Source organism: Larus michahellis, chromosome 8 (genome assembly GCF_964199755.1).
Source record: "Larus michahellis chromosome 8, bLarMic1.1, whole genome shotgun sequence".
Lineage (NCBI taxonomy): Eukaryota > Metazoa > Chordata > Aves > Charadriiformes > Laridae > Larus > Larus michahellis.
This window is the reverse complement of record NC_133903.1, coordinates 33,020,443-33,164,621: the sequence shown is the minus strand read 5'-3', so window position 1 is coordinate 33,164,621 and position 144,179 is coordinate 33,020,443. Positions and strand designations below refer to the sequence as shown.

General features: G+C 40.6%; 1 protein-coding gene across 2 annotated transcripts; it reads right to left on the bottom strand.

Annotated features, from left to right (window-relative positions):
- Positions 1 to 41,430: 41,430 nt before the first annotated feature.
- NR5A2 (nuclear receptor subfamily 5 group A member 2) lies at positions 41,431 to 139,173 on the bottom strand. Of its 2 annotated transcripts, XM_074598442.1 has the most exons (8): positions 139,114 to 139,173; positions 128,433 to 128,570; positions 125,814 to 125,932; positions 124,387 to 124,528; positions 120,999 to 121,645; positions 84,840 to 84,959; positions 71,611 to 71,758; positions 41,431 to 44,726 (listed from the first exon to the last, which is right to left on the bottom strand). In XM_074598442.1, exons 2-8 carry the CDS (start codon positions 128,512 to 128,514, stop codon positions 44,479 to 44,481), a joined length of 1,506 nt encoding a protein of 501 aa, XP_074454543.1. In that variant the 5' UTR covers positions 128,515 to 128,570; positions 139,114 to 139,173; the 3' UTR covers positions 41,431 to 44,478. The 2 variants fall into 2 exon arrangements, with proteins under 2 accessions (XP_074454543.1, XP_074454544.1); XM_074598443.1 differs by lacking the exons at positions 128,433 to 128,570; positions 139,114 to 139,173 and adding an exon at positions 126,440 to 126,524.
- Between the last annotated feature and the right edge of the window lie 5,006 nt (positions 139,174 to 144,179).

The window sequence follows — 144,179 nt, the reverse complement described above, 5'->3', positions numbered from 1 at the left end:
ATTTATACTGGATAATATTCATATCTCCTTTAAAGTAGTGTAAAATAAAACACGATTTGCCCTGAAGAGGTGTGAATATATTCAAATCGGCTTCTGCAGCAGAAAGCTCTCCTGCAGCTTGTACTTTTTTACATACATATTGTTGGAAAACACCTGGGCCTGTCATTAGTTTTCTCGCAAAAATTTCAGCTGTGAGATTTTTGTGAACGAAAGGGAAAAAATCAATTCTCCGTGGATTCTTAGTGCCGGTATATGAGGATTAGACTAATGCAGATTCGCAGTCAAAAATCAATATAGATTTCAGAAATCCCTTCTGCTAACGATGGAACTGATCATGCAGTTCACAGCCTTAATTATGTATCTTCTTTATAAGACAATAGTAATATCTCTTCACATGGGCATACAAGTTGAATTTAACCTTCACCCTATACTAATTTTTTTCTTGCTGGGAAAATATAAGTAAAGTACTAAACATTATTTGCCTGGCCAAGAAGTAATAAAAATGATAGGCCATTTTATAATTTGTTCAAAATAATCATACTGTAAGGAATAATTTAACTTCTCCCATCTCCTGTGTTCCAAAATAACAAATATAAAAAGTATTTCTGAAGTAGCACTGTCTGCAGAAGTTGCAGCATTAGAAGAGGTTTACATTGATTAGAATAGTTACCGCTCAGGTTTTATGCTTCTATGTAGTAATATTGCAGAGACCTTGTAATGTGAGAGTAATAAACATTTCTCAAGAGGAACGAAGGCCCCATTTCTTTTAAAGGGCCATATGTTTCGTGTGAGATTACCCACCTTGTTCTGATAGTTACTGAGGAGCTGAAATGCAGTGAAACCGCTAGTGGGGTTTTGTGCCTCCAGATTGCAGAACAGGATGGAGTTGTCTGAAGGCACATAGGATCCAGGAGTGATGCACACCCCAGTAAAATTTATGTTCACCATAGGCATATTGGTGGTTGTGACAGACGGGGCAGTCCTTGTGAGCTCTTGCCTGCCACTGTCTGACACGCTTCATTTTGAGACCCCCCCCAGCCCTGTTGGTATTCGGCAGATTTCTTTCCCCAGAAATGGTTTTCCTTCCTTCTTCCAGTTTCTGAGTGAGTAATCTGTCCTGAGTTCCACTGCATATTCTCTTGAATATCAAATATAATAGGTTAAGTCCAATTTCCACCTTCCCACCCCTTCCATCTCTCTCTCTTCCATCTCACATCCACCCACCATGGTAACAATTCCTTCAGCTGTTTCTGCAATGGTATGTGCTTCTGCACTCAGGAGAAACTCTACCCATGGTCTCGAACAAGGAGGATATATTTGAAACCAGTGTCTTTTGTGATGCTCACAGAACAAGCTGAGAGTTTTTGTTACCAGCTTCTCTACTTTGATGCACCTGGAAAAGATAGAAATAATTTTATTTGGTACTCTCCGAGGGACAAGTAAGGTTCCCAGCAAGTGTACATCAAAGAAACAAAATTTGCCACCTATTAATGACATTTTTGTGTATTTTTTTTCTTTAAATGAAAAAATTATGTGAAAAGAAACACTTGGGTTAGTTTGACGTGTTGCTGAGATGGAGGTGCATCCATTCTTTGTTGCTTCTAGGATAATGCAGCATATGGTGGTTATTGCTGGATTAAAGGAAAAGGACTGATTTTAATTCCAGCCATGATCGTGTGATTTTTTTTTTTTTTTTTTTTTTTGGTGACTTGCAAAGGCTGATGAGGAATGGATTTAGAATATGAGATTTGAATTTTATGACCTTGATATTCTCATAAAAGGGATTTAAATTGTCAGTTCTTTAAAGATTGTGTGAATGTGCTGGAGCTGTAATGTTAATGGCACAGCTGGTGTTGGTTAGGATCATCTTCTCGAGTACACTCCACCATGTGACTGCAGAGCAGAGAGAAATATAATTTGTTGGGTGTTTAGAGTAGTTGAATTTAACCAATTAGGCCTGAAATTGTCATTTTGAGATGTAATGTGTTTATAACATGGAATGTGCAAAAGATGTTTTAGCTATGATGAAGAACTAAAATGAGGAGGGAAACCCTAGAAATAATGATAATTAAGCTCAGATGGAAGAAAACTGTCTAGATGGAAGAAATTCAGAGCTCTACAGCCGTTTCAATATTATAGTTTGAGTTTGCCTTGTATCCTGCCATGGAGTGGCTGAAGTTTTAGTGTTCAGAGGGAGAGAGATTTTGTGTTTTGGAGAATTTTGTTCTTTCCAGTGTTATGCTGAATTGATATAGGAGGGGATTTACAGGGACAATAAAATTCATGGATGGGAACTTCCATGCACTTTCAAGTACACTTGGCATTGTCCAAAAGAATAAATAAAATCTCTTGACCTCATGAATGTTTCCAGATAATTTTCCCATTTCCTTCCTACACCTTTCAAACATAAACATGCCACTTCTGTAGTTGGTTTTGATTCTTTTCTTGCTAATTTTTGCATGGTGAATAGTCAGAGTCTTTCTCTCTTCACCACAATCAGATTTTCCCTGAATAAGGTCACTGAGTCTTCAAGACAAAATTTGCCTGGTCTGTTGCTTCTTTTTGTACAAGGAGTATTCTCCCTCCTTTTAAACTTTCATTCTTGGGCTTCAGAGTTCAGTCAATGCTTTTCCATTGTTCTTCACACATTTTCCTTCATTTTCACTGTTACTAGATTCCTGTTCACTCTTTTCTGCAGTAATTCTTCCAAATTCTCATACCTTCTTTCTGTATTTTCTTTGTGACTGGCTTCTGCATTTAAATCATCGAACAGTATTTTCATGTTGATGACATCGAAATTCCCACTGAAATCTTTTCACATCTCTCTGGCTTTTTCCTTTCTTCTTCTGAATATCTGGTTACCTTCAGCTCAGCCCCAATCACTGGTTGTTAACATCACCATTCTCAATCCTGATTGCTAAAGTATTGAGCTTTTCTCTTGAGCCTTTCCTCGTTCATCTTGGTAGACAAATGATGTTGGTTCTTCCTGTGTATACTGTTTGTTTAAATTCCTGCAATAAAATGCCTGTCTTGTAACTAGTTTTCTTAACTGGTATAATTTCTTCCAATTTTGACTCCTTTCTTTTCTCTGCAGTCCTACCCAAGCCTACACAAAATCTTGCTTTCTTATCTGCACCTCAAGATACACCAAAACCTGTCTGATTCTTTCCAACTTCCTTATCTATTGTCCTGGACATGTCTATTGGACGTGACTGTTGTCCTTTGCCTTGTCTGCTGTTGTCCAAAAGTTTTTTCTTCATTTTCCTGCTATGTTTATTTCCTGTTGTTTTATTTCCTCTGTCCCCTCAGGGGCATCTTCTTTTCTGCTGTTGCACGCCCCATGGCAGTTAGACCAAAAGGACTATATGGCGTTTAAATAAAAAAGAAAAAGAAAAAAAGGTTTTATTAGTTCAACAGAGGAGAATCTGGTTTATTGTTCTAAGTAGTGGCTTATCAGTGCAATTCAAGAACTTGAACATAAAATTTTACCCCTTTGTAACTTGTTATTGGAAAGTGAAGGTGACACTCAAGGGTTCTTATGAATAATAATTCACACTTAGGAATAATTTAAACTCCAACTTTTTTTTTTTTTTAAAGATTATTGTGAATTGATATTAAGGAATCAATTAATAGAACAGAGAATGTTTAATAAGCTTACTGGAGGTCTGCAGTGCTGGGACACCTTCCCAATGATTTAAAATGCATTTCATGTTGTTTTTCCAAGGTTTGGGGGGATTTATACATGAAACTAAGAGCCTTTTCAATGTTTATTCCTCATGCTTGGCATCTCCTTACTGCTGTTATAATGCCATCTATTTAGACTGAATACAAATTAAAAAATACAAACAAAACCAAAGCAAAAGTCGTGTTTTGGTTCTAAATGCCTCAGTGGTATACTAGCAGTATCTGCTTGCTTGTTTAGAATTCAAAGTAGGATGAGCTTTGTGGTTGTTATTTATGGTAGAACATTTTCCTCTCCAGTAGTTGTTAGTATTATCCTGTAGTAAGTGGAGTCCCCGCTAGTTTACGTGGACTGCTAAAGGGTGTGAAAAATATGTTGACTCTTGTTCACAGGAGAGTTTCACCACGTGTTAATTATTTTTGCATCATGATTAGGCTAGATGCCCTCCAGCCCCCCTTTTTGCAATGTGGGCACACTCCTATGAAGGGTAGAAATGTCGTGTATCAGCTTTCACTCAAGAAATGCCAAAGCACTTCTTCGAATTGCTTCATTTGAAGAGTTGGGGCTTTAAGAAGAAATACAAAGCTATTATGAGTTGAAATTGAAATTCTCAAATTGGGCAACACGTGATAGCTTCCTTCTTAGACCATATATGTTTTTATACATTCAGGAAGTAACAAATATAGCAAATACTAGTGCAATTTTTGAAAAGCTGTGTTACCTTCTAGCATTTGTATTGCCTGCCTACCTGGTGCTTCATTTACTTTTTAAATCTGCCTATTCGTTTTGCATTTGTCTTAAATTTTATGGGCTAGTGAAGGTGCGAATACTAGAATATTGTGTATTAAAAGTAACTCCGACCAAAAATGGTTTCATAGTATGTTTGTGGAAAATTAATCTGGTTATTTTCACTTTTGTATATTATAATTTTCATGTATTCATATAACACAGTTTTCTATACAGAATGTTTTCTCGATAAGGAGTGTAAAAATCTGCTAAAAATACATCTGCATGTGCAAAAATACACACGTATAGTCATAACTGCCCAGATAGTCCCTGTGCTAAATGTCTTCTCATCATGCCATTTGAGGCAGGCATTTAGTGATAATATCTTACAGTTATAATCTCTTACAATGAGAAAAAAGTTACTCAGTTTTAGGAGGATAAAATACATGAATTTGAGTGAAATTCCCGTGAGAAAGCAGTCTGTATCCTTTCTGACAGGCTTCAGTGCCCCTAAGGAAAAAGAGCAGCATTTCTCCTCCATAATTTCTAATTTCTTTATTTTTCTTGGTTAAATGCACTAAATAATTTCTCATTTCTCCTCACGCTATAAAGGATATAAAGGATAACCTAATATATGCTCACACAGAATATCTTAAGTAATACTGTTTTTGCCCCTGTCTCCCCCCCCTTTCCTTCTTAGTAAGATCCCATTTGCTTGGGCTTTAAAACTCCTGTTCTGCCTATTTAAATCATTTTAAGATGTTGTTTGCTGGCTTTGGCAGATAAACCAATTAAGGTTATCGCTTTTATGCCTCAGAAAAGTGAAAAAGGTGCTTACGGTTGTATAAAAACGCCCCAAACATTTGTTATCTGGAAAACTTTACTGGTCTGTCTTGTGAGATTTCAGGCTGTTCTTGTTTCTCAGTGGGGCAAAGCATCCTGTGTAGTTGTAGGCACTGCTGTTTCTGCTGGAGAATTGGGATCAGAACGGGTGTGGAAACTTTTAAAAAAAACAGGCAAGAACTGATCTGTCAGGATTAAGAGCTGATTTCTTAGCACTGAATGAGCACTTGTAGGCAGCACGTGTTTGAGTTTTGAGGGACACCAAAAGTGAAGACTTTTTATTATTTATATTCCATTAGAAGCTCATTCAAGATCAAAATCTGATTCTGCTATCTGCTGTTCCCCTTTGCAGGGACACTCCTTTGCCTACCATGAGTCTTGAAGTCTGTCTGTGTTCTAGCTGTTATCTGTAACTTTATAGAATATTTGGTAAAGTTCCTGATTTCGTAAGGATAATGTGGTGATTTCTCTGGTTAAAACCAATTCTGACCTGGAAAAGTAAATCATAGAATCATTTAGGTTGGAAAAGACCTTTAAGATCATCGAGTCCAACCATAAACCTAACACCGCCAAGTCCAACACTTAAACCATGTCACAGAATCATAGAATGGTAGGGTTGGAAGGGACCTCTGGAGATCATCTAGTCCAACCCCCCTGCCAGAGCAGGGCCACCTAGAGCAGGTTGCACAGGAACGCATCCAGGCGGGTTGTGAATGTCTCCAGAGGCATTGTGGTCCCTGAGCACCACATCTACACATCCTTGAAACATCTCCTGGGTTGGTGACTCAACCACTTCCCTGAGCAGCCTATTCGAATTCTTGACACCACTTTTGATGAAGAAATTTTCCTAATATCCGATTGAAACCTCCCCTGGTGCAACTTAAGGCCATTTCCTCTTGTCCTATCGCCTGTTACTTGGGAGAAGAGACTGACCCCCACCTCTCTACAACCTCCTTTCAGGTAGTTGTAGAGAGTGATAAGGTCTCGCCTCAGCCTCCTTTTCTCCAGGCTAAACAGTCCCAGTTCCTTCGGCTGCTTCTCATAAGACTTGTTCTCTAGACCCTTCACCTGCTTCATTGCCCTTCTCTGGACACGCTCCAGCACCTCAATGCCTTTCTTGTAGTGAGGGCCTCAAAACTGAACACAGTATTCGAGGTGGGGCATCACCAGTGCTTAGTACAGGGGGACGATTGCTTCCATAGTCCTGCTGGCCACACTATTTCTAGTACAAGCCAGGATGCTACTGGCCTTCTTGGCCACCTGGGCAATGTCCAGTAGCTCTCATCCTACACCATCTGCAGTCACTGCTTTGACTTCGGTCCCTTATGTCCTTTAGTAATAGCTCACTTGCTCCTACTTCTTGTTGAGTACAGGGAGAGAAAGGAAGTGGAAATGTCAGCACCTTCCCCGTTCAAGCGCCTTGCTTATGATGAAGTTTGGAAAGGGGGAGTTTGCTCTGTAAAAATTGTAAAGGGGAAACATCTGTTCTTCCCATGACCTTCTTGAAAGAAAGAAAGTATGGAGGTGGGGTGGGGAAGGCAAGGATACAGCAAATAGGTACATGAGAAGCTCTGCTCACAGGAGCTTGGTGAAGAGAGGGGCATGATGGCACCCATCTGCCTGAAGAGGGGTCAAGTGCTACTATAGCAGGACTTCCACTTCTTCCCAGTTTTGCCTGTATTGCTAATGCTGATGGTGTTGAGGAAAAGCTGAGTGTATTGGGATGAAGCATCACCCCTTGCTTTTGACAGTGACACCAAGCACGATGGTTTTGGCTCTAGCTTGATGCAAGGAGTATCTGGCCAGAGGAGCTGGTGGAGATCAGAGCCAAGCCCTACGCTATTTGGTCAGTGTGTGTGTGTGGGGAGATCAGTTCATTTTGCTGAGTGTGTGGAGTATAAGATGAACTAATCCGGCCATCTTCACAGTCCCCTTATGTATCCTTTATAATTAAATTAATTTACTGATGAAGTCCTGTAAAATAATGCATGCAAAATTTGGATGTATAGATTTGTATTGTGGGACGACAGGCAACATACAGGTAAAGCGAGTCATAACTGCCTCAGGCTGCCTCTCGCCTGCCATCGAAGGTGCCCATTTTATGTAGCAGCCATGTGCGTGTCAATTAAAAGGAAGCACTAAAACATTAAGTGATAGTTGTTAAAACAGTATTGAAGGAGTTATTAAATTTGCTTAAAGTCCATTTTGTAAACTGTTCTGTATCCTTTGGGCTTACCTGATGCCACCTAGATTATGCAATATTTCTATTGTACACGTGAATAATTTCAGATACTACTTTGTCTGTTTCTAAGCCCAGATTCAAAGCGTACATGGCACATAGTGCCTTCTGAAAACCTGCGCTCTTTGCAGTAGATGCTTCTCTCTTATATTTACTCAAATAGAAGCGGATATAGTGTTTGCTTCTCAAATTTTTGGTCTGACTCCTGTGACTCTGACTTCAGTAAGTAATGCCAGTAGCATGGGTAGATGGATCTGACAGGGTTGAGAACTAACAGCATGTCAGACGCTTTTCTCCAATGAAGGCTATAGATCAGAGCTAGGAATCTGCTGGAGCCGGAGTGGGTGACAGGGGAATAACATCCCTTTCTCTTCCATCGACAGGGGTAATAACTCCTGGCTCTCTAGGGACAGATTGTAAAAGCCAATAGCCAGAAGCTGTGAAGCAGGGAGGGCAGAAGAATTGAAAATTAAAGAGGGAGTGAAAATTTTGTGTAAGGCTTTAGTGAGATGTTGGAATAAACCATCAAGTGTCATTCTTTTAATTGCCTTATTGTTGATGGAAAAGGTTCTTGCAGTATTAGTTTTTATTACTTTATAAAGTTAAAATATTAGTGAAATATTGGTTAAAATCATTAAGATATACCATGCATGCTTTTATGTGTAGCTAGGTATCATATATTCTGTGCTAACTGCTATTATTGAAAGAGTGTAGAAAACGGTTTTACAAGCATTGCTTTAAAATTAAAAATCATTGCATGGCAAAAAAAATTGTTAGTATCATTACTGTATATAGACGTATTTTGAGCGTGGTGATGCTGTACGCTGTAGACAAATCAGATAATGAATTCAAATGGCTGTGTGATTTATAGTTACGTCTCTTTATATGTAAAATTTCACATTGTTGAATCTTTCATGGTTCACCAGCAACTTTGGCTGCATTTGTGTCCAGGAGGAGGGTTCCAGTACCACTAGGTTTTACTAATGTTGTGGTACCTGCATTATACTGCAAGTCTCTCCTTCATTTCATTGTGGAACAGTAGCTTTTAACAGTTTAATGATGAACACTTAAAGAAGCAAAACCATAATAAAAAGGCATAGCTTCTGGACTTTTAAGAAACAGAAGTGCTTAAAAGTAGTATTTTTTATATGAGTTGTTCTTGCTTAGTTTTTAAACTGTGGCTGGTGTTTAGTTAAATCTTTTACAGACTCAGTTCACTGAAGGTGACAGAAGTACTCACTTGAGCTCAATGAAAAGTAGACATGACAGTAAATTTTTCAGTCAGAGACAGGAGATCTTGTTATAGGAGTCAGTATGGGGGTCAGGGCAGAGCCTGTTGATGATTGAGGAAAAGAGAAGTAAATTCATTCTGCTTCAGGCACTTTGTCAAGTGCCAGTAGCTTACCATTGAGAACTAGTCACCCGTTCTAGTCTTACGGCCCTAGAGGTCACTCATTTGATATAAATCATAGCACTGCATAGGCTCAGCAACCTATTGCCATTCGAGATGAAATAAAAAAAGAGGAATGCTTCATTCTGAATTGAAATGACTGTGAATATCCCACCACATGTTGCTGTTTAATGCAATATGTGGTTAGATATTGATCTCCAAAATCAAGTCATTAAAACGTGCAGTTTTTGTTTATTGGAATGAAGCAATTAAATGGTTCAGTTATGCCAGACCTTACCTTTTCTGATGAAAACTATTGATTTCTTGCCACAGCTTTATAAGCGACAATGTTTTTGATTACTCTTGACAAACCTCCTTGGAGTGTTAATTAAAATTGTACCAGATGAGCAGGTGTGGGAGATCATTAGATCGCCCGGATCACACAGTACACTTCATATTCTGCAGCCTTGCATAATGAATAGGGCACAAGAGGGGAAAAACAATATCTTCATCAGCAGAATTAGCATCTTCTCTCTCTTTTCTGTTTTAACTAGGTGACATTACATTTTACAGTACATCCATTTATCAGCTATTGAGTAACTTCTACTGCATCCGATTAAATTCAATTTCTTTTGAAATATTACATTGCTACACGAACACAAAAAATTAAGTATTCGGCTGGTTTGCGCGTGAATGCTCATAAACTCGTGATACCCACTGCATTCTTTCAAAAACAAAGCAGAAACTTTCCGCATTTTCATAGATAAGACATTTTAATAACGTCTGCATTTTTCTTTTGCTTAACTACATGATGGTATAAAATAGCATGAGAACTATTGATTTTATTGGTTTTGAAAGAGCAAATTATTTCATGATTTATTAATTCACAATAGATTTTTTTGTCTGATGCAATATTAATCAGTTGATAATTTTTTCACACCTTAATATTATGCTAAGACAGTGACTTTGTTATGCTTTTACAGAACAAGGATGGAGTATGCAACTGATTATGAAGCCTGCTGTGATAGACATCTCTGTTGACTAGACAGGGTAAGGAAAAAAAAAGGGAGTTACAACAACTAAGAAAATTAAGTATGTAACGTGATTAAGCATGGGACATATGTTTGGAACAGCAGAGAGAAATGTGCAAACCATTTGATCACCAACTGCTCGGCCCGTAAATAAATAGGTTCAATTTCGGTTAACATCATAGGGGAGTCCTAGTCAACAGTTAACTGAAAGTTTGTGTGGTACGTTTGTAGCTCACCCCAAGTCTTACTGAACTGGCAGTTTGGGACTTAATGGTTTTAAATTAAAAAAAGGGGGGGGTGTATTTAAAAAAAAACAACAACAAAACAACAACAAACTTCAAGTAATAATTGGGAAAAGGTGGTGCCCGAGCATCAGCAGCGCTTGGGAGATGTGTTCTCTTGAATGAAGCCACAGCTAAATGTTATGTGCCCTTTGACTAAGTATCCTTTTCTGTATCTGTTTATCTTTCTGGAAATTAGATAAAACATACTGTGTAGTACTTGGAGTTCAGCAGTATTGCAGCATTTATTTAATGTTTGCAAAACTTATTTGAAATCCTGGCATAAACGAAAGTTCAAATGGCAAATCTAATATACGCTTCTTAATGCTTAGTTGACTGTGCGTCATGCTTTCCAAAATAGACATAATGTTGAACAGAGGCAACCCTGTGTTAACTGTTACGACTGCAGAATTATAAAAGCTAACACATTACAAAGATGGAAGAGAAGACCTAGAAGTTGCCTATACGTTGGAAATGTAGATATATTGTAGTCTTCCAGCAGAAATCCAGTTAAATAACTTGAGTTGTCCCATTGATTTAGACAAGCAATATAAATGAGCTGGATATTAACTCCAGCCGGAGCAGTGACTCCTTTACAGTAATAGTGGTCTATGTTTGAATGTTGCAATTTAATTGTGTTTTTTGAGCTTGAATGTAGAATGTGTTGATCACCTTTACTATTGACCTGATTCTGTAAGAGGTGGAATTTTTGAATCTATGTAAAGCATTCTTTAAATTAATGAATTTACTACTGCTGCCTTCGCCAGGAGACATTCCTTCTTTTCATTATGCTTTAAAAGGATGACAGTCATTCAAATGCATATAATTTGCAGGACAATTTTCCATAGACTTAAAAAGTAGTTCGGAGGCTCTCTCTGTAATCTTTTTAGAAGAAGGTATTTCTGTTCCTTGACTATAATTTCTTTTGGGTTAGATGGAAAAAAAGGAAAGAGGAGGTTATTTCCAAACAGTGACTGAAATTGCCACATACGTAATGTTTGCTTGGTAGCTTCAACGTGGATAAAGCAAGATTGATTCTTGCAGGATGGTTTAACGTGGATACCCCTGTAACAGCCAGTGTCACCTGGTACCCTTTGGAATAGCATTCGTGAGAGGCCGTTAAAGTGGAATGGAAACCAATACGTGCTCTCAGCCCCTGTCAGAGCTGAGGTATAATGTGAGAAACCTTGGAGCGTTGCTGCTTATGTGCTACCTTTTTGGTGGATAAATAGGTTACTGCAACAGCTTGTAAGAATCAAACTTGTAAGAGCTAAACTTTGCAGAAAAAAGCGAGTAACAAAAAAGATTAAATAATATAACGGGTATAACTGAAAGAGAAAGACGATCATATGCTCTAAGCATCTAGGGTGTATTTTTCCAAGTTATTCAGTACTCTTGTTCCTGTTAATTTTTAGATTTTAAAAAAAGATGAATGATTGATATTAAGATTTTCACTGGCATTCCAGATGTATCAAATATTTCTGGAGGTAGAAAAATGGTTTTCTACTACATGATCAACATCCTAAGGCAAGGCTGAGCTAAATTATTTCAGTTCTGTACCCTAAAATTGACAATGATCTTTTTGTACGTGAATGCATCCAAATAAGCTTTCAGACTTCCGCCTTTTCTGCTTTCCAAAAGCATTAATTGTATAAAGCTGAACTGAAATGGTGGTTATGAGAAGATGCAGAATAGTAGCAGCAATAATAATAATTCTCCTTTGCATAGTCCCTTTAATTTCAGGAGTCAAAGCATTTCACAATCGGTGATTAAACATGAAATGGCCAACATGCTTGAAAGATAGCTTTGATCACCTGCAGAGGATGCATCACCAACTATCCAAAATGTAGGTGCAGGATGTAATGTAGTATATTATTGGATAGGCGTGGAAAAAATTTCTGTGCTTCTAACTGTTGGTTTCCTATTTTTTCTTTTTTATTTTTTTCCCCCCAGAACAATTACATCACTGTGTTTATTAGTAACTTTTTTCTTTTGTTGCATTCAAGAGGCTGTTAGCCACGTTGCACGTAAAATGAGTGAAACCTGGAATCTCTCAGGATTAGTGGTTCTCTTTATTCTTTGCTCCATATTGAAAATCATTCCTGTCAGCTGATGCTCTCCAAGCTGCCTGGAAGAACTTTGGCACAGTTTTCCTAACCTTTCAAACAGTAAAAGCAAAACTCTGCTTTGATTTAAAAAAGAAAAGCTGGATGACTTTGGCCAAGAGCCATTAAGGATGCAGGCGACCGCGCTGCGGTCTGACAGCGTATTCCACAAAACACTGAAAAGTTCTCCTCGGGGTCCCTGGAGTGGGCTGAGGCACTTTGCTTGTACTTAACATATATCAACTGTCACCCGACGGCGGTCGGTGTTGAACTGAACACAATGGAACATCCAGATGGTCTAAACAAAGCGAACAAATGTTCGCTGCTATTAAAAGCTGTTTACATCAACTTCCAGTATTTCATGTGCTGAAGTTTATATTGTGTCACTACTGGGGTGCTTAGCTCCATCCTCAGTTCATATCAGGGATTTCTAAACTATTGTTGCTTATGTGTTAAAATAACATTCTGAATATGCCTTAAATACATGCCACTGAACGTGGTTGGTTTTTTTTAATAGGAAATTGGTCATTGTATGCTAATCACATGCTTTCAAATATTGTAATTGATTGTCCCATCTAATTTCCCCTTGCTTTTCCCCCACTGTAGCCTCCTTACAGCACCTCCCCCCTGCAACATGTGTTGATCATGTACCGTGCCGCGCCATGCCGGCTCCTCTCAGGCACATCACCCATCGCTGCCGGAGCGCACCGCCCCGCTGCCCCAGCACAGCGTGCCACCGGCTCGCTGGTCCTCTTATAGGCATGTTTGTGCGTGGCGTAGTTTGCTTTCTTCCCTGGAAGACTCTGAGATACCTACTGCTGTCTTATTAGCGATGAAGATGTGTAAGTGACAAATGGACATTTTACATCTCCTTCTTCTGACCCTTGTTCCTGGTATCCACTTTGCTGAAAGTCCAAATCCCTGCCTTCTACTCACTAAAATAAATTAATTGGTGGGACATGAGCTTAGCTCAGTCTATTGTTTTTCATGAAGCTGCAATGAAATTCTTAGGAAGACTGTGAATGAGGAAATCTTTCCAAAACAGTGCTGTATTTTGCAAGCATGGTTTCTGATTAATTGTGTGCTATTCTTGAAAGAATGACCAAAAGTGCATGAAGCACTAAATAAATTCTTAATTGCACTGATTTAAAGAACTGAGAGGTATAATACTCTTGCAAATATATGAGTGAGAGATCACCTGCAAGCTGTTATCCATCTGTGGAGTATTTGTTTACAAAATAAAAATCAACTTTTTTTCAATTTGTTTTAAAATGAAACCTAACCAGGCCTCCCTCCTCCCCACGAACATCAGACTGTTAAGGTCTTAGAGATCAAATTGGACTGTTAGCCTTTTCAAGGAAGGACTTTTTTCTTCGGTTTGTGCCCTGTAGACCTAGCTGTTACTGGTCACCATGGTATGAATAATAAAATGAAAAAAAAAAAAGGCATTTGAAAAACATTTTTAAACCGCGAGAATCTAATATTGGTGTTCCCTATTTCTTTATAATACCGGTTGTGTTTATTCCAGCATATGTCGTTCAGCTGCTTGTCAGTGATAGCACTAACTTCCACAAAATGGACAAAAATGTGCATATTTCTTCTAAGAGAGAAATCCTGTCACGCTTTAAAGGTTTTGAATAAATAGAACTCTGCTGCATCGAACCAGGGCTACTGTGAACGTGTTCTGAAGGTCCGTACAGAGTAGGCTAGTGATACTCTTTCGAAGATATTTATACCATACAGAAGATTTTTGAACTATTATAGTTCTCAAAATTAGTGCATTTACAAAGCGGTTAGGGAAATTATCATTCTGAATTCAGGAGGTTTCTTTAATAAGCTATTAATATTAAAAAAGGATGGTAATTTTATAATACATGTGTAGAGCAGTTTATACCCTCACTTTTTTTTTTCTTATTTATAAATAGTAGTTGTTACTCTCTAAGCCTGTTAATTACAATGTTGAATGCAAGAGTTTGCATACTACTTGGCTTTTATTTCAGTATTGAGAAACATGCGGTGATTTGTTGCTTTGTAAGTGTGATTTTAACTGCCAGTTTGTAAATGTATGAATGACCAATTGAAGCAGTCTCAATCTTGTTGGTGTTTTTAAAAACTTACAAAACAGAGGTACCTGTAATGAAATGTAGTGTTTTACAGAACCATTTTCCTTTCTGACAACAATATATGACCATAATGTAAGACAAAAATATTGAATTTTAATATCTGGTTTCACTATTAGTTGTGTAGGTGATATGGCAAACAGCACATTTTTCCTGGTGTGTTCTGTAATTGTTATGTTGAATACAAGACCAATTCCTGTTTTCAGAAGTTTTGAACATGAGGTACCCAGATCCAAATTTGATATGCATAACTTTTTCAAGTCAGTTCCACTTCATTCTGAGCTTTAATAAAATACTTAACTTTAGGCTATTGATTTGTGGGCTTTTTTTTTTTTTTTTTTCCGAAAATGTTGCAGAGAACCAGAACAAACTCCCAGGTCTTTCATGCTCTTCTCGCTATTATTCTTTTGTTGCATGGCTAAATCTCCTTTCCTTAGTGCTGTGAGTCTGTCGTACAAAGACCAAATCCTCGGCTTGGCAAACATCCTTAGGAATGAAGTTGCTGCTGGTAATTTCCTTTGAGTGCTGCAACGCCCACATCGTTTTCAGAGGTGAAATGGCTCCTTACAGGCATCTTTTTCTGTGGAATGTAATGGAAGGGGTCTGGTCTATCTCTGTCATTAAAGGCCCATGATTCACCTTATTGTCCTGAGTTTTTCTGTCGTTTTCCTGTCCCTGTAATGCTTGAACCCAGCAGGTATACAGCGCTGCTTTGCACAGAGATTGTCTCCTGGCATTATGGTGAACTTCGCTTACAGAACACAGGCTCTAGAAACACCAGGGTAAGGTTTTGAACAATAAACTTGTACCATGTGTAATTCTTACGAGGTCAGTGCATCAGAGATGTGTGAAATATACAGAAGTAGGGTTAAATCCTGGTGACGCCGGTGGGCAGAGCATTTGAGGCTTCTTTTTCTAGAAGGTCAAGCTAGTTCCTATGTTATGCTGGAACATGACAATAAAAGAGATTAATATTATTCTACATTACAATATGATTAATCTCTGATGTTTCCATTCCAGGGGGTTTATTGCCAAAACTATAGGAAGTAGCTGCATGAGGAAATGTCTTACAATAAAAGTGACATCATTATTTTTTAAGTATTTCACTAAGCGAGACCTTTCTTGACCACGCAGAATGGTAGGGAAGAAAAGATTTTACTTTACTTCAGGGACTTCGGAGAGGTATCAGGACAGCAAACTCTTACAAAACGACGGTTCTCATGTTTGACAGGGGTCAAGCATTGTGCCCGCTGTAGATGAGCCATTTGGAGCCAGATTGTCAATCCAAATGCAAGCTGCTCCGTTTCCTGTTTATGCCTGTGCAGAGTTACACATCCTGACTCGCTCGCCTTCAGCTGCAGGTTTTTCCGCACTCCCTAGGAGATTTCTTCCTTAAAATGGCTTGTTATTTATCATTTAAGCAAGCCATGGGAATTTTGTTAATTCCTGTTTTACTTAGCGCATGCAAAACGGTATCATTATCTAAAGGAAGATAATGTTAAGGTAGTAAGAGTTAGTGATACTACTAATTAAATGACCTTTGCAAAACAAAATCTGATCAGACTATGCCTGAATGTAGAGAACTGATGCCAAGTTTACTGCTTCACAGAGGCCTGGCCTATTGTATACCTGACCTGAGGTTATCAGCAATTAAAACCTGGTCCAGTAATTTTAAAAAAAGCTTTTTGTATATTACACATTTACATTTTTCCATCTGTCATAAGATTAAGTATGTTTGTACCATAAAGGCACATTCTTAGTAGAGCAGTTTGCTTGCTATATTTATGAAGTTCCTCTATGGACAGAAATTGTTAGGATTTTTTTTTGATTATTTGGCAGTATAGCTCCTAAGTGGTCTTTTTTATTTTTTTAATCCCCCCATCTAATAAAGTGAACTAAAAACCAAATTTACCTGACAGAGTTCACTGTGTTTTGTTCTTTCCTCTTAAATTGGAGCACAATGAGAAGGAATTCTGATTATAGCCACATTAGCCCTGTCAGAGTTTTTCTGCATTAGCTAACTTATGCCTTACTTTAAAAGCTAAAGTTTTACTAAATTTAATGGGCTTTCTTGTAGGTAGCAAAGAGCTTCTGTTAATTACCTACATGCCTGGCTTAAAAGCTAAAGGAGGCTAGTTACTGAGGAAGGAGGTTGCTAATTAAACCTTACTTCCAAGCAAATGTGGATGCTATTTGATAAAATGACTGACAGTGAACTACATATTCCTCCTTCCACCTTTTTTGTGGCTTTACTGTAATTAGAAATTAGATCTTGAACACAGGCTACACTGATTTGTATAAAAGCACCAGATTGAAGTTGGAAGGGATTTTATTAATCTATCAGTAGATTTTCCCATAAAATAACTGATATATGGCATGAGAAGAGTAAGTGTATAATAAAATATCAGAGGCCGTTGAACCAGCATAATTGGAAGGAAAAAAAAGAGGGCATTTTGTAGCTTTTCTGCAAATTTGTCAGAAGTCTTATTTTCACTGTACTCAATAGGAAGAAGATTGGGCATGGTCTTCAGCTGGGGTCAGTTGGCCTAGCTTTAAAGTTAATGGTCCTTTTGCACTTTACATTATCAAAGAATATAACTGTGAGATACTGAGAACGGCTTTGACAAAAATATCTAAGCACCCTTAATGAAAATTAAGAAGGTCTTCCTTTGATCACTTATTTCTAGTTTGTGAATAACTTCATTAAACTCGGTAGCACTATCTTTGCTTATTAATATGGTTTATATTGCTATGGTATCTAAATACTTGCCAAGGATTAATGAGTTTTAATTTAATAATACCACTATGAGGTAGAAAAATCTCATTTTTCCATTATACAAAGTGAAACCGAGCCACTTTAGGTAGTGATTTGTGTCACTTAGTGGAAGACTGTTTGAGACTTAAGCCCTTGTTTTTCCCAGTCCCAAATCTGAGGTGGGCTCAGCCATTCATCCTTCAAACTTAAGTGCCAAAGATTCACACCTGACACCTGTGTTCTGAACTTTGTCCCCATTCAAAACTCACTCCCTCTCCAATAAAAAACCCCACCCCAAAGCAAACAAAAAAACCCAAATAAACCACCCCAAGCTACAAGTCAGCTTTGGAAAAGTCATTACAGAAAATATCATTCATATACACAACTGAATGAATTCCTTTCCTCCCAAGGGATGATTATATTTAATGACAGAGTAGAGCTGAGGTTTGGAAATTTGTTTTTAATAGATGTTAAACTAATCATTAAATGCAATCAGGTTTATTTCCTATGTTATTTGAAGTCAATAGGGTGGTCAGAGTCTCTTTCCAGACATTCCCTGTTGTCTTGATAAATTTTGTTAAATAACAGCTGATGAGAGTATTTATATCTTGAGTAAAGTGAGTATTGTTTGACTATAATTTTCTATTTTTATAATCATTTATTGTTTGCTTCTTACATTATAGATGTACTTGATGTAAATTGCAGAAAATAACATTTTTAACCTTTTTTCCCTCATTGTCTTTTCAGTACATGTAAGATCATGAAAACACTCTGCAGTACCCAAGTTAACTTTGGAATGGTTAAGCAGCAATTCCCTTGATGACCGCGTTCACATTGTGAGATGCATCAACACACCTGTTTTGTCTATCAGGCCAAAAGAATACCCCATTTAGGGCTTTTCCCCACAGTAATCAAGGCTGAAGACAGCAAAACAGCATTCCCTTCAGAGGATGCAGCAACAAAATGAACTCAACGTTTGCTAAAGACTAAGCGCCTTCTTGCAATATATTGTTGTGTCACTCCAGCTTCCTATAGCAAAGGCAGCCAAGGCAAAAAGCACAAGACTGCAGATTAATTTAGCAAAAATGTGTTGCTATGCACAAAGCTTCTTAGGTTCAGACGTGTTGCTGGTCAAAGCTGGCCTATTGACCCTCGTCCACTCTAGCTGGGGAAACCTGCACGTCTTTGCTAAGGTATGCTTGCAGCATGAAATGTCTCAGGCTCTAATTAAATGCAGAATGCAAGTAAACAGCCCTTCCAGATGTTTTAGTTAATTTAACTAATATCAATCTGAGCCTAATGCCTTCCTTTATTTAGGAGGTGAAAGAGTTGGTGTGAAATATTTGTGGCTTTTTAATTTTAAAATTTTAAAACGTGGTATTTGTTTTCCTCTTATGATTTTCACTATTTTTTTTTATTTATAGCAAAACCCATTTTGCCTACAAGCAGTGTATCGGCTGCCTTTTCCTGGGAAAAACCTGACTGGCATAAAAGCAAATAGCCTGTGGATTTGGCAAGATGATAAACAGAAAAATTGTCATTAGTTTCAAAAGATTTCTCCTCCATTTGCAGCAGAATATTGCATTATGCCTCTAGTTGAGAAATGTGAATAGTAATCTCATTTTTATGCACCTTGGGATGGCTTGCTGGGGACCACTCAAAATTTTACTTTATAAACCAACCAAACAAAACCAAGGCAAACAAACAAAACAAGCTATGTTCACAGCTTTGTTTTAAAATATCGTAGGCATGCTTTTTATTAAGGACCTGGCTTTACTAGCCTGTTTTTTGTAATTCTCGTGTGCTTTGATTATTTGATAAAGGCTAATTTTGTCAGGTTGCTTTGCCTTTGTTTAGTTTCTTTCTTTTTCTTTTCTTTTTTTTTTTTTTTCCAGAATTCTTAACCTTTCCATACTTTCAGTGTATTTTTAAATTATTGCAAAAATTCCCCTTCCTTCTCCTGTGGCTAGCAGGAAGCCAGCAGGATACCAATACTGCTTACTCACGGAAATTAAAAACAAAACAAAAGGTAAGAAAAATAAAGAAATAGAACAAACAAGAGACACTGTCTTTTCTGTTAAAGCTTGATGTGTTGTGCATTGGTTATTCGATATACTGGAGCTTAAAGTATTGAAACTTCCCTGGGAGAGTTTCTGCTGAAGTTGCCTTCTAGTTATTTCAGTGTCTGCAATTGAAATAGGGTGTTGAACTAGTAGTCTTGTCTGAGTGCTCATAAAATGGATAAAAAAGCAGTAAGCCAGCAACAGTAAGTTTGCAGCCTAGAGTCCATATTCAAGGTGCGATAGTTTATAGACAGGCAGTCTACTTATTAATTTATTTCTCTCGTACCCCGGCAGGCGCCGGTGTTATGGGACTCGCCAGGCAGGTGCAGGTGATGTCAGGTTGTCTGGACGTGTGTTCATCAATACCCTCAACATGTGAGGTCTCTCTCGCTCTCCTGTCAAGTCTTTCCTGAGATTCTTGGACTGTCCTGCACTCCCGCTCCCAAGCAGAGCTGCAGTGCACGCCAGGGGAGCACTTTCCTTTGAGTGGACCAGCCCAGACAAGGGCACCAACAACTCCTTGTTACTCTGCTGGTGCTGTTAAAAATGACCCTGGTAAAAAAGAAATGGGGAAAGTATGCTTCCATCTTCTTTTCTCTTTCTCCTGGCGATGCTGGTGATACAATGTGTGATGAAATTGCCTATTTCCCCTTGAATCAAAATATAGTTCCTTAGGGTGTCTACTTGAAACATTCTTGATGCAATTACTTTATTTGCATTTATGGAACTTGTAACCCATCCTCCCTTCAAAAAAACATTGATTCCAAGTTCTTAGCGTCATATTTTCCTTTTACATATCTTTTATTTTCTTAAATCTTAGAATATTGTAAGTTCATCGGCACCATGGACATATGATCGGAGACTCCAATTCAACATCTTCACTCTAGACTCTCGGATAAATAGACTTCTCCATTTGCCACTGACATGTGTGTGAAGAACAGCTCATAACATGATTGAACTCCATTGATTTTTCATAAAAGTTTAATAAGATGATACAGGTCAAAAGCTTTGCAAAATTTGCAATAAATTCCTGTGGTGATCTGAACGAGACTTACTGGGGAGAGCTGACACCAGAGGAATTTAAATACACGTTGAATTATATGGTGGGTAACGAGGACTTGAAACTTTTTCGTTAATCATTTTGAACCTTGGATTTCAGGTGATGAGATTTGTAACATTGCATGGCTCTCCTTCTTTATGTTTTGTTTTTCCTTGTGTGCCTAATTTTCAGGTGACTTGCACATAACAACTGCTTTAGCAGACAGCAGATTTCAGAAAAATACTCGAATCACTCCCTCCGAAAAGAAAGCCTCAGATTTACACGCAAGTAAATTGTTTCCTTTTTTTGCCCATTTTCCCCGGAAATAGTTGACGGACATTGCACGAATGCATTCAAATCAGGTGAGGCTCCAGCTGTGCTACAGTTTTTAACCAAGTCCAGGGCACAACTGTCTAATAAATTCCCTGACCCAGTTACAGTACAAGTTAGATGGCATGTAAAAATTGGCTGGGCAAACTGCAGAATCAGTGGTGAATCAGTGGTAAATCAATTACAGATGTCCTCTGGAACTTACAATACAGAAAACACCTCTGCAGATAGCCTTGGCAGCTCCTCCAAGAGCTGGGAGGTTGTCCCCAGGCCTTGTCCCCTCCTCTATGCTAGTCTGGGAGCCCTGGTCACTGGTGAGAGAAGCCTCGTGGGGAACATTGCTGCTGCCGTGCTTATGGCTGCAGGCTGGGGTCGCGGGCTGAAGGCTGGTCAGGTTGGTCTGAGGAGCCGTCCCTCAGGACATAAATTTTTCATGAGCAGCAAAACCTTTTTATGGCTTTACTTTGTTCCCTGAGATTGCGGGCTGCAGAGGAACAGGATATTTATTATATACACGGCCACCATTCCCACTGAAGAGGGGCTGCCTCTAGGGTGGGCACAGCTCCCTTCTGGGGGCTGCACAACCGAACCTTGCAACAGCGTCGTGTAGGTGCAGGTCCTGAGGACATCCAGCGACAATGGGAGCTGTGCCTGGGAAGTCTTTGCCTGGCTGTCCCTTTACAACAGCAGGAGGCATGTTCTTCTTGCCTCCCGTGCTTAGTACTTGGCTCTTCCCAGTGCTGGCAGGTGCGTCGCCTGCTGTTGCTCTCCACGCTGAACTCCGGAACGTGGTGCAGCTCTGCTCAGGTGGAGGGAGCAGCACAAGGATTCAAAACCTGGTTTGGTCCCTGACCCTGCCACTGAAGTGCCCCAGGACCGCTGCATTACCTCCCACCTTTAAAGACTTACACAGCCTTGGGTGGGCTTTGGGCTAGGAGTGCCATCAGCTAACATGAGGATTTCATTAAATTGCAGTCTTGCCTGTAGTGTGACAGTGGTTCCATACAGCTTTTCAGGAAAAAAGCACTAGGGATAGAATTTAATGCAAGTAAAGTGCCATGTTTGATCTAATCCTTAGCATTGTCAAATGATGTTTTAGATATTGGATATGGTAAAATTCATCTTATCATTACCTGGTGTTTTTTTGTCATGTGTACTATATAGATAACTTCACAAAAAGGTGTAGAATTTTCTTTTGAATTCAAAATCACAAAATATAGTTTATGGGGAACACTAATGAGTTTTGGGCACAGGTTTTGTGGCCTGGGGCAGTATCATATTAAAGATAGCTGAGAAGGCCAACTTTCATACGGATCTAACACTGAAAAATTAGCTTTGTGTTCCCTTGCTAGCTGGGCTGTTTGAGAGAGGAGAATTCAGTGCATAAATCTAAAACCCCCTGGAAAACATTCTTTATAGCTCCAATAAAGTCCTCTAGCTAGTTCAGTGCTTGCTGTTGACACCAAAGACACCTGAATATTCCTTAATGTACTGAAATGTCGCAGAGGGTCACCAGTAAGAATTGCGCATTTTCTGGTATGGCACACAGTTTTCAAAGGTTCCTCTCTATTATCATCTTCAGTGCTGTCCTGTGGATGGAAAAACAGGCAATTCTCTATTTGCTTTATGTGCTGCCTCGGTGCAACAGCTATGTCCCAGAGTGATGCACTAGAAGAGTCAAGTACAAACCCCAGACTGGCAAGAGGATTCTGCGGGAGCTATAAATACGCTCTTCTCCAGAGGTTATTTCTGCTCTCACTCTTGGTGTGCAGAACTTATTTCTGTGCTTGGGTTAATGCTTAGGTTTTCTTTGTACGTCATCTTTTATTCTAAAAACTAAATTGAAATCCTTCTGTTCACCTATGAAATTTGTGGGTCTTTATACTGTACAATATTTTACAATGGGGGGGCAATTATTTTTGAATTGTAGTTATTCAGGTGAAATGGTTATTTTCTCTGTAACTTTTCATGTCAGTGCGTTCAGAAAGAAGGTCCAGCGGTGGTTTTCGTGCTGGTATTTTATAGTTAGTGTCTTATAATGAAAATAAATTTTCATAAAATTTTAATTTATTCAGAATGTTGTGTCAGACTCTAGATCTTTGCACAATATCTGTTGCTACTAAGGCATTGTAATTTGTTACTACTTCAGCATCTGATCTGTTCTACATTTCCTTCACGCAGATGTATCTTGATGATGTTTCCATTAGTATTTATTCTGCTAGCATGTATTTGTGTAAGGGTTAGGACCTGAAGCGGGTTTCAGAAGTCATTGCCCTGGAGAGGCAATGCCATACTTTTGCCATGTTAGCAAGCCAAGGTTGCATCTTCTGAGCTGGGTGTGGAGCTAGGAAAGGGTTATGGCAACTCTGTTGCCCACTGGTGAGTGGACAGCAGGGGCCTCCTGCCTTCGTTCCAGATCTGCTCTCAGGTGCAGCTGGAAGGGCAGGGTCCTATGGATCACCTAGCTCTACAATGCGTGTTGAATGCTGAGGATGAAGCTACTGGACAAGGTAGGAGATGAAAATAGTTTATTTTCCATTTCTGTTCTGCACTCCCAAAATTACCCTGTAGCCTTCCCCAAAGTCGCCCAGGTTGGATAGGTTTTGTTCCCCCCCTTCCCCATATCTATAAAGTAAGGATTCACTTAGGTGAAATATTCCTGGGACCTACAGGGGAAAGGGACTGTATATATGCAAAGAACTGCTGCTTTTTTTTTTCCCCAGGTATGTGATACGGCAGTTGATTTTATACATGAGCAAAGTTATTCTTATGAGGTCTTTCCCACCCTTTTCAAACTTGAGCACCCTGGTTTGTTTTCTTGGCTACATTTTCTCATGAATCTTTTGCTCTGCTAATGTGTGTTATTTTTTTCCTTCTCTGCAAAAATTTGTGATTTTCAAATGTGTATGAGTAGCATTTATCCCCCCCCAGTAATGTTATGACTACTTATGTTTTATGCTTCTGAAGGATTCAGCACTGTGGGAAAATATAGAATGCTTTTTATGCTTCTGAAGGATTCAGCACTGTGGGAAAAGATAGAATGCTATGTACCAAAGAAATAGAAGAATATTAATGTATTCAAATGAAGGGAAATAAAAATTGAATCCAGACTCGCCTGTAAATTATTAGAATGTGTACAAGTGTAATTTAATAGAGAGTAACTTAACTGTAGCTTAGTAATGATGTACTTTATCCTGCATGCAAACAATAAGAAATGTGGTTTTTCTTCAGAAATAGAGTTGATGTGTTAGGCAGGGAAAACAGTGTCTCTTACAGGTTACATTAGACCACTGGAAAATATTAATGTAGGGAATCTTAGAGATAAGATCAGAAAAAACAAGTCGGCATTCATAAAACTGGCTTATTTATGTATAAATGGATTTCTTTATAGGGGTTGAGTGTTTTTGTCTTCAGCCAGGCTCGTCCAAGGGATGAGCTCTGAGATGGGGACGCAGTTAACTCCAAACACTCAGGAAACTGTAAGCACTGATTTCTGTCAGAGGCCTCTGCATTATCTGCTTGTTTCCGCTTTGTCTTCTCTGCCCTCCCTGCATTGTCCCTCTTGCTTTCCCTCTCCTTTCTTGGCAGTTCTTGCTCCCCTTGTGTTATCTCAGGTCTGCCCACCTGCCCATGGAGGTGGACCCTAATGCCAGCACGTTGGCACTGATTTCCACAAGACTGTCTGAAGGTGGAGGCACTTCAGAAGCCACCGAGTTGAGGACTGCCAACACCAGCAACCTTGGGCTCTTATCATTTTCACAGCATTGTTGTGACCCAACTTAACTTCCACTGCCCTGAGCAGGGACAAAGGACACCCAGAGAGGCTGCAAGAGATCCCATCACCAGCAGCACCTACCACACAGGTAGTGGGAAGGACCAGAGAGAGCGGTGGAGCGGCAGTGGCCTGTGTGCTGAACCCAGCCACGTCTCAACAGCGGAGGCTACAGGAGCATGGAGAAGGAGGGCAAAACGAGCCTAGAGTTCATGGGGAGCAGTACATATGTAGAAATAGGCCATGTCTTCTCTGGTGGGAGAAACGTGCTGCCTTGGACGTGCCACAGTGTTGAGCGGGTGGGAGGAAGGTCCCTGAGGAGGTGCCTTGGCTCAGGCCTGGGGATGCTCGTGGGAACTTCAGCCAAGTGCTTTAAAATGAAACGTGTCCTTGTTTCCTGCCTTGGAAGAGCTGTGCCCTTAGGAAACGGGCAACTTGTGTCTGAGCTAGCTTCTCTGGTGCCAGAAAAGGAGGAGCCCGGTGAGTGTGGGACTGAGGAAAGGGAATGCAGCTGAAGGCTTTGCATGTGTTACTATTGTTTTCTGCAATAATTAAAGCACCTGCATAATTGTGTTTGAAGTGCTTTAAGTGAAATTGATGAATAATTTATGAATAAATAATAGGAGGAAAGATTTACATTTTGGCCATAAAAATAATTTTGGATTAAGCTTTTAAACGTTCACCTTTGTATATTAGGCTCTGTAGTCTCAAAGAACAACCAAGCAGCTTTCATTATTTTTTATTTCCCTTTTACCATGTAATTTGCATGGTCAGTTTTTTGTCAGGGTCTGGGACACTAGCCTGGGGAGCAACGGGCACCTTTCCCTGTTCAGCCCCTCTGCTTCCCTTCTGCCACCAGTCGTGGAGCCTGGGAGACCTGTGCTCCTGGGCTTCTGCTGCACTGCCCCCCGTGGCAGCCCTGATGCCTCCCATGGTCCATTAGGAGAGAGGGAGGAAAAAAGAATTTGTTGGTGCCTCAAAACAGAGGCAAACAAATACCAAAATACCTGAAAGCTCATAAGACCTTACCTGAAAGAATGAGCTTCAGATACAACGTTCACCATTACTGATGCTTCTAAGAGCTCCCCGTCCATGCTCTGGTTTCTGCTTTCACTTATGGTAGAGGAGTAACAGCAGTGGAGAATCACGGGTCTGAAATTTTCCATTGGCGATGTTGCTCGGGTTTAGTTTTTCTGAAAGATTTTTGAGGATTTTTTTTTTCTTATCTCTCTGTGTTACGGGTTCTCCCCCCCTTTTTTTTTTTTCTTTTCTGTTTGTTTCCAGATGATAATTTTGTTTTCTCCTTTCTGTCTTTATTTTGCTGCAGGTACTTTGTTTTAACTTTTGTACTTTCTCTTCTATAATGCTCCAGCGTGTATTCTGGGTTTGACGTTTGAACTTTTGCAAAATATCCTGTCCCAAAACACGCTTGCAGGACTAACCTGATTTAATTTGTAGACATACAGACTCATTGGTCAGACTGTTTTTGGCCTGGTTTTGGCAATCATGCAAGAAAACATCTAGAGGAGACCTACATATTCTGTGTGAACAGTGGAATGCAACTCTTTTCTATCAGAGGAATTAAAGAGTGATTTATTTGTACAGACATTGCCTGTATTGCCAGGTGATTGGTATCATTGTCTGCACTGGCCAAATTATATCATAACATCGTGGAAAGGTGTGTGATGCAAATGATCAGTTAAAGCTTTTCTTAAAAGGAATTGAAACCAGGTGGAAGACCTCTCTTTTTAAGGCAGTTTTTTTCCCTGTCTTTCTGCAGATAATCTCTATTAGTAATTTAACATATAGCTCACCAGTATGGTCTATGTTCTATGTTGCGGTCATGAAACAAGTAACTAAAAGATTAAATTTTCATTTCTTTAAGGTTCTCCATAGATTGCCAGAAGAGGAGAGAGACCAGTGGATAGTGTGTGGTGCATGAATAACATGATGGGTATGCTTCTCGCTCTTTTGGTGTGTTTTTTCATACGTCACTGCAAATGTGAGCAGACTGTTTAAAAGTAGGGAATTTTTTGACATAAATTCCATCTCTTCTCCAACAACCCCTTGTGAGGAAGGCTGTCTTTAAGAAACGCTTCCTTTTACTGAGCCTTTTCTGGCTGTTTTAAGGAGGGGCTGGTTGTGTGCGGCATTCTGGTGTGACTGCAGCGTGGCTGATCAGTTCTCCTCCCCCTGGCGCCCTGCTCAGGGGCTCAGGGCAGAACGCAGGTGCACACCAGCGCTCCCCTCCTCCCCGACCACGTCTTCCCCGGCACAATAACCCATGCTGTGGATTAGGCTGTATTAGGTGGTGGACTGTGAAATAGCTTCTTGGGAATATTGATATTTATGAGTGGATAACTACAGTCTTCTCTCCCTAGTGAACACTGTTATTTCTGAGAAATTAAAAAAAAAACCAACAACAACCCAAACTCATATAATGTAAATAAGTTGAAAAAACCCACAAAACTTATATTGAGAGCCTTCTGGCTGTTGCTATGTTTTGGAGTAATACATTGTCCAAGATACGGCACTGCTATGATGTATTAAACTAATATATCATAAGAGTGTCATAGCTTTGATGATGTATTAATGTAATACATCGTTAAGGTGCCATTGCTCTTATGATGCATTACTCAAAACATTACCAACTGGTTGGTTTAACACACAAGCATCTGTGTGTATGAGGTAGTATTTCTATACCTAGAAGTACAGTGAAACTTAAAAAGATCTTGCGTGTGCAAGAACAAGTTAGGAAGATCTGAAAACCAAGGGCTTCTGAAGAGGGAGCTGAGCTGGCTGGGACCAGAACTGAGGTTGCAGCCGCGTACTTGCAAAATCTCTGTCTGAAAGATGGACAGAAAACACGGGGAGGGGAGGAGAAACTGCCTTCATTGGAACAAACGGCAAGTTTTCATTCCCTTTCAAAAAGTAACCTGATATGTGCTATAATACATGAACGAGTTCAGCGTTTTTCCAAAATATCTTGACATGATTTGTTTTCCAGGTTACTTTTTGCAATTTGCTTTACACCTTGCAATTTGCTATTGTATTTTCTGGGAAAATTAGACTGAACAGGTTTTATGCAGACGTTTATGCAGCCTTGGCTTTTATTTGTTAATTTTTTGGTGCGTATGTAAGCCATACATTTCTGGTTTAAGAAAGGAAAGTAGTGTAGGTTCTGGTAAGCAGTGACCATCTTTCAACAAGGTTTGTTTTTACCACTTTTCCAGACATATCCAGTTTTAGACAAGCTTCGGAGAAATATTCTGAAGCAAACTGAACCCCTACCCCCTTACTCTGAACTGGATATCAAACTTGAAAAAAAGATATTACAAAACATGTTAAATACTGATAAAGATGATGTTAAATGCTCATCTTGTTTTCTAACAAAAAGACTTTTGGTGTTATATGTGCATTTGTCCTTATGAACTTTGTATTTCTTGCTTCTTTAAATGCACTGTAATGCAGTAGATGTTATGGATGTTATTGACTGCATGTATGTCCTTGTCTATGGGTGTTTAATCTAATTAATCTCTTTTTTGCCATTCACAGAGCTGGGTGCAAGGCTTGCCCATTATTGATATGGTTTTTCCTCTACCATGTTTAGAAATAGAAGGATACATAGAATCATAGAGTTGCTGAGGTTGGAAGGGACCTTTAAGATCATCAAGTCCAACCATTAACCTACTCTGACAAAAACCACTTATAAACCGTGTCCCTAAGTACCACATCTACCCTTTTTTTAAACACCTCCAGGGATGGTGAATCCACCACCTCCCTGGGCAGCCTATACCAATGTTTAATAACCCTTTCAGTGAAAAAATGTTTCCTAATATCCAATCTAAACCTCCCCCGACATAACTTGAACCCGTTTCCTCTTGTCCTATCACTTGTCACCAGGGAGAAGAGGTCAGCCCCCATCTCTCTACAACCTCCTTTCAGGTAGTTGTAGAGGGTGATAAGGTCTCCCCTCAGCCTCCTCTTCTCCAGGCTAAACAACCCCAGCTCCCTCAGTCGTTCTTCATAAGGTTTGTCCTCCAGACCCCTCACCAGCTTTGTAGCCCTTCTCTGGACACGCTCCAACACCTCAATGTCCTTCTTGTAGCGAGGGGCCCAAAACTGAACGCAGTACTCGAGGTGGGGCCTCACCAGTGCCGAGTACAGGGGGATGATCACTTCCCTAGTCCGGCTCACCACACTGTTCCTGATACAGGCCAGGATGCTGTTGGCCTTCTTGGCCACCTGGGCACATTGCTGGCTCATATTCGGCTGGCTGTCAACCAACACCCCCAGGTCCTTTTCTGCCAGGCAGCTTTTGAGCCACTCCGCCCCAACCCTGTAGCGCTGCATGGGGTTGTTGTGACCCAAGTGCAGGACCCGGCACTTGGCCTTGTTGAACCTCATACCATTGGTCTCAGCCCATCGGTCCAGCCTGTCCAGATCCCTCTGCAGAGCCAACCTACCCTCAAGCAGATCAACACGCCCACCCAGCTTAGTGTCATCTGCGAACTTACTGAGGGTGCATTCGATCCCTTCATCCAGATCATTGATAAAGATATTAAAGAGAACCGGCCCCAGCACTGAGCCCTGGGGGACACCACTAGTGACTGGACACCAACTGGATTTAACTCCATTTACCACCACTCTCTGGGCACGGCCATCCAGCCAGTTTTTTACCCAGCGAAGAGTACACCTGTCCAGGCCATGAGCAGCCAGTTTCTCCAGGAGAATGCTGTGGGAAACAGTGTCAAAAGCTTTGCAAAAATCTAAGTAGACAACATCCACAGCCTTTCCCTCATCCACTAAGTGGGTCACCTTATCATAGAAGGATATTAGGTTTGGTAGGCATGACCTGCCCTTCACAAACCCATGCTGACTGGGCCTGATCACTCTGTTCTCCTGCATGTGCCGTGTAATGGCACTGAGGAGGATCTGTTCCAGACTGACTGGCCTGTAGTTCCCTGGATCCTCCTTCCGGCCCTTCTTGTGGATGGGTGTCACATTTGCCAACCTCCAGTCAGCTGGGACCTCCCCGGTTGTCCAGGACTGCTCATAAATGATGCAAAGTGGCCTGGCGAGCACCTCCACCAGCTCCTTCAGTACCCTTGGGTGGATCCCATCTGGCCCCATAGATTTGTGCACCTCCAGGTGCTGAAGCAGGTCCCTCACCATTTCCCTTTGGATTACAGGGGCTTCATTCTGCTCCCCATCCCTGTCTTCTAGCTCAGGGGTCTGGGTACTCAGAGGCAGATGAAAATGCAGAGGCAGATGAAAGTACCATTCTTTGCTGAACCCATTGAGAGGGAAGTTTGGGAATGTTTCCAGGTACTGAAAAACAACTTTTCCAGTATAAATTGCTCTTTTGTTCTTTATGATGAGAGGCATAAAGTATCCAGTATAAAAAGCTGCTCTTCTCAGGCTTCACCCCTAACAGTATTTGCGTAACTTTACTCACTTTTTACATCACAGTATCTTGCCCACTAGATGGCATTGACATTTTTAGTGTAAGAGGGGAGGAGACAGAGGATGCTCAAACCTCCTCCCTTCAATGGCCTCTATCTTCCTTCCTGCCATTCAAAAAGCCCAACCAGATGAGAAAATCCTTCAGTACCCAGAGTTAAGACCATACCAAGTGCTGAATTTTCAGGAGGTCTTCACCGATTACCACACAGTCACTGCAGAAATGTTGACCCAGCCTACATGGCAGATTGCTGTTACTGGACAGTTTTCAATTGACTGTGCACAGTCCGACAGCTGAGATTGCACCTGCAGCCACCCCAGACATAACCCGTGGAAGGCACTGGTGCCTGGACTTGCCAGCTAATGCGTTATAATGCATTCGTGGTGCTTAGCAGGCTACTTTTTGCCTTGGGTTTTTTTGGTATTCTGATAATCTCTGTAATAGTTATTGCCATGGTTAAGTTCTCCTGATCCTGTCACCGCTCTTGCTTATAATTACTAGAAATTAAAGAGAGTTGGGGTTGTTGAGACTGGAGAAGAGAAGGCTCCAAGGAGACCTTATAGAGGCCTCCCAGTACCTGAAGGGGGCCTACAGGAAAGGTGGGGAGGGACTCTATCAGGGAGTGTAGTGAAAGGACGCGAGGGGTAACGGTTTTAAACTGGAATAGAGTAGATTTAGACTGGATATTAGGAAGAAATTCTTTACTGTGAGGGTGGTGAGACACTGGAACAGGTTGCCCAGAGAATTTATAGATGCCCCATCCCTGGAAGTGTTCAAGGCCAGGCTGGATGGGGCTTTGAGAAGCCTGGTCTAGTGGGAGGTGTCCCTGCCCATGACAGGGGGGTTGGAACTAGATGATCTTTAAGATCCCTCCCAACCCGAACCATTCTATGAAATTATGGTGTTAGTGGGTATTCCAGGCATCTCTCGTAATAAGAAGCAGTTATAGTTGGCATTACCAGCCAGGGATGTTAAAACAGGTCTACGTATATAGGTTTACATCCTTTTCAGGCCAACAGAACAGTGTTTTTCAGCATGAAAGCTGATATTAGAATGTCATGTTGCTGTCCTTTAACAGTGCTGGTATGACTTCTCTTCGCATAACATTTTTGTTATTTATTTATGACAACCTAGATAAAGAGCTTGAAGAAAATCTTGGGAAGCTGGTTGTGAGAAGTAATATCTCTGGAAAAAAATATGATGAGGAAAGTTATATTTAAGATATACTTCTAATTTTTTTTCATCCGTCACTCTTTTGATATTTTTGAAATTGGGATTCCAGTGGTGTGCTGCAGCCTCAGGACTAGGACTGTGCACTGGCCAGTATATGGGCCTCACACCCTCCTCCCTGAGGCAGAAAGGGAATTTATATTTAGGCTGCATAGTAGCAGAAACACAGTCTTGTTTGTATTTAGTTTGGGGAAAAATAGGCATTTTCTGCTAACCTGTGCAATACTGGAGGAGCATTTTGTTGGGTGAAAGTCCTAGGAAAGGCTTTTGCTGTTGGGTTTCTCACAGTTACTGATACAGAAGTGAGAGAAAAACCACACACAAGCAAACCTCAAACATTTTCCAATGTTTTTTTCAGTCACGGTGGCTTCTGTGTGTCTTGTCTCTGATGGCAACTCAAGTAGTGCAGCAGCGGTAGCTGTGATAGATCACAGGCAATTCCACAGTTTGGCACATTGAGTGAGAAGAAGCAGTTCCTAGACCTAGCAGATGTTGCCTTGCTAGTTTCTGCGTGCCTGGGAGGGTCTGCTGCTGTGCCTGTTGTTTCTGTTTCAGAGCTTGATGTCGACTGATATCAAGTGACTGCCTCTGGGGCCGAGATGGCAGCCTGCATGATGTGGGAACTCATCATATCCTCACTGATGCCCTAGACCTTCTTTAAAGGCCCCTTCTACGATAATAAAAGTTTGCTTCCACTGACTGATCCTGTTTCTTTTGGGATGTCTGTATAAAAAAGGGCTGTGAAAGCCATTTGTACTTGGTGATACAGCAGGATGAGATCGGTAGTAGAAACTCAATCCCCTTCTTCCAGAAAGGTGCTGATTAAAATGTCCTTGGTGGGTTCCCCCCCTTATATTTGCATTATTTATAGAATTTACATATCATAAGTAGCAAATGAATTGTTTAAGAGACAATGCTTGTGTTCCTCCAATATAGCAGTGTATATTTTATACAAGTAGCTGTAGTCTTTAAGTGGGGAGTCATTTATAACCTGCTATTAGAGGCAATTATTTTAATGACAGTTTAGTGACATGACACCGGAGTTGGAGCATGGGTAAGTAGATTCTCAGAAAACCGTGTTTTTTTGTTTTGTGTTTATCTAGTTTTCACTGATTAAAATTAAGGCAGGAGGTGGCATAAGAATGAACGTAGCAGAGCCTGAAAAACAGAGAAGGCAACAAAGCAACTGAACTGTTTCATGTGGGTAATAGTAGAGAAGTATGAGAGCAGTGCCATCTCTTGTTTGCTATTCCTTTATTAAGCATTAAACTTTTTCAAATGCATGTTGTGGGAGTAGCTAGGTACTCAGTCAGGTCAGGGCTTCATCATTCAGGTGGTAAACATACTGCTTCCTGCACAATGGATGAAATTTGATAGTTTTATTTGTTTGTTTGCTGTTTGATTTTGTTTTTTTTTTTAATAATAGAAATAATATGAGTGATATTATTGGAGAGCAGTACCTCCGAGTTGTAGATATGCTGTATTTCAACCTCTCTGAACACAAAACCATTCAATATTAAGGCAAGGTGATAGAAAAACTCATAGAAATGGTTTGACATCATTGCATGTTGCTTCTTCACTCTTAATGTACTTACGTTATGTGCTGCATCAGCCAGAGCTGGCGTGGGAACACGCCGATCTCAATGTTTGATATTCACTATTTTGAAGAAGAAAAAAAAATATAAATTGAGCTGTAAGAGCTATGCTCTGTTGCTTTACCCTTTACTAAATTATGTGCTACCAGTCACAGGTCGATCCAGTCCATATGGGTGTATTTGAAATGTCAAGTGTCCCTCTGAAACTGAGATTCCTACCCGAGGGAGCCGCGAACATGAAGCACATGGGGACCTTCCCTGGGAGTTCTGCTCTTTGCTCTGTCACCCACAGCTTAGTTCATCAGGAAACCATCGGTAGTGTCAAAGAAGAAAGGAGAGTTGTTCTTACCTGCAGTTGAACGAGGAGGTCCAAAGCAGAATTTTCTTAGGGATATATTTCCAGATTAGTCTCCTTTCTCCAAGGAAAACTGCAAGTTGTGTTCCAGGACCCTGTCTCTTCTCCTACAGCTGGATTTAATTACTACATTGTCAACACATTTGCTTTAATATTGTAAAACAGTCCATTACCTTTCACTCTGGTTTCACAGGCTTAATGTTTCTGAAACGTTTGCTGTGTGGTGACTTCCTTCCCACCCAGGGCTCTCGGCTGCAGCTGGGCACGGTCACACTGCGCTCGCTGTCCCGACCAGTGCTGGAGAGGGACGGCCAGGTGGTCTCCTGAGGGGACGTTCAAGAGCAGAGGAGGTGAGGCAGGGGGAAGAGGCTGGTGGCCTCTGTGACTACTTACTTGGAGATATACGTGTAGTGATGAAGTAGCTAGTCAGCAACTGCCCTGGGGCTTGCACATCGGGCAGCTAATACCAAATTTTCTGGTGCTAGCCATGGTCCATTTAAAGCACGAAAATCAAACGAAAGTGATGTTGTTGGCCACTGAGTTAGGCCTGGGGTAGGCTTGAGGGTCTGGGGAATGAATGGGACAAAAGTTAGAGGAAGAGCGAGATGCACAAACTTCTGGTAACTTTATAGGGGATATTGTCTCACTTTTGGAAAGAGATTGTGTAACTGGTATGTATCAATGGATTCATCTGGCTCCACTGCAAAGTTGCAGTGGATTTGAAGAGTGAATTCTTAAAAATCAGTGAAACTCTCAGCACTTCTATTGATGCAATGAACGATGCAAGGTCCCGGCAAGTTTTGTAACATAAATTTATTGATGTCAATGCTGGTTGTATGTGCAAATGACCTAAGTATTGTTGCAGCTTTGACAGTGGCAGCGTGTGGTCTTCCTGAAAATGTCTTATTATGTGTATTACTAGAAACTGCAGTGTATCCCTCTTTAAAAAGAGAGGCTGGTCTTGGAAATCAAAAGAGCTCATTTTTTTATCTATTAGCTTCACAAGGAGTTCCTTGTAACTATAACCACTGACCCAATGAGCCAAGTACTTCCATCAAATGTTTCACTTAATGATGTCTTTTATTACAGTTCAGCGACCCAATAGACTGAGTATCCGCATGGTGAGCTAAATGCCTCCGAAAGCTCAGCAGTAAAACTTTCTGCGCATCAAATGCTGTGAAAATGTTCTCCCGTGACTCAAGCAGGCTTTTTTTTTTAGTGTAGCTTAGAAGAAATTACACAGTGGCAAAACAAATTGGGAGAATCAGTGGCCACAAAGCTACACGTAATAATTAAAACATCAGTGTGCTCAAGAGAGATCTTTCATAGTGTGTCGATATCACCAACCACATCTGTGCTCAGAACTTCAACAGCAAATGCAGAATGAGACCCATTCTTAAAGTAACTGCTAAGTTTTATATTTGGAGGTCATTGTTCTTTCAAATACTGTTCCACCAGGGCTGTTTTCTTTTTTTCTTTCTCACTTTTTTTTTTTTGTTTGTTTGACTCCATGCAATCTTTCTCCCTCCGAGCTCTTGCAGAAAAAACAGACTCTTGGATTGATTAGCAGGTGTAGTTTACATTTTGCAGTGCATTACACTGACCAGAAACCAAATAAACTGCGTTATGTAAACTTATATAAGATCATAAACTTTTGTGCGATAACGTGAATTGACTACCCTGAGCCATTTTCAGCTTGCTTTGCTCTAATTGGAATGAATTACTTTGCATTTCTGTTGTGGCCTTGCATGGCTTCTCGTAAAGCCTTGCCTTTTAATTTTTCCATTCTAACTTATCTGTGGAACAGGTCTGCTCTTAACAGCTCAGCCTGTAAAAGGAGGAAGATTTCCATCAGCAAAGTCTCGTTGGTTGTACCTATCATACATGTGCCATGTAAGTGCTGCTCATAAACCAACCTGGGCTGGGTCACAGGGGTCCTTTTGTGGTTTCCGAGGGTGCCCATGGGAAAAAGGCATGGCAAAGGTCTAAACCTCAAGATTTTATTTCTGGGGAAGTTCAGATCTTTAAGATCAGTTTTCTAATGCGAGCTCAGTTTCTTGGAAAAGGCGCCTCTTAGTTTTACGTTAATAAAAGATGTGTATTTGGCTTAATGTCAGAAATAGGAATTCAGAGAGTTTGAAAATCCTTTGAAGACCATTACAGCTGTAATTGGTGTGTTCTGTCTTGGGTGGAGAATTTGAAAGGTTTATTTCAAGAATACACACTCTTAAGGGCAGGAACTGTTACTCATCTGTGTTTGGAAAGCAGCACCAGCACAATCTGGATAACAATAATACTACAGAAGGCTGAAAGAACAATTAAAGAGTGGAAATAATGACCTAAGGGAGGAACACTTAGCACGCCGATGACTGCACATCATGCATTTGGGGAAGTCAGAGGGGAGAGAGAGACCAAGAGAGTTTTTAGAGAGGCTAACATTCTCAGAAGAAAAGTGTTGAAATCTCTGCTTACGTTTGATTGAAATGATATCAAATAACTTGAAGAAAAATCCTTTGAAAAGGAAAGAGGGAATTTGTCCTCATTTGTGTTTCCTCCCGGGAGAGCTTGCCTTGTTCTTTGGTTCTTTCTCTTTCTTTCCTCAGTACCTCGGGACAGGGGGAGTCTGTGAGTAAAACACCACCCCCAAAGTCCGGCTCCATTTGTGAACGCCAGGAGATGTGCACAAAAGCAGCCTTCTGCCTGGTAAATCCAGCCTCCCAAGGCTGCCCCTCCGGAGCAGCCGGGTGCTCCCCAGGCAGCCAGGCTCCCTCCGGAGCGGATACGCCAGCAGCGCCTCACGTCCTGATGGCACTTACCAACTATTTCTCGTGCTTCGTACAGGTTTTGAATGTTATTGTGACAAATGATCATGTTTCTGGGACAGCGTAGGATGTAGGTCGGCCTTGGCTGTGTGCTACAGGTGGGAAGATTGAGGCAGCGCGTCCTGGGGATTTTCCAGGATTACAGGAGTTTGTTACTGGAGAGAATTAGAGATTCCCAGATTGTCTGCTCTGGATCTCCAGGAGTCATCTCTCGTACAAGCTGTACTACAGAACTGAGCCTCAGCTCGTAACTAACAGATCTATCAGAGTACAACAGATTTTTTTTCTTTTCTCTTTTTTAAAAAAAGAAGAAACTGGGGTGAGACTTTTTGCTCTTTTATCTATCTTCTGGAACACGTCACGTATGTCTGTTTTTTCTAAAATAATCTTTTAAATGACAAAAAAATTATAATTTTCTTCCTGGCTACATTAGTTTGTATTGTATTACATATGGCTTTCATGAGAAGGCATTAAAACAAAGCAGAACAACTACAAAGTAACTACCAGGAAGAAAACAGGGTTTTTCTAGTGTCCTTGGCCTCAATTTTATCACCCTAAAGTGATCACTTCCTTTCTGGAGCTTTTTTTTCTTGTTTTGTATATATTATTTCTGTGTGTAGTTTTTCACGTGAAACCAACGTCCAAACAGTGCCAAAATGTAAATTTAATGAATTAGGTGAGAGGTAAGTTGGGGTGAAGCTTTATAGCATCAGCACAGTGATCCTTTAACAAACCAATTACAGTCTAAATATTTGAAAATATCTGTTATTAAAATCCTGCTATTTTCTTCGTAACTCCCACACTCTACAAATGGCCAATGATTCTGGATTATTAATTACTTCCAAGTATATAAATGGGGGACCATAGTCCTAGAGCAGCAGGTAATGTCACTGAATCTACCTCCTCTGCCTCTTCCCAGGCTGGCAGCCCCCGGCAGCGATGCGCTGTACCGTCACCCAGGGAGCAGTGGGGCTGCGCAGTGCTCCGTGGCAGCCAGTGCCCCTCTTGCCTCCTTGGAGTTGTTGCTCCATCCTGAACAAAAGATTACCCAGACGCTGCTGGTGCTGCTCCGCCAGACTTCCCCAGGACCCTGGCACGCCAGGTGAGGCACCGGCAACTTTTTCTGACACTAAGGAAAGGTGTCTCAAATCTGTCACCTTAGAAAGTACAGGGGGTTTTTTTTAGTTTTCTTTTTTCCCTACAGGATGCCCATGGGGTTGTGTCAAAGTTTTGTACGTAAAAAAAAAAAAGCAAAGGAGAAAGAAAAAAAAAAAAAAAAAAAAAGAAAAATTTTGTTCCCTTTACTCTTTTTGGCCAAGGCGGTTTTCTTAGTTATGTTGAATATTGCTAAGCGTGTTGTTGGAGCAAAAAGTCTGCCTTAAAATAATTTAATCCTAGCCCTCATGCCGCTCACTGTTTAGATTCTGCTATTAATATTTATGTGCCGTTCTTGAACTGAAATTCTTGGATGTTTCCTATTTTCCCTCCGAAAACAATGTTTGGTAAGAACTGTTGATTATTTAGGTCTGTAGAGCTGGTCGTTGTAAGCCAGGACATCGCAGGCTGCCTGGTGACCTTGTCTTGCTTTTGGCTGGGGTTTCTCCAGCCTGGCCTGAGCAGGTCCCGCAGTCGCTTTCCTGTTTTGACATCGGTGGTCACTTTGCTGCTTTGAAACATGCAGACAATATTGTGTCCTTGACCTTTTCCCCCTCCCCAACATATAGGTAACTCTCCTGAAAATCTTGACGCACTGGGTAAAGTTGACTTGTGAGTTTTCTTTGTGATACAAAGAGAAGGAAAATTAAAGCAGAAACGCGTAGCATGGATTGTGGTGTGGCAATCCGAGTGGTACGGAAGGAGTGGAAAGGCAGCAAGAGGCTCATGTGAAGAACGAGGGCTGTCGCTGGGGGGAGGTTGGGGAGGATCAGCTGAGTTTTCAGCAATGTAGGTGGGCAGAGAAGGGAGACTAATATAAAGAAAGAAACAAAAACCATGAGATGCCCCCCCGGCCCACCTTCTCAGGGTCAGCCTCCCTCAGCTTCAGCGTCAGGTTCTGTATCCAAAGGCATGCAGGACGTGGGGGGAGGCTGCAACTGCAAATCCAAGTGTGGGACTCACAGGAAGGTCGTCGTAGGAAGAGCAGGACATTGCTGTAGAATATTTCGACTGAATCTGCTAAGTGAGAAAACCATTTGACATAGTTTGTGAGGCAGCTATACTGTTTGATTTTAAATAAAAACATACTCCAATAATAAGCTTCCGTTTTCACAGCATGAGTTGAATGAATTGATTAAACATATTCAATCAATTATTCCATGCCATGCTTTTTATCTGAAATTTATATACATTGTAAAATAAAACTATGCTTATTAAATTAAAATTAAAAATAATATTGCTTACTGTGGCAGGTCCCTAAAATACATAAATGATAATTTATTCAGGCTTTGTTAATACTTCAAAGCAATGGTAATAATACAGCATATTTTATTTAGGTTTTTTCCTTTAGATTAAAAGTGAATCAAGATAAAATATTTATGAAACATAAATATCCTCGTGTCTCCTCCATGTCCATGTGCTTCCTTTTTATTTTATTTTCTTTTGGAGCTCTTCCTCCCCCGTTATCTCTTTTGCTTTCTACAGTATTTTATGGACTGATCATAATAGACGTTTACAATACTCCATATTTCTTGCTGTGGAATTCAAACGCAGGCAGTCCTGCAGACCTTCTCTTAACTCGCAGCTGTAACGTGCTGCTTTGCTATAGGAAGCAAAACGCTTTGAAGAACTTCCCTTCCTTGGTACATGTAGGTTGAGATGAAGTTGTGAAGAGCAGGACAGACCCAGTGATGTAGTGTGGGGTATAAAAGCCATGGTATCAATTAGAAAGGCCTGCCTCGCTTTTCTGTTGCTCTGCACCAACACGCTTCTGCTTACGTAAGTGGAAGGTCACCGCTGCGAAACAGGGCTTGAGCCGCGCGGATGACCGAAGCTTGGTGTGCCCTGGGGAGCGGTGATCGTGAAATAGTTCATACAGGAACAGAAGCAATGGGTGTTTGAATGGGCCTGAGGAATTCCCACAGGTGGCATGTGGCGTGTGTGCACGCCTCTGTAGGCACCCAGCAGCTACTGAGTGGCCACCAGCAGTTTCTGTTGTACAGACAGTGACTCGTTTGGGGTCCTGCCCACAAACACACTTTATTCCCTCTGATGCAGAGTCCCCGCTGTACTATATAATTGCAACTGACAGCCTGGATTGGTAGTATCCAGCAAACGTCCGGCAGTGTCGGTCGCAGGGTGACTGGGGTGAATGCCGCGCAGGGAGGCTCTTGCTCTGTGGAGGTTTTGGTTTGCAGCAGCACGATAAACAATTGGTGTTACTGGAAGCGTCCTAACATCCGGCACCTCAAACCCAGAGTCATTTCCCCCCGTTACAGGGAATTCACCGATGCTGAAGCGTAGGAAGAGCAAGATGTGAGTGGACAAAATTGTGACTCCAGCACTAGGTTTTTCTGCTGCTTGTTTCACCCTGTGTTTTATTACCAACTAATGTTAAAACCTATGGTCCTTACCAAGGCAGGGCACCAGTGGTCTGAGCAGGACACTACAGATGCATCAGGAGACGGCATCAGGAGACGGCATTCCACCACCACCTCTCTTTACCTTGCATCTGAATTATCCACTTGGGTGTGCACAGGGCATACATGGCAGAAACTGCCATAAGACTGATTAGTTAATTGAGGACTAAAGGAAATTACTGTGGGTAGGAAATAAGGGTCAGGACCTTCTCGGGGCAATGGTGAAAACTCACCTGGTATTGCAAGTCCAAGCTTGCGATCCCAGACTTCAGGACTGTCAATAAATTGGAGAGGGTTTTGTTCTGCAGAGGAGCAAAAATAAGGGGTTTGGAAAGTTATATTTGCTGAAGGAAGTTTTATCTTGTTCCACTGATGTGTGTCGGACCAGACTTTACCTATCAAGTAGCTTCTAGTGTTGCTCTCTTTAGCTCAGGTCCACTAACATCAGGGCAGGCATGTCTGCGTCCCGCCTGAGCGTCGGGCCCTCTTCTGCCTTTATAATTTTAGCAAAGGTTTTTCATATTGTTGGCAAATAGCCCTTAGAAAATGAATTGTTTCTCTACAGGCTTACATGCAACGGAAATTGCTGGACTGGCACAGAAGTATTTGGGCTCATGCCAGCATCACAGGGTTATATAGCTCTAGGATCTGATGCCCCTAAAAATTTATCTGTAATTTTCTAAGCTTCCCAATAATTTAATGCTCTTGTCTGCCATTCCAAATTCCAGATTCCAGAGTGCAGCAGATGCACCTATATAGAATTTCCCTGGAAAACAGTAGCAACTATATTGGAGAAGGTAGAAATATTATTGGAACTTTTGTGATGTATCTAGACCATGGCCTTCAAATTAGGGGTTAATGAAAAGTGTTATTCAGTATTCCAGGAAATTGTCAAGATCACTAAGTATTGTACTGACTTGACCTATGTTACATTGAACTCACTCTTTCCATGTTTCTAATAAAAACATACAGCAGATTGTTCCAGAAACAGTGTCAAACTCAGGTAAAAATAAATCCCCTCATAATTGAAACGCGTGGTGTATATACTAAATATATCGCCCAGAGATATATAACTTGTAAGGAAAACTATCTAAAATGTATCAACCCTGAAGTCTCCCCTGGGTCTTATGCAAAATCATAGCTTTCAGTTAGGATTCCTAAAAGTTATAATAATCCTTGCCCACTTGTAAGCCACCTAATCCTATCTGGTTTACTCTGTTTTTATCGCAACGCTGAACCGGCTTTGTTTCACTGAAGCGCTGGATTTGTAAATAACTAATTATAGCCCTGTTTTTTCCCCTTGAAGCATTAAGATCTGGCACCTGAGAGAACATCCCCTTTCCAACTACCAGCCAGGGCAGGGGAGGCGGTGGACTCGGCCTCAGAACAGTAGGGTACTGCAGACACGCTCTCTTGGACCACTTCCCCTCCTGCTCCCGAAATGGCAATCAGATGAGCCAGAGGGCAACTTTAGGAAAATATTTTTCTCTAGTAGCAGTAACATCTGCCTCCTTGGCAGCCTCCGCTGGCAGTTGTGTTGGAAGCTGTGGGTTTGCCCCTGGCCCTGCTGCGTATTTACATTGCTGAGAGGTTATCCTGAGCCCTGCTGGATCCTGTTACCTGATTTTCTTTTGTTCTGTCATTTTCCCCCTCTGATGCTTTGGCTGCTTAACTCTTTGTGGGTGACATGCGAAGCGAAAATTAAGTGTGCAGTACGAGATGAAATGTAATAATTTGTAAGCACTAATTGGTAAATTCCTTTTTGATTAGAGACTCAGAGTATCTGATCTGTTTAGCTGTATTTCTTTTGTTTCAGCCTAGGCAACTTCACCATCGCTGCCTGAGCTTTTGAAGGTGCCACTCTCCACATCTGCGTCTTCCGCTCTGCATCAAATTCTCTCTGGCGCTCTCATTCCTCTTGCGTTTTACCCTCCTCTTCCGAGTAACGGATTTTTGCCTGGTGCTTCATTTCAGTGGAATGATGTTACCATAAAGACAATTATAAAGTAATCATCATGGGCATATCAATATTTATTGAAATACTGAAAAAAAAAATAATAATTCCATTGGCGATGAGAAACTCTGGGCAAGAACTGACATGACAATATGTATTTCACCGATACAGTAAGAGAACTTCAACTTCAACAAGTAACTCACTGCACATTCTAAGAGTTGCATGGATTTAAATCCAAGGCAGCTGCAGAACATCTGTTATACAAATAGTCAGACTTTACAGATTGTCTGTTTACAAACACAGAACAACTATAATAAACCAGCCAAAGCCAAACCCTTTGAATTTTAGTCTGCTTTTACTAATATGTCCTGTAATCAATAAGGCAGTCAGAAGTAAATGTCTGGTTACAAAGTAGTTAACAATTAACATGAGGGCGAGGTTGGTGATTTTTTTTTATTTTATTTATTTGTTCATGTACTTTGGGCAATCTGGTAGGATTCTTGGAACCACAGATGTGGGCAAATATATGTTAGTTTATCTGAAATTGTTTCCATTATACTATATGAAAAATTCTTCTTTTCTCCTATAACCTTATTTTAATTCTTTTGTCCTGTATATAGATGCAGTTAGCAACATTTTTTTTAAGCTTTTTTCTTTATTATTCAGTGAGATTCACTGAAGCTTTTCAACAGGCAAAAAAAAAAAAAGAGAAAACACAGAATGCAAACACTTGAACTATGCTTTGTTTTTCTTTTAAGGAAGGAAGGAATGACCATACTTATCTTGTACACATAGGTGTACGTACTTCACGGCCACCGGCAATTGCCACCCGCATCCTACTTTCTGTTAATTTAGTTTGCTTGAGGGAGAATGTTCTTATTTAAATGACGCTTGCACGTCTGCTGTGTGGGCTGACTGAGGGAGCTGTGCTTTGTTTGCTTTTGGTCCGTACGACAGTACGCGTGTTCTGTGATAGAAGACAGGCATCTAGGAGTCGCAGACACCAGGCTTTGCTGTGTTTGTACCCTATGCATGGACAGAATGTTAGAGCTGATTAATACAGGCGATTAAAATAGTGTGCTTTGTACTAATGCAGATGTAATAACTGATGTCTTTGGTATACAATGCATGAATGGTTGGAAAAAAATACGAGAAATGCATCTTTTCAAGTTCACATGAAACAGAAAAAGCTATAACTCACATAATTTACAATAGATTTAAATAAACTGCATTTAGGATTATGAAGATTTACAGACATTTAATCAAGTGAATGATTTTAATTTGTAAAGACCCTTGTGTGTCCCTGAACTATGTTCCACTAACTTGAAGACATGCTACGGTAAACACATATATTTGGCTTCTTCATTCTGGCTATGTCTTATATAAAGATGAAACCAAAGAACAATAAATTAGCATCATAATTGTCTACAGTGAAAACTATCATATACAATATAAATAAACTATTCAAAAGCCAGCAATCTTCATGAAAAAAATTAAAAGATTAGGATTTTATACAGTTTCTACAAGTGATTGTGCAGCCGATAATCTCAAAAATTAAAGTCAAAATGAAATACCCCTATTGATTTTAGTGTCTCACGACATACAGTAATTAAGTACTGGTAAAATAATTACCAATTTAAAAGAAATAATAAGGAAATCACTGCTCTGCAATTTTATCACAGTTTTTTCCCCACAGGACCTAAAGAATGTAAACACTATGTTTTCGTTAATGTTAGAGATTAATACTTTATTTTAAACGTATGTTGATCCACACCTGCACAGTTACCTTTAAGGATAATGAAATAAGGCAAGACTTATAACTGTGGCACTACATGTTAATACTGATATCTTCATTTGGAAAGAGAGAATTGTTTGTTCTTCTCTAATATTTGTTCTGCAGCAGACTTTGGCCTACATAGACACAGCAGTATCACTCTTCTTTCTTTGCGTAAAAGACATGCATTACCTAACTTTAAAAAGTTTCATTAGATATTGGATGTTTGAGTTGAAATTTAGTTTCTTAATTACTGGTAGTTTTAAAGATCATTTCTTAATAAGCTCCATGGCATCATCAGCTCATATAATTCATTTGTCTCTTCTTGCATCCCTAAATGCATTTTTTTTTTTTTAATTTAAGTTTTTTAGTTTTTTCACATCAGTATTTGGTGTTGTAGAAAATATTTTTTTTTATGCGTGTCAAAGAAGCTATCGTTTGTGATGGCTAAAATATCTCCATTTCCTTTATTTGGCAATGGCTGTGAATACAGAGCAGAGCCACATTTTAGCCACCGCAGTAGTTAAGTATATAGTTGAACTGGCTAATTTGTTTTGGAATATTTATCTTAGCTATTTAATAGCTACCCCATAACAGTAGTAGAAGAGGGATACTGCCTGATAGAGCAACATGAACACGTGACAAAACAAACTTCAGAACGTAGTAAGGATGCCAAGCTAACTGGATCACAGACTTCGTGTTGGCGATGTGCAGGCCTGAGAGACCGACAGTCACAGGCAGCCTCCCAGGATCTGGTGGCGATACTACATAGCACGTGGCCTACGCCAGCTCTCTCTCACAGATTGTTGAATGGATGCCACATCATTTATCACAGAAGAAGTAAGTGTTGGGTCCTTGGAAGGATGACAGAAGATGCTATAGATGCAGTTTTGCATCTATTATAACTGTTTTAGAAGTCCTGCTGTAAAGTGAAGGAATTTAGTGCACTCAAATTCCCCACTATCTTAGCTCAATCACACGGATCAGTTTGGTGTTTTTTTTTTTTCCTCCTAAGTTTCTTCATATTGGCAATCAGCAGAGTTAAATATACAAGAATCATTCTGTTCTTTTCGTGTTGACATTGGTGACAGTATCCACTTGGTAAGTCGACTTCAATCCAGTATAAAGTCCTATATAGATTCCTTTGGGGATGTGTAGCATATGATTCACAGTTTGCAATACAAATACCCTGATACATCACTTATTTACTATTAGTATTTGATTATTATACCATTTTGCAAAGTCTTAAAACCACATTTTAATTAGTGTTGCTTGGAGCAGTTCAGAATATTTTTTTTTTTTCCTTGAAAGCAGAAGCTCTAATGGGTATAATTTATGCTCTCTTTGCATGCAGCATTTCAATGAGAAGGTTATTACACGGCACATCCCCGTTCAGGTGTTTGTAGTAGAGGTATTCTTCGGCCTGCATACTGATGGCCCGGATTTCTGGTAGTCGCAGGAGAAGCTGCCCAAATTTGTCTGTTTGCTGTGGGTAATTACACATTGTGTAGTCCAGCAGAGCAGCATTCACTTGTTCCTGAACACCTTCCACAAGCTGGAAGTTCTCAAGATTTTTGACATCTGAATGATAATAAAAAAAAAAAAATAACAATTCAGTTGCATTTTAATTCCTGTTTACGAAGGCAGTGTTTCACTAAATGGATGTATTTTTTTTCCTCCTGACAAAAGCATACTTTACAAGCTGCTGAATATTCAGTGAACCCTTTTGCCAACTTTCCTGGGAAAATGATCACAAAAGAGCTTTAGTGGAGTGTCTTGTTGAAATTCTGCATATACCTCAAATCAATTAGACACCAATGGAGTCTGAGCAAGGTCAGCTCTTTTCATAGCTTACAAAAAGAAAGGTTGAGGATTCCTAAAGTAGAAGACCATAATATATTGCTAGCAAATGAGTCCCAAGAGGAAGCCCTATCTTTAACCTAGTATGTTACACAATTCATATAATTCTGTATTAATTTTTCTGACCCAAGGTGAAATCTGTGTCCAGGGTATGATGTAGTTAATTCTAATAAAAAGTGACAGGGTTCTTGTTTCTGTTTGACATTTTCTAAATGATTCTGAAAGCCTTTGACTTGTCTAGCCTATGTTAATGAACCATCTGGTACACTCCAGTGACTGCCAAAATAATCTTCCCTACTAGAAACTCTCTAAAATATATATTTCACTGGCTAATGATCTTTATAAAATGAAATCATTGTCCTTTGGGTGGAATACCAGATAAGAATGGTGCCCTTTAACCTGAATATGGTTTCTGAAATCCAACACCGATTTTTTTTTTTTTTTTTTGGTATTGGACAACAGGGGCATTTACATCAGTAAGGCAAGTACAGTTTGTTCACTCTGCCTCTGTTTGATTACCTTCTGTTCCTATACCGCAAGTTCGAGCTCTGCAAATGCTGGTCAGAGATAAATGCCAGTATATTAACTCCTCATTATTTGCTTCCCTGTGTAAAAGTTACTCTGATGGTATCTTCTTTCGACGTGTCTGGAGAATGCAGAAGTTATTCTAAAGCTTGCAAATTAGGGTGCTGCTATAGTGCAGAAAGAGTGAAGTGATCAAAGTGCTCTTGCTGGGAGAACTTGTTTTGGTTGGTGTTTGATCACTTACACCATCAGTAGAGTTCTGTCACACAGTTTCTTGTACTGCTAAAGCACGCCGTTACTGAGCATAACTACGCTGCTAATTCACTTTCAACAAATGCTCTTCTATGGGTGTTCTTGGAGCACAGGAGATGGGGAATTTGGCGGAATTTGGCAGATTTTGGTTCATTGTAAATGCCAGCCTTTGATGGGAGGGGAAATGAGTGTTTTCCTTTGCAAAACAGGAACACACGTTGGTCCCCCAATCCATCAGCAGCCTGGGAGGCTGTGTAAATTGGGTCTCACTGTACTTTTTCCTAGAACTACTTTCAATAGAGCAAATGTTAGTTCCTGCACATAACTGTGTGCTGGAATATGAAAGAAACGGTTGGGGGAGGCAAATATTTTCTTCAGGACAAGAGGATAGGAGGGATGCCAAGGACCTCAATGGCAGGCCAGGGCAGCGCATTGCCTCCAGGGCCTGAGTCCCCGGCTTTGAGCAGGAGCCTCTGGAGCGTGCTGGCTGTCGCCCGCGCTTCAGCTCTGCTCTGGCGTGAGCTGGGGTGTTTCCTGCTGCGGTCGTCACTGCCTGCCTCCTTCCTCTCCCAGTTTCACTGTGGAAATGAAGCAAGTGACTCCCGGATTTGTGCTGCTTGTTTGGGAACTCGGGACACGACCTCCATCTGAATTTTGCTAGCTGGCTTAAGGAACGCGTTAGCAATGCTTAAATTGTGACAGCTGTCCAATAAGAATTGTCTGAACTTTGCCTTAGCCAGAGTGAGGAGAACTGGAAACTTCAAAGGTGCTATGCCTGGTCCCTTAGCTATTCAAACTCAAAGTCTTTTTGTCAGTGTCTCTGGAGATCTTTGGATAATCATGTTTTCATGTATTACACTGGACGCTTTCTCACACAAAATATAACTGTTTATTATTTTACATACCTGCATAAAACTCCTGAGGTATTTTGTAGCTAGTGTAACCTGGTTTAAAAATTGGGTGTTCTAAGCATATTTTTATAAAGTTAAGAAAGGAACGGTATCACCTACCGTGTTTATTCTAAATAGGTCGCTTTCAGATGCAAAACACAATCAAGAATGACTTGTTAGAACATAAGAAATTCACACAGAAAACAGGGACCATGCTGGAGATTAAACTGTGTTAAACAGCAAGATAAAATGTATAATGATTTCAGAAGCAGTACTTCGAACTTCTTTTCCCTGTTAAGAATAACTTTAAACATCAGGAAGTTTTAGAAACTGTTAGCTGATTCAACCCCCTTTGAATTCAAAGGGCATCTTTCTCTTGCTCTCTGTCTGTTTTGAATCATACTGTGAGATTACATTGTGCTGACTTCTTGGAAAAACAGGTTCATTCTCATTTTTGTTCTCTGTCTAAGTGTTACTGCAGGTAATATATATTTATTGGCAGCATCACAAAATCAATTTTTGCAAAGATCAGGAAGAAACAAAATCTGAGAATTGCAACTTTTTTGTGTTTTCCTGCAGAAGTGGAGAATTCGGTATATGTTTCATAGAGATGCATTCTGTCCTCTGATCTGATATATTGATCTCATACTGCAAGCCAAAAGGAGGCATCATGTTTTATCTACATTACGCCCGTGTACAGGATCGGTGGCTTCTGGCAGTGGGTGTCCCTGTGTGTTGTACAGGTGTCCCTGCGCGCTCGTCAGCTATGTGGCCTGCCTGAATTGCATGGAAGTTGCAGAACTACGGGGGAAGAAGGTCTGTGTGGTGGGTTTTTTTCTCATCTCAGTGGACAGTTCTTTAAATACTCCTGTGTGGCAACATAAGCACTGAAGTCAGATGTAAAAACAACTCCAGTTAACACTAACAGTAAACAAAAAGTAGTTCTCGGGCTTCTATACCACATCCAGCCTGAGGAAATACTTTTAATATATTTCCTCTGCACAAATTCTTGACATTTGTGGTGAGACTCAGTGCTTGTAAACAACATGTTATTAGTTAACCAGTGAAAATTTGTAGAATTTTCCTGACTGTTTCTATACTGAATCAGGTACTTGTAGTCTAAATGATTACAGTTTAGGGCATCACTACACAATTAATCTGTGTGTAGATCTCTCTATGACTGCAGTCATAATAGTGGGGATGTAGAGGCAACCTGATGACCAGGTATGTATTTTGGTGTGAGTCTTCATGAAGCAACCAAGATTTTTGGATATGATTTTTGGATACATTAACAATAAGTGCTGCAGTGAAGCAAATGAAACAAACTGAAGAGAGAGAGAAAGTAAATCAAATGGTATGTGCTGAGAGTGCTGTGTAAAGCTCTATTGTCACTTCTCAAGCTCTTCTATGATATTTTGTAGATTGCTAAAAAAGAAGTTTGCCAAACACATAGTTGCAATGTAAATTACGTAGTTATTTTTGAGAGAGAATCACAAACTCTAGCTCTAATAAAGATGAATAACAACAAAGGAAAGCATGTGAATATTAAGCTATTTCCAGTAGCTCCAAGTTCTGCAGGTAGAACAAGAAATGCTACGTATTTTTTACTTCTGGTACTTAGCATTTAGCTGATAGTGATACAAATGTTATTAAATAGTAACTTTGGTTTGTAAGTAGATGGTTTTCCTGTGCTTTGTGTTTGGTTTTGTTCCTGGTATTTACTATATAACTCTGGCTAAAGGTACGTGATTTAGTATTCCAAGTATTTCCTTTTTGATAAAGATCCTTTGAATGCTAATGAGTTAACTTGGAGAAACATCAGGCAATGCTGGTGTAGGTCTGCTGAAGGCAGTGGTGTGAAATGAGTGTGAAATCTGCTGCTGATGGGTACCGCACAGCACTCTTCTACGCTTTCATGTAATTCTTCATTCCTGTCTGCTTTTTAGAATTGGAGTGTCTCCTATCAATCTTTACATCAGTTAGTAACAATTTAAAGTACACATGTTTAAGCTTAATGCAAGAAATCATTTTCCAAGGTTTAGACGCTCGTAAATTAAATGAGTAGGAGTAGGGCCCCCCCCTCCCACCCACACACCCTTTAAATCCTAGCAGCTAGAAAAAGTGTTTTGTGTTGCTACAGTAAGTATCAGTCTCTTATCTCTTCTACTTTATTCACTCAGGGACTAATTACCAACTTTTTACATGAAACAGCCTTACTGTGAGCTCACAGTGGGGCGCACATCTTTTTCTATCCTTATTGGAAAGTAAACCCTTAGGTCTTTGGAATATATTATATGTTTTACAAGAAATAGCAATTGCTTTTCTGTCAAACAAAGAATTTTTGTTCTCTATAGCTTACTTTTGACGATTAAGACAAAAACAGTATTATAGCATGTCAGGATCTGCTCTGCAGTCCCAGTAAAGATCTGCCAGTATTCCCAGAAATCCCCCCCATTTTGATTATTTTCTGTATCTGCTATAAAGCTGTGCATTAAGCTGAAACTGCATACAACATTCAGCCCGAGGAGAACACTTTTGCATATTTTCCCCAAAAATGGGTCTGGTCTTTAGAGGGGGAAAATATTTAGGTTTCAGAGAGATTTTCTCCCTCTCATATTCCAGACATGAAATACTGAAGATTTGGTGGTCTACTAATCTGTAGAGAGCTTCCCTTGGTCTGGGAATTTTGAAAAGAAAAATGAAAGAGAATGAGAGATTTAAATTTGAAAAATAGTAACTCCTTAGGAACAGCGTAAATATTGCCCAAAGAAAGATGGTTGAATTTGACTGCTCATGTCTTTTATCAGATGCTCTTTCTACATGAAGCGACGAAGAGATGTGGGCACAGACAGCTCGGCTGCCTCTCTGTATTTTGCACCGTTGCAAGTCCTGGTGCTGTGAGGACGAAATAAGGTTGTGTTTAGGCTTCTCCGTGGGGGGAAACTTCTCACTTTCACAAGCCTGGAAACAGTCTTGCAGATACCCCAGGCAATAGGACTCAATACCAGCCCAGGTATAAAGTCCCTTAAGGGCTTTATTGAAACCCAACTGGCCCCAAAGCTTAGCAGCTCTTTGGAATGGCTTTCAAATGTGTAGGTAAAATATGATGTCTTCCAACCTCTAGTGATGGTATTTTTGCCAGGATGGCCTTCAGGCTCACCCTCCAGGAGGTTTGTCTGTTCTTTCCAGCCAGCCCGCCCGCTTGGCCTAACAAGCAGCATTGCCTCTGCTTAGAAACATGCTGTTTTATCAGGGAAAGATACAACGAGGCTCCTCAGCCCAAAGTCGAGGTTCCTGTCAGGGGCTTTGCTGTGAGGCCAATTCCCATTTGACCTTGATGATGGGATATGTTAATTCTGGTGGAGGTTTTTCCGCCAGAGTAGTTCAAAGAAGGGGGATTACCCAGGATGGAGGTGACGTTACCAAACCTTCCTCTCTTTAAACACAGCTTTTTCCTAATTTTTTTTGCCCGCTCTCTGCTAGCCCTGCAAACCCTGCAGGTTACAGGACTTAAAACACAGGTAGATTTTTGACATGTGATAAAAAATTTTTCAAGGGCAAGAGTAGTAATGGTTGATAAAGTGCCAATCTCTGAAAATTACCCACAATTCTCCTCCATTGAAACTAATGGCAACAGCAGTGGTTCCATATAACACATCTGTCATGAAGGCAGATGTATGCCCTTCCTATAGCTAAGCCGTCTTGACAGACAAAATGCTATAATGAAGGAAGATTTATGCTAAAGATAAGTTCCTTACTGCAAAATTCCTCTCAATTTTATTACAGAAGGGTTGTGCTGAATAATATTATTTACTTAGACGTCATGGGAAACAATTTTTGATAGGTGTATTTGTTAATCAGCGGTAAGGCACTCTATTTAGCACTTTCCAAACCTGGGAAAACCTTTACATTATAACGAGAAAAACCACTTCTCTTTTCTTAAGACTCCCTGGTCCAAACTGGATGTGTAGAAAACTTTTCCTGTCTTTAGAAGCACTTTTTTTGGCAGTGGTTAAGCTATTTATAACAGTGCAATGATCGATCTCTGACTGTTTATTAGGGTCATAAAGTAATTTTCATTTTCAGTTGAATATTACATCAGATAATGGGCACATTGTTTTGGAAATCTTGATTAAATTCTTCTATAGCAATGTAGTTCATTCACACCTAAGTATTGGGCAAAATGATATATATTTTTAAAGTGAGAATAAGATGCTGATGAGAGAACAAGCTGTAATTCTTAATCTGAATACTATTTCATCTCCTCGGTATTCAATCTTGATGGACCTTTCGTTTGTTTCAGAACAACTCATACGCAACTAAAACATATTTTGCTGTTGTTTTAGAGTGCTAGACTTTCTACTGTTATTTAAAATATTCTATTCCAAAAAGACTGCAAAATGATAGATTCTTACTGACAATATCAGCTCCTGATATCTATTAACAACTGTGCTTATTGACTTCGGTGAAGAATTTTATAATTGCTTTTGCTGCTGTTAACTCTGCAGTGGAAAGGGAGACATGGGGAAGTAAGCTGGATCCCCCTCCTTGCGTGACTGTGAAATTATATTACTAAATTTCAGTTGTTTCCCAGTAAAGACAAAGGGCAAAGCCTAATTTGATTGCCTGAACGTTTATGACTGGTGTAATTACTGAGTCATCACTCGGGAGCATAAAACAACTTGACTTTCAACAGCTCAGGCTGAATTTACTGACTCGAAAGTTAAACAAACAAACAAAATCTCCACCCGCTTCTCGTCCTGGCACCCCAGGATCCAACATCCTTATTACTTTTCAATGAGGCATACATGATATGGTCGTCACTGAAACACAATAAAACAAGATCCTGCCAGGCCTCCTTTGGAGTAAGAGCTGCTCACAAGTCTGGTCCCAAAGTCCACAGCCAACTGCACCCTTAAATACAAAGTCCAGCCTTTCTCACTGTGACTCATGAGGGAAAAGCATGGCCAGGTGTGCTCCAGTCTTTGGGTTGTAAAATTCAGATGTGCTCCAGTCTTTGGGTTGAAGCTCTGCTGCTGCACCAAAAAAAAATAACTCTAGGTGATTTAAGCCCAAATTTATAGCCTGCCTTTTCTAGGCTGGTGGTGAGGGAAGCTGCCTGGGCTGATGTGGGTTCCTGATTCCTGTTTCCAGGTTTGTTTGTCTATTTGACCTAGTGACCGCTTGAGGTAAATGACAGCTCAATCCTAGAAAAAATGTCTCCATCTAGGTCTCTTTTCCAAGGAAAAATTATATAACCACTATCCCGTGGAGCCATGGTCATATCTGTATGCTAGCACGTGTTGATACACTGGGGCAGAAGTGATTAGTGAAGGTCCCACAGATAAACCGAGAAAGAGCATGAGTCAAAACTAATTTTTCCTAACCCCTCACCGAATTCCAGGTTCATATTATACTGGGCTAGAAATGTTTGTTTTATGAATATTCAGTTGGAATAAGAATGGATAAGAAAACTGGCATGTTAATTATCATGCTATCAGAAGGCATATACATATATATATATGTATATATGTTTAAATGCAGACAAATCTACAACCATAGCACTAGTTTATATCACACTTACAGTTACCAGGAAAAAAGGTATCACATTTGATAAAAGCAGAAACAAGGCTTCTGATAAGAGTTAAAAAAATTAGAATAAATAGTAAATTTATCGAACCAAATGGTTTCCCCAGTTAATTTCTGAAACATCATTTTAATCTTCAATAGCCTATGAACAATACAGGATTGTTGGTGTTTTAAAGGAACTGGCTGTCAATGTCTACAATTTGTACGGTGTGAATAGTTTAAGATGTCATAAATATTTATGAAGTTCCTGGGAATGGTGATGGGGACATCATACAAAATCCTTGAAGTTATGAACTGAGGCAGAAAGGGTGCTGTATGCAACTTGCAATAATAGACAGTACAGTATAATGTAGAGAGGAGCAAGAAAGAATCTATTATTTATCTGAGAAGAAGCTGAATGTTTAGGAAAAAAGGAATGAAAATTTTAGAATGATCTGGTTTTATTTAGAAAATACTTGCTCTGCTTTTTCTTAGACATTTGCAACTTTTCTGAATGATTGGATTTATTGCACTCATGAGAAGCTTGCACATTATCTATCCTTTCCCTTTCTAGTCCTCTCCTACTACTCAAGTACTGTTTAAAATAGGGATAATAGAGCAGATTAATCTCAGACGTATTTCTACTGCCGCCGCTGGAACTACACCAAGGGGTGATATAGTCCTAAAAGAAGAAATATAAATATTTTCTGGAAAAATATCGAATATAAATTTCTACTGAGGTTAAAACACAGAAGTGCAGCTGCCACTGAAACCCTTTTGAGTAGCAGGCTGTATCCTTTTATAAAGCCCATCTGTCTCTGCAGAGTATAAAAAATGCATGATCATAAAAAGCAGTACTCCTTAGGGGAAAAATCTCTCTGTACTAATCTTGTAGTCACTTTACAAAACAGTTTTTAATCCCAAATTTGCATTTGATATTCAGTCAGGAACTTTTGTGGTTTTTGCAAAGTTTTCTTTTTCCATTAGAATAAGATATGAGGTACAGTTTGTTCAGGTGGCAAGTCCAGACTATGAATAAACCAACGTTATCATATGAAAGAGAATTAAACAGGCAGATCCAAGTGGGGATATATTAAGCCAAATTTAAGCTCCAGTAGTTGAATTTAGCCTGTACTAGATGTCTGGTTTGCCTCAGGATATATTCAGCTTTCCAGCTAATCGACTGAGGAAAACTGCCTCAGGTATGATAAAATTTACAAGAGAGCTCAGTCGAATAGCTCTTGTTATAAATACTAGCTTAAAGGCATTCTTCTGGTCTTTGGGATCAGGACTGTATTTGCATTTCATTATTATATTTCAAACTTTTTTGAACTTGGTTAAAAATATTGGACCAGCCAATTATATCATTATAGTGGTTTCCAGATTAGAGTAAAACTTCGTACCACTTTTTTACTACTTAGTGAATTTTGTTTGGCTTTATCCTTTTGTTTAGATCGAAAGTCCCACAGGAGCAAAAATTATTACAATATGTTCTCTTTAAAAGAAGGAAATGTAGTTAAGCAAAAGCGTTTTAATGATACACTGATCTAAGAAGTACAAGACTCTACTATGACTTTCTGTCAACATAATTAACAAATAATTTAGAGTTTTAAGTCTTTTGCACTATTTTGAGACAAGGCTTAGTGTAAGACAACCAACCAATCATCTTTTTTTCAGACATATTGATTTCAAAAAACTATTTCTCTTCTTTTCTGAGACTTTTAAAGACATGATGTTACTAATTTTATGTGCCGATGTTTGCACCAACAGGTATTTGCCACTGAATTAGGTTGTATCAGTGGTAGCTGATTCTAGTTTAGAAAGAACATGAAAAAGATAATCACCTCTGCCTCTGTAAGATGTGGGAAGTGGAAATCAGCAAAAGAACTATTTTCTTATATACTTATATTGAAATAATATAAAGCAAAATGCATTCATTCAATTGCTCAGTGCTGAAAGCACTGCAGTAGAGCTACAGTAGAAAGTAATATGCAACTCTTATTAGGCAAACATTTGAATTTTACTGTTATTATTTATAAGAGCTAGACTCTACTTTGGACATTTACAATTATTTACTGTGCAAACATAACTGCGAACAGCTCACAAAACCAATGACAGTACATTGAAGCCGTTGTCTCTTAAGATGCCCTTTCAATTCCCTATCAAATTAGTGTTGGCAAAAAATTTGCTGGCTTAGATGAAGAGCGCTGACGAGAGTGGTCCCATCATATCCGTGTGTCTATCAGTCATCAGATCATTACCACGCCTGACTGCGACCAGCCCATGCGTTTGCTTAAATGCAGCACACCGTGTGCTGGTGCTCCTCACTGAGCGACAGCAGAGCCACTGGCCCTGAGACAGGGTCCTCGTGCTGGCCCCCCGGCCCCCCTGCCAGCCCAGGCCTCTTTGCCTCCTGCTAGGTGGAAAAGAACCCCACTTCATTCTCCTGTGCTCTCGGTCTAGCTTGCATGGACAGTAAACACAACTAAGGTAAGTAATTTTCTGCTGTGGAATTTCAAAGCGTATTGTTCCTGACGCTGCCTATTCATCTGAGCGGAAGTAGCAAATTTCATTTTTTGCTGTGACACGTGTCCGTGCTTAGCTGTGGAAGTGTCTTAGCAAACAGGAGTGACAGAAGCCTGAATGGGCACTCTGCATGTGTCACTGCTGGCACACAGGAAACACTGGATGCATATCAGCTTTGGACTCTTTTCCCAAAGACTCTGGCGGGTTCTTCATCTGCACTGCTTATACTTTTAAACATAAAAATATGACAGCTAAAGAAAAGTTCACCTGAAAGTCCCTCTGGGAACATGGTTACTCATCAGTTAAACTGATAGGGTAGACAAGGGTGGGATAGAGGAAATACTCTTACACCTACATTTCAAATATGAGGCTCAGCTATCTGCAATTTCTTGAGAAGAAAGGACTGGATTTTAATATTTTAATATTCCAATTGCTTATTAAGGAATAGCAGAAATAAGTCAGGTAAACTCCACTTGTGCTCACTGCTCAGCTCAGACTCGAATGTTTGGTCAGATATAGATGAGAAATTTCCATGGACAACATAGTCACAGGTTTAACATGGGGAGCACAAAGGCTACCACTACTCTCTGGCTGGAACTCCCCCTAACCTGGTGCCAAAAAATTCATGTTCTCAGCAGAAGGGCAGAGGTACTTTTTGGCCCCTAATGCCACATGTCAGGTGAAGGAAGCGAGTGCGCCTCTGGCACTGTGCAGTGTCTGCTGTGATGGTCTGCAGAGGAGGTCAGGAACATGAGGGAGCTTGGCCTCCTGCAAACTGAGGTTTGCCCTTTTCCTGCCCTGGCCAGGCTCACCCCACCAGTGACACACATGCCCTCAGGATCCCGGTGATGCTCTGCCAAGTCCCTTGATGCTTTATTGAATTAGACTCTGGATTTCGCCTTTATTGGTTAGGATCTAGAAGGATTTTTAATTCTAGATCCACCTCCACCTAAATCAACACTCATTGGATTAAGGTCAGTTCTAGATAGATCTCGCTGTACTCTTCAAAGCAGGGGTATTTACAGGCAGGCCTGTGGATTGCTGTTTGGAATGAAATTACTGTTCTGGTTTTCATTTTAAGGGAAAAGTTATATGAGTTAGTAATACGAAAATTGTAAAAGCAATTTGGATTTCTTTAAAGGTTAATTTTCCTGAAAGTTATGCCCAGGCCAAGAAGCAGTGCTTTCCTGTAACCGTGCGGCCGCAGCAGACAGCGGGATATGCATTTGGCAGGACATGACTCGTGTAAGTACACATGTGCATTCTCCTGCTTTAGTTTCATGGGAACGCACAGGCTTTCAAATAGAAGGTATTCTGCAACAAACAGTGCATTTATAGCTGTAAATCACCATAGTCTCAAAATGCCAAAGTAAGTACTAATTCCTGCGGCAGAACTGCCCGCCTGCCCTGCAGGGACCCTTACCCAACTGCTGGAGAAACGGCCCGAAAAGCCAAATGCCCTGGGCATGTCCAAGGTGACACACTCACATGTTTGCTGTTGTTCTTGCCATTCTTCGTTTATATTCGCTAATTGGAAGTTAACGTGTTCCCAGAGACAAATAAATATATTCAAAATTTACACTATTTTTTCCAAACTGTGGGTTGAAAAGCAACTCAGTCCTTTTCCTAGTGCACAGTCCGAGGAGCACTTTTGAGCCTGCAGTGACACTGTGGTACCTCTTTCGTCTCTGTGTTTAACACAGGGATTATTGGTCTGTTCACCTTAATCAAAGTCAGCTTACTTCACTTAGTAAGATATAAACTATTTCCACAAAGATTAACACAATTCTTACCACTTCCGCCCAACCAAACCTAATGAGCTTACAGTTAAGCAGAGCCCAGCAATACTTTATTTTGATATTAATTTCCTGTGTCAGCTTCAGGTTAAAAAAAATACACAGATCCCAGCACAAAAAAAGACAAATCAAGCCTGACACCTGGAAAAAAAAAAAATCACATACTGGAAAGACTTGACATAGAATCCAGTGGTGTCAAAAATCCTAGATATTTGATGTTTCAAATTCAGACATTCTTCATTTAGACCAAAATAACAGACATTTATAGTGCACCTTACTGCTGGTGACTATTTAACAGCGAGGTGCTCTCGCAGCATGGTACTCTTTATGTGCACAGTAATGAAAGTTCGCTATTGATTTTTCTGTAGCTGCTTGTAACTATTATAGTTGATACATCAATAGAAAAGGAAAGCACAATGTTTCACAGGAGGCAGAAAATCAGAGAATACATGATGCTGTGACAGTAAATCATGGCATAATCTCAAGAATTGATAGATGGTTACTGCTAACTTGAAACCCATGGCTTTCTCTGAAAAGACTAGCCTATAATCGCCCAATATGTTCTAACAGACTGACTGCCTGTAATAGTGGTAAAGGACACAACACAATGTTTCATCTTCAAAATAATGGTTTCCACGAGCCAGGTTGTTTTGTGGTGGAACTTGTTTTGTGTGTTACTGCAGAAGGAGAGAGAGAAGAGTGGTTTGAATGCCATTTAGACTAATACTTAAAGGTTGTAGGAAAAAGATTATTTTTTTTTTTTTTCAGAAAAGAGCACAGAAGGTTTTTGTTTAAAAAAAAAAAGAGGAAGAGAAGTTGTCATTAATTTTTAACTTGCAAAAGTCTGCAGTCAGTTGAAAAGGAAACACAAAAGAGCTGATTATTCTTGAGATCAAAATATTGGAGCTGTTTTGTCAAGAAAGGCAAATGCAGAGAAAATACCTTTACCGTGGCTGTTTCCAGTTCCACAGCATCCTGAAAGGGAGCCAAAGGCACGTAAGTAATTGAAAGCTCTTTTAAGTGTGTGCTTCTTTCTGCCGTGTTTTTGAGGGGCACAACGATCTCTGAATTTTACAGTACGCCTAGTGAATTTTTAGCAGGAATGTTCTTAATTGCTTTGTTCCCTTTTTACTCCCTGGCTCATCTCTGGTAGTTTTATCTGTGCTTTTAATTAATTGTGAGGGTCTTTTTTCCCTGTCTCAAAAACGAAAGGGAAGAAGAAACACAGGTAAGAGCTGGCCAGCTGGAACACTGTCTGCAGTTTAGATGACACTGCTCCCGCAATAAACTCCTAGCAAAGTTCTTCTCTGACAGAATCTTTTCAGTGTGCAATGGTGCTTTCCAGCACTTCTTTAGGGGATGTGGGTCTGGTACCTGCCCTTTTCAACCTTACTGGTGACTCCATTCTCTAAAGCCAAATGCCTCCTACAAGAGATGGACTTAGGCAAGAGGAGAGGACTTTCTCAAGACACCACCCATCCAGCCTGTCTCAGACTGGGCTTGAAGAACAGTCTGTATCATTTATTCTGCTTACGCTATGGGTTTTCCCCCAGTGAAAGACTGGATAGCATCGTCTATCTTGTCCTGAGCAGTTCACCGATCTCTATTACAATTTTTGATGCTGGGAGACAGATGCTATTGTAGTGTCATTCCCCATTCTGATGTTGAAATCTTTCTCTTCTCTTTTTTGAGGTGAGACATTCCTTCACCTGGCAAGCAGAGGTGTTGTGCAGCATGTTTATAATACACATCAAACCCTCTCAGTACTGGAGATGCTGTTAAATGTAGGCTTTTCCTTATTAATCTTTGAACAATGTTATAAAGAAGAACTCTTAAAATATCCTTAGGAGGATGGCCATGTGCAGATTAAACTTTTGCAAGCCAGATGGACTGCTTTGGGGCTTACTCTTTCAGTTTGCCCCATGCTCAATGGCTCTGTACAGGACCAGAACAATACAGGGAACCCCTGTTCTGAGAGGTTCACCCAATTTCAGCAGCAGCTTTGCCAGAGCCTAAGGAGCTGCAATTTTCACCCCCCTCCCCTTTCCTGCCAGCAGAAGTCATTGGGACACATTCCAAGCCACAAGCTTGGGAAAGAGTGTTTCTGCACAGCCCCCTTCTGCCTCCCAATTCATGATCACAGCTGTGTTCAAGGCTGGGCCATAAAGTTTGTTTCTGAATTTTCCTTCATTGTTTCTTTCCTGTTTGCTTCTATTTCCTCCCTCTCCTTCTCCACCTCTGGCTTGGCTTTGATCACAGTCCCATGGTTTCTCTTTCCTTCCTGACCTTTTCCCCCTGTTTTCTTGACTACTTTCCTATCTCAAGCCCTCCAATCTCTCTCTGTTCCTCTGATCCACATCACTGCTGTCCCTCGTTTTCTTCAAACGCTCCTGGCTCCTGCTCTGCCCAGCTATCCTCTTCTCCGCCAATCACTCTTGCAGATCCTTTCTTTCCCCCTGGCCTCCTGTTGGATTCTCTTGCTACTTCTTTCCATTGTTTCTTTACAGTATTTCACTTGTCTATTTTAACTCCCTCAGAGACAGCCATTGCTTTCGTTTCTCTTCCAGTGTCCAATCTTGCACAAGCAGCAAGGGGATAAGAGAAAGAGGGGAATTTGGCATAGTCTACAGTGTGTCTCCAATAAACGGCCGACAGTCACCCATATATAAACTTTCATGTAGGAGCCTCTGCAATGTGTGTTTTTAACTAGACATAAATGAAAAGCAGTTTTTAGTCTATACATTCTGGTATAAAAAGTATTTAATAAGTTGTCTGAAAATTGAATTTAGCCATTATATTCCTTTAGCATGTTCCTCATTCAGTTCAAATTAAAACTATACGGCGGTGTTACTGGCTCCAAGATTAAGGATATTCATTCATTTATCTACACCTTAATATATACCCATTTATTCCCATGTTATTCTGGAAAAATTGGCTAACAAAAGCAGCCACTCATGTTAAATACTTCTGCCAATTACAGCTAAAAAAATTGTATATAATCCCGTACTTCCTCTGTTACATATATAATACGTTCCAACTTGCACCTTAAGCATCTAGGTGGTATATTAAAAATGGGACAAAAATTGTTGAAGTATTCCAAAAGTAGAGACACGTGTAAATGTGTGTTTTGTGCAGGTAATTTTCCCCCTTACAAGAGTAGTTTAAAAGCCATACTTACTAGTATTCTATAAACATATTAGAGAGGGAAAAAGTGCAGAGCACACTGATTGGGTTATTCTGAAATCCCCACTGTCTCCACACAAAGGCAGCAGTACAGAATACAAATATTGCTTGATACCCATGTTTCTAATTACTTGCGAGATTTGTATCTAACAAATATATGACCTAATTTTCTCTCAAGCATCTAATCCTATTGTTATTTCAAAACCTTCTAAAATATGCATTTTTGAAAAAAAAAAAAAAACCCAACATGAAAAGAAAAAGTACATGCTGAAGATGGTTAATCTTTTTTTCCATGGCTTGCAGCTGTGAGACAAGCAGACAACGTAAACCAGTAATGATCAGACTGGATCAAATTCATGCCTCAAATAATGCCATTGTACTCAACAGTTACACAAGAGATGAATTTGCAACATTCATTGCATTTTATGAAATAAAATCAGGACAAATCAACAGTGGTTATTAAATTTCCTCTGTAAGTTAGTGTAGTTTATTCAAAAAACTCAATCAGCCATGAAACAGAAGGCTATCTCTGGAATTCCTGCAAGTAGTTTATAAATCATGACTCCTACACCCAGGGCTGAGATGAATGACTAAAGATTTTTTTATTAAAAACACTGGTTTAATTCTTAACTATACCTTGTAACCTCAGCATTTGAATTTTATTCCTTTTATAGTACGTGGTTTGTTTTTTTTTTTTTCACAAAAATAATTGATCGGAGATGTCATTAAGATAGACACCTGTAAGACAAGTGCTGTCCTAGTTTCTTTCATGCTGCCTGCACCATTTGAGGAACCTGCATAGGAAGCTGGACTAAAACCTGTCAGCCCACTGAAAAAGCATTCTCAGGAGCAAATGGTTGTTTATCAGAGTCGTCACTCCATACCTCATCATTTAGCATCTCTAAGAAGTTTAAGGACTGATTTTTAATTGTTTGTCTTTGCTACTGGTTTTGACAGATAAAGTGAAGGCAATATGTCTTTGCTTTTCTTTCTCTATAAAGAAATCAGAAAAAGCAGAAAAAGAAAAGAACAGGGCAAAAGAAAATCCACTTTGCCCTGCATGCGCTAAAATGTTAAAATTCACTTCTCTCAAAAGAAGAATTTTCAAATTGCAAAGTTTTAGACACTAATATGAAAATACAGCAAGGAACTACTTTATGTTGAGTAATTCATAAAGGAAAGGATAAAATTTTCTCAAAATCTGTTCAAGATATTTTAAATTGGATTCCCTTTAACAGTGGTCTTTGTAACGGTATCTGTAGATATTTCAAACAGCGTTGTTTCAATTTGATTGTACCTTACATAAGATCTTTGATATTCTGGATTTCACCACTATTTACAAAGAAAGGTAACTATTGTTTTCATTTACCAGATAGGGTACTTGAGATATCATTTAAGAGACTTCAAAGCTCCATAGTCAGTAACAGGGTCAGAAGGAGAATTAGAGACAAGGGTTGATTTCTCTGTTGGGCAATGCTAGCTCCATGAAAGGAGAACGTCCCTCATGAGATGATTCTGAAATGAGATTTTGTCCATATTCATTTGCTTCACTTTCCCAGAGGATTAAAGCAGAGAAGCAGAATAGCTCTTCTAGTGGCGGAGTGGAGTAGCCTGGCTGCCTTGCTTGAGACCCAGAGAAAAGTTAAATGTTCCAGGAACAGCCTGGCTATTTAGCTGTTCTCCCAGCCCTCATCAGTTCTAATACGAGATTTATCCCTAGTTTCCAAGGCAGTGTGGGACGTGCATCAGTGAGGGACTATGTAAGGTTGCTGACAACTGCTCACATTAGAAGTTATCAAATTTGAAATGCAGAAAATTTTGTAAAAGCTGCTAAATTAGGAGACTCATAAATTCAAACTTCTTGCCTATGAAATTTACTTTCACTGATTTAGGGACAAGAAAGGACTCATATAATTATCATCACTACCTCCTTCAGCCTTCTGCTCAATGCAAGCCATAGATCTCCATCCAGCAGTTGGACATCAAGTCTGTAACTTTTGATTGAGCTGTATCATAATAATTTAGAGAAGCGGTCATCTTGATTTCAGATTTCAAGAAACAGAGCCTCCATTATACCCAGAGATGAGGTCTTCCAAAAGACAGTGATCTTCACCTTTAAATTTATCTAATATAATTAATCCCAAACTAATATTACATAGCTAATCCTGCAAACGTGTTCTCATTGACTTCCATGGGATGTGCACAGGAGTCATTGTTTACTGGATTAAACTTTAACAAATACCTTGTTGCCTCATCATATTACATCTCAATTACCACAGCATTTCTTCCTTTGGCCTTGGCAAATAGTGCTGCCAACATACTCTTCCGAGCTCACTGCTTCCCTATCTTTTTGCATGTTTCCTTTTCCCTGCTACATCAGACATAAATTATGTTCACTTTCAAGGTCTTGTAGCTGTTCTTTCCTTACCTGTCATCAGTCATTCAGTGCCATGAGGCCACCTCCTGCCTCTGACTTGCCTGCAGTGCCGTCTCCATTTCCCACTCACCACCTTTCCAGACCAAGTACTTTTCTGCTCTCTCCACTCTGACTCTCATGCTTAACATGCCAGATCTCTTTATCCACCTTCTTCTTATTCCCTCTCAGAACTTTTTGCTGTGACGTGTGAGATAAGGCTGGGCTGTAGGTGTGCCAGAATTGTGCCTGTCATCCTTGCATTGTCTCCCAGTCAACACCTGTTCATCACCACACATGTAGACTGTATACTTTAAACATTCTAAAATATCGCATGCCACTTAGGATTCCTAATCATAAAATTAGGAAATGTTACTATTAATAAGTTTGTCACAGTGAAAGTATCATCCTAGCTAGATGTCTCATTCTACCTTCTCTGGTTTCATTCCCGGCCTATCTGCAAATGAGACATTAATTTCAAAAAGTCTCTTTGAAATACTGTTAGTACAGTAAAAAATAATGAAGAATCAAAGCAGGCAAATATTTTGTCAGAAATTAGTATGTGGAAAAATGTACTTAAATAAATCTTGTTTTTATCTATTAGTCAGCTGTCAGCCAATAATAAATTATATCCAGTCCCCCCCTTGTTATAAATACATATTGATTAGTTTTAAACTCTGAACTTCAGAATGAGTTATATCTGGTCATTGCTAAACTGCTCTCTTCAGTAAGAAAAAAAATCCCCAACACCTATTATACTGCATTTAATTAAGACAAGCATCAGCTTTATGTACCATTATTTGCTTCTGCCAAGTCTCTATGGTATAAATATTGAGCAGTCACATCTCCTGAATACTAATCGATCCTCCCTGAATTCCAAATGATTACATAAAATTTAGGAAATGTTTCTTTGCCAGTATTATTCTCCAGTGCTTACTGTAGTTAGACGTTAGGGTTGAGATATGACCCTGCATTTGACAAGTGTGCAGTTAGTATTTTTCTAAATTCGAATGTAATGTGGGGAAGCCTGAAAGCCCTGTCTGAATGCTAATCGTACAGAACCTCTCGACTGCTTGCTTACTGGTGTTCACCAGGTGCAATCTTAGAAGTACAATTGGGTAACAGAGTGGATGAATATAAGAAAACTGCCAATGGATTTCATAAAAGCACCTCATAATAACAGCCCAGTTATAAATGTGTATTATAAATAACATACATATAAAAAAACAGGTGTGAAAGTAGTTGTATATTTACAAACTACCAAAAGTACAAATGGCTAGAGTGACCATTTTGAAAGTGACTGCATTAAACCCTAAGTACGGTTTGTCACTGCGAGTAAGAAGTGAAGACATTTGTCAAGACAAGTCAGTCCCCGGATAAGTGCTCCATCACCGGCTTACATTGGCTTCCCAAGGAAGACTGTCATGAGACCCTTCTTGTTTCAAATTCGCAGCACCTATTTCAGATCCTGAGGCTGACAGTGCTACGTGAAGACGAAGCAGTGTTTTCTGTGAGCTTCTCGGTATGCTGCCAAAGAATTACCAGGCCCATTTTACAGGAAGGAGAACAGAGTCCCTGAAAACTACAAATGGCTCACATCTACCTGATGAGAGCATGAGAATGGCCGTGCTGGCACGCTGGATCATCTAGACTCATTTTTGACAGTGACCAGGAGCAGGTGCCCTAGGGAACAGAGTAAGAAGAAGAAAAGCATGGAGGGATACCACCTGGGAGCAGTCGCTCAGGCTCCAGCAGCTGGAGGGTAGCAACAGCCAGAAGTGGCAATCTTTGAATTTCATGGCTTTGAATGGATTTTCCTTCCATTAATTTATCCAGGTGACTTTGGTAACCACAAAAACTTTCAGTATCCTCTACATCTTGGAGTAAGGAGTGCCAGAGCTGGATAATATGCTAAGTTGAAGAAAGAACTCTTGCATTTTGAGCCAGTCACCTCCTAGTTTCATTAGTTTCATTCTGATATTAAAATATCAGAATGATGGGGGGAAGAAGATTTTTGGCTAATTCTTCTTAAGTTCCCAGGTTTCGTGGACTGTGCTTTGAAGAACTAGTGCGGTCTTTTTCAACAGAGAATGTAAAAGGCAGATCCATGTTTGTTGAAAGTATAATGTGGTTATTAGGAAGGCTGCAATAAATACCTACATGCCAAAATTTGCTAGGTTAGGCCTTTATGTCTGTTTTACACTTAGGTGTCTGTAATACTGCATAAATTGGTTCTTGTCTAATTTTCCAGTTTTGTTACCTGTTTTTCTTTTGGTCTGATAAAACCTCTTGCTTCACTAATTCTTTCATTCCATTCTCCTATTCTTTTTGATTGTGTGCCCTTAAGCACATAATCATAAATACTACCTAAATTTAATTGATATTCCTTGCTATATTACTTCCAGTTGATGCTTATACACTCATTTTCCTATCTGCATACATGGTACCCCAAATTAAACCCTCAGCAAAAACTGTGGAAGTGAAAATATGTACAGCCCCATGTTTCATCATTGTTTGCTCCTGCATTTTTTCTTATCTTCTGTGTGTATTTAGATTGCAAGCTCACTGAGGCAGAGATTCTGGCTAGCCTGTAAATTTAATAGACCAATGATGTTACATAAAGTATAATAAAAAGTGCAACAGCTTATTTGAAATGTGGGGGTTTTTTTCAGCTCCAGAATGTTGCATAACTGCATTGATGTGAGTTACTGGAACCAGGTGAAACCGAGCACAGGCAGGTTTTGTGCTGCTTCCCCTTGGGTGTGTGTTTGCAGGAAACGCCTTCTACTCCTGTGAGTGGCCAGGGTAGAGTCTGCCTCGAAAATGCTTCCTTTCAGCCTGTTTGATCTGCATGAAGATCTTAACAGGCAAGTTTCTCTTCCAAAAGTGAAAATGTTGGAGCCCAGTACCTCCTCCCATCTCAGCTCTGACATTTTAGGGAGGCTAAAAGCAAGGAAAGATTAATTTCCTAATATCCTTCTTATTTAACAGAAATGGGAATGCAATGTTGTAGATCCAGGTGGATCCCTTAACCCTTAAGCAAGTCGTGGTTTGTTTGAAAATGGAGTTCTTTTTTTTTGGTCGTTTGTTTTTTTTTCTTTTTTTGTTTAAGCAAGAGCCCATTGTTTGTCATCCACAGCGATTAAATGTTTACCATTTCCACAGGACCCTCTTGTCTCATGTTAAGTGAGATGTGAGATCAATAGTGGCTCTGCAATTATTTGTCCATTGATAAAGCCTTCATTTCTTAAATGAAGTACATTTATCTGTGTCCTGACAATGATAAGGCAGCAGTACCAGTCAGCTGCTGCCTAGCCTAGCATTTAGCTCCACAGGCAGACGAGTGCCTGGACATGGGTCAAATGATGTCTAACTTTCTTCCTATTGGCATTTCACTTTACAAACTGCTCTGATGGGAGGTTTGACAAATCATCCTTGCTGAGCTCAGATAATAAAAACTAGCAGGACAAATAGGAAGTTTTGGTAAAGAGAAAACAATGGCTGATTTGAGGTTAAGTGACCACTCTGTAAAGCTACCAGATGGTAAAATGAAGACATCTTCAGAAGATGATAGAAAAAAGAAGATGATAGAAAGTATCCCATCTAACGCATTCACTTGGTTCTTCAAACATCATTTAAATTTAGTCATTTAGCAAATTGAATTGCTGAAAAATTGATCTGAACTTTATTCTGTGATAGGAAGCAAATCAAAGAAACGGTGAGACAAATCTTGGCTCCAGTAAAAACAATGTGAAATTCTCCTTGGCTTTAGTGAGACCAAAATTTCATATGCCAATCTATTTCAGCCCCAGAATTAGAGAATTCAATAGCACATGTGGGGTGGGGTTTTTTTGTGGGTTTTTTTTTGATTGTTTGTTTAATTCCTAATTCTGATTTATGACAAAGAAAGAAGGGAGTTTCCAAACTAATGTCAAATCTGGTAATGAAAATTCAAAGAAGCTGATAAACCGACACATTTATTTTTTCTATTTGTAGCGTATCTTGATTCAACCTGGCAATTATTAAAGACAAAGAAACCATTTGTATTTATTTTTAGACCTACTTTTTGATAAAGTGTACAGTGGGCTATACTGGTTATATGCTATTGAAAAATTGGATGTATTATTACTCTGGGATTAGGGTAAAGAAAATTGCATTATCCTCAATTTGGCTAGCTTTGGGAAAACAGGTATGTTTATTCTCATTTAGTGGTAAATTTGATAAACAGTTATGCAACTATGTGATCAGCATCTTTCTCAGATGTGCTTTTTCCATGTTTTGGACGTGAGTTCATAAAGATTAAACCTGCAGAAGTAGTGTTAAAAGGAGGTTTAATGCTCAGGTCTGTCAAAGATTTCTTTCTTCTTTCCCAGTTTTGCAACATGTGCCTGGTCACTAGCTTCCCGTCAATTGTGTGGTTACAATTGCTGAATTGTCATGGCTTTGTCTTGGTTCTTTTTGCTTGAAAGAAACCTGTCAAATGCAACTAAGTAGTCAAGAAACTCCAAGTTTGCATATCTCTTGAGCTACTGACTTTTTTAACTGCATATCTTCAGATCATGGAGAAAAATATTGACTGATGCACCTGAGTTAAATCATGGCTTGGTGTGTTGATTACCTTCACTCTTTTTGTTGGGATTAAGGGGAGAATACTTCTATAAGTGAAAATACAGAATGATGCCCCCACAAAACAGGCATGTTTTGGGGGTTGCAAATATGATGTAAACCTCAGTGAAAGAAAGGTTGGTAAGGATAATTGCTATCAGAACTGGTGTCCGGATTTACTTCAAAGCAAGGTAATAGCCAAGATAATTGAAATGGAGATTGATAACAGAAATTGCTATTTCTAGGCCACCTAAACAAAAGGCTTCTTTCAAATAAATCATGCTGGTAGATAGATTGCTCCTTTGCAATAAAATGCTTTGGCTTCAGAAGTCCAGCTCATCTTCAAATAAAACATTCAGTCAGCATCTAGTGCATCATTTGCAGCAAAGACAGATGTTGGCACAGAATTCAAACATGTTTGTCAGAGATCAAGTAGGGGAAGAAGTGACTAGAAGATGGCTTAGCTGCTATACCAGGCTACACAACCAAAACTGTGAAGGGCGATTTTGATCACAAGACCTGTTTCTATTTGCTTTACTGTGTTCACAGTTGTCACTTAGACTGGTTGATTTGTGTAATGATGTTCTGGTGTGCAGTAATAGAGGAAAGCAGCATACATTTGTTTATGTGTGGAGGAGGTATGCAGCAAGGGCATTGCCACAGAGGACTGACTCAGGGAAAGATTAAGATTCTTTAAGGGAACTCTGATGGACAATGTGGTAGATCTGTAGATCATGTAAGTGGATCAGAGTAATGTGATGGAATGTAAGTTTAGTCCAAGCTTTCTATGTATTGACAGAGTAATTGACTGACCACTGATGGTGCAGGGAAGCTGTGAAGGATGGGGTCTCTGCTGGTGGTTTAATGTCCTTATGAGTCAAGGTTCTTGTTAATCTAAAATACAGCTGAGTCTGAACCATGCACAAGATGGTAGTCTCCAGTGTGATCGTGATGGTTGTAAGGACTGATTTGTTCTCTGTCTTTTTAATCTGTGGGAGCACAAGACCTGAAGGACTGATTCAGCTGAACTGGTTATCTGCTGAGAACAATAGTCCAGGTATGATGGACTTGCTCCTCTCCAGAGATTGGCAGTGATTGGACTGAAGGATGGCATGAGGAACCACTGAGGGTAGAAAGACAGACAATCGCTGAAATGTGAAGATCCGTGGAGAAGAAAGAGACTTTTATGTACAGAGAGGTAAGGACTACCTAGCTGTAAAGACACTTTTTATAACTGATGGAGGGAATTTAAAAGTTACCTAACTCTACATATATATTCATACCATATAGAACTAAACTAGAGAGATGTCGCACTGAAGAAACTAATTACCGAACTAGGCTGGCATATTGAATAACAGCTGAGTCAGTCTATCATTATGTACACGGCAGCGTTGGTCAGATGGGCACAGACAGACGAGACGGCCCATTGGAGAAAGGGACTGAGTTCTTGTGCCTGGGTGTATCACTCACTGGAGTGGGTATATGCCGTTTGACCACTGGAAGAGTTATGCACTCCTAGCTGCAAAGGCTACGATAAATATGCATCTGTCAAAACTTCAACAGCATCTTCTTTAATGCTACCATCAATCAAAAACATTTTCCTGTATAAACCCTTTGGAATCTTTGATGAGAAGATAACGAGCAATTACCTTTCTCATTTAAAATCTAGCAAGCAATACTGATATGATTTAATTGTGTTTTGAGAAATTATTGTAAGTGCTTTGGGTTTTGAACATTATTTTACTGTTAGTTTATTAAGATAATCACTTCTGAAATGTTAGGAAAAAAGGCAGAGACAAAGTTCTTTGCCCTGAAGGAGATTGCCATCATGTGAAGAGACAGACAATACAGTACAGCCATGAATAACAAACAGCTTTACAAGACAGCATCATATCTGTGTGGTTATAAAAAGCAAACAGCTTCTTCTCAATAAATTAATTCTGTGGATTATTGACTTTGTGTTGCCTTTGAGAGGCTTTATATTAGACATATATTTTTCACCCAAGCACTATGCTAAAGAATAATAGCATAAGGTTTTATTGCTTTGGTTAACACTGTGGTGTGTATGAACATCCTTAGAAATGTAAAAAGGCTGGTATGTCTTGAACCACTTTTTATTCCATTAAACATTACAGGACCAGGCTTTCAACAAGAGCCAGCTGAGGTTTCTGAAATATTTTTTTGATTAAGGGCTATATTTTCGGCTTTAAGACCAGCTTTCTGTTGAGATGCCTAAGAGATGTAGATATGTGTCAAATGCACCTAGGTACTTAAGTACAATGATTGCTCCTGGTTATTTACGTAGACTTTGATGCTTACCTAGTTTTGACAGCCCTGCTGAATACCTACCAGTGTTGTTAGGCACTTCAGTGTCTTCAAAAACCTGATTCACTTTTAGGATGTGGAGTGTCTTACTAACTTCAGCCAGATTATTCATTCATACTTTTGGATACAACTTATGTACTTAGCTGGAAAAGGTATTTATGTTTTTCATTTTACAGAATCACAGAATGGTAGGGTTGGAAGGGACCTCTGGAGATCATCTAGTCCAACCCCCTGCCAGAGCAGGGTCACCTAGAGCAGGTTGCACAGGAATGCGTCCAGGCGGGTTTGGAATGTCTCCAGAGACGGAGACTCCACCACCTCTCTGGGCAGCCTGTGCCAGTGCTCTGCCACCCTCAAGGTAAAGAAGTTCCTCCTCATGTTGAGATGGAATTTCCTGTGTTCAAGTTTGTGCACATTACCCCTTGTCCTGTGTTTCAGTTTTGTCATAATTCTCATTAAATATTTGCCCCAGTCCTGTGAGTCAAGTGGTAACATCTTTCCATTTTACTCTTTGCAGAATGACATCTAGCTTTGACTATTAGCAAATTGAATTATGCAGTATGCTAAGTAATGAACTAATTGTTTTCGAAGGTGTTGAACCTTCTTTGGCTACGTCACTTTTATATGCAAGTGATGCGACTACAAGGCTCCTATTAGCAGCAGAATTAGCTCTTTTTACAGTAGCATAAATGACAGAAAAACTGGATAACTTGGCTCAGTACAAGCTTGCAAGGTATTTCTGCCCATCTGCTTCAGAAGTTGAGCACGCTACCTGGCGGAATTAGAAGTGCTAAAGATGTAAGAATGATTCCTAAATCAGTGCAAAGTACTTGAAGAACTGATGAAAGTGATCAAACACAAAGGCCACCTAAATGTGAGAATTTTCCAAATGCACTTCGCTTATTCAACTAATTTAAAATATCACTGAACTGACATGAATTCTCTAAATATTTAATCAGAGGAAAGCTACAGGCTCTTTAGACGCTTCTGTGCCACTGTCTAATGACTGAAAAACCTACTTATTAGGAATTAGGAAATCTGAATTCTTTTTATTCATTAGATTAATTCATAAAACATAATTTCTGCAACAGATGGCTTGCTTTCCCTTCTCTGAATCTAAGACATGGAAAGCAATGAAGCCCTGAATAGAAAATGTTAATAGTTACCAGGTAAATACATCATCTCTTCCTAGGATTCAGAATGTACAAACTTCATAACACTTGATTCTGTTAGCATCATGCTAATTTTTAAAACAATTCTTTTTTTTTTCCTACAGATGCTTTGTCTTATACCTCTGAAGTATTGATCTTTTATAGTCCCTGTATTTAGAGAGCTTAATCTAAAATTTTCCAAAGCAGGTTCAAATTCTATAAACACCACATGGAAGGACATATTTAAGACAGTCATTATCGCTTTACGGTGTAACTAAAACTGTTCCTTTTAGTCTAATTGCAATTGTATTGCAGAATTTTATTCCTTTGCACAATTTTTTTTAAAACTGAAAATCAAAGAAAAATATTACTAAATGCCACCTCTGCTGATACTTCTTCCATTGTTGTGCTTGGCTCGACTGTTCGCTCTCTTTGTAGACAAAATATCTTTTGAGTAAACTGGGAGTTTTGGCTATGGAGGTATGGCTGGATCTGACCTTATTTATGTGTTTAAGTCTCTCCTTTCCACTGTCTGCTGGTAAATAAAAATTCACTTGGCCAAAGTTTATTTAGACCAGCTTTATTAAGTCAACAAAGTGCAAACCTGAAAAATCTGTTCCTGTGAAGTCAATAGAAATCCATCTCCCTAAGCCTTTTCTTATTCCTGGCACTGGTGATTTTTCTTGACTGATTCATTGTAGGGCACTGGTTTAACTAATTTGTCTTGCATAGGTATCTTTCCCATTCCATGTCCTCTCCACTAGTACAAAACAATCTTCCCTTTAAAGGTTATTTCCTAGCCAGATCTGTCATAAAGCTATCATCATTAATTTGCACTTTAAGAGTTCCTTTCACTTTTTAAAAACTATGAGATACATTCCTGATTTATGGATTACGATGTGACAGCCATCATATGCAAAGAAGATTGTTTATACTTACCACAGATGCCTTTGAAAAAGAGGGATATTTCAACCATATCCCCACTCCATCTGCTTTACATAACTATATTCAATATAGTAGAAAAACATGGCAATCTGTATTTTCCACTGGTCTCTGGAATTTCCAAAAGAATTTTATCCTTGGTCTGGAATATTCAGAACCCACATACAGAAATACAGAAAGCTTGTAATACTCTATGAAATTCCATAGATTTTAGGAGTAATTTCCATAGAAACCCACTTTTAATCCTTATGCATAATTTTCCTGCAAGTGATAATTGGAAAACTGTCCTCAGATTACTGCAAACCTCATTAAATATATTTCAAAATCATGTTTTTCAGGAAAACATTAAGAAAAGCAAAATATTTTCAATGTTTTTAGAAAAAAACAACAACACTCTTAAGTAAGGTATGAAAAGTAGAGTGTACCTACCTAAACTAAACAGCACCAGGAATTTGAGACATACAAACTCTCGTAGATCAAACTGCAGGGAACGAAGCTTTGCTACTAGTTCTTGTGCATGGCTCATAAGATTGTTGAGGGTGGCTCCAGCTTGGGATGCTATTATGGAATAATCCACCTGTAAAAGAGAATTGTATTTCTGTCTGGTTGTCATGCCCGCAGAACCACGTTAGAATGTTTCAAGCAATCACATACAACTGGGATACTGCTGGATAAAAGAATCGCTCTCAATTTAATGATGTCATCAAGTCAAGACGATTTTATTTATAAACCTATTTTAGGACAATTGTATATATTGAAAATATTATTAAACTATATATCTTAATATCACATTAATGTGAATGCTGGTTTGTCTGTATTACAATTTTTTTAGAAGCTTTATATATGACAACTGCTTATGATGTTGGTAGCTGTCCCCATATCAGTTTGTGTTATTCAGTTTGTGTCTCTTGTTCTCATTGTATTTGTAAGATCCTGTGAAGAAAGACTAATGCAGCAAGCTTTGCACCTATGCTGGGTGTATTAGCCCAGAGGGACATAACGGTATTCATGGGAAATGGTCCAGTGTCCATAACTTGGCCAGAAACGCCTATTCAAGCCCAGAAATGTCGGTGTATTCCCACAGGAAACAGAGGTATTGTGTGGGTGGTTTCTATTCTCCTTAGCTACACAAAATCCTGGTATTTGTTGGATTTGGTTCCAACAGACTTGTTCTGGCCATTCCTCCCCTGCCAGCGAAGGAGGAGCAGGCAGGTGTGTGACACAGGCCAGCTGCACTCGCATTGTCCCCAGCAACTGCAGGGCATGAAACTATTTTTTCTGGGGCACAGAAAAAAGCAGGACTGTTCTGGGGATCTGCTGCCCTTGTCATGCTGCCCGTTCTTTCTCAGGGGAGGCTGACCCATCTATGAACTTTCCGAAGTGACACTTGTATGTAGAGATCCAACAGAAAGCTGGAATTAATATACCACATTAAAAAAAAGGTAATATTCACAAGCAAAGTATACTTAAAGCCTTTCATAGCTGACACACCCCTGGGCAATCCTTGGCTCTCGGGCAGCCTCCCCACTGCTTGCACACTGAAACTTTTTCCTGGCTAATGGCAGCCCCATTAAGGGAACGCTTCCATGTAGATGGCCGTACACTGTTACTCAGAAGATGTGCATGGTTAACTTTTGCGTGCTTTGTCACGGGAAGGTGAGCCATGAAAAAGTGCTCGGGTACGGCAACCCACGGGAACGCCATGGTGCCAAGGTGAAGAGCAGAGGCTAGGGGCGGGTGGGAGGCTGTGAGACCGCGGCGTGGAGCAGGGTGCAACTGCTTCAGCTTGAAATGCCTTCAACTCAGCCCTGTTCTCATCAGACTGTGTTACAGATCCCCTACAAATGCCACTGTCCCGTGAAAATGGCCCGGTGTGTTGCTTGCTCCTGTGTTGAACATCTCCTGGCCGACTGGCTGAGACCTAAACGGGCTATTGACACACTTTAAAAAAAAAAATAATGTTTTCTAGCCTGGCTGCTCTAATATTACTAACACCTTTCTCTTTTAGGAGCCGCCGTAACAACAGGGAAATTGCTAGCCGTATTTCATGTAAGCACATGTAAGTGAAGTCTGGCTCTAAACTAAGACTAAGCCCAATGGTAAGTGCACACTTTGGGTTAATGGTTTGTTTAAAGGTATCGGTGCTCTAATCCCATCTTTAAGGTCTCCCATAATAGAGTAGTTAATAAAGAACGGCCAGATATCACCAGAGGAAATGGAGCAATACTGCAAAATTTTGTTTTTCCAGGCACTGACCCCTTAAAATCTTTTTTTTTAAAAACTGTTAAGAAACATGTATTTTGAAATATGGTTTTTGATTTTAAAACTATTGAATTAATTTTGCTCAAGTATAAACAGCAGTAAAGCAAGAAAAAATCTTGAAAGACTTTAAACCTGACAAAATTTTAGCCACGAAAGACAGAGAGATGACTGAAAGGAACTAAAAACATCTTCTCCTAGTGATGACCTTAATATAATCTATAGGTTACCGACTTTTAATATGACATTTTATTTATATGCACTCTTAGTGCTCCCAAGGCATTGATTGAAGGCAACTGTAAAAGAAAAATGAAGTTACACTTTTTGTATGGATGTTAAGAATAACACTGCTCCAACTCTGCAAAGCATTTAAAGTTGTGCTCATGTTTCAATTAAGTCAATGGATTATGCTTAAGTATCCTGTGAGGTAGGTTTTATTGCTCCTTTTATACCTCAGAAAACTGAAGTAGTGACATGAAATCACTTACTCAGGGCCAAAGAAATCCGTGACAAAACTAGGATCTGGTCTAGATCGTCTGTTATTTCTCTGTCTTTCTATGTATATACTTATACATATTTCTTTATATATAAGTATATATACTTATATAAATAACAGGAAACAATAACATACCTCAAATACTTTGTACTTGAAGAGCAGTTTAATACAGCGACATGATTCAACTACTTCATATTGAGAAACTGGTCACACATAAATAGCAACTTTCACAACTTAATTTCCCTTTTGTAATAGTTAAGGGGGAAAAAAGCTCAAAATCCCTCACTGAGGTTCCAGTTTGTGGGGGAAATATGCTATTCATTTCATAATAAGAAGTTAAGATGTCTGGATGTCAAGAATATCAGTGGCCTTAGTGCAGCGATTATGCCATAATGGAAAAACCCAGTAGATGCCTGGATCTCCCACCATCCCTCTACTGGAGAGCTTTCAGGCAACCTGCTACTCTTTCAGGTGCATTTAATATTTGCAGCACCAGCAAATTTGTCTGGGAGGCAAGTCCTCATCTGCCACTCACCAAGAGCAGGCTGTATTAAATTTTTATATTTATTGACATTTCATTACCATAATTGACTGCAGTTGGTTCTCTAGTAGAAGGCACAGGGCTGCCTCCTAAGCAGGAGAATTGGTCCCTTGAGTAGGATTTGCAATTAAAAACAACGCAGAATGGATTTTTTTTTTATTGTGTAAATATGATGAGTTGAATTTTCAGCTTTAACTAGAGAATACTGGGTGTGCAGAAGGCTTTTTTCAAGAGTGAGCAAAATTATGAGTCAGTGGAAAGACGACCCCCAAAGGTGTCAATCAGTTTATACAAAATCAACTGTGCATGAAAAAGCCTCTGTTAATGTCTATTCTGAAAAAGTGGTCACATTAAAGAGTATCTGTCCTGCTTGCTTGGTCCTGTATGCAGAAATTGATACTAAGAGGTGTATTAACTCTTTTACCTTCCAATTTATTATTAAAAATGCTTTTAAAAGACAAAGACCGGACCTTGAGCAAAATGCTTAACTACATACAGAAATCTTAGCTTTTACTTTGTATTCTACCATTACTTTCATTTGGTAAAATCAAATCCACAACTGAAATAAATTATTCTTGCTTCCCAATTAACAGTATTGCAATTCACAGATGATTTTGACGTTGAAGATGGTATGTTGACTGGCATTTTTGAGAACGGAAGCTTTGGTGAAGCTTCCGCAATACCTAATTCAGAAGTAAAACGCTGGGGATAAAGTTACAGCTGCACAGACAAATGGAGGTGTGAATTCCTCCAGTACCAGTACACAGTGCTATCTTACACGATGAATATAGTAATGATGAAGAAGCAATGATAGAGGCTTAATTGGGTTAGCTTGGTACCCAAGCAGTGCAGACAGAACAACACTGAATAATTTACACTGCTGCCTGTTCTTGTCATTCTGGTGCTTAAACCGGCATGGTTAAGGTTGGTATGGACATCGCTATGTATGTTGTACTGCAAGATGTGCTGTAGTATAGCATTTACTAACTCAAGTTCATAAATCTAAACTTAGATACTTAAAACCTCTGCTCTGCTGACACCTCACTTTGTGCTTAAAGTCCTCACAGCTTCATCTTTCACCAGCCCTTTGGGTGCCAAAGTACCTCTAGGCATGTCCGGGACAACCCAAGTCATGACAGTGGTAAGTGACTGTGTATCCAGCTCATGCTACAGTTTTTAGATTTATGGGCTATGTGGCTTTCATCTACCTAAGGCAGCAAGAATACCAAAGGTGGGATTTGGTAGTGGCTGGAGCAACCAAGATATGGAAAATCTGTGGTCAGATCTTCAGTGAAGTAAATATGGCTATAGCCTGGCAATTGGGGTATATTTCTGAAAGTGAGAAACATCAAGTTTCTTCAGGTAAATCTGGCACATCTTGTGGATATATTCTGATCAAGAACATTGGGGAGAAAGAGGGGAACCTTCGGCTGGGTTTGGAGAGGAAGGATTTGCTTGGTGCGTAACTCTAGGAGGCAACTTCCAGCTGGGAATCACGAGTACAAAAATGTGCCTAAGGACAGGCAGCATTCTTGTCATACCTCTCTTCTCAGCATTTCTCAAGGCTACCTCTTACAGTTACCACCTAGTTTGCTGCTGGCCTTCCTTGTGAGGCAGAGGGAAGGGCTGGGCAGATGAAGCTGCAGGCTCTGCGAGAGGGCAGGGTAGTACAAAGGCACTAGGAGCAAAGGAAGAGAAATAAAAAAGCTGGTAGTATTAGCAAGAAGGCCATAACTTAAAGGGGACTGCAGAAAGACATGGCAATACTACGTATTTTTTCTAAATTCTTCTCTTCATACAGTTGAGAGTGACTTAAACGTCCAAATCCCTTTAATGTCAGTGACAGCAAGTTAGGTCAGTGCTGAATGTTTATGAACATTAAAACAATATATCATGGTAAAGTATGTGGATTTCAGCAGCATTTAGATATTCCGCTATTGCATAATTTCTCAACTGATAAACAGAAAGGTAAGAGAGATGGAAGTGACTAATTCTGCAGGTTTTTTTCTCACATGAAGGTCTCATTTAACACAGTGAGATATTGTTTGAGGCAGAACAAAAGACAAACCTTTTTTACAACACGAAACGATACCCTGAGCTAAATAAATGCTGAGGCTGAAGGCCAGAAATGCAGGGAGCCCTTGTGCTTTTTTGTTTTGCAAATGATTTATCATGGTAATGAATGATTCTTGAAGCCAGTTCCCTGGTTTCACTGAGCTCAGACACAAACTTTCTGGTGGAGTCAGGTGGTGGCCTCTGATATCAACTCCTCTTTATGCCCACAAAACAGAGCCTAACATTTAATGGTGGAATCAGATTCTTTACTTTTTCTAAAATTAAATTGTGTTTGGTTTCTAGGATATGATAGTGGGGTCATATGGCGTATGAAAATGTTGTGTGGAACTGTACCATCCCTTTCCAATGCTTCAGCAAGCTTGAAACAGTCTCCAGGATATGGGATTAGAGTGATTTTACTTGTTGATGGCTGTTACTGGGTACTGAATATCACTGAATGCCATTCCTTTCAGCCAGAATAGGAATTGTTCAAGTAAGGAATAAAGCCCCTGTATAACGTATAATTGTATACCTGTATAACAAACAAATGTTCTAGCAGACTAAGGCAATTCAAATCAGTGAAGGATTGATTTCATATTTAATTTAGTAAATGAGATCACTGTGTGTTTGGGGCACGAAGGCAAAGGAGGCAGTGGGTGGCTGGGTGCAGCAGAGGGACCCTGCTCTGCTCCGAGCGACCCCGGCCAGCAGAGCTGCTGCTGCTGGGGGGCTGCTCCCCCCGGCTCCCCCTGGGTTAGGAACTGCACTGAAAGCCTGGCGAGCGGCCCGCAGGGCTCTGCCCTGGGATTTGAAGTCCTGACCCTGCTGAGAAGCCTGTGCGTTGGCTCTACTACACGTCTGTGTGGATGGATGAGACTTTCTCTCAGAAGACTGCATTCAGCACAGTATATAGCAAGGACGTTAATTTACTATCACAACCATAATTACTCTTCCACTGTTTCCTGAAACATATATTTCAGTGGCAGCTAAAGTGGATATTAAACTCATTTGGGGCTTTTCATATAATTAATACTTCCATTAAAAACATTTAAAGCAGTATTTGTGTTACGTTTCTAAGCAAATGAACATGGAACAACACTTTGAAGAGGCACCTACATACAAAAATTGAGGAGGACTCAGCACGGACAAAACCAGCAGATATGCTTATATCAGGTTTGGATATATTAATTAAAATTATGATGACTTACACATCGTAAGATGCTTGTCATTTTAACATGATACACAATAATAGAAGATAATGAATTAAGTTGCCAGAGGACCTTTCCCCTAGGATGATGTTATTGTGCTTGCTAATTAGCTATAATATGCAAATAGTAGCACTCCAAAGTACTGCATTTACTTTGTCTAACTTAGTTTCAGAAAAACTAGTACATCGAGACTGGAAAAACTCTATGCCCTGCAGTTGATCATATATTCATTTATAGTAGATATATTTATGTTACAAAACACATAATAATAAAAGCATTATTAAGTTTCATGCAGATAGCTATTTTAATCAGTACCATTAAATTTTCCACTCTAGTAATGGTGACTATTGGCTTCTTCAAATTATTAGTTTGAAGATGTTAAAGTAATGTGCAGAACATAGCTAACCTAGAGTACAATAGAATCCGTTTCTTTACCAAAGTGTTGCAATGCACTTTGTGCTTTTTGTATAAAGGTGTGATAATATGGAATCATTGCTGAGTTTGAATGTCCATAAACTTCATCAGAAGACAGACCAACACTGGAATTTTTTTGTGAATGTTCAGGTAACATCACAAGGGCTGTGCTAACTCAGACTCTTTCTCAGGAGCTTTTAACCATGTAAGTTCATTTCCCCTTATTACCCTCTAATTTTATGCAAATTTCTGCTGTACTATTTTAAATCCTTTCCCATCAATGGAATACTGGATGTGCTCACTTTGAATTCCATCAGTATCACTACTCCAACAGGCGGTTGGGACAGACTGACGTCATGCCTTCTTCTTTGAGCTGGGTCTCTGAACAACTTGTCTCTCGTGCTGGGCAAGCTTAAAATCAAATATGGGATTTTACATGAATTTGTATGGAGATTATTTCACTACTATGGGACTTGTATGGAAGACTAGTAGCCTTGAAGAAATGCTGCCAGACTCCAGGCAAATAGCTTTTGTTCTCTTTAGGGGAGCAATGTGTAGAAAACACAAAAGAAATGTGTTTCCTACGAACACAACAGAATTAGCATGTGGGAAATGGAACAGTTCTGGCATGCAAGGATTCACGTTGGGTGCCCTCTCTCTGACTTTTTACTGGAACTGGAATTTTAGACTTAAAACCATAGTGCTATGATGGTTTCATGGCAACTTAGCAAAGCAAATGTAAATTGGGATCAGTTTGTTCACAGGTGTGTCCATAACTACTTGGAAGGCTCAAAATGTTTAATGGTTATTTGGACAAACCTGAATCGGGCACTTTCATGATTATAACTGAATTTTTATGTGTTTTACCTAGTTTAACTGAGAACATCTAGTTCAGCCCCAAAAAGCAGCTAGCATAATATCTTCATAAAGCATGAAGCACTTTTAACAACTAGCACAACCTTGTTTTCTTTAGCTTTAGGCAGAAACCACTAGAGTGAGGAACTGTGCAAGCCTGGATACAAGAGAACAAATACTACACTGAACAGCAAAATAAAGATTGCTTGACCTCGTTTATATCCACCTTGAATCAAATTCTGTGTGTGTTTGCCTATGTAAGGATTTCTAGATTTGGCCCCTAAATGCCAATACCTCTTTTCTGCCAGCTGCAACTATGAAGTCTCACTGACTGCAATCACAAATCTAATAGAAAAAAAAATTAAAAATATATACATAAAATAAAAAATAACTCATTTCCAAGAACATAAGAAGTAATAGCTTTCAATTAGATATCCATTATCTTTCTATACCCTATGACTAGTGTACGTATTTTCAGTCGTTTCTTAGGATGTACAAAAAGCCTGTTTCCTTATCTGCTTTTTTTGCCAGCTCCTTTCTCTTGTCCTTCAGAGACACTCCTTCCTCTAACACTCTTGTATGCAGGATGATCTTTTTTGTGATCCAGTCATTTGTAGCCCACAGTTTGAAAGTTCTCTCTTGAGAACCTTTTCAGTGGCAAGGTGATCTTTCCTTGAACTTGCAAGTCTGTTCCCTAGACAGAATCTCCAAAGGCCTCAGCAAATACAGCTACACTGGGATAGTAGAAGCCTTCTTTGCAAGTGGGTAAGTCTAACAGAGATTACATTGCCACAGAAAATTCCCCGGGCCGCATATCAGCACCTTTCAGTAAGGTACAGCTGAAAGATCTACAGAATATCCCATCTAGGGAGAGGTTCATGCCACAAAATCGTGGTCTAAATTTAAGTTAAATTTTGAGTTGCTTCAAAACACAACGCTGTCAAGATCTTAGGTGTATCTCGTGCTCTTCTCTGGAGCTATGCTTTAGAGTACAAATCAAAGTGGAAAGATGTATTTGTGTGATGACTTTAACTAAATCAGTAGTTTCAACAATCTCAAAAAAATCTGAGATTTAGACACATTTTGGGATGGCCTTTTTAGTCTGAAAGGCTTTGGCCAAATTCAGCAGAGGGAAGATTTGGCAACAATGAGTAGAGTGTAGGTATGAACAAAATGAGCAGCTTGCGTCTGGGTAGCCGAGGCTACGATTCCCGTGTTGTATGTTGACTGCTGCATGAAAATGCATAAACATGAAATATTCCATACAGAATTTAGTCTCTACTTTGTGCGTGATGGATCTTGGAAAATGGCAGTGTATTGCTGGTGTAGAAGATACAAAAGGAAAGTGCTCAAGTTGGAGGAATTAAAGTTCTATAATTAGAAATGGTCTGTTAAAATTACATGCTACGTGGCGAGCCCACAAAACTCGGCGCGTGGAGAGCATATTGGCAATGATTTACAATTAACCACCACATTGCAAATCACTCCTTAGCTGTTTTCTATTATGAAATTTGGAGAGTTGTAAAATGCATTTGTGCTACTTTATTTCCTTTTGAAATGGTAATTGCTACTGCTGAGGGGCAGTACTTAGTGCAGAAAATGAAGTGTGCAGCATAGGGAGGAACTTGTTTCTGAGGAACTGCTGAGGAATTGTAATGATATGAAAAAAGTGCTTTCTTGAAACACGTACACACAAAAGAGCTTCGTTTATGAAACTCCAACCAAATAAATAACAAAATAAAACAAAATACAGTCTCTTTTTTTGTGCAACGGCCAATGCTTACTACTTTGCTGCTGACTGCACTTTTTCCCCATCAAAGTGGGAACAGTGGATTGACACTGGGTAAAACTCATAAGCCAATGGCTTGAGGGAAATGCAGATGTATGGAAATGTGATAGGAATGCCCTAAGGTAATGGGGTTTGAGCCAATGCATTTGAAAATTATCAAGTGTTCTTCTAACTACTAGCCCATTTTTGATACCTAGTATAGAACTGACAGTGGTATGGCCCTGGGGAGCTGGATGAAGTTTGACTTTTGCGTCTGAAGAACAGGGACGGTGCAGCCTAAGTGAAGAAAGCAGGTATGTTCTAATTAAGTGGTGATAAGTTCCCCCCCTTACAGCTTCCCCCTTGATTGTGATTGTAAAAAGGACTGTGTTTATGAGTGGCTTTTATGGAGGGATATATTAAGGAAAGCAAGGAGTGAGGCTTCTGAGGTCTTAAATTTGCTAACTTGTGACAATAATCATGATCTCTCAGGTAATAAAGTAGGCTATCTAGCTCAGGTCCTCAGTTTAAAGTTAATATCTTTGAAAGCCAGATGATTGACTGTAATTTTGCTCATAGTACTTTGCTGGTAGCAGTAAATAAAAAACACCTACAGCACTTTCATCAGAAGTGTCAGAGTGCTTTCCACACCTTAATCAATTAATTTTTATGAGATGGTGGCCATGGTTATTTTCCTTTCTCTACTTGAGGAAACGAAAGGATCAGGGCAGAAACCAGAAAGTATGCAGCATTCAGTGCAATCGCAAAGACTTATAATGCCTGGGTCTAGAAGTGTGGCTCTCCAGAATTGTTTTAAAGTTAATACAGAGGAGACAGAGTCATAATTGTCCTTTCATAAATACATTTGAACTGGCGTTTTGTCTTAGAATGACAACAGACTGAGTTGGTGCTGCCAAGATAGTCCATCTTGACACTTAGGGAAAGAAGCAGTTGTATGGGATCACCTTGGCCAAACAAGTAACTCGCAACTGACCTACGGTGCAAAAAGGCAGTGTGCAGCAGCTGAAGCCAGGAACGGCTCAGAATAAGTAATTTAGAAGCACTGTCCAGGCATGTAGGGATGATGTTAAAAAAGACAGTGTTCAGCTAGAGTTGAGACTTGCGAAGGTTATCAAATTGCTAGTTAGGGGATGAACAAGGAAAATGTGGGACTGCTGCTGGATTCAGCTGGTGATTCAGTGGCAGCAAACACCGACCAGGCTGAGGTAGTCAGTGCTTGCCTTTGCCTCAGTCTTTACTAACAAGGTCTCCCAGGCTCTGTGCTTTGCAGCAGGGCTCAAGGAGGAAGAGAGCGACCAGCATTGGTTGTAAGTTGAAAAAACAAAGAAATTTAGACGAGAACTAAGGAAAAACTTTCTCCCCATGAAGATGGTCAGGCAGTGGTGCTGCCTGTGCAGGGAGGTTGTGCAGTTTCCTTCCTTGAGGATTCTCAAAGCCCAGCTGGATAAAGCTCTGGGAAACCTGGTTTGAGCAGGGGGTTGGACTAGAGACCTCTTAAAATCCCTTTCAGTCTGGATTATTCTGTGATTTTAAGATTTGTGACTCTGGCAACTCTAGATATTTTAAACCTTCTGCTTAACTCACCCAGCTTTGTCCATATAAATAAAAGAGGTTCTTCAATGAATGATTTTCACCCATGAAAATTATTTAAATAGGTGATGTTTTAAAGTAAATGTTTTTGAATGACAAATTGCATACAACTTGCGTGCTGGCATAGAAGTACCTCTGCAGTACCTCTGTATTGGTCTTTCTGTGAACACACATGCCATGCACAGCCCAGCCAGAGCAGGCGCAGTCAGTGCAGCCCACTCTGCAATCTGGCTTTTCATCTAGGGTGACGGTGACCAGAGCTGAATGACATCAGGACAGCACAGTGGCATTACGAGTAGATTTCAGACTCGTTCCAGTTTCAAAACCAGCACACACAGACTGCATATTTGCTTTCAGGTCTGGTGTCTCCCTATTTCTCAAGGAGAATCTGTGGTGCATATATGGGAGTATGTTCTTCAGCCATTAGCAAGTGTGAAATGGGAAGGAGTCCATCCATAAGGAAAGGGACTGACTGCATTGTTCTTGTTTGCTGTTCTTGTAATATGGCCCCTTGCTCTCCAAGGAGCCTAAGTGTGAAGAGGAATGTACAGAAGATGACGGGAGACTCTGGGGGTGCTTGCAATGACTTCAAAATGACAAACTTTGGCAAAGAAAAGCAAAATTGGGTTGAAAGGAGGATGTACTACACTTATTTGACAAACCTGGGGCAAAAATGGCTGCGATCAGTCCAATTTAGCCAGGTTTTAACTTAGTTGTATATTTCCAGGCAGAATTATAGTCTCCAACTTCCAAAACCAGCTGATGATTTGCAGCAGTACATTTAATAAGCATCCTGCTACCTGTTGTCCAATGGTGATAAAATGCTCTGCTTTGCCTTGAGATCATGTACAGCTGGGGTTCTTTGCAAGAAAAGATAAAAGTGGCTAATGAGGTAAGAATTATTACTGTAGAAAAATGGGGACAATGGCTAGAATCTAAGGGTATTTAGGTGTCTCTAATGATTTCAGTGGGACTTAGGTCCTCAGTACCTTTAAAAACTAGCTAATCACATAGCAAATGAAACACTAATTTAGCACTTCTCTCAGGAACAGAAAACTGTCAATATACTTATAGCTTTATAAACAGACGAATAAGCAAGGACCCTTTGTGGTAAATGAAATAATTGCTGGTACAATTGTCCATATTTTACAGATGATGAAAGGGAAAGGGGATCAGTCATTTTCCTCAATAGCACCAATATAAATGAAGAGTAATGCAACGTATTTTATCTCATATAATTGGGGACTACAACTTTGACTCAGATAGGTTAGTGACTTTCCACAAAGGAGCAGGAGTAAGTTCCATGGCTAGAATTTGAATTTTCCTGCTTTTCTTGGACAAGTTGATAATTTCTCCTTTCTACTGTACCCCTGTTAATCATAACCGCAAACAGTTATTTCTCCTGATTTTTATAACACTTGTTCTTAGTGTTAAGAAATGGCTACAGTTTTAAAATCATAACTGAAGCTGTAAGCAGATTCCACAACATGCGGACACACATGACGTATCTTAGAAAAAGGAGCTCTTTCCCATTTGTGTATAAACTGAGGCAATTCTGTTTGCAGGTACTTAAATACCAATGGGCCATTGTTTTCACTTTGAATCAGGGACATAACATACACGCGCACTTTGCTTCTCTTTGATACTCTGATTTTTTTTTCTGTTAAAGCCAGAATAAGAATTTTAGGAATAAAGTTCTTATTTTACTGTCAAGTTCTTTGTGCTTTGGAAAGTATGAGGGAGACAAAACTTTCTATTTCCTTTGGGTTTTCTCACAGTTTTCCTAATATTTGCCACATTATTGCTCTTGCATTTTGGGAGAGCTATGCATCTGACACCTGAAGAAAATTACCCCTTGGAAAGCTGTGCAGAAACTGCAGGGTGAATAACCTAAGACAGTGCTCCTGAGACAATATCTGCATTTATAGCCTATGGACTGAATAATTTTCCTGGGATTAGGTGTCTCAGCTGCCCCGTTTCTCACACATGTGCATACTTCTCTAAAAGCAAGATATTTCTGAGGTAGTAGCTGCAGGTTCTCTAGGTTTCTGACCTAGCTAGTGATTCTTTTGAGTAAACCACAATTTTGAAGGGAAAATAAGCTATAATTGCTTAGACCTAAAGCATCAGGGTTTGGAGTGGTGTTGTTGCTGTCAGAAACCATTTTAGCCCCCAGGAAATACAACTTCTTGAGAAACACTTCTCATCTGCTATTTTTCAATCACTGAAGTATACAAGTATATTTGAAAAGCAAAGTGCTTATAGTTATATCTGCTTTTATAAGTTTAACTGTAATCAGCAGACTAGGAACAGAGTGCACAAGTCATTTTATCTACATTATTTGTGGAGAATCTCTGAGAACACAGGAGTGCTTCTGACCAAGTTAAACTCCTGCTATTTTGAAAATTATTATTAAAAAGCCATCAATACTTTTCTGACCCACATACTCACTTGTTGCCCGGTAACCAGAAGGATGGAGCCTTCTTTCCCATGTACCACTTGCCGATAAATGTGATCTAGAATTAAGAGTTCACTCCAGCAGTTCTGAAGCAACTTCATTTGGTCATCAACCTGTAAAGCAAACAAGAATGTTGGTGGCATCACTCTGGGAATAAGTCTTACATCATATTACAGAGGCAGTCCTTCAAGCAGCTGGTTAACAGAAATGCTATCAAAAATTATTCATCCAAAAAATTGCTATTCTCAGCTGAATAAACAGGGCACTGCTGAAACCCTTACCCGTAAAATGTATAGAATATTTACTACTGATTACATTCTAGGAAAGCAGGACTAGGACATTGTTATGCAAAGAAATAATAATAGTATATTTATGAAATGCTCATGGAAATGGGCATTTTTACCCCAAACAAGAATAGCAGAAATAATGCTAATGTGAACTTTCCTGTACTCTTCATCCTTAAACCTCGGCTTATGGAAATAGTAAAGAATCAGCAGATTCAAGTACATTATTGCTGCAACAAGCCCAAGTCAGAGATTGGTTCCTTGCAAAGGAAAAAGTGAAGAGCGAGGTAAACACTCTCTCTAAGAATGGTTGTGATACGATGAAAAAAAAAAAGAAAACTTCTTCATAAACAGAAGCTGAGCGGCTTCAAGTGCCACTGTTAGGTAAAGGAAGAGCTGTGCACAAGGCAATAGCGAGCAGTGAGACATTTCACTGACTGTGTTTGGTAACAGAGGGAACATATTGGGCACTCAGCACAAGCAACCTACATTAACTTTTTGTGCAATGTTATTTGGGATGTGCATATTACAGGACAACAAAGGATATCACTAAACTGGCTCCCGTTGCAACTGGATTGCATTCAGTTTTATTCACTTTGAAGACTGAAAAATAATTAAGATTTCCACGGAAATGGGAGAAAAAAATTCACAAATTAGTGGAAGGCAGGCTATGAATTTAAGTCATGGTAAGCATCCATATCCTATGGACCTGTTCTTACTGAGCTTACTGATTTCTTCCTAAAATCAGAGTCTTTGATTTCAGAGATGTGTCCTGAAAGAGTTAAGAGATGCATACAATAGCCTTGCTACAATTAAGTCTCTGGTGCAGATATGGTAATAGCATGTGTATAGTTAAAAGGAATCTAAGAACCTGCACAGATAGCAATTGAACAGATTAAAAATGCTATAAATTAGGAGAAGTAAAAAAGAAATTAGCAGAGAATATTTAAAGTGGAGAAATGCCTAGAATTTCTGAGACATGGAACTATTCATATTGCTTTCCAGGGGTTCTAATTTCAATTGATTTAGAACTACTTTTCATAATGCACATGAAAACTCATTGTGAGGAGCAATCTTGCGTGAGCTGAATTAGATAATGAAATAGATGTTTTCAAATTTTATCAGCTACGACCTGATGAATTTTTGAACTTTATTCTTTCAAGCTTGTTTTCTGCTTGTGTGGTAGAGGAGGAAGGCATATTTGTTACTAATAGCTTTTTGTAGTGTCACCTGTGAAAGTTACCTAGTATTGTCTCCCTCTTTCCAGTCACTTCTCATGCAGCTCAGACTTTAACATCAAAGTCTCTGTTTGCTTCCTTCATTCATCCTAACTTCACTTCTCCCTGCTCACAGTCTTCTCCCAACTGTTCTTGTCCCAGTTTCTCCCCCTTAGGTACCTGTCTTAAATTATTCCCGCTTGCTGGACTGTGCAAGCAAATGAAATCAGGGAAGAAAGGGAGCAGAAAACTTTTAGCATATCTGTGCCAAAATAACATCTTAAGGTTGCAAAATCAAGCACTGCAGAATTAGTTAATGCTTGTATTAAGATGGTCTGTCCTATTCTCATCTTCAATCTGCATTTGTGTTATAATAGATTTTAATGCATAGATACAAAAGGGCTGAATTATGCAAATGCTCTCAGTTCTGATATTTCAAATATGTGGCATACTTTGGCTTTCCAGTGTTAAGAATAATCTTTTATCACAGCTGCTCTTCTGCCTACAGTCACAGTTAATACATGTATGTTCAGATAACTCCTACAAGCTAGATATCCACTGGCGATAGAGACTGAGGAAAGAAAGAGGTGTGGACTCTGTAGAAGGATATATTACTAAGTCAAAGTAAAGCTAGCGCTACCAAAAACTCAGCCTATGCTGTCTGTGCCCATGGTAATTCATTTCTGTTCAGATCACAGAGCAAGGCTGATTCTGTATTAAAGATCTCTTCCTCTGCCCACAACTTGTAATTGACTACAAAACCATTTCAGCCAAGTGACTTGTTAGCTCAAGAGAGGACAGTAAATTGCCACATTGATACACTCCCTACCAAAACTCAGGCCACATTTACAATAAGGCATTATTTGAAGAAAATGTTTGAAATTTACAAGAGCATTCTAGTGCTCTTGCTTTTTACGTGAAACTGTTTTGTGATCATTTTCTCGTCTGTGCAACAAGGTGTTACAAAAATCAAATAAGTCCTGCTAACATGATAATTTCATTCAAAATTAGCATTTCACACAAAGCTATCACAGCTTACATCTGAACGAAACAAACTGTGAGACAGTTTAAACATTCAGCATCCATGTCATAACAACTAATACCTGAATAAGAGGTCAAGTATTTGATTATATTATAAATGACATATTTCCAGCTAACCCATCTGTCTCAGCCACAGGCTTTTGAAAACAAACTGCACTTTACAGGTCTGGCTTTCTGAAGGCCCCAACAGCAGCTAGTCTGCAATCAAAGCTTACCTCCCAAGCTTTATCATATCATTATCGAGCCAGTGCTGTGAGAACAGTATGAGATGGCAAAATCACAAAAAAAAAAATGTTTTGCACGTAGTCTGTTCCTGCTGTTCTACAAGACTCATAAAACTAGCAACAGCGAACATCTGCTAGTGGTTCACAAAAATCTGCTCCTCTGTATTCACTGTAATTTAACCAGTGAAAGCCTATAAAATGGATAGCATAAAAAGGACAATACACATCCGAAACACAGTGTTGCCTTCAGAAGACTATTAGATCCAGCTGCTTTTGCCATTTTAAGAAAGGTGGTGGGGCAGCAGAATGCCTCCCAGTTTGCACTAGGAAGAAACAGACATGGCTTTAAGGAGGGTCATGGATTACTGAAATGTAGGGCAAATGATCAATTCCAGCCTATTTCTTAAAAGCATGTAGATGAGGAAAACCATATACTTTATCTCTGCTAATGCATACGAAATGAAAAATAGAAAACAACACAGATCACATTGAACAAAAACAGTGACACACCACTCCTTATGTTAGAATGAGCTGGTAAACTTTATGAGGTGTGTAACTTTAGCCAGAACACAAACACCTTTCTGTTTCCGTGGCACATCAATAAATGAGTTGCAGAAGTGTATTATCTGGCAAAACAAAAAAAATAATCAGTCTTCACTCAAACAAGCATGTGCCTTAAACTGATCCTGAAGGCAAAGAGGCTTAAGTTTTGTGGCCAAAGTGGAGAGTGAGTTCTGAAGAAGAGGGTCCTCTGCAGAAAAAGCACCTTGTGGACTTCAGTCTTCTGACTCCAAAACCAAAGCATGCTAGTCTGCCATTAACAGGGTAAGCAGGAGAAAAGATAAGATTCTGTCACCAAGATAACTTAGCTCCAGCCTGGGACTTCCCTATAATCAACATAATTTTCAGTCATCATATACCTTGAATTAGAAACAAGCTCATAAACTTGCACTATTGGCTAAACTTTGAGATTTTTTAGTTTGTGGAGATCTTTAAGAGTATTATCAATGTTTTAACAACAAGAAAAAAGTAGCCTTTGTCCCAACTACTGGGAATGCTTATAAATAAAAATCAAACATCATATTGCCAACAACCAACTGCTGCAAGAGCACTCCCCAAATTTGCAGCTGCTCCCTGCCATAACAGAACATTGACACGAGGATATAGTAACCTATGTCTTACCCAAGCAAGTTGTCAAATGAGATACCCACTTGACAGCTATCTAGCCTCAAGCAAAAGCATGAGCGAATACTGTGCCCAGATGGTTAAATTTAGGTCCTCTCTGGACAGTGGAATTCAGATGAAGACACACCAGTGGGGACAGCATAACTGGAAATTGTTGCTGAAGAAATGGCTTTTAAAGAAAGATGTGGGGGAAGCTAAGGGAGGGTGTGTGACTCGAAAGAGGAGATCATTTCCAGCATGCAGGGTGGCATGAGAGAGTAATAATGTTATGAGCATGAAAGGAGTAAAACATCACACTTGTAAAACTGCTGCTAAGTGACAAGGGAAGCAAAGAGAGTCCTTAGGAGGAGGCTTTAAAGGAGGGGTATGGGGAGGCAGAGCAGTGAGAGAAGACATAAGGGAAGTTGGATGTCAGGTAAAACCTTGAAGGTGAGGATGATGAGATTAGATGAGATGCAGACGTAAAGGTTTTGTGTGACAGTAAGTGATGCTGCTGGGGCAGAGAAGGATCAAGTACTTTGTGTTAGAGAAGCAGAGGATGGCGGTTGTCACCAGCACAGACAGGAGAAGTCCCAGAGGTGAAAGTGGGCATGTGCTTGTCTAGTCTCTCAAACAGTAGAGATACAAAGGTCGAGCAAGGCAATAGGTAAATCTTGTTTCCTATACCAAAATCCTGTTTACCGATGCTTACAGTAAGGACAAGGAAACATGTCGGAATTTGGAGTCATCCATAACCTTGTATCTCATGCTGTTTGGACTACTTGTAGTAGATTCCCCAAGTCATAAGCTGGAAGACAAATGGTCATTGCCACAGTCCTGCAGTGCCATCCCTACCAAGCTAGCCAGAATAAACTAACTCATTATGCAAAAGGGGTCTCCCAGCATCTGGAATGCTGATAAGTAACCAGGTTGACATGGTGAATGACACCGTGCAGTCAGTTTGCCTGTGCAATATTCACTGACAGGTGTTTCATGTACAGGTGGATGGCAGGATGCGATGCACTATATTCTAATAAAGTCTTAAGATTTTGTCCTTCCCAGGTTGACCTGGAAGCACATTTTCAGTGACCTCATCGTAGAAATGTGCATAGTATCAGTATTAATTAACAATATTTCGGTATTGTGACCTCTGTGATAGAAACCTTTGGTGTACTCTCTCTCTCTTTTTCCCCCCTGCCCCAGGATGGAATCATTACTTGCACAGCCTATTTGCCGCAACACTCGGGAAGGGCTGGCTGCAGCCTGCATGTTCCCTTTGTTTTCCCAGCCATTGGCCATCCCAGCTCTTCTCAGTAAAGCACCAGAGTAGAAATGCTGTATGGCTGGGTCAGCAGGAGTTCATCTGTCTTGGGACAGGAATGGCTGAAGGTGGGTCATAGTGCAGTAGGACAGTCTATGCCCCAAGACAGAGCCCAAGGTCACTGTGCTCCATACATTAGCTTACTCTTCAATTTCACAACAAAAACAGTGTTCCCCATTTAAAATGTTTTAAAAAATCAGATTCGCGAAAAGAGAGACAAAGAGATGTGCCTCCTCCACTAGGTCCATTGACCTTTTTTCCCAGGGGTTTAATAGAACCAGGGAGCCTGGTGGAACCGTGACATTTCTTTGTGTCCACTGTGAAAGATTCACATGGTATTGCTCATCTGCACAGTAAACTTCATACTGATAAATATCTGAATACAGGTTTGAACACAGAATTCCCTGGTGGCATGCCCAAGTTCCTCCACTGCCAGGTGGAATTATATGGTGACTTTATATCACTTTTCTGAGTTCTCTGCTAACAAGGATTAGAAAACAGGCATGCATGCGAATACATTTAGATGCAGCTATTAGTTTGCATAATTTATCTTACCAGTGTAGTGCAAACAATGTAGGATGTTTCCAGGAGTGGAGAAAATAGACTCTCAATTTGAAGTGTAAAGTTCTAATCCTGAGCACTGTGGTGGCACGCTATCTCTTGGTGGGACAAAGATGGTCTGGGGTTGGGGATGGGAGTGTCACATTTGACTGCTAAACCGCAGACTCCCACTCAGCTGGGCCCTGAGCTTTTGCTACAGGACTCAGTGGAAGTTTGTCAGGCTCGTTGAGGCCTCTGTTGACACTGCAATACACAATCACGCATTATCAATTGTAGTTAAAGGAAGGACTTATCTCAGAAATGCTGGTTACTCATCTGAAAAACTATTTGTGCTGATGTTATAGATGAGGAAGGCTAGTGTGACACAAGAGTAGTATTGTTGCAGAGTGTATGCTTCCCACAGCACAGAATGTTAATCATTATAAACTTTTGTTTTCTCTGAAGAAGAACATTGAAATCACCAAAGAGTAAAATGAAGAATAATGTGTATGCTTTGCTGAAATGCACCTTAATCTTATCAAAACCACACTGTGCCTTTCTTTTAGGAAAGTGTTTCACAATATTTAGCATACTGTAACCAACAACTGCAGATTTATTACAATTTTTCTTCTGAAGAGGTTATTTTCAGGCTGCCACTTGATGAATTACCTGTTAAAACTTTCGGGGTCATGTTTTTTTTGTGTTGCTCTAAGTTAAATATTTTCTTTATAATTATCCCTGCAGATTCAGTTAAACAATGCACTCACCTTTTACCCAGTCTACATACACCTCCCTTTCTGAGAAGCTGGAGAATCCTTTTTCATCTCTTTTCATTTGCATCAACTTGCACTATAGCTTTGGGCTTTTGTGTTACTAAAAATTTAAAAGGGTATCTAATGGTATAAAAAAAAATACAATGATTAAAATTTATGTGATAAAACCATGTTGGATTCAGCTGAATTGTTTTTACTTCTAAAAGGGAATGCCAATATAGAAATAACATGAAGCATTCATCCCATAGTGCCCCTTTTAAATTCTACGGCCATTGAATAGCCATTTCCTAGTGAATATGAAGTGATTAAACATCTGGCTGAATTGTTCAGCCTGAAGCATACAGTTCAAGGGATGGTTGAACTTTCTTTCAAATGTAGTTAGGAGATCACTCACAAGTCATTGCAGACATATAGCTTGAGTTGTTACTCCATTTTCTTATGCTATAGTGAAGCAAATCACTCCAAATCAAAGTTTTATAAGACAAGTGCACTCCAGAGACTAATTTTTACTCCTGAATGCATGCATGGTTTCCAAATCGTTACGTAGGTAGAGAAGGATTTGGACTCTTCAGATGGGTTGCTGCTAACAGTGGGAAACCTCCTGCGCAAGGTTGCTGACAAAAGGCAGAACGTAACAGCCAATGAGGTTTTGAAAGTAGAAGCACATAACTTTCAGAATCAGTGAATGCCCCAATAAAATGTGATTACTACCTATAACCTCAGCAATAAAATGCTACAAAGTTCAAGAAAAAATGATTTAATATTAACTTTGATTGTTCCAGCTCTTTACTAGAAACCTGTGTGTTATATAAAATGTTTAGGTTAAGGCAGGGAGTGATCTTTACAAGCCCATGTTGGGTTAGACGACTGTCCTGTTTCCTTCTAGCTCTAGTGTGAACTGAGTATAAAAATCTGTCCAAGTTTGGTAGCATTTTACATTTTTTTCATAATTTAAAAATGAAAGGAAATACAAAAATACTTCAGTGTGTGCCTTTTCCTGCTCCTTTATGGCATGTAAGAGGCTGTTATAAAGGTGCAATTATACTTGATGTGTACATGCGTGTGTGCGCGTATAGCTCTTCCTTCAATAACTTCTAAATCCATCAGTCAGTGTCAGCTTATTTCAACAGAGAGTTTGTCTATTCAAGAGATCAAGTTCCTATAAGCCTTGTGTGAATCAGTATCCCGATAGAGGAAAGTAACTGTTGGGTACTGCGCTGAAAGAAAGGCAAATATGCTCACCCTTTATTCAACAGCAGAGAACCAAGAGAGAGAAAAAGAGGACTAAAATGCTTCATTAACTCTCTGCTCATGGAACCATTAGTATTTGGAATATCAATCCACTTTTCATTTTTTTAAAGGACATCGATAAGGAATTTATAGCACAAAGCAACATTATACCTTTGAAAATCCCCACACTTTTACCCTTTCAAGATGTGAGGCGGTGAATACACGGTGCCCATGCTCTGAATGGTGTGCGGTATTTCTTGCTTAGCAAATGCACCGGGGAGAGCGATGGCTTTGCAACAGCTTGTCCCCTCACATGCCCCTGGACAGCTATGTGTAAGATCACTGTGAAAGGGGGGATCAAACCAGCAGTGATCAGCTGTTTCCCAGTTTCAGTGCTAATCTTCTGTTGTGTCAAAATACTTTAATAAAAAGCAGCCTTGAGCATCGGTTCACACTCATCCTGTTTTCTTGCAGGAATATAACACGAGGTGTGCGAATTTAGGGGCCTCAGATTGCTGAAGGGAGTATGGGCAAGCAGCAGATGATCATCCTATGAAAGAATAAGACCTCTCCTTTTATGCATCGTTGGACTCCATTTAGAAAGTATTTCCCCTTTATTAAGCAAAAGGTAAATGGCAAATCTTAGTTCTTCAAACATCGGATGAAAGGGCTGTTACAATAAAATTTGTGTGCCTATATGTATATATAATATAACACGTCAAATGCAACATATAACACACCTATTTTTTCTCCTTTTCCTCACATTTATCTCCATGCAAACGGCATGAAAATGACTTAGTATTTCACAGTCAGCAATATTTATGATGAATTATAAATGTGTTTTTCTTAGGTTCTTTTTTGGGTGGGTTTTTTTAAACTGAAAATGAGAAAAAGGTTTCTTTTTAGTCACAACTGAAAATTTTGCTTACAACGCAGTGTTTCTTCCCTGTCAAAGTGAATGCAAAGATAAGGAAAGAGGAAAATTAATTCTTCTCAGCATCTGTTTCACAGGGTGAAGAAGGAGGTGCCTGCTTCAGGATTGGACCCATAGAACTGACCTTCAAAATCCTGCTCCTGTGAGTATCTCTACTGATATTAGTACAGCGTAAGTTTATGCATCGTTGGGTCTCGAATTTTGAAAAAATCAGATAATGCTATGTAGTTTGTGTAGCAATTTTGGTACTAAAGCTCTTTTGTTCCCTTGAATTACTATAGAAGGATATCTGTTTTTTCTGATGTCACCAAACTAAATGCAAAAGCGTGCTGTGCCAGATTCTTAACTCTTAACTTGCATGAACTTACATCCTTTGACTTCTGTATAAAAAAAATCAGAATTAGGCCCATTCGATTCATCGTTAGCCTTGTGGGTCTGATCTGCTTTTTAGGATGCACAATGCTGTACTCTGGGGAATCAGAACACAAGACCGAGTCTAGTAAATTTTATGGTACTGCTGGTGAATTTATTCTCAATATATTGAATCAGCAGTTTCATGCTATTGTACAGCAGCCTTGGATTAAAGTCTCTGTGGTCTTCTTCAAGTCACACATATTTTAGTATTATCTGAAAGGATTTCTAATATGTAATGTTCCTTTCCTGTTTGGTGATTTATTGGATTAGATTTTTCTTACAGCTACCCCGTTTTTCTAGCTGACATTTATTCTAAGAGTTTATAGGTAAACTTTACCTCCTACATCCTTCATTTGTAAAATTTCTTAGAAAACAGCAACATCAAATTTCAACAGAGATCAATACCACACACAGAGGTGGATTGTAAATAGTGTAAAATATTAAAGACAAAGTCCTAGTAAGAACTAAATTTATTTTCCACAAAATAAATATTCCATTAAAACTCAATCAACTAAGTAAAATATGGAAAATATTTTTAACTTGTGACACAAGAGACATGCTAATTTCAGAAAGCCCCTTTAATATGGTAACAGGCAGGCAGAATAATCTCTCAACACACTTAGGGTTCTGTTCTTTCAAGTGCTGTATGCCCCAGAACACTGTTTTTTGCATGCATTAACACAGGAGTTACTTAAATTGGCTCTTGTTTAATTACACTATGTGGTTACTCTTCTGTTTAATAGCGGTTGCGTTTATTTCCAGTACAGCTATTCAAGGGGATGGGCAGGCCGTAAGAGAAGTGTAAACTTCCTCTTTTGTCAGATGACACCTACAAAAGTTGGTTTGTGTACACAGCATGGGACCATATTCACAGTTATACTGATGGGAATATGCAAATAATCTTCTGATGTCAGGCCTAAAAAGGAGTTACTTTAACATTACAGCACTGTAAATAAGAGAAGAATAATTTTCCAGGTAAGTATTAGTGATAACCAGGGTTGGACACTGATGAACCACACAAAGAATGTAATACATTGGATGTTCCATACCATTTCTAGTTACCATCAAACCATCAGTTTTATACTTTAAAAATTCTTTATCTTTTGATTGCACAACATCGCAATCTTTTTCAGCAATTAAAATATGTTGATTTGTATTTTACTTTTCATAGTCCTCTTAATACTTTTGACAAACACCCAATTATGTAAGGCCAAATATTTCCCTCTGCACATACTAGGGTCACTGAAACAATACAGTGTGCTAAACAGGACAGAAAGTCACCTGTAATAAACCTTTGGCAATAGAGGCTGGTGTTATTGTAAAACACTGCACTTGCCATACAAATGTATTCCACTGTGTTTTCCTCTGTTTTGTAATAGAACAACCAAAAAAACCCACAGCAAAAGCAGTAAGAAATGATGAGAAACAGCATCTTCAGTCAAGATGTGAAAGGAGATGGTACAGTGATAAAGAAAAAATATAGAAAGTTTGTGTTACATCCCAAGGGCTGCAGCAGTAAGTCACTTGGGCAGAGATTAAATGAGAAAGAAGACCCAATGATAGGGGACAAAGTGAAAGAAAATTCAGCATTATGAATGGGGGTTGTCATGTATTAAACCAGTATCCATCTGACTTGATAGAAAAAGTTGTTTTAAAACACCACCAAAGGAAGCTGCAGTCATCCAAGAAGGTTGTGGAGAAGTAGTGAGAACGTGTGATGCATGATCCAATGAGCAATGTACACGGGAATGATCCAAAAGACTTAGTACTTCTCTTTACATCTTAAAAGCACTGCAAGAGGCTCCCGGCATGTAGCCACTACCTTCTAGCTAAATCCTTTCAACTAATAACATCGTCCTCAAGAAAATGAGCTCCTTTCCCAACAAAGTCAAGTGTAAAAGAGCAGACAGAGCCATGCTATTAAAAATCACAGGAAGTGTTGATTGAATGAATGTTTAAGGAATAGGCAAGTGTGTATTTAAATGTTTTTTCCATTTATCCTTTCGTTTGGCTTTGTTTCATTTATTCCCACTTCCTGTTTCCTGTATTCTAATTTGGAAATCTCTGAAGTGTCATTAAAATATAAATAAGGTTGTCACAACTCTGCCCAGGTCCCATACAGACATGATTAGCTCTGCAGTTAGGATTAATATTAATGTTTAAAAATATCCTTGAAGAAATTTTTTATTTGGGCTTCTTGTTATGTTGATGAGAGGAACTTTTGCAGTACCAAACACAGAATGAGCAGGAACCTTGCAAGTAAAAATGACTGCGGGCTGTGACACAGCTCAGCCAGCCTCTGACTTTCTTTGCTGTCACAGCTGGATGCAGGTATCAACATTTTGAGTCTCTAAATTGGGTTCCTAGATGTCTGTATGCAACAGAAGATTAGATGTGAGCTTAGGAAAAAGGGAGAGAGCCTGTACATCTAATTTCTTAGGTTTTTCTTAGCTTATTTCTGAATGACAGCAGGAGCAATGAATAATAAAATCAGGTTGCACTGATTACTTCCCATTAACCCACGAGTGCACCATATACCACAACTCTGGGAGCTAATTTTTAATCAGATTAGCAGAAAGTCAGTCAATGGGCAAGAGCTTGTAATAAATTGGCAACGTTTTCTTAAAAAAAATCATTTTTTGCACGTCTTGTGTTCAAGTGTTTTGCAACCTACTACTAATCTAGGTCTGAGTACCATTTACTTTGGTTTGTAATTAAGTTTAATATGAGTTTTATTTTTGAAGATTTACCATGACCAAAATATTACTTTGATACCCAAATGTAAGACTATTTATTGATTAAACCCAGATTTATCAAAGGAAAGCACCCTGTGACTCTGCCTCTAATAAGTTTTTCTGAGGCGTATTAGAACTTTTTGAAATATGGCTACATAAGTCTATACCAGGGCAATTTTCCTGGTACATAAAATAGCCTGAATGATTTAGCAGTATAAATGAATGTGAGATTATACAAATATTCAGCATCATTTCACTGACAGGTAATGGATTGAATTCTCTCTTCGGCTCTCTTCTTTTTTTAAACTAATCTGCCTGAGGGTCTGTTTCTTTTAGAATATAAGATCTTTAGGGGAGGGACTGCCTATTACTATGTTTTTATGCAGTACCTGTTTATGTTACCATAAATCTTATAGTAGAAAAAGACTGCCTGACTGCATGGAGTATCCACGGACACTTCTCTGTAAATAAAATTATCTACCTTTCAATTTAAACTGCCAGCCCCCAAATTAAACCCAGAAAGTCCAGTTAAATAACACAGTAAGATATTATCAGTGAAGCGTACTGTCTCCTTACATAAATATAAGCATCAGCTTAACAACACCATGAGGATATTTTGCTCAATATTTTTTGTACTGGGGCATAACCATATAACCTGACATCCAATGTAACACCATCCTAGGTATGGTATTATACAGTATCCTGCACTTGGATAGTTTGTAAGAAATTATTTCATTATAAAGGTCTTTGAGAGTGATTCTACAATTCATATGCAGACAGAAACACAAAAATGCCTGGGCTTCAACAGAAGACTTCAAGGAGCCAGCCCTTAGTTTTATTGCTTTATATCTGTGAAGGCTCTGATAATGCACACATTTTTTAAGTACAACATAACATAAGCCAACTTCTAAATTCAGCTTCTGGCGACAGCTCCTTTTATATTTCCTCTTGCATGAGCACACACAGCACCAAAATCCAATCTACTGTGTCAAATATATGCATTTTGCAAATATATGACTATTTGATAAATGGAGTTGAATCTGGGTTTTTTTAGGTTACTTTTAACAACAGAGAAATGTTCATAGTTTATTTTTTAGCTCACATGTTGCATGCAAATTGCCTCTTTCTACCGTGCAGTGTGAATACTGAGTTCCCTGAGATGTCTGAACTAGATTCACTGTGAGTACTTATCCAGAATATGCAATTAAAATGTAACTCATTTCTAGATATCATCAATATTCTGTCATTGCATAAGGGGAATGGACTAGATGACCCATGAAGTCTATTCCTACCCTCATATCTATTATGATTACCTTATATTAGTAAAATTGCTTTTTAAGGTCACTTATATGTGGTGGTTCCCTTTACGCAAATATTTGGTACATTTGGCCATTCACATGTATTTCTTCATGCTCTGTTTAGAATGGATTCAGTACAGGTAGAGCATCAAATGAAGCAAAACCCTGATATTTTCTTGTAAATAATTCATAAAACAATGTTATGACCCTTATTCCCTATGAGGCATCCACATAATGAGCCACCCAAATGAAGCAGCAAAAACATCCACTTCTCCTGCCATGGGTGTGCCCCTGACAAAGTCCTCAGGGTCAGAAACCCATCAATCTCTTTTCACACATGAGCTAATCAATTCAAAGAGGGAAGTGCCAATGAGCTATTAGATCAATATGGTGAAGTATGGAGATTGATCTTATCCCATAGTGACTACATTAACAGACTCGTCAGCGTGACCTCTGCCCTGCGGCGCGCATTATACAGGATTGCAAGTCTGATATCTGAATGAAGACCTCAGGTCATTGCTTTTAATAATCTGCTTTGCTGAAAGAATTAAAAGTAAATCTGTAAAGGGATAACTAATGAAAATATAAAGTCCTTTCTTCTCCTCTCATCTTGGAACGCTTGCAGAAATCACGCCAGCTTTTCACAGCAACCAGCAACATTGACTGTCTTGCATAGAAACCTGCTCAGCCGTGCCTGGCTATTGGCTTTTGAGGTAACACGTCTAAAACAACCCATGATATTTTGCTCTTCTGCCACAAAAATTAATAAAAGAAACCAAATGCAAAATGATAAAAAGTACTAGCGGTGTAAAAATCAATTAAAGGCTTGGATTAATTACTCCAATTGGTTTACGAGAACTGCCAGATTGAGAGCTATACGGGAGTCCTGGTGGTCAGAATTACTGAGCTGGTGTAAGTGGGATCACAGTAGCTGCCACTGCTGTGAAAGGTGCTCACAGTGCTGCCACGTACTGAGCGTGGACTTTGCCCACCAAGCAAAATCTTCCCAGTACTTGCATCAACTCAAGGTCCGGCCCTGGGAGTCTCAGTTTGTTTTCATTTAGGCCAAAGACCAGAGATTTCGGGGGGAATTGATCTCATCAGTGGAGCCTGGCTTCCCCATATTGAGGAGGAATACGTGTACACATCCTATAACACCTTCCTGTCCCCTGATCAACCTATGTTGGTAGGCGTCACCAACTTTACAGGAAGGCTGTACATGAAGTGACCACAACTAATACTATAAGCAACCATTTCAGGCCTCTCATTTTAAAGACTAATCTTTTTGATATATAGTTTCAGAGATGCTGAAAAAATGTACACTTTGTTCTCTCAGAGCATGATATTAATATTGGTAATATTTTTAAAACCCTGAATAATATCATTGCAATGAAATATTTATGTATATAACACATTTTAATACTGTATTTTTATTATACCAAACATTTTTATTGTTCATTGTATAATTGAATCAATGAATTAGAAGAGGTTACTAAAAAAGGATTAATGCATTTTTAATGAAACTGAATGATATAGCTTCTGTTAGTCGCTAAGAATAATGGCAGATCTATCAGGTTTATACAGATAAGAGCTTTGTAAGTTTATCTGAAAGCCCACATAATGGGTCTCATTTAACTGTAACCTAGAAAAACAGACTTAGTGATCCTATTCAGGGTTTTAATTCATTGTTTATGTGTATGATCTCTCTTCCGCCTTGTGATCAGATCACCTGTCTAATCATGAAAATATGAATCTGTTTAGCAGATACATCTATTTCCAGTTGTAAAACACTTTTTGAAAACAATGCTCTTTCGAAGTCTAAATGGAAGAACCAAACAAGCCACACAATTCCACTGGGAAATATTTCTGAACTCTTAGGTTAATAGACAGGGGAACTGGTGAGAACTTTGTACGTTAATAGTGAGAATGTGGACGTTTCAATGCTCGCACAGCTTGAATCCTTAGTTAGCCCACCAGCCTAAATTATAAATACTTTCCAGGTAGAAACTGCTATGCTTAAAAATATCCCAATAAAGAACCCTTATATTAGTATAACACTGATTGAAGTTTTAACATTGCACCAAATGTTATATAGAAAATTAAAACAGCAGTTGCAAAGTTGGCTCTGGATCCCACGCAGATATTGCGTTCTTTGCAATGCAGCATTTAATTTTCTATTGTTTTGCAATGGATATAAAAATAGATACTGACATTTTATATTAGTACAAGATATACATATTGTATATGTATATAATGAGGGGGGACTTTATAAAGACACCCTTAGAAATGTATCTGCATTTTCCAATGGGAGGTATGTTATTAAACTTCCTTTAAAGAGGAGGACTCTAATATTTTTTCTATCTTTAAGTAGAAACTGAGAGAGAGTATATACATAATACATACATGTGTATGGTACACAAGATGCTGTCATATTGCTCAAGGACTTGTGTGAATTTTGTGAGACCACATAATTCATAGTGGTAAACCACAATTAAATAAATCACACCACCAAAGTGGGCATACATTTTCTTCTACCACTATGATGTGGCTTTTACATCATGTTCTTTCCAAACAAACTAAAAAGCTATTCTATAATAGAGGTGGTTTAGATTTAAAAGGGTTTTAGAATTCTGTTATTATATTTGTATCTTTCCATTTATAAAGCTAGGAACTTAATACACATCCAACAGTACAGGCCTCAGCAGGACTGTGATTCAGGAAAGCACTTTACATGTTTATTGAAGCATTTGCCCTGATCTCACTGATGGGAAGCAGACACTTATATATTTTCACTAAAACAAAGGTGATTCTACTGAGCAGGGGCAAGGGAAAGTAAACTTACAGCATATACAGAACTAAAATATCTTTTCCATCAATAATAATAATATCTTTTGTAAATTCAGTGTCTCACATTCAACAAGTGCTAGAAGTAAATGCTGCCTCCCAATGGAAATGTGAAGTTTGTTTCCCAATAAAATAAACCACAAAATTTCTAGTCCCATTGTTTTATCAGATGTTCGGTCTTTAACTTACTTCTAGTAAGAACTGAACAATTTTCATTCTGGATTTCACAATCAAATGTTTTGTTTTAAGAACTTCATATCATGGGCTCAAAATGCAGAGTTTCTGGAGTAAGGAGTTTGTATTTTCCCTGTAGCAACAACTACTTGAAAACTGCTCAAGAATACGAGGAAGCAAAAATGGATTAGTAATAGAGTTCAAATGAGGTAATGAAGTTCACGATAAATACAATTTATCTTATAATTCTTCAATTTAGCATGTAACTCCACAGCTCATAACTGCAATATCACTGTCACATATGTGCTATTAACAGATGCATCTGTCTGGTCACAGAATCTATGGCTGCATTAGGGATATCTGCTCCTGGCATCTGTTTAGATGGTTGTTAGGTATCTGAGTACAAATAAGTGATATGCATTATTTTATAATCAATGAAACATGTCACTAGCTTTTGTGTAACACAGGAATGGCTGAATAGATTTTTAAAAAAAAACAACCCTCTATCCAATTTCTACTGTAAGCAAGCACTTACAGTCAGAGAATGTTCATGAAAACTTTCAGAACAAAAAGATAATCTTCTGGGAAAGTTACAATAGATTGAAAATACGTGTCTAGAATCGAAATGCTTCCTCAGCCTCGACAGAATAAATAATAAATGCTTTCTAGGTAACTACTGCAGGTCTTTTGATAACATATATATTAATAAATTAAAAATGTCTGTAGATTGACAAGTGGTTTGTGGGCTTATACTGGAAAGCCGACAGCTAATTATGAAAGCCTGACTTGACTAATCAATTATTCAGATGAACATTAGGTGCCTATTATATGCGTAAACATGGGATTTATATTTCCCCTAAGTAACTTTCTAAAATAACAAACCCCAAACATGCAAATTTGTAATAGAAAGAAATGGCACTATTATGCACTTATTGCACATGCAGAACTCCCACTGAATTACTCAGGGAACACTGAATCGGGGGCCTCGGTCTTCTGATTCTGAGCAACAGAGCAATAGCAGCACATGCCATGTTGTATTTGTTATGCATGTAATATTGATTTAGCTCGTTCTTGCTGGTCATGTCTCAAATTCATTTCATGTTTAGGAGGTGAGGGAAAGAAGAAGTATCCCTGGATTGATATTTGCAATATATTTTTACGCCTGTTGAACAAAAGATTATCTGATAAATTAATAAGACCATGGCTTCTGAGTGCAGGAAGAATAAGCCTTTGAAAAGGAGCACAAGTGAAAAGGTTTATGTTTGCTTCATTCCCCACCTCCTGTATGTAAAGATTGGGAGAGTGCTGGCATTACAGAATGGATTCACTGGTGTTTCATTTAATTTGCGAGGCACAAGACACAGTAAGGTAATGCATGATCGTCCTTTGCATTTAGAAAAGACCATGCTCTTAAACAGAATACAGCAACAGGGAAACCAGAAATAGATGTGACCAGACACCTGCTGACAAACAGTGACAAATCCCACTGACACTGCAGTGACCCCCAGTTAGTCAAGATTTAATTAAGGAATATAATTAAGTCAGTGGAACAGAACACTAATGAGTGGTGTTTTTTTATATGGGTAATTACACATAAGAATACAAAGCAAGATAGGCCCCTAAATATATCATTAAAATGAACAGTATATAATGACAATCAGAGCTTTAAGTACTTTTTTTTTTCTTTCTCTGCAATAATGCAGGTTGAAACAACACAGCTCGTCAAGCATCTGTATAAATGCTAACGAATGCTATTGGCCCAATCCTGTGTGTGTCCAAGCATGTTGGTAACATGACCTTAGTGGCACAATGCACACCAGGAAGGCTGGCGTGCATGGGTTTGCTGGGCTCTGTCTGTCCTTGTGTTTGCATGTGTTTGTACCACGCAGGGGTCACTTCGGCTTGTTTTCGAACAAATGACATTCTGTTGCTATTCTCTTACAAGTAACACATCCTCCAGATTTCATTTATCAAGTGTGTTGATTACAAGGAAGGCATACATTACAAATTGTTCCTATGATTATCTGCATGTTGGGTGCAATATACCTTTACAATCAAACACAGGTTTCTTACGGCGGTGCTATTTTATGCCTGATCCAGTTCTCTGGAATTTATTTTGGGAATCTTTAGGCAGTTGAATGAAATAGCTGAAATATCTTTGTCTACGTGATACTTGCTTATATTGCAAACAGAAAAGTATTGTAAAGTTGATTTACTAGACCAACATGTTAAACAGGGGTGGAAAACATCATCGTGAATAATGACGATGACGGTAAGGGAAAAACAACTTTCCTACGGTCTCAAAGATTTAAAAGAATGCCTGTGTAGTTTGGGGCCAGCCCTCTGCCGGGATTACTCTATCTGCTCCCAGCTGGTAGCCTGCAGTTCATGACAGCCTTTTATCCGTTATCAAAGCAACAAGTGGAAAAGCAGATCCTCCTGCCGGCTAACACTCTGTTCAGTTCTCTCTGTAGAATTTCTGCTTCTAAATCTTTCCTTTTAACAAGTCCTCAGATTTCCTTCCTACTGCTGTAGGAGACACTAAATATGTCTCTCAAGTCTTTATCCCACTTGTCTAGCTTGAACTCTGCAGGACGTTAAAGGAAGAGAGAATAATTGCATTACAACAGGACATTTTCTACAGGAACTGACTGAAACACAGAGCCTGATCCTACTCACACTAGTGCTGAGAGTTCAGCAATCGAGTTCAGTGACAGCAAAAGCAGATCCTAATTACTCAAAAACCACACTACCGATATCACACTTCAATTACAATTTCAGACTGAGACATGAGTTGGGCTTAAACTTAATCTACTAACCTATTAATCTACTTATTTATATAAGAACAAGTTTTACTGTAACAAAAGCAAAGCAAACAAATGACATTGAAACTTATGACATATATACTGTGCTTACTTTGCTCTTTTAGTGGTACAGGAAAAATAAAAAAAGGTAGAATTGGGTGATATTTAAGTATAATTAATGTGAATTCTTTCAAGCAAAATCCACTGAAACTGAACAGTTATTTGTTATTAAAACAAATTTAAATGAATATACTTTATATAGTAAAAATATACATCCTGCTTTCCTTAAATCATGCTGTCACAGAGTAAGCGGTCTTACCAATGCAATCCTATAACAGTTACTACAAGTATATTTTGAAAATCAAGAGAACAACTTAACAAGCTGTTATGTAGGCTACGTTAAGCCATAATATATGTTAAGGGGGTTTAATTGTTTTTTTAAACTCTTTGTTTTTTAAACAGGCTTTCCCACGGTTTGCTGCAGTTATGCAATGACAGAAGAAGCCGTGGGAATGCCAGTGTGGCAGTGAATCCCTCTCTGCAGCGAGGCCTTTGCCACCAGGCTCCTCTGTGCACACCTCGGTGCCTCTTCCAGCCGGGCACAAGAGATGGAGCAGGGGCCAGGTCCTGCCACCGCTCTGCCCTGCCCGCAGAGCAGTCCTATCGCACTCAGCAGAATTAGACCTCGGTATCTAACCCTACTCATTTAAGCCCGTTAGAGAGTTTTAAAGCACGCAAAAGAACGATTTGGCTCTGAGTCCTCTGGCATGGGGCTAAGATGTGGGCAGCAGTGTCTCATTTTTACGAGGCGCCTGAGGTAACTGTTCTGGGTAGGGCCCCAATGAATGTAATCTTAAGATATGGAGTCACTATTTTTGATTTTTCCCACAAGTTGAAGCACATGCGAAAACCCTAACAAAGCTGAAATACAATAAGAGGCATGGGATGGTAAAAATTACGCAAATGATTTCCCCGTTTTTATCTATCTGCGGGCACATGCCAGTATAAAATACGGGATCAGCCGGAGTGACTTCTGCTGGAGCTGCAGACACACGTATGCATAATGGATCCCTGACATCTTCTTCTCCCCCATTTTCATCCCCGCGAGGCCGCCCCTGCCCAGCCGTGTATGAATGAACAGAAGCGCCTTTCATCCCCCACTTGCCTGGCGCTTCAAAAGGAACTACGAAAATAGCAGCAACAAAAATCCAGCCGCCTGCCAAAAGGCCCGCACACGTCCCATTCTCACAGGCATGCGAAAGGTTGGAGAGCTCAGCAAAATTTTTATGTACGGGAGCAGGCCCAAGGAAAACTCACACGCCATAACCAATTGTGGGCAGAGGATCATCTATCAGCAGACAAATGCAGGAACTCCAGAATGTCTCTCCTCAAATGAAATAATATATCTTTGAAAGCCAATGCCCGTTTTAGGCCTGAGGCCCATATATCAAGCCTGAGAGGCTTGTGGATACGCTCCAGGGCCATTAACCTTCCACCTGTTTCCCCTTGTCCTTCAGGATGAGACCCTGCCCTTGATTTTACTCCCTTCCCCTGTTCATCTTCCGACAGAGTGTAAATGTAAAGCAGAGGGCCTGCGAAATAATTCAAAGGCAATGGACCAGGGACATGGTTACAAATCTCTGCCACTGGCACTGTGACTTATGCAGGCAGTTTGTCACACATGAGCCAGGTGACCTCTGTGACATAACAGAGAAAAATATCGCCCGAGATCAAAAGATGAGATTCAGAGCACTCTAACTAACTCTGGTGTACACAGCCACGCTACGCGGTGGCCAAGGGCTTCCTCTCCTCCGAATACGGCTCACTCCACTCGCTAGCGGACGGGCCGGGATCCTGCTAATTTCAGTAATCTCTTTTTCTCTCGTCTCTTCAGCTCTCTTCAGCAATCTGTCCTGTAACCCGAACCTCAAAATTTGCCTCCTCCTAAAGCCTCTCTTTTTCAAAAAAGATAATTAAATTGACAAGGAGAGACAGCAAAATGCCACTCAGCAGGTGAAAATTAACACATAAAAAGCGGTACCATTGAAAATGGTGGAATAGTCACTTTTGCAAATGGGTCTGTTTTAATCCAGTAATTTTGGAAACACTAAGTAACGCTAAAACTTTGTATGAGCACGTGCTGTCTCTGGTATTACAATGAGAAGTCTTTGAAGTCCAAAACATTTATTGGGATTCAGCTGTCACGACAGTTAAAATGAGAGTAGAGTTAGTATTAAAAGTGATGTAATGCACCTAGATAATACACATCTGTACTGATTCATATTCTACAAAGAGATATACTACAGAACCAGAAAAAGTAATTTGAAATAAAGCCTAATCACACTGATTTTTTTAAAATCTTGAATTCATTTTTCAAGCTGTGTGCTACATAGAAAGTTTCCCAGCTGTTTTGTACATTCAGGACTTCTCTGCTGGGTGCAGACAAAAGAATAAGGCCTAATGCAGTGTTTCTCTTTCACTCCCCGTAACCTAACGGTATGTCTGGTATGGACATTTAATTTTGTCTATTCATAAATTAAAAAAAACCCACAACTGTCACAGTATCCCTGGCATGATGATGAAATGAGAAATACAACTGTAGCTAGATCAGCCTAAATCCCATTCTAATCCTAAATCACTTTGGCACTTGCCAACACCTAGTTGATGAAAAACTCAGTTTAACCCATGAACGTATATAAAAATACACATACACAGACACACACATACACAGAAATTCAGCACGTTACTTACGAGTGTGATAAACTTTATCTCATCAGCTATTTCTTGCTGTCTTATCACATGCTGCATTTGAAAATTTTGCACAGAGTTCAAGCTCTTACCCAAGATCATCTGAAGGGGTAGCGTCCCACTATGGAAATATATCTAAATTCACTAAATCTAAAAGCATAAGAAAAGTTGAACTATGGACAGGACTCGATGCTAAATCATGCAGTAGTTATGAAAAAATGCACAGCTGAAAATCATTTCATCTGTCCCATTGACTAAAGCCTGACGTAGAGCATTAAACAACTAAACACAGTAAATGCAAAATTAATATTACAGAAAGATTACTGTGAAGTTTTGCCATATGCATTTGTAAAAATAAGACACTTGTTTAATTTTACAAGTGCTAAAATCTTTTGGTCTTTTTCGGGCCCTGTGATTACACACACTTTTTCCTCTTTTTCATATCTCTAAAGAAAGCCTGCCAGAGATACAACAGTCAACAACTCAGCAACTACAAGCGAGTTTTGTCACTGTTTTCGGTGAACTCCAGATCCCAGGTGTCTTCATTTTTGAAAATACTTAGAGTGTTACTTTTTCATGTAAAATATAGGTGATATATGCAAGACTTCTGGCAGTCACAACTTTAGCTCTCTTTGACACTGCTACTGAATATATTAATTTGTATCTAGGCCTGATTTCACTGAGGCTTTCTGCATCCTTTTTTTTTTTTAATATATTTCACGTATCCCTGAAAAATTAATATTTAATTTGAAGAGCACCTAGCCCAATCCATTGCCTTTTACAGTAAGTATGATCTAGTGCATCTGCTTTTGTAATATTCGTGAAATTTGGAAATCAAGGCTAGACATCATATGCTGCTCTAATAGAGGATTTTGCTCATTTGAGTCTTTGATCAGTTTTGAATGCCCAAATGGAGTATTAGAAGTTCCAAGACATAAAGAAACTACTTTAAAATTTTCTTGTTTGTATAAAAATACTATTATATGAATATAATAAATTGTAATGTTTATAAATACACACTCAGATACACATGAAATTATTTGTCCCATTTACCTCTCACCATGTGCTTTTTGTGTAAATAACGACTGAGCATCAAGTATTCTGTAAGATTATAGGTTACAGCACCCTGATTCTAAAGAAGAGAATTTGGCTCTTGTTGGTTTTAGCATAACATGGTGTTTTGTCTTGAGGAAAAAGCCTTAAATTAATTGGATGACATACTGCACAGACGCTACAAGTCCAGTTAATTGTATTTTTGAGTGCTTATGCCTCCCTGATTCAGTCATTTAAAACAAAAGAAAACAAGGACTATTTAATATTTAAAAAGAATAATAATAATTTGGGGCATGAATCATTCCTTACATTCTTTTCCAGCTACAGACAATTTCTGTTGGGAAAAGTGCCATATAGTATCGACAATGACAACAAATTGTATTGTCCAGTGAACATCTGTTTCCGACTCCCACACTGATATTGCAGGTTGGGTACTTCTGATTTAGTCTTCACAGGCTGTCCGACCACAGAGGAACTGGAAATTACTGGTATGTTCAACTTTTATTATTGGAACACAGGAAAACTTTATCATCATGCTGGGAAGTTCTGTGTCTTTTGAAATATTGGAAAGAGAGTTATGTTAGCACAGAAAGCCACACGCGATAGTTCTTACGAAGAATGAGAAAAGTGGCTCCTGTTCATTGTGTCTTTCAGTACTTGTGGGTATGCAAGTCTGACATGAGAATCTCAAAATGGAACAGTATTTCTGTTTTCAAGATGCAAGTTTTGATGGCAAGGGGATGTGTGTGGTGTTGTTTATTTTTAATAAAACCAGCGGCACTGCAAAATAGGACCAGATTGTCCCAGTCTTGCTCAATACACATTATTGTGTCCCTATATAAAATATCTCTGAAATCTAAAGCATATTCTAAAGGACAGAGCAGGCTGAGGTTTAGTATGGGTTTCAGGATCTAGTCCTAGTCTCAAAGAAGGAACTGATCTTTTCTAACTCATATTTATTGCACCAAGTTATTGTGATAACAACTTATAGAGAAAGGCTGTGTTAACTAGCTAAAACTATTACTGTAAAAAAAAAAAACCCAAACAATACTAAGCCATCTTTTAAAAACTGAGGGGAGTTTATTAGAACGATCAATGTCATTTTATCTCACAATTATGCCAGTATTTGTTATTCAGCCTAGAGAAAAAGGTAAAGTTCTGCTTTGGCAGGGAGAGAGAAAAAATTAAGACACATTCTTGATAGAATGATAAAGCCCCGACTCCTGATCTGTAAATACACCAGCCACTGCTGGGATAAACTACTGAAAACTATCCTCTTTTACAGAGAATGAGGAAGAGAGAGAAACTCCACTGAAACTCCTATTAACACTAATTAGTTGCCAGCATGCAGGGGAATCAAAGGCAAAACATGTGGGGCTCCCACTGAAGTCAAGAGGAGAAGGATATGCCTTAAAGGAAAAGCATGCAAATTAAAAATATATGCTGTCCAACACTACCAAATGAGCTAGCCATGTAAACACTGACTTTGAGGTGTAACCCTTCCTACTGGGAACACTTTCCCTGAAAGTTCATTCCTAGTCAGGAGAGGGCATCGTCCTTGACCACGCTTGCAGAATCTTGTGAACGACAGGTCTAAAATAAAGTAAAGTAATTGCCATGTGTTTATTTCTACTCAGAGTTGTTATTGTTGCTGTTGTTAATATTCTTGTTGTTTATTCACTGTATTATAAACAAGGACCATTGTTTTCCAAGTCCTGCGTTAGAAAGACCTTTTTTTGATGCTACTTCTTACAGCGATTTTGGATTTCTCAGAGACTAGAAAGTCCGGGTAGAATCTTAGCAATATGGGCAATATTCAAAATACTGTTGGGAGATTCTAGGTCTCAGCCTCAAATGCTTTTGATGAGTGTAATATGTACTTATATATGTACCAACCCAAGCAGTACTCCAATAGTATTTTTTTGTGAGTAGCTTGCTTTCTCTCTTCTCTGCATATGTTCATAGGCAGAACATCAATGATTATGGACTGGTTACAGAAGAAGCTGAAACTATTTTATACCGTGGTGACCAGGGTATGAGCTACACATTAGTCTTGGCTTCCACTTGCACCACCACCTAATTTAGTCTCATGTTTCCCAGCAGCCTACTACATCCCTACTATCTCCCACAATTCTTGCTAATGTCAGGGTGTTTATGCCCTAAAACTACTGCATAGACAAATGGGAGTAGAACCAGAGACTTTGCGCAATTGTTGCCGGTTATTCTCCCTACATGTTTTTGCTGTTACCTGAAGGAAAGTTAATAGTTTGGATTAACTGCTTTTGTGGTTTTAGCGTGATTTTTACTGAGCTCCAGGAGTAGCAAGATGGAAAGGTCCAACCCACCCACTCTGAACCTTTTTCTCAAAGATTTCCACCTTTTCCCAAAAGGGTGCACAAGGGATTGGTGCTGAAACAGACCGACTGTTGTTGAAGATCTCTTTTGTATAGGTTAGTGGAGCCCAGAGCCACAAATAACTGTAGTTACTGCCTCCTATATAGTGGCTGTGATACTAACACTATTCCCAAGAAAGAGAAAGGAAAAGAAGAGGAAATAAATAACAAAAAGGGCATTTAGAAATAACACATAGCAAATGAAACATAAAAACTTGACACAGGCAGCTTTACAGAAGAAAACAGGAAACTGGCAGATACTGTGAGTGAAACTAGAAATACCATATTCAAGATCTTAACTTGCACTTCTTACTTGGACAAAATTCTCATTGGCTTCAGTAAAGTCTTCTTCAGATAAGCAGTACAAGACTAGACCCATAAACACAACCTGACTTACACTGAAAATTACTATATGCAAGCCTGACTTGTTCAGCTCTCTATTTAGGAGAGTAAGCAGTTGTAGGAATGTATTTATTCCCTTTTACAGGGAATTCTGGCCATGGCATGGAGAGGAGGATGGTTCCCAGCACACTGTTATTCTTTTCTCCCCATACCTTGAAGAGGGATGAAGTAGATTAGGGGATGACTAGACGGCCCTGTCTCTACCTCCCCTGAAGTGCTGGATTAGCCCTCAGACTAAATAAGCAGCTGGTGCGCAAGGGCTGCAGCAAGCTGCTTCTCGAGTGGTGAGGGATTATGACTCAGCACCAGCAGTCACTGTGTTTGCTCATTACTCAGGACGAATTGCGAGACTGCAGTAAGTATTCCCCAATAAATACCAAAAGGTATCCAGATGAAACAAACAGACGGTGCTGACTGTAACACCAGAATAAAGATACAATTCTTCGTCACATCCAGTGTCACTTAGTCAGGGTGATGTTTCCTGTATTCAGCAAACATGCCAGTAAAAGAATTTCCTTGGCATACAGACAACATGGAAATGTCCTTTCAAAAATCAGTTAATACCAACAGAACTCATGAGCTAGCTGGAACCATTTCCTATGCTATGGAAAGAACACTTGAATAAGGTTAACCAAGACATTTCACCCTCCCAACCTCCCCCCTCCCCATCTATTTCTGGATGTCTTCTTTTGTTCACCCCTTGCTAATTATAGTGGCCTTGCTTAGGTGATATTTATAGTCTTAAAAGAGTTGCCTGACTTGTAGAACACTTTATTCATGTATATTTCCTGTGTTTATTGTTGCCTTAACTAATTTTTTAAATTAAATTTACTTGATCCAAGATTTTATTTAGCAACAAATATCAAAGTAACTTTTCTTTCAACAAATGCAAGAGCTGTATTTAGATGTAAAAAGCATTTTTCTATTTCTGAAAACAGATTTTAGTTTCTTTCCCTCTCCAAGTGATGGGTATGACAGACAATTCCAGAATTAAAAAAAATGTAATTTCTTTTTTCACTGCAATAGGATTATTTCGCATCTTATTTTACTAGTTTATCATATCTTTATTTTGGTCTGTAATGGTTGCTTTAATGACTTGGGTGTTTCCACGACAGAGTGTTAAATATTTGTTTGCCCAGACTGCCCTGATGTTTACCTAACCACCTATAACTGAACTTCTACCAGTTACAGAAGTGGAAAAAAGACATTGAGGGTGTCCACATAAAATTACCGGCACCTTATTTTATCTCTTTCTTAGTTTTCCTTAATTCCTTCTTAAATCTGCCCTTTGATTTCTTCTGTGCTTGCTCTACAAACGTGCCTGCAGCGAGGCCAATAGAAACAACTTTCAGTCCCTATTTCAAAACACCAAATAAAGAACATTTTAGGGAAAAAATCTGGTGCTCGTCTTTCAACTCTACTGAAAGCAGTTGGATTTGGGGAAATGTTAAAGCAAAGCGTGAGACTAATGGGCGGTTCACCTTTCAGCAGAAACGCTGTCTCCTTCCCTGGTAGCTGCTGTCTGCTCAGACATGCATGGGGTGAAGAAAGGGCACTGCAGCACTGCGGAGGACAAACCCAGGCAGCTTTGTCCCATTCAGGGTGCTGGTGCTGGCACTCTGGTGCCTGTATCCCCGTTTTACACCCAAGCAGTGTTGCCTAGCGGGAGCGGTGAAGGGCAGAGCAGCCCCTTGCAGCCCACTCCTAATGGTGACGTGGGGAAGGGGTTGGCCCGTTCCCGGGGCAGGGGGGGAAGCTAGAGCCCCTCAGCCCCACTGCCGCCCAGGTCATGCATGTCTCGAGGCCAGGGTTGGGTGCTGACCCTGATGTGCTGCCACACAGCAGGGTTTGAGTGCTGTGCGGCTGCAGAGACACGGGCAGCAGAGTGGCTGGCTAGGGAATGGCATCCAGCCCCATGGGGCACCACAGGCTGCCAGTCTGTACTCCTTTTACACAGCACCTTGGGACAGGGAGAAGGAACACGTGAGAGAGGCAGAGCCACAGCCCTTGAGTTAGCTGCTTTTTTTAGGGTTTGCTCCCAGAGTTAATTGCTGATGGCCCATGCTGGGCACAGCTGCTTTTCCTCACACGAGACCTGAGGCACCTACAGACCCCACCTGGCCCCAGCCCACGGCGCCATTTAAGCTCCAGCCAAGGCCCTGGCCCTCCCCAGTTTGCCTCACAGGTAAAGCTCCCTCAGTACCTCTGCATGCCCTTCCCTCGTCCCTTCAATTCAGACCTTGTCCTCGAGGTTCCTGAGGCCTCATGTGAGGGTGGTGGGATGAGGGAATCCTGCTGGCAGCCCTGGGGCCTGCCCTGGTTTGCGGACAGGGGCTGCAGGCCTGTGCCCCTAGGCCTGGCTGAGGTGGTGGGGGCTGCAGCACCTGTCGGTTTCTCTGGCACGTGGAGAGCAAATGATTCAAATCAATGTGGTAAGAAAGTGTGCTGTGATTTAGCAACCTTAATTAAAGGCCTAAAGGCTGTCCTAAAGATAGTGGTTACATTTCAGCTTGCTTTTGACTGCTCTTTCCAGCCACGTGTGGGGAAAAATGGGAGGGATTAAATAGCTACTTTATATGTCACTTTACTAGGAGATCTGTACTGCACTCATTTAATAGACTACTAGCCTTGGGACATTGCCACTTCCTTCACGTCGGCTGTAATGGAGTTCAGACCAAATGTTTATCATTCGTTTGGCTATTTCTTGAACTTCACTCAGGTTTAAACTAATTTTTGAAATAGGATTTCCTCTTGTACTAAAACTCAACCTTTCTTGAGGTTGCTATTTTTGCATCTTGGCTTATAGAAGGTGGGGGAATAAGAAACTGAATTTTATTTCCGGGACATGAAATTATGCTTTGCTTCCTTTTATAAGTAGTCTTGTAACTTGAGGCTCTGAAATAGAGCAAACCATGATAGCTTTGATGCATGACAAAAAAAAAATAAATAAATCTATGGCTAAGTTTTTGGATAGCATAAAATTACATGCTTCCTTGGCAAGAGGTGGATTATTTTAGTTTAGAAGTCTGAAAATCTACTTGTTAATGCATATAGGCCAAAGTTTGGAAACAGAGAGATACCAGATAGATGTTTAAGTGCAGTCTGCCTCTTGGTTTTACTGTCCCTATTTGAAATTCCATTTTATAACAATTTTAAAATTGCAAATGGAAAAGACAAGTCCTTTAGTATGTTCCTGTGCCTATACAGCTCTATAGTGCTTCCAACCTGTTCTAAGTGATCTTACAATTTACAGCAGAATTCGAAAGCTCTCAGTTTTAGGCCTATTCTCCAAGAATGAGTCTGATGACTGAATGTTGTGGAAACCATATTGTTGGTGCTACTACAGGTAGAAACAGTTCCTCACTCTCCAAGGTCTTTGTTTTGTTCAGACTTTGTGCTTCTACATGGCTGCCATATGGTTGTATTTGTTGCTTCATCAAGCTATGAATATTCAGATTTCTTAATCGTTCTTCATCGATCACACTTTCCTCTGATTTTCTTGTCATTTGTCAGCATTTTTCAGCCTATTGCTCAGTGGATTATGTGAGCTATTGACTCCACAGTGCTGTACGTGCAAAGATGATCATCCCTTGATTTGGAGCAGCCTACCTCTACATATGAAAGTATAGAAGAACATCCATTTATATTATAGGGCTTCAGTATTGCTGATAGGAAGTCTCTAAGTGACTTCAGTATGACTAGGATTTCATCCTTGCTGTAGGTGATCCTAAAGACTACAGGTTAACAGAATAACATCCTTAAATCTGAATAGCCTGGATAAATGTATAGCAGCAAACTTTCACTGCAACTGGGAACCATCCCATACAACAGAAGTATCATACAGGTATTGTACACAAGTGCTGGATCTGAATGATACAGGTATTGTAGAAAAACTCTGGATCTGAATGAAACAAGTTCTCTTCCCATAGTAAGATTTACTGCCTGGTTGTAAGAAATTTCATAATTTGCAGGGGGTAAAAATGGCACTTTTTTGTGGCAGAAACTTGCAAAATATCATTTTTTGCAAGTGAAGATCTGTCATTCTACCAATAAAACTGTGACTTTCTTAAGCAAACCCAGGAAATATATCTATGATTTTCCAAGGGACTGGAATTGTTTAACTTTTAATGTGCAAAGTGCTCACCATCATTTGGCAAAAGGGTCAAATCCTCATAGCAGAAAATCACAGTTACAATACTGTTCTGGAAACAAAATAGATTATGATAACATAGCTGAGCATTCACTGTTCAGTTTCTTAGCCAGTATAGGAGTCATGCAGTCATTATTAGAATTCACTTTAATATCACTTAGGACTAGCCACAGCATGCAAGAACTAAAGAGCACTATTTTTTCATATTGCCCTACAGCAATATATGTCTGGTAACACACCCAAGTAATCTTTCTGCTGTCATTGCTGACAATTGTCAAACTTCAATTGGGAACTTAGACTTTGAAGGAAAAAATTAAACTGTAACATTAAGCTTCTGTTTTGTGTAACAAATGCCTCCAACTCACAGATGAGAATGTAGCTCTCAGCAAGGCTGCAGTGTCTGCCTCAGGCCATCTGGCAGGAGTGGATGTAGCTATGTAATTCCACATGTCCACTCTACAACCTGTTATATCTCTGCTTGTCACTAGCATTAGGATGGGCTGGACAGCTTTTGGAATTGTTACTTGGTCAAATTTTCTCTTGTAATAAGTAACAAAACATTGTTATTGCGTCATGGCTATTTATGGGAAACTGTGTAAGTTTGCTACAATAAACTGCTGACTGCAGATCCATTCAGGTGTAGAAGTGGCAGCCTTTCAAAAAACATTGACAAGGGGCATGGTTCTTAGTCTCAGCATGATGCTTAACATTGGGTATTAGATGGAAAAATGACTAAATCCAGAGTGACTGAACTCGGTCTCCTGCTATCAGAGGTAATAACATCAGATAGCAGAGCGAAACTTAAGTATTCAGCTCCGACATGAATGGGCATAGGAGGACGTCATCTTTCTTCTTACCCGTAGAAAAAGCGCCAAAGGCTTAGCACTGAACAAACTGTTTAGAAAGGCTGCAAAATGACATGCCTGCATTCTGAAATACAGCGTTTAGTCACATCCTCTGTTCAGAGGAGAGACAGAAGAAAATAATGAAGTTAACTTCTAAGAGTATTCCCCTAAAAATTTCAGACAGGTGGCAAGTATAATCGCATGCTTCATTAAGCCCTGGCTTCTCTGCTGAGGCTTCTGTTTATAGCAATTATTTGTGAAACTATTTTAATGATTCTAAAGCAAATAATTATTTGGCTGTGTAAGAGAAACACTTTTCCCTTTCCCCAACATTTTTTAAATGTTTGAGAAATATTTTTTTTCAGATCCAGGTACACATAAGCCAGAGTAAAAATCAGCAGCTACACATGACAACATCTTAACTAATTTGATTACTAATATTAAGGGGAGTCCTGGATCTCAGTTTCTGTCAGCTTCCCTGATTGATAAAACACTTCAGAAGTTTTATTTCATCAGATATGTTAGTTACATTTCCTGTCCTGATAAACGCATACTACAAAGTCCAAAAGCACTTCAAGTTATCAAATTGCCTTTGATAACGTAAGTCTAAATAATATATCAACCTTTCATGAGCCCAAAGAAGAACTTTTAAGGTATTCCACTGCTGATATTTTTTCCCAAAAAAACCCAAAACCCCACAACAAAAAAACCACCAAAAATCCTATTTTTTTTTCTGTTCTGTGTTAATTCAATTTAATACTTGTTTTCCTGTACTGTAATTCCTTATTTTCTATGCATTTCTTGATATTTAATTACTTTAAGACTGAAATTTGAAATTAAAGCTGCTATATTGAGCATTATGTTTGTATATCTATCTAAATCCATTTTACAGAAAAAATTAAGAGACTCCAGAAGTTCTGCTAATCCTATTCACACTAAGTTTGCACTTCTTTAAGAAATAATTTGAAACTCTGCTAATATAGTTGCGCTTATGAGGAATATGTAATATAAAACCAGTCCCCTGTTCGCTTATTAGCTGCCAAAACATCTGTGTTAGCATGTACAGTAGAAGTTCTATAGATAGGGTCTTTTTGAGATATGTGCTTAAACCATTGGTTATTTGAAGGCCACATTTGCAGCTAATGTGAGCATGGACAAATTTATACTTATAGCAAGAAATCTGTCCCAGAACTGATACTGTCTGACATCAATGAATGGCCTAAATTTGCAAACTCAGTGAATAGTTCTAGGATGAGCTGCTTTAACATGAAGTACACCGACTCTTCCTGCAATCATTCACTAAATGGGTTTGTGCTCACATAGAACTTTGACCTATGACATCCTCACTAAAATAGCCAAATAAATCAAGGTAATACTTTTTGTGAGTCACAAGTCCTTCAGTGCTTTTTTTGTAACTATCAACATTTAGTTAATTTTCTGATCCTCAGCCAGGAGAAAGTATCCTGAGGACTGTTCTGCAGTGTAGATCTTGTTTTCTTCCTGCCTCAAGCAGAGGCTTCTTTCTTTTATGGGTTCAGGAGTACTTAGCTTTGGAAGTAGTTGTTGAATTTTCCCTGATGCAGGCTGATGGGGAAAGACCAGTCCAGTGGAACTGTCTGCATCCTTTCTTGGGGCCAGGTAACCTTTGGACTCTAGAAACTCTTGCAATATTTTCTTTTTAGCTTTGTACAAAGACCTTTCACCTGACTAAGACAGCTGGCTACAAATCTAGCATCCCCAGGGCATTCCTGAGTTTTCTTAGCTGAGGATAGGATGGATATATCTTACTTTTATATTTACTGAGCTTTCAACAACTCCAAAAAAGCAAACAAAGGCCTTCATTACTATTAGTATCATCATGAGTCTACTAGGAGGTTATCTGCGTATTCTTATTTCATCTGTGTATAAAAAACTATACAGAAACATTTCTCATTGTGAATAAGCAAATAATATGTGACGTCAAAACCACAGAACTTATGATGTAATTACTAATTACAAAGTATTCTGACTTCACAAAACAGATAGGTATGTTTGAGATTTTAGCAGGTGTTAAATTCAAAGTGGATTGCCACTGGCTGCTTTGGATCTTACTTTGACATTATTACTAATCCTAACCAGTTTGCTTCATTAATATTTCCATTGATTTCTGACATCCAACATGAAGATGAGAGGATTTGCTCCTTAGTCAATATGAGCATTGGCCTTAAATTACATACTTAAATTCATACACAAGTAAAATTCTGTAAAATGCAGTGCATGCTGTAGGTAGTTCTGCCCAGTCAATATTTTTACCTTTTACATGCTTACATGTATAAAACATTCCAAAAGAGGTGTTGACAATTCAGAGTGACAGATGAGAAGATTATGATAAGCATAAGCTGATAAATGCTTCATGAAGTAATGTTTTAAAACATGTTTGTTATCACTTGAGCTCTCTTAAAAAAAAAATTAAATTTTCAGCCAAATGGAAAGAGAAAGGGTCAACTTTAAAAATGTAGTTCACTGGTGGGTTTTTGTTATTATATCTAGGGTAAATGTGGCCTAAACCACTGATGGGCTGGGACAGCATTTTTTTATTATGTCCTCCTCCTTTTCAGTCCCTCCTGAACTCCGTTAGCAACAAATCTCTAGGAGTAACAGAAAGGAAAATGTTTGCCCTTTTGTATGAATTGAAGAGACAAACATGTAAGACTAAATTTAGAATGAAGTGAAAGGATGCAGTAAAGAATTGCAAACATGCTGTTTGGTAACTCACAAATTGAGCAAGGCATCACTTATCATGGCAAAATCATGATGAATTTAATACAAATCACATTTGTACTTTTTTACTATTTAATTAGTTGAGTAATTTAAAATTTTAGTCACAGAAATCTGCTAATGCACCTGTCTTATCTGAAAGACATCTCAAGATTTAGATAAGTTTAGACAAGTAGGAATAATAGGAAAATATCTTCTCAAGCAAATACATACTTCTCAGCTGTGTATAGGTAGGGAACACAGTTAGCTGTTCTGAAAATCTAGTTGCATCTTTATTACAATTGCTTTTTCCCCTCCTTCTGAATTTAAAATCTCTCTGTCATATTCTTAGGTGTCTTTTTTCCCCTCACCTACAGGTGTTTATGTTCTGTGCAGCAATCTGAAAGAGCTGCTTTTGCTACCTTGGTCAGAAGGAGCTGAAACCATGGATGGATAGAAGAGAGCTATGTTCAGGAAAGGTTTGGAAACCTTTTGTTTAATTCTGACCCTCTCCTCTCAGCTGTAAAAAGAGATGGTGTTACCTGGTGCAGTTAACAAAGTAGAGTCTGATCTAAACGTGTTTTGGGCATCTCACTTTTTTGAAGTTGAGAAGCTTTAAGTTCTTGGCATTTTCTGTAATCTGATCCCTAAATATTGGATGAGGATGGATTTCTAAGTGTGTTGTTATTGTTCTGGAATGCTGTGCAGTTTAGTTGATTTTATCCAATTAAAAAAAAAAAAAAAGATGTGGATATGCCAGAAGGTATGAAACTGACTGCGTTTCTAAGATGTAAAGAGTACAAATACTAAGATGAAACCAATGCCTTCTAAAAATGTGAGAGTCTATATATATTTCTAGAATATATGTATTTCCAGAAGTATGTATGTACATGGTAGTGTATATATACATCCAGAGACAGAGAAGTTGGTCAGCATTTTCATGAAACAAATTTCTGCATCTTTTGTGTCCGTACTAGTAAATATATGTTGGTTGAAGAATATCATCCAAGCTGAGGTTGGAGGTGAAGACAATCCCTGAAACTATTCCCATTGTGTTGAATGCTTATAAAATCTGCCTATAGATTAAGCTATGGAACCATAAAAAGTAAATGTTAAATGTTGCTTGAATATCTTTTCATATTCCCACTTTAATCATAAATGGAATTTTAAGGCAGATCATAACTTAAAAATTCTTACACTGAAGAGTATCTTGTTCTGCAAGTCTCAGTGATTTTTAACGTGGTTACTCTAGACTAAAGTGCTCACAAGTATACGGGTAGAAAGATCTGGTTCCTGATGTTTAGAACATAGTCTACTGGAAATGTAACGTTTGCTATTTTCATTTTTAAATTATTTAAAATGGGTAGCATGGCTTACAGCTTACTATAAAATCACAAACAACCTAGATAGCAAAGATGTGACAGTCTTTGTCTCTAATCCATTTTCTTCCTCCCCTCTGCGTAAACTTCCTCCCTTCTTTCTCTTTATATAGACTGAGTTTTTAATGGTTCCTGCAACCATTCTCATGAAAAATTGGAGAGAAGCTGGAGTTGTATGTGCAACATATACAGCTTGCTTTTCTTGTAATCTGGCTTTATTTCATGTGTCCGCATCATTATGGTTATGACAGAAATATTGTTGTGGCAAGCGTCCTGACTGCAGCTTTTTAATGGGATCTCCCTTCTGTGTTCTTGATCATATAGATTCAATTCTCAGTGAACTTATACAGTAATTGTTGTATTTGGATATTGTATTATTTTCCCTCAGCTTGACAGTAGTCAGCAAGAAATTATGAGTGGTCACAAAAAAACAGATTTCAGCAGCAAATAGTTGTGGCAAAAACATCCCTGTGTAGCAGACAGAGATTCAGTAACTAGCAATACAATAGAGAAATTCAGAATTATTTGAGTTCATCATCTTGAGAATTTTTTTGAGACGGAAAACCTTTTATTTCTTCCAGAGCTAATTTCTGTATCAAGAGAGTGGTTAAAAACTGTAGCTTATCTCTATTGTCTGATCCCAAATTTCTAGCTTAAAATTTCAGACCTGACCACAACAGACCTCAAAATTGCCTTAACAAAAAGTCTGAGAAACACAAATGGGGGAATTTCTGGCCACCAGAGCACTGTGCGTGAGCATTTTTTGGGTGCTCCAACAAAATTAAGAGACTAAAGGTCATTGTAGCCAGCCTAGATTAAAGGAATCCCGCATATATCAGTGGTGATGAGAACCAAAAGGAGTCCTTAAGGTATCTTCTTCCTCCTGGCTTTCTGTTCTGTGTGTACCCTGCTTAGGATTCAGCCTTCATGGTTAACTACACACACGAGAATGCACAAAAACAGTATTGTACTAAGAAAGTGAATATTCCAAATATAAGCTTATGTAAGGACATATTGGACAAAAATGGCATTACCCCATATGTTAAATGAGGTAATGAAATAATTACATAAATGAATGCAAAATGATGTAACAGCTGTGCTTACAACTCTGAATACAAGCCAGACAGTGAGCAATACTGACAAAGAAGGAGTAAAACTCATGTGAGGCCCTATGGAGGTTAGTAACAGTTGTGATAAATAGTAAAGTACAAAAGAGCTGAACTGAAACTTGAATCTCTTTGCTACAGCTAATTACAGGCTCAGGTGGAGACAACTACAAGTTTCTCCTTGTAATACTCTGCCTACTTCAAGCTACATACATTAAGAATGAGATGTCTGGGAGAAAAAAAAAAGAGATAAACCATACTTTCTTGCTTGAAGTACGACATTGTAACAAATGGTATTTTTTTCTTGACTGAATGATAATTATAATGTAAGATTGTTACCTACCTTAAGTTCTCTAAAAAAGATGCTACTCCTAGCCCACTCAACAATGGAGAAGAGGGTTTGGTCAGCCATTTTACACATAAGCCCAAATGTGTTGAGCTTCTCGTGTTTGCTTCTGTTGGCTTGCTCTTGCTGCAGATATGCCATGATCTTAGCTTGGACTTGTGGCTCATCTGGCTCACATTTCAGGAGTTCCAATATCAGATGCGGAATACTTGCTGGTGAGCTTGTTTGATAACTATCCATGTATGAGTAGCCCATTATTGACTCTGGTGAACTAGTGTAAGGGTCAGGGTACTCGGACTTGATAGCACGGCTTGGAAAATGGCCATAGGTTTGGTAACCTTGCAAACTGCCATGGGGTGGCATTGTCATACTAATCGGAGAGGTTACAAAGGGACTTCTGTCATAGTCTGTAGGAGGCAAGGCAGTATGGTTCAGAGGTAGGCCTTTGGAGGCAGAATGGATGTTCTGGATTGCAGAGGATATTGTCAGGTCAGTTGGCATTGCTTGGATCACCTGAGTCATGGCTTCCAGTTTAAGTCCATTTGCTCGGATAAGAGCTTTCTTCTGCTGCTTCAATGCCCTGTCTCTCTTGTACATTGGTCCAAACTTGTTTCGACCGCCACGCATTCGGTCAGCTCGCACAGCTGTTGAGGGAGAGGAGGAGGTAAATCATAATTAAAACTTGGAATCAACAGTCTTTAATGAAACTTACATTAGGACATAGAAAAATGTAAAAGTATAACTCCTTTTTTTTTCATATTTAAAGTAGCACTTCTATTCCTAAAGAAAAAGATTTATTTTGACTTAACAAATGTCACTTTTTTTTTCTGGTAATTTAAATATCACATGCATATATTACTAACATAGAAGGACTTCTCGTTACATTGATTAGGACACAGGGACAAACACAATGGTTGGCTACAGGAATTTCACACCTGCTATGGGATCATGTGGAGATCTCAATGTATGTTTGGTTTTATGTCAAGCTACTATGTCATTAAGAAACAAGGGCTGATGTCCAGAATTTGTCTGAGACGTATCCAGCGGACCACATTGTCTCATTATAATCATTCCATTACTGCCTTCCACCGCAGCAAAACATCTGAAACGTAAATTGCGAAATGTTCAGTAGTCATAAAGGGGAATACGTTTTTCTTGGCAAAAAGGAAATATTTCCTTTTGATGATTCTGTTCAGATTGGTGTAAAACATTAAGAGATTTCTAGTTAGCTGAACAGCTCTACAGAAATGTTTAGCTGCAGTTGGAATGTACAGAGAGAAAGCTGTCAGCTTGCTGCCTTCCACATAGAAGGTGGAAGTGAAACAGAAACTATTGACACTGTTCTGGCTTGTAATATCTCTGGAATTAGAAATAATTAAAACAAATCCACCTCAACAGCTGCCCTGGGAGTCATACTGGTGGTCTCTGTCACAGCAGTGTCTGTCACCATGGTATATATGTAATGGACTAGCGAGGAGCTCTCACCAAGCCCACCTTGCCCAATGGCAATTAGATTGAAAGAGGAACCTTTGACAGCCTGGTGACATGTTGAGACTGCTGAGACTGCTGGAGGTTAAGTTCTTGAGCTTTTTATCTTAGGGATTAGTAGAACATTAAAAATTTATTATGAATGCTAGATACGCATAATACTGTACATTATCATAAGGACTTTAACGTTTAATGATTTTTTTGGTCCATGGCAATTTATGAACTAGACTTTAAGGCTATATATATCGCTATCAGGGAAATACACATATAAATGTCACAAGTATTTACAATTATGGAAGCACGTGTTCTTCCGATTTTCTAAACAAAGGAAAAGAAGTTGTATGGATGTGTGGATAAGGAACCTAAAGTACATTTTCTAGAGTATCTTTAAAACTACAGGCACTTTGCTTAAATTTGCAGTAAAAATCCTGCTGCTGCTATTGCCGTTGAATGTTGATTTTGAGCAAAATGCAGGAAATTAAAGTAATTAAATCACCATGCTGCTAAATGTAACTAACTTTAAATCTGTATACATAGTACCCTCCCAGGTATTCTACAATTAAAAATTATCAGCCAAATTGGATTAGCAAATGCTTTTGTATAACTCCTATAGAAATTAAGATGAACTGCATGTAATCGCAGAAGACAAAATTTGGTCCTGTACCATTGTCAACAATTGAGAGGAGTTAAAGGTAGGAGTAGATAAATGTATTTTATCCTTTTTCCTAATGTCAGCAATGAGAAAAGGATTCCAAATGTCCTGTTGTTGTACTATTTGAATTTGGAAGAACATGCAGTGATTCAGGATGTTTAGTGCAGTGTGTCTGTGCTAGCTCTGTCTTGTGGGCAAACAGAACAGTATTGAATCCACCAAACTGCAGGAGGCTGATTTTTCTGTTTATCTTCAGTTATATCAGTAGCTTTCCTGTGCCAGACTCAGGTGACTGGGTCTTAGCCTTTATGGTTCCCTTAATGGTTTATGGTTGCCCTCCTTGGCCTGATTTTTCCCGGTTAACCATCTAGGATGAATGCCATTTCAGTACAATTGTAAGAATAAGGAATTTAGGAGCTTGTCCTCGGTCAAGCAGAAATGTCATTTGCTGTGAAATCTGAATTTTAATATTTTATGTATCAAAGTTAGAATGAACTGTGTATGATTCTCAAATTCAAGTTGATGATAATTTTGCATTCAGTTGTCTCAAAGGGTACTGTACACTTTTCATTGTTCTCTGTACATGAGAAAGTGAAATGAAGTCAAAAAGTATACTTCAAAATCCCTTATTCTCTTTCATTTGTAATAGCATCTCAGGTGTAGGATCACAAAATATAGGACACAATTTTAGAAATTATTTGATTCCTTAATCCCAAAGGCAAGTCAGTGTGAGGAAAAAAACCCCTTATTTTATCTGTTTCTCTATTTTCTGCCTTATTGTCAGAAGAATATATTTAAAAAAAAAACAACCCTAGATAAAATATAAATAAAAGCAGATCACTCTGCATAGCAATGGCGCTTTTTTTTTTTCCTAATCTGGGCACTTCTTACATATTTTATGTTTAATCTAAATTAGGTCTTTTAAAAAGCTGCAAAACTATTTTATCTAGATCCATTCCTTCACAAACTCTAAAATACTGAAATATCAAGTTTTATACATATATGAAAAAATGGATTATGGTTTTGACTAGTTGTTAGTGATTTACCATTTACTCATTAGATTTTTTTTTTATAAAGCAACAATTTCATTGAGCACACAAATCACCTTTTACTGTAATTTCAAAACTATGATAAATATGTAGCATTTTAAAAAATAAAATAGCATGTAATAACACATGTAATGCTATAATTTTCAAAATTAATCTATAGTATAGTTGACAGTATCAGCAAGACTATACTTCTTACCTTCCAATTTCATTCCAACACTTAGACATTTTTGAAATCGACAGTAAGGGCATCGTTTTCTCTGTGTTTTGTCAATCTGGCAATTCTGATTTTCTATACATGTGTACCTTTTGTTATTCTGGACTGTTCGCTTAAAGAATCCCTGTATGACAGATACAAAAGTTAGCCTGTTTTTCTTGAATAGCGAATTTCAGCATTTTATTTTATGGAAATCACTGTAATATATTTTTCAGACACCACTCATGCACTTATGAAGTTACGTAGTTTATTTTAAATTACAGTGAGATGTACCCAGGAGAAAACCACCAGACTCCAGAAAAGGTTTTCTTGTGTTAGTGCTGTTTTATAGATTTATGTCAAAGCTTGGTAAGACTGGCTGTAGTCTCCTGTGCCCCAGTAATAGTGAAGCTGACTAATTCCTTTTGTATTCTTTAATCATTGCAAAATTATTAAACTTTTCCTTTTAAAGTACTTTTACATGAAATAAGTAGGGACACTATTGCAAAGATAACAGAAATACAGAGTACCTCTGGCTACTGTACATCCCAGAGGTGCATGCTAGAGGCATAATAAGTGCTTGTTCATTTCTCATTGATTATTTTTTAATGAAAATATAATGTGCTAAGTTAATTTTCCCATGCAACTAAATATTTTAAATTGCATTGTTCTGCCAAAGGAGTTTCATTTACAGTGCATTACTTAGACAACAATAAAGAACTTAAAAAAAAATTTACATGACAAAATTTACATGTAGTAAATTCCTAAGTATTTAAACCCTTTAGTATAATACAACCATGCGGATACATTCATCTTCCAATATGATAAGTTGCATTTATAACTATTTTATTCCCCAAATTAATGAATGATCTAAAACAAGTAATACATTAGTTACTTGACTTTTTGTGTCAGGCGAGCTCTGAAAGTTATAGTTTGTATGAAAAAAGTGCATGGTCATTATAGTCACAGAAATTTAGGCTGTAATATTGAAGGATGAAAAAGTCTTAAGAAAGCCGCATTAGATTTTGTAAAGCTGATCTGTATTGAGGATACTTTTCCTACTTTATCCTCGAGGAACAGAATACTCTGAATGTATATAAATCAACTAAAATCGATATTTAGGACATTTAGGAATGAAAGTTGTTCTAGAACTACATCACTTCACAACAGCAAAATACTTAAAAGCAACGACAAAAGTACAATGCAAAACAGTCCAGGTTGTTTCCATTTGTGCAGATGAGATCTCTCCAAGAGACTTCAAAATCCTAAAGCTTTTTGATGGTTAATTTCTTATGTGAAAGTAACAAGAAACATATCAGAATTAAGCTAAATTATTACACATCTGTTTTCTTTAATTATCATTTTTTCTGCTTATATTTGAAACTTTTTTTTGGTGTACTTGTGTTTGTATGAAGTAATTAGAACAGAACCTTGCAGCTTTCACAGGTGAGAAGTCCATAATGGTACCCAGACACTTTATCTCCACAGACTGGACACAGTTCCTCAAGGTCTTCATCATAAGAGTAATTCACCATTTTAAACTGAGACACTGGGGAAAGGAGAAATAGCACATTCAATTAGAATTTACATTAATGACTCAAATTTTCTGCAATTGTTCTCATCTAGAGAGAAAGCTCACTTAAACACACCACTGCAAATTAAAGGGAAAAAAAGTTTTCTTTTTAAAAACACAGCTTGCATTGAGACATGCAACTTTTCATCAACAGCAAATCTGCATGATACTTAGCAAGTGGAACAAAAACCATCAGCTGCTCAGTTTTGTGTTCTAGATATTTATATTTACAGAGTGCCCTTAACCTAGTCCTTAGGTTTTGGAATCACAAATCAAATGAATTCATTTAAATCCAAAAATTATCAGGGACAAGCTTTAAAAAATCAGAACGAAAAGATTAAGTGTCACTTTTGTATTTAAAGTAACTCAGTTCGTTTCCTTTAAAGTTTTCTTTCAACTTCATCCCGCAAATATTTACTTAGCCTAAACTTGTATCCTACAGACCCAGCACTTTTTGCGTCGCGTTAAATGCAAGTTACTTACTTGCAAAACCAGCTTAAAACAACGTCCTCCGCGCCCCTCGAACTCGTTGTCTCAGGGTGGCCGCCGCCCCTCCGAGCCAGCTCGCTTCCCCCGCCTGCCCCGGCCGGTGGGGCGAGCGCTGCATGCCCGAGTCCCCGCCTTTCGCAGACAGCGGTCCCCGCAGCGACCGGGGAGACGCTTTAAGTCCCCGTCGGCGCGGCTCCCCGCGGGTCGGCTGAGGGACAGCAGGCCGGGACCCTCGTCCTCGGGGGATGCGGTCGGGGTCTGCCCAGCCGGCGCCCTCCGGTACCGGCGGGAAACCTGCGCGCCGGGGCCACTTGAAGTTTCTGCCGCTCGGGGAACAGGCGGGGAGGAGCCGGCCGTCAGGAGAGGACGAGGTGGGGGTAAAACAAGCTGAATGAAGTCGCAGAGCGCGGTCACTCGAGCCGGGCTCCCCCCACAAAGAGCCCAGTCAGCCGCTCTGGTTATTCCCAAAAAGAAACCTCGCCGCTCACCGCGGGGCCGGTTTCCTTCCCCTTCCCTGCTGCTAAACCTCCGATCTGCTCGGCAAGCGCGGCGGCAGCGGAGGGCTCCTGAGCGAGGCGAGAGGCGCAGGGCATCGCAGCGGCACCGCTCAGGATGTCGCCTCTTTGCCGGTAACCCCGCGGCTGCCACAGTTCGAGGACACGGGGACGGTCAGAGTCCGCCCAAAGCCCCCGGACCGGGTGTCCGGCTTGGGGCGCGGGACCTGCGCGCACCTCGGGCAGGGCAAGGGGGCTGCGCCCGGCGCTCGGGGGAGCTTGCCAGGGAGCGCGGGGGGCATTAACCTGCCAGCCCACGGCCGGGAAAACGTTTCCAAAGCGACCCCGGCACGGCCGGGAATCGCCGCCTGCCAGCGGCGTGGGGCGGACGCGGGGCGGCCGCGGGCGGAGGAGGAGGAGGGCCCGGCCCTCCCCTCTGCTCCCGCGGCCGCGGCTCCAGGGCCCGGCGCTGGCACGAAGTTCCCCCTCCTCGCAGGAAAAACCAAGTGGGAAAGCAGGGGTTTTCCGAGAGCTGTGACCTGGCACGGAGCCTCCTCCGCGGGTGAGGAAAGGGGCGGGCGGGCCGCCCCCAGCACCTCCGAGGCCCCCGGCCCACCCCGCCCCCGGTCCCCAGCAGGCTCCCGACAGGAGACGGGAATAATTTCGAAAGAGCAGACGGGACGGGAGAGGCGCGCAGGGCTGGGCGGGGCGGGCAGTGCCCGCGTACCGGGCTGCCGACTCCGATGCAGGGAGCCGATCCCCCCGCGGCGGCCCTCGGACGGGGTCTCCGCCGCCTGCCTCCGCGCAGCGCTCGGGCCCCGTGCAGGGTACCGGCAACGGCACCGTCCCGTCCCACAGAGGCACTTCCAGAGCCGTGGCAGCTCGGGCATCCCGCTGCCTTCCCGGGTACCCCGCAAGGGCGCAAATCCGCCGCGGCGTCGGGGCTCTCTGCTGCGAAGTTTCGCACCACCACCGCTGCCACCTGCGCTGTGCCTGCGGGCGCCGCACCCGCGGGACAGAGCCCTCGGGGCCCCGTTTCGGGACGGTGTGTGGCACACAGGGTGCTCGGCAGGACTTCCCCGCGTAACTCCCCCTGCCCTAAACTTCGAGTCAGTTTTGCGCGGACCGGGGACGAGACCGGGATCCCCCGGATCTGCCGCGGGGACGGTGTCCCCGAACAGTGACCGGCGGGGCGTCTGCACCCGGGGGAAGGCTCCCGCCGGCCAGTTGCTTGACGGTTTCCCGGCCGCGGTTGCACTTCCTGGCCGGGGTCTTGCCGTCCCCTCGGCGCTGGTGGCCCGGTCCCCGGTGCCCGCCCGAGCCACGCTAGAAGTTGTCCCGCGAAGGCAAAGGCGCGACAAGGCGCGGAGCGGGCGGCGGAGGGGGATCTCGCAGTCGGTAGCCGTAAACTTTTTTGGCAGGACGAAGGGGCTGTTTGCCGAGGGGGGCCCGAGCGTGCGCGGTGGGGGAGCGCCGTGCCTTTCCCCCCTTACCTTGCATGTTTTCCGGCATCTGCCCCTGTTCCCCATTCGACCGGGCGAGTCCCAGGGCCTCCGTCTCCACTTTGGGCAGCATGACAAGGCGGCTGCGGGCCGGGGTGGGGGCTCCGTGTCCGTCCGCGACACCAGCACCTGGACACGGCAGCACAGATTTAGCTGGAGCAAGAGGCGCTCGGCGGCCGCTGCCTGTTCCTCCTCCTCCTCCTCTTCCCTCCCTCTGCTCCGCGCCAGCCCTTGCCCTGCTGCAGCGGGAGCAACGAGCGGCCCCGGCCGCCGGGAAGCGCCGCCGGGTGCCCGCGGCTGGGGGAGCCGCGGAGCGGTAGTCGGGCTGCAAGCAGCGGGGGCGGAGAGGAAAGGAGGAGGAGGAAGACTGGGGGGCGCCGGGGAGGAAGGAGGAACCCCGGGAGCCCGCAGCAGCTCCGCCCGGGGCTCAGCGCGGCGGCAGCCCGGCGCCCCGATCCATGCGGAGCGGCACAGTGCACAGGAGCGCTCTGCCGCCGCTGATGCTGCTGGACAGGGTTCCCACCCCCGTCCCCCTCCTCCCTTCCTCCCTTCCTCCCTCCTCCTCCTCCTCCTCCTCCCCCTTTTCCCCCCGCCACAAGTGCGGAGGTGCCGAGTCGGGACCTCTAGCCCCGGGCCCGCGGGGAGGCGCTCCTCGAGCCCAGGGGCTGCAGGGCGCGGGGGGCTCCGGCGAAGGGGGGCCTCGACACCACCCTTGCAGCCAATAAGGCAGAGGCGGGACGAGCAACACCCGCCGCGCACACACACACACATGCACCGCACACACACGCACAGGAGCATACACGTTTGCCCAGCGCGCTCACCCCCTGCCCAGTTGTTAAACAGGGCTGCGGGGTGGGGGGGCCTGGGATGCAGCCACCCCTCCCGGCCCCAGCGGAGCCTGACGGGCCGCCAGCTCCGCCGAACCGGGCTGCGCCTGCCCTCCCTCCAGATGTGTGCCTCCTTGCTGGCGGGCAACGCCACTCCAGTTCCCCTGGGGCCGGCGGGGCAATTCCCCCGCCCGGACAGCGGCGACTGCGGTGACCCCGGCCCTCGCCTTCCCTCCGGTCGGGCGGGGGTAGGCAGCGGAAACCCTTGCGCTTGGAGAACCCCAGCCCTTGCGGCCACGTTGCCGCCGCGCAGCCCTAGAGCCTGAGTAAAGCGGGAGGGAGCCGCGCTTGAGCTCGCTGTACCTATTCTGGCTTTTTGGGTCTCCCTCCCCTAAACTTCTTGCGAAATCTGTCGGTGCCAGTTGCACCGTTTGCACAAAATCCAATGCCCTGACAGTGCCACCGCTTGAGCAAGAGACTCCCTTCCCCGGCTCACGGTGCAGCAAGAGGCACTCGTTTCCAAGTTGTCCCAAAGAACTCGTTTCTCTCAAGCGGGTGTCTCAGCGGCGAGAGCCGGGTGGCCCCGCGGCGTGGCGGGACGGGGACTCCGGATGCGGCGGGGTGCCGAGCCGCCCGGCAAGCCGGGCCGGGGGTCTGCCCGCCTCCGCTGCCCTTCCCGCCTCTCCCACGCCGGGAGCGCCCGGGGCGCTCCGCGCAGCTCCCACTGCAGCGCATAGATAGGTTTAGCGGTGCGGGATGGGCGATATTTGCACCTTTGAAAGCATCCGAGCCCCCCGCCCGAGCGCTCCGCTGCCCGTACTCCTCTGACACTTTAATCTCCATTGTGTATACTAAGAGATGAAAATATTTGGCAGTGAAAATTGCTTCCGATTGAAAGTGAGGCGCGGAACCGTCTCCGGCGCAGGGTATAGCATTTCCCATCGGTTGGGATTTCCATCGGTCATATAGCATTTCCATCGGTCCGTTTGTGAAAACTGACCCTTGTTGTAACTTATTAAATATTTGTGACGATCACAAGGTGACCAGCGGTGGGACAAGCCCTCCACGTGCAGAGTGCGGACTCAGCTGTGCTCTTGCCTAGACAGTTTAAACTTTTCGCATCCAGTAACTGGAAGAAGAGAGCTTTGCTTAATTCAGTGCAGATCCCGAGCCAACCCAACACCAGCACCACTGGAGTAGAAAACGTCTCTTGCTTTCCTTCTCTGTGCAGGGATTAACATTTTTGGGGATGGACCCAACGCGCAGAGAGGCTCGGACCTCTCGGGCTCTTACCATTCTCACCCCATTCCCCTTCGGGCGGGAGGACAAGCAGGCGAGCTTTTGATCTGTATCAACACGTTATTTCTCAAGTTATAATTTCAGAGTTCAACAGTTCGCCTGCGAATAAGTTTTAGGACGGAAACAATGGCGAGCGCTGGGAGCGGGGTGGCTCCCAGCGATGATTTGGCGATGGCTAAGGCGGGGTGGCCGAAAACCATCCCGAGGGAAAGCCCTCGTCTTTAGGCAGAAGTAGCTCGGGCTGAGACCGCGTCTCGGCCCTTGGAAAGTTGTTATCAGATACACTAATTACCAACAACACCTCTGGCAGGCGTCTCGCTGTAGCATCGCGCTGCGCTGAGCCCGGACCGGCTCTGCACTGGCGGCGTCCGCAGCGCAGCGGCGGCTCCGCGCCGCTCCCCCGGGCGCCCTCCGGAAGGGTGTCGGGGCTGCGGGCCGGGGGTCTCCGCGGCGCGGCGGGGCCGCGGCCCTCCGGCCTTGCGAACCTGCAGCCGGGCCGCTTCAGCCTGCTGCGGGCCCGACGGGTGGCCAGAGGACCCCGGGGGCGGCTCGCAGAGGAGCTTCGCCTCCTCGTAACCCTTCCCCGCAGGAGAAGCGTTGTCAGAGCACAGCTCGGCTGCACTTACGGCAGACCGTGGGAAGTTTAGCACACATCGGCAGGGCACCGCCGGACCCGCGCTCTGCGGCTCGCTGGGCTCCGTCGGGGAAAGTGACGGTCCGTTCCCTCCCGCTCGCCGCCGGGTGGGTCACGCCGCTTAGTGACGCCCCGCCGGGGCGCTCCGTGCCTCCGCTCTCGTTATTGCTGCTCCGGGAAAGGCACCCGCGTTTTGGGCGAAAGCCGGGGAAGGAAACCTCGCGTCCGGAGGCGAAACCGGCCCGAGCGCTGCGGGGGCCAGGCGGGCTGCGGCCCCCGCGGGCATCCCGGTCGCCTGTCCCCGCCGGCGGCTGGCCCGGACAGGGCCGGCTCTCCCCGGCCAATACTCCCTCTTGGACACGGCCCTAGTACCAGTCCCCGGGCTCTTCGCTCCTACTCGTGGGCTTAATGTCATTCCGCCGGGGAAGCGTTTGGAGCGAGTTCAAATTGTACATCGCAAAGCCACTCCGCGAACTATCGCTACGGATGAAAATACTTTGGAGTGGTTATTACACATCCACATTTCTCTGAAGTAACAGTTTAGGGCAGTATATATTATAAATGATACCTGGTCCCTTGTGGCTACATTTAATTTAACATGGAGTTCTAGCTCTCACGATTGCCTTGAGCAACCTTAATTACCCTTTTTTCTAATCTCTTCTCCATTCCTTACTAAGTTCCCCAAACTTTTTTTTTAATGTGATTTCTCTCCTGAGTTTGCCTGCCTTGTTCTGACTTTGCCTGAAGGTCTTGATTGACGCGTGTAATTATAATTATAAAAGATGATGGCTCGGGGAGCCTCCAGCAGCCTTGATTAGTACAAGCGGCAAGACCTGGAATATTTTATACTTCCCTATTTAAATGTATGTACATTTACATTAAAAAAAAACACGGTCTAATTTTAAATAATCTGAAGCTTCTTCCACCTCTTTGTTTTCAAGGTAGAGGGTTCTGTGTGATGGTATTTCAAGGCAAGCTCCACTTTCTTACAGCTTCAAAGAGGCCACGGAACCTGGGCAAATTTCAAAGCCTTTTCCCCTAAGCAGGGACATTTCCAACTTTGAGGGTCTGCTCGATGATCAACAAATAGCACGCTCCCTTCTACCTTTGTGTTGGGAAACTGTGCCGGAAAATGTTTATCTATCTTCCCAGCAAACTAGCAAAAGAGAACTTTTTGGGGGAATGTTCAAGACCAACTTCGCAGAAGCAAATGAAATAAATAAATAAATGGAGGACTGAAACTTTTCTGCTGGGAAGTCTAAATTCAAAGCCGATCAAAAAGACTTAGAGGGAAGCATGTCAGAAGGAGAGAAATCCGCATCCTGTCCCTCTTCCTCTCCCGCTGAGCGTTCGCGTTTGCCGCCAGCCCAGAGTTGCTCTGAGCAATCACTCACTGAAACGGGTGGCTTCAGCCAGGCGCGGGGCGAGAGTCACCGCCACGCAGCCTGTCCCCGGCGTGGTGACAGAGCTCCGGGCACAGGCTGGCACGGCCCCGGGCACGGAACGGCGCCGCCTCGGGCACAGACGGGTGCGGCCCCGGGAAATGCCCCGGAGAAGGCAGCGTGTGGCAGAGAGGCAGGCGCAGGACCCCTCTGCAGCTGGGAAAGTTTATAACGCGAGTTTGCTGCTTCACCTCACACACCTCTCACGCCCAGCTTTATGGGACTGTTTACACCAGGAAAAGTGTATCCAATACAGGCTCTGCTCTACTTCCCCCCCCGCCTCCGTCCCCGCTTCGCTCTTCTCTTCTCTTCTCTTCTCTTCTCTTCTCTTCTCTTCTCTTCTCTTCTCTTCTCTTCTCTTCTCTTCTCTTCTCTTCTCTTCTCTTCTCTTCTCTTCTCTTCTCTTCTCTTCTCTTCTCTTCTCTTCCTTTCACCTTAAATCTCCCCCCCTCCACTCCTTGTCATAACCACATCACCCCTACAGTACGAAGGGGAGAGTACCTCGAAACCTTCCAAATCCCGTAGCCAATGCGTTCCTCTCACCACTTTGTCGAGGAAATATTGCTTTTAATTCCTAGGGATTCATTTGAGCGGAGGCTGTTAGTGCCTCCAATTTAGGCTTTAGGAAGTAAATTATCCTCTCTAGAGAACTGAAAAAAAAACAACTCCAAAAAACCCCAAACACAAAAATATACTTTCCCCCCTGTATCTATTTTTGATCCACTGTCAGCGAAACAGAGTGGGTGCTTCAGGCTGAAATATTTTGTGTAGTAAAACGCACACCACAGAGGATCACTTTCCAAAGCCTATTGCCTTTTTTTTTTTTTTTCTGCTGCGAATCATTCACTGTTGCCTTACGGAGATGTCGAGCCTCTCTGGTCCGACATAGAGAACCATTTCCAAACAGTCAATTATTGACCGAGAAGCTATTTTTAAAACCCGGCCAAGCTTACTGCTGCACGCTGGAATGCACTGCTGCCTTATAAACACCTGGCAGCAGCGCGATGCAAAGCTACAGGAGACTCCGGAGTGAGGAGTGCGCCGGGCCAAGTGGGTGGTAAAGCACCTCTGTGATTGCCTTTCTTTTATTGCTAAGTGAGTCATCAGCGAGGTGTCGTAACACTTCACCTCCTCCTGCCGCTGCCTGCTCCGCCCGGCCCAGCTCGGGGCGCAGGGCATCGCCGAGCCTCCCGGCCCATCGCCCCGCCTCGGGGCTCCCCCCCGCGGGGCCGCCCGCCAGAAAGGCAGCACACGTATGGGTACGGACGGTTAGTGATTTCTTGGTGCAAGGCAGCTTTCTGACGGACATTTTGCTGAACAAACTGGAAGGCGTGGAAGGGCTGAAGCCCCGGGGGTGTGCAAAAGCTGAGGCGCCCCCGGGCGCCGTTCGTAAGGCGGGGAACCCTGCCCAGAACTGGCGGGAGGGGTTCCCTGGATCAGTATCAGCAGCGAGCCGCAGCCTTTTCCACGCTGCCGCGTGGAAACCTTTATTCATTAGGACACTTAAAGATCCAGTTTTGCAAGTAGGAATTCTGCTAGATTTTTTTTTTTCCTTCCATAAATTACGTTACTTCCATAGGGAAAACGCCTTCTAGTTCCGCACTGCGTGGACCTGTTGCCGCTAACGGTGCGACGAGGAAAGCGTGGTCGCTCTGATCGCTCCTGCCCGCTGCGGGGGTGGCTGCTTCCCTCCCTAACGGGAGCCGAGGAGGTGAATCCTAACGCAGGGGCTCCTCTCCTCGCCGCTCCCGCCCGCCCAGAAGAGGAGCCGCTGCCCGGCGCGGTGCTCGGCGGTGCGGGGCTGGGGGCAGCCGCCGCGGGGCCAGGCCGAAGGGACGCCGAGGACAGTCCCGGCGCTCCCCCTCCGCCGCCGCGAACCCACCGCCCCTGCCCGACACGGATAATTAGTTACTTTTCTGATGAGGCTCTTTTGTTTCTGCCTGTGCTGCCCTTTTGGAGCCGAGCGTGGAACATCTAGTTAAAAAAGCTAGAGCTTGGTCTGGAAACAGATCTGCAAATGTATTTGTATATAAAGCAAGGCTCCTGTCAGGGCTGCGCGCTGTTCTCTGTATCATAAGAGATAATTGATTTCTATCCTGCACAGACAGGCTTAAAAATGAAATTTCTTTTGCTGAGGCAACTGACCTTGATCTGTTGGTGGAAAAAAAAGAGATGTTTTAGGTCTGCCTCCCCTTCCCCCACCTCCTCCCCCCAGTTATGTTTTGAAACTTGGAAAACTTTATTCAAAAATAATTTAATATATGATCTTTATAATGAAAAAATTTTAAGCTCATATATATATCTCTCATACAAGATTTTTCCACACATAAGCACGGAATCATAAAACAAACCATGCGAAGATAAACTAGGCATAGTTTATACTGAGAACTCTTGATAAGGATTGTGTACATGTGCATGTCCATTGTATTAAGAATGTATTAATATAGATTAATGTATAAGCTTGCATATCTATGTAATACATATAATATACTCATGCAATATGTGAGTAAACTCTAGATAGTAATAATAATCTGGCATGAGAAGCTGTAACAGGTTTCCTCGCAACGCAGCCAAACACAACGCCTGCTGCGGATAATTCTTCCCTTTCACCCTATATAAAGACAAATTTGAGAGCTGACCTTTAAATTACCCACACGGACCAGTGGCTGGAGGCGTTTTGTCAGCACTAGAGGTCTTCCTCTGGAGACCACAGACATCATCATTGTTACTTTGTCTCATGTATTTGTGTATTTAAAATCAGACTAACTGGAAAAAATCGTGTGTAAATGTAAATACTGCCCCTTTTGTAGGCAGCTCCTTTGCAGTATAACAAAGGGAAAAGTATTTAATGGGAGGAAAATTGATAAAAGTAAAGAATAACAGCAAAAGTTCACTGTTATGAAAAAATCACCTATGGCTCATATCTTGCAGTCCTCACACAGCCCCAAACTGTTCACTGCTGTGGAAGCTTTGCCTGCATCATTGCTGGCCAAAATCCTAATCCAAACTTTTAAAGATCATATTTGCTGTCTTCATTAACCATATGAAATTTAATTACATATGCATTCTAATAAAAATAATAATACAGAAAACCAAACCTTGCCAACCTCAAGAGCACTAATTATAATACGATAACCTGCCTGAGGACGTACATTAAAATTAAGATGGCAGTGAGTATTAGACAAGCTGAAGTATTTCGCACTAAGGAGCCACAAATGATTATTTTTCCTTACATAACAATTTTTTAAAGATAATGAAACAGTTATTTCTCTTAAATAATAATAAATAATGCTTATAAAAATTGCATGGTGTCCCTAATGACATTAAGACAAGAGGCTGATTAGAGGAAAAATAAAATTAGTCAAGTTGCTTTGTATTGCCCTGGAACCTGGTAGACGAAAAAAAGTCACGTTACTTCTATAAAAATTTTTCTAAGTCCATATGATGTTCTTCATCTGGAAGACAGGATGTACTATTAAGGTTTTGAGAATTCCATCTGCCTTTTTGACTAAATGACTGTAAACCTAAAAGCAGGTGCCAACAATGGGTAGCGCCCACTCACAGTCTTGCTGCAGGCTGGTTGTGTTTGCTCTCCAAGGGTCGGATCCACTGCCACTTAAATCGGTGGAGTCTGATTTGCACTCATGGGAGCTGGATGAGGCCCTCCTTGCTGGGAGAAAGCTAGGTCATTCTTGCTGTGACATGTCACCGATTTATATCAAAAACTAACTTATTCCTACATGGGTGAATGCACTGGGGGAATCCGCAAAGCAGGTGCTCCCTGACAAGGGCACCTCGCAGCCACTGGGGTGGGAAGCAGCAAGTGCCCTTGGCCTGAGGCGCTGGCGGGGTGGAAGGCTGCAGAGGCCATGGCAGGGACGCCCTCACAAGTCCGCCTGCTCTGCCTCTGATTAGAGAGGAAAATATGAAGGAGATGCTGGCAAGAACAGGATGAAAGCCCAGGGATGGGATTTATTCTTAAGAGCACTTGGCCCTGCTGCTGATTGTACTTGTACCCTGCGAGGACAGCTTTTTCTTCTGAAGAAATACTCTCCAAGTGCAAATAAGAACAGAATCCATCTCCTTCCGATCTGGTTCCCCCACCTCCAAGCAGAGGCCTGCAGGGGGGTGCTGGTTACATTTAACCCTTACAGGTGCGTGGTGATCAGTTTACAATGCTGAGTTACATGAGCTTTTCAGGGATGCCACGATGGCCTTTGACTGCAGTGTTACGCAAGGGCAGAATCCTCCCCCTGACCCAGAGCACGCAGGATTTCGAAGAGTTTAACAGGATTTAGACCTGCTTTTTCTGGCCCATGTTTTGCTATTCTGTCCTGGTATATCTGTCATACAGCACATGTATGAGTGCATTTTGGAGGTATGGTGACAAGAGTGCTCTGCTTACTTATGTCTCCCACCACTCTGTTTCTCATATCTACAGAATTTAGGGAACTCAGACCTGCCAGTCTTTTGGAAAGCATGACAATGGCACTTAGTTTGTCCAAATATGACAGATAAGAATGTCTTATTTTCCCTTCCGCTTGGGTTGTATCCTTTCGCCCCAAGAAACTTTATTTGAGTGACCACTCTTCAGACACATAAGGTGTATTATTATTTTACTATCCCATGATGAAGGCTGAGGAGAAAGGAACAAAGGCTCCTCCAACACCTTTCCCTCCCTGGCAGCCAGAAAGAGCAAAAGTTAGAGCGAGACCCAAGATAGCAAGGACCAGCTGGGAAGCTGGACTTGCCCCCCTTTTCCATGTGTTTCTGGGGGCAGAACTATACGGAAGAGCACCAGAGAGTCTCTGGCTTTAAATTTTCTGTGGCTTTGCTGGGATCAGCCCTCCTGGCCCAGGTATGGCCTGACCCTGGTCACAGCCATGTCCAACAGGCCATGAGTGCCTTGTGCCCTCCATCTGTTGTGGATGGGATACCCCGACAACACTGCCACAGGGACCACATGGCTCCCTCTGAGGAGAAGCACCAGGAGCCCATCCTGGAGTGGGGCTGGCACCAGGCACAGCTGGCCAGGAGGCAGGCGGTCGTGGACCTGTTGGTGTGATCCATGGGACATTAATCCTCCAGCCATCCATTTGCAGCCCAGCATTTGCAGCCCAGCAAACCTCACTACGGTGTTGGGCACGTTCTCGTGCTCAAGATGTATAGCAGGTGAAGCGGGTGAGAAGAGACCCCCTGGGGGCCATCTGCCTGTGACACAGCCAGGTCGGAGATGGGAGCCCTTCCCTTGGGCACCCGCCCCTTCCCTGTGAGAGAAGCAACAGCTCCACCCAGGAGATCAAGATCAGGTTTCAGCTATGTTTGCAGCTATTTCCTGCAGCTGTTGCTGCACCCTCCATCCCCACAGTCCTGAGCCTCCCTTGATGGCAAGGTGCCCATATGACACCCAGCATCAGGCTGAGCCCCTCGCCTGCCATGTGACGACGCACTTTGGGGGCAAGAGGAGGAGAGCGAGCCCTGGTTCCAACACAAAGGCCGAAGCTCCCTTTTTTCATCCTTGCCATAAACTGCTGTGTTGAGGCACCAGCCTTGCACAGCCTTGCAAAACCCTGGGCTGTGGAACCTGGAGAGCTGCTGGGCCAGCTTGTGAGGAGCTTTCTGCTCTGCGAAGGAGAGGTTTCCCTTGGCAAGCCTTCTCCAGCCCTCCTTGGTCCCGGCAGAGGCTGATGGGGCAGGGCATGCTATCATGCTGCCAAAGCACAAGCACCTTGCGACCGGCGTCTGGTGAGAGGCAGAACGACCCAAGATAGGAAGTGCGAGGTGGCGAGCAGAGAGGTGGCAGGGAGGGGCACCTGCTGGGGCTCGGCCACAGCCACCACAGCCCTGGCAGCCCGGGGCAGCAGCCTGTGCAACTCCCCTCACGCCTGCAAGCCAGAGCAACCGGCCCCTGCCGGCTTTCTGATGGGAAGCGGGTGCTGATTCCATATGCTACTGAAAGTATTCACTTCTTTGCTGCTCTGAAGCCTTAACTGACTTTTATTATTCAGCCCACCCCCACTGAATGACACTATATCTGCATTTTTAGCTATGAAAAAAGAATCTGCGTTTGACATGTGTGTTACAGAAAAGACCTGAGAACATTCCTGAGGTTTTCTTCAACAAGAATAGTCAGGCGAGAAGCAATTTTAATCTAATTTTTGCAAATGTTTATACATGCACACACACACGCAATTTCACAGTTATTAGCAATTGTTGTAGATAAAGATATCATTAATTATCTGATTATATATTTGATAATCACTTTATCTCTGGAGAAAAGTGTTGGTCACTGAATCGTCAGTTTTCTTACATTTTTACGTTGTATTGTAAAGTTCTTTTTTTTTGCCTAACACGTGCAATTAATCAATTTTGTTGGCTTGTCCAGTTGTAATTATTTTTTCAGTTTGGACAGCCCCAAGTCTAATATATTTATGCAGCGTCTTCAAAACAGTTAAAAAGCTGTTACTTACCAACTGATGTAAGTCCATGTTTTATAGATTCCTGTATGATGGCTGTGTGGGAACCAGAAGACATTATTACGTGTAAATATACGGTACCCTTGGGTGCAAGGTGTACAGCATTGAGCACAGAAGAGGTGCAGCCTGTAAACTTTTCTGGCCTTGAGACCCAGGCTATAATAACCTTCAGTGAAAGTCGGTGTGATGAACAACAACAACAAAAAGTTATCCAAGATTTCAGAAAGTAACAAGCATGTCTTTGAGTGGACTCTGTACTTTTTCCAGCATTAGTGACCTGCTGTAAACCATGTATCCCATTTCATGATAGTCTCTAATCAGAAGAATTGGAACCTGTGATAGGTTTGGCACCGTCACGTGGTTTTGTACAGCTTGATAAGAGGACCCTGTTATAAAGTGACAGCAAAAGAGATAAGAACTCTTGGCAGATAATGGCAGAGAAATGATTAACCTAGAGTGGAGAGGTGCTATGAAGCCCAGAGAGTGGAAGGTTGTAAAGTTGTAGGGTCATAAGATCATACTGAGTGGATGAAAAGCCATACCAACGTAAGTGTAATGACTATAAACTCAGACTTGTGACCTGTCTTCTTGATGTCATCACCTCTTTGCACAGTGGACAGCAAGCATGGTTGTTTTGGCCTCTGTAAACATTCTTTGGATGGCAAAACAAGCAAGCATTAATTCCTTAAAGGACGCTTCTGAATGTGCTTGGGATTCTACACTCTGAGTAAGAGCACCAGCAAATCTCTGGTGGTGGCTTGTCAGACAAAACCATTTTATTGCCCCAGTCCTCAGGCTGGAGACTAGCTCCAGGTTGTAGCCATTTAGATGAAAACATACACTACTTTCTCCATGAAGAGCTTTACAGCATGGTTAAACATTGATATCCCAGGATTATGATACATAGGCAGTACTGCGCTCACCTCTAAGGCTGCAAGGTACAATACCTATTCACAGGATGTCAAAGGGCTGTCAGGTGTTTTGCTGTAAATAATTATTCTAAAGGCGGGCAGCTGTGTAGATGACCGGGTGATTTTTCAGCCCAGCCGTGAGTGGGTCAGGTTCTGCTTTCACACCCCCCAGAGGAAAGGCAGGAGTACGGGGCTCCCTGGGTGACACCGTGCTGCATTTACAGCTGCCTGAGCGCAGTGTGGCTTCTCGCACTGCAGTGCCACCGGCAGCCTTTGCAGCCGGAGCCCAACAGATTAAGTCTGCATACACTTTGTGAGATCAGACTCAAGCTTGAATAATCGGATGATATTTGATATATCAAGTCTCTTGAAAAATAGAGAGCAGTTATTCCACTGTGGGCTAGATCTGAAGCCTCTTGAAGTCAGCGGGATTTTTTTCTCTTTAAATTTGCAGAGGGCTGTAAAGCAGCATATGCTCTTTTATATACTTTGTCATGGTGGTTAGACTTTGAGGATAAAGTGGCAGACAGGTCACTTCATGCTCAAACTGAACCGCTTTTCAGGCTTCTTCTGGCCGGGATGAGAGCTAGAGAGCAGGTCTGAAAATGGGCTGGATGTGGCAAACTACACATCAGACCTTGCAGCCAGGAACCCTGAATTATCGCTTGGTCTGTGCAGTACTGCCCTCCTCTAGAAACTCTCTTAGCGAGGCTGTAGAGGGAAGACCTGATTTTCCAAATTCTTATTAAAAACTGCATTAAAGAACTTTATTACTATGCTGGAGTGTATAAATCAGACTTTTGTTTACCCAATTAACAAGTCACTATCATAAATTCTCATTTTGTCTACGGTACATGCAGCAAGTAAAATCATATAGATTTGGGCACCAAAACTCTCCAGAAATTGTGTTTCTCTTCCTCTTTTTTATACTTCTAATTATACTTTTAAAGGGAGGAAACTGTACCAAGCTACCTCACAGCAATGCTATGAATATTATTGGCTTGCAATGTGTATGAAATGCTTTAAAAGCAAAACATGCTATGTGAGTGTATCTTCCTATTTATTAAAGGAAAAAAAAATTAATTTATAAGTCTGGTTAAAAAGATACTATGAGTGTTTTTTTCAGGGTCACTGATATTTTTTATCTGTTTAGACTGAGTGAAAGCTGGAAGCCAGCTTTTACAACAGATTTCGTACAAATCTAAAGAATTTGATTGTCTATTCTAATTCATTTGGTCATCAAATAGATTTTCAATTCTATTAAAAAAAATGAAAACAATCATTTATTCCATCAGAAAAAAGCATGTCTTTGGGGACTGGGTATAAAATAAATGAGAAATGCTGCAAATGATACTGTGGTTAGAAACTTTCCACTGTGTCATCAGAGACATTGCTGGAGCACTGTTGGCCCATATACAAGAGTCTCTATAAAGGAATCTGCCGTATGTGGGGGAGAGAGATACTAAATCATAGGAAATATAAAGAAACTTCATGCTTTTGGCTTCAAATGCTATCATTCCTTTCCTTTTTTGCATCTGTATCAAATGTCAGGGTCACTGAAAAATGTTCGTTTTTTCCTTTCTGATACTTTGTCTCCATGGATAGAGGAATGTACGCCAGGTGCATAACCAGACAGACTTTCTTTGCTTTTCTTTATACCTAGTCCAGTGGGGGAGAAGAAACTCGTAGGGAAACTTGGGGATAATCTTTATCACCCTGTGATCCAGTAGCTCTATATGCTTAGCAGTGATATATTTGGGACCCAGCTGAAAAAAGTATGTAAGGGTGTGTGTATTGAGGCGTACGAGTTGTATCACTGAAGCCAAGTACCTGGGTTTATGGCTGAATACCTTGCTTGATCAGGAATATTGAACTATATCTTTTCACATGGAAGTCCCTGGTAGAGCAGCCACTGACCTTGCTGGGAACAGCTGCTCCTAACCCTGGTTGAAGCATCATAAACTCATTTTGTATCTCAGTGTTTTTCAGGCCCCTCCCCCCCACCCTTTTTTTTTTTCCTCTTTTCATCCTGAGAGGTGAGACAAGACTTTTGAAAAGTAGTTTTATTTTATTATTTCATATATGCTTTTCTGTCTCAGGTCTTTCAGGAAGATAATTAATTTGAAAACATTTTCTGTCTTTTTTTTTGCCAGTTCCTGTATGATGAAATTGTCCCTTGTTTGTCCCTCAGACAAATGTCCCCCAAAGAAAGTGTACCTGATTTCAAAAGCTTGGCAACAATCCCTCCTTTGACTCTTGCACATCATATTGTTTTGCAACCACTTAACACAAAAAATGGAGTCAGAAGGAGTTTCTCATCTCGTGGGCATTTTCACAAGTGGCATTTCATTTGGGCACGTAAGGTTGTTTAGAACAGGCTCTGGAAATGGACAGACGAATGAACAGTGACCTTTTCAAAGAGTTTTAATTCCTGACTTGCATTTAGTGAGGTCAGTCAGGATTTTGTAATTTTTCTGTAACATTTTGGATGTTGCTTTTCTTAATCCAGGATGGTCCTTCTTGTCTTTTTATGCCATCTGAAGGTATCATCACCTTTATTATCAATGCATCTCAGAAAAGGTAAATGTTCAGCACAGCACACATCAAGTGAGGAACGTGATCCTCGTTCTACCGAAAGTCCAGGGCAAACGTGGCATTGACCCTGGCATGGCGCCTACCAGGCATGAGCTCTCTGCTCCTGAGAGTAGTCCAGTTGGTTTCAGCTGGAGGTTTGATTAGGTGGAAAGAGATTTACAAAGCCTGTTCTTTGATCTGGAAATCACTCTCTCAAAACTTTTCTTCATTTCAGTCCTTCCAATATTCCTCCTGATCTATCACAGACATTTAAAATTCTTTTGGATTCTTCAGTGTATTTTCTCCACCTTCATGAATTTTATATTATTTTACATGTGCAAAACCAAGGCATTAAAAATACAGTTTTATGACTTTCCCCCAGTAGTTCTGTAAAAGAAATTAAGAGAATCTGATATATCTGGCAATCTCCACCTTTTGGGTTTTTCAGTGAAGTAATTGCACTACTGAAATGTAAAAATCTAATTTATTAAATTATTTCCATCAATTGATTATCAATTCCTGTTTAGTCTTATGTTATGGATGCACTATTAGATGTCTTGTTAGTTTTGTTTTCTCACATATATATATATTTATCACATGTTATGTTTATCACCTCAGTAATAGAATGTAATGGCACTAAAATACATTTCAGTATATGCTACTCCTTACTGATGATTTTCAGCATATTCAAATGCAACTCTGGTGAGCAGTAGCATGCTAAGTTCTTTGTGGGTGTTCAAAATGCAAACTGTTTTCCCCGATTACATTAGTCAGAATATTTTAGCTGTTTCATATGTTTCTGTTCTCTGTTTGGATGACCAAAATTTAATAGAAACCATATTTGGAGATGAATAATGAATTGTAGGAATTACAAAATTTCTTCCTGTGACTTTTCCCTAATAATTACTTACGAAATTTTATTTCAGTGAATATTTCTGCTAATAAATTAATACTAGAAAAGGAGGTAAATGCAGACATTTGTAAGTACTTTCTTAGGTTAAATGAGCAACTAGGAAACCTTCAGGCCTGCTTAGGAGGAAAACTCAGTTCTATGCAGAAGGAAACGCACAGCTGTAGCTCACAGAAATCCTTTTTTGGCCTTAACTGAAGGAATAGCATGAGCTTTGGTGGGACACAGATTTAGTGCTAGCTCTCTGCACTGGAGAAATAAAACTTGGTGTGAGAAGAGCTATCTAGGCAAGTTTTATCTGCCTGCCTGCCTGTCTGTCTATGCAAGCAGCTTCAATTTTAATTTCTTGCATACCTCCTTTTCTTCAATAATCTAACTTATTGGCGTACAGAGAGAAACGATATTGATTAGTTACTCATGGAATCTTTTCAAAGCTTATCTAGGAGATATTTACTAGAAATGGGAGCAGAGTGTTTGACTTTGTGAGAAAAGGACAGATTTCTGTGAAATGGGCAGGGGGAAATTACTTCCATGTACGTAGCAGTAACAGGTGTTGTGAACTCATCCATCATTTCACACAGCACTCAGGAGCAGAAAACAGTTTCTTCTTAGTATACTATTAATAAAGTATCATCAATATATTACTTTGGAAGGAGGAGAAGAGA

Excerpts from the sequence above, each read along its gene's own strand:
- NR5A2 (XM_074598442.1), bottom strand. The coding sequence starts at position 128,514 with ATGCTGCCCAAAGTGGAGACGGAGGCCCTGGGACTCGCCCGGTCGAAT. Across the intron at positions 84,960-120,998 it reads TCTTTTTTAGAGAACTTAAG|GTTGATGACCAAATGAAGTT; the intron begins GTAGGTAACAAT and ends TTTGCTTTACAG. Across the intron at positions 71,759-84,839 it reads TTCTGGTTACCGGGCAACAA|GTGGATTATTCCATAATAGC; the intron begins GTGAGTATGTGG and ends TCTCTTTTACAG.